Consider the following 144,179-nt stretch of genomic DNA (forward strand, 5'->3'; position numbering starts at 1 on the left):
CAAAAAGAAAAACAGTCCTTTTTGCCCATAGCGACCAATCACAGCGCAGCTTTTATTTTCCAAGAGCGGAATACGAAATTAAATCTGCACTGTGATTGGCTGCTACAGGGACCAAAGTCCTCTGGGGTCATATATTCCACCCCTCATCCCAAAATCGATGTGAAAAGAATGAAAAAACATGAAGAAATTTTTAGACAAGAACATGTATGTACATGATGTGATATTAAAAACGTGAGTCCAGTACATCCAATATGGCCGCTCTCATGCTAAGGCACTTCTTGTGATGTCATCAATAGATGCTTGTCCCCCTGGCCCCCCCTCCTCTGGCATGACCTTTTTACTTGTGATGTCATAATGGGCATGACTCATTTACTTATGACATAATAATCAGGGGGTGTGGTCTAATCCCATAAATTGGGGTCACGCCCTGACAGCAGTGTCAGTATCTCTAGCTGTCACTATGGGGAAGTCCTGGAAGAAGAGGAGGTTGGTGCCAAAGACGATTCCTGTGGTGAATGCTTTAGAGAAAATGGATGTCGGCCCTCGACAGTATCCCGATGATGTTGATATGAAGTCTGATCACGGTGATGATGAGAAAATGGATGTTGGCCCTCGCCAATATCCGGACGATGTGGAGATGGAGGACCTTCCGGGGAACACCATTAACATCAGGGCCTTAAGTACCCGGAAGAGAAAGCGGCCAAGCTGTATCATCTGCCGCCGGCCATAACATCTGCCGATAGGCCCTTACTATACCATCTGCCCCTTGGCCACCATATAACATCTGCTGCTTGGCCCCATTTACCATCTTCCGCCTGGGGCCATTTACCATCTGCGGCTTGGGGCCATTTACCATCTGCGGCTTGGGGCCTTTTACCATCTGCAGCTTGGGGCCCACTTACCAGCTACACCTTGGGGACCACTTACCATCTACCCTTTGGGGCCCACTTACCATCTACCCCTTGGGGCCCACTTACCATCTATAGATGGTTTCTGCCATCCAAACCATCTGAAATTCCAGTGAAGACGAGCAGAGCACCACCAGGTCTAGTAAGTTTGGCCGCTTCCCTCCGTCTTCTCCTTGTGTTTTTGTAAACCGTTTTTTTATTTGGGTATTTTCTCTTCTAGGATCCGACTACAAAATAACATCAGGAACCTCTGGTGACAATATTCTGTCCCTGAAAATCTGCCAGAGGTGCGACCCCCGACCTCCTCTCTACAAGTTAGCGGACCTGAATCCAGCCAATCCTGAAGACGGAGCCAGAGCTGCAAAAGAATCATTTAAAACCTAAAACCTTTTACAAATAAAAATAGTGTTTTTTAAAAGAAAAAATTGTGTTTTATTTCTCTTAATTATCAAATTGCATAAATCGTACTCAGCATCTATTTTCTATGGGTATCCTAAGGGTATATTAAGTAAGCTCAGAGCTGGATCCTGAAGGGGCGCGTTACCAATATTTTAAAGCGTTATATTTAAAGTCACACATTTTTGCACACAATCTGCATGTGCTAAAGTTTGTGACTGTTATTATAGCCGGAAAACTAGTACAAGTCTGAAAATAGCTGATCCCCCAGTTAATACTCCATCCACTAGTTTTATCTCCATTAAGGGTATGTTAATAAAGTGTGAGCCCATTACATTCAAGATGGCCGCTCTGATGCTACGCCATCCTTTGTGATGTCATCATTGGCATGGTTACACTTTTTGTGACGTCACCATTAGAATCCTGGCATGGTTACACTTTTTGTGATGTCACCATTAGAATCTTGGCATGGTTACACTTTTTGTGATGTCACCATTAGAATCCTGGCACGATAACGCTTCTTTTTTTCCTTAGAAACACTATCTGTGATGTCATCGGCTACAGAGTCTGAGTGTCATAATCAGTGGCATGACTGCAGGGCATAGATAGGGGGTCAGCACCCGTCACCTGAGTGGCCCCCAATCCAGATAATGCCGCACCATGACTACTAGTAATACAGCTAAATAGTGACTGAATATTTCCACTGTACTGTTACTAACAGACCACTGTAGTAAGATCAGTATTACCCCCATACATTAATAACATAGTAATATAGTGTGTACAGCTAGGGCTACACTGCAACTTTTTGTAGCGCGACTGATTGATTTTAACTATTGAATGACAGCTGCAGTCCACACGATTGTATTCAACTGAATGCATTCATTTGGATTGCAGCTGTAGTTCAATAGTTAAAATAAATTAGTCGCGCAACAAAAAGTTGCAGTGTAGCCACAGCCTAAGGCCTCATGCACATGGCCGTTCCATGCATTGGGGACCGCAATTTGAGGTCCCCAAGACATGGGCACTGTCCGTGCGACTCCCGAGATGGATTCAGACCCATTCAACTTAATTGGGTCCGTCATCCGTCCACACCACAAAAAATAGAACAAGTTCTATTTTTATGCGGCGCAGAGGCACGGACAGAAAACCCATAATGCTTCCATGGGGTTCCGTGCCTCCGTTCCGCACCACACCTTCCGGATTGCCGACCCATTCAAGTGAATGAGTCTGCATCCGTGGCTGGTGCCCGCATATTGCGGACCTGCTGTTTGTGGACCGCCATAAGGGGTCACGCCTGGCAACGGCCATGTGCTATATACGTCCATCTAGTTCAGCCTGTTATCCTACAAGTTGATCCACAGAAAGACAAAAAAAACTATAAAGTGAAAGACAATTTTCCTTATTTTAGCGGGGAAAATACCTTCCAATCAGGCATCAGAATAACTCCCTGGATCACGGACCCCTCTCTAGTAGCTATATCCTGTAATATTATTACGCTCCAGAAATACATCCAGGCCCCTCTTGAATTCCTTTATTGTACTCACCATCACCACCTCCTCAGGCAGAGAGTTCCATAGTCTCACTGCTCTTACCGTAAAGAATCCTCTTCTATGTTTGTGTACAAACCTTCTTTCCTCCAGACGCAGAGGATGTCCCCTCGTCACAGTCACAGTCCTGGGGATAAATAGATGATGGGATAGATCTCTGTACTGACCCCTGATATACAGGTCCTTCTAAAAAAAAATTGCATATTGTGATAAAGTTCATTATTTTCTGTAATGTACTGATAAACATTAGACTTTCATATATTTTAGATTCATTACACACCAACTGAAGTAGTTCAAGCCTTTTATTGTTTTAATATTGATGATTTTGGCATACAGCTCATGAAAACCCAAATTTCCTATCTCAAAAAATTAGCATATTTCATCCGACCAATAAAAGAAAAGTGTTTTTAATACAAAAAAAGTCAACCTTCAAATAATTATGTTCAGTTATGCACTCAATACTTGGTCGGGAATCCTTTTGCAGAAATGACTGCTTCAATGCGGCGAGGCATGGAGGCAATCAGCCTGTGGCACTGCTGAGGTGTTATGGAGGCCCAGGATGCTTCGAGAGCGGCCTTAAGCTCATCCAGAGTGTTGGGTCTTGCGTTTCTCAACTTTCTCTTCCCAATATCCCACAGATTCTCTATGGGGTTCAGGTCAGGAGAGTTGGCAGGCCAATTGAGCACAGTAATACCATGGTCAGTAAACCATTTACCAGTGGTTTTGGCACTGTGAGCAGGTGCCAGGTCGTGCTGAAAAATGAAATCTTCATCTCCATAAAGCTTTTCAGCAGATGGAAGCATGAAGTGCTCCAAAGTCTCCTGATAGCTAGCTGCATTGACCCTGCCCTTGATAAAACACAGTGGACCAACACCAGCAGCTGACATGGCACCCCAGACCATCACTGACTGTGGGTACTTGACACTGGACTTCAGGCATTTTGGCATTTCCCTCTCCCCAGTCTTCCTCCAGACTCTGGCACCTTGATTTCCGAATGACATGCAAAATTTGCTTTCATCCGAAAAAAGTACTTTGGACCACTGAGCAACAGTCCAGTGCTGCTTCTCTGTAGCCCAGGTCAGGCGCTTCTGCTGCTGTTTCTGGTTCAAAAGTGGCTTGACCTGGGGAATGCGGCACCTGTAGCCCATTTCCTGCACACGCCTGTACATGGTGGCTCTGGATGTTTCTACTCCAGACTCAGTCCACTGCTTCCGCAGGTCCCCCAAGGTCTGGAATCGGTCCTTCTCCACAATCTTCCTCAGGGTCCGGTCACCTCTTCTCGTTGTGCAGCGTTTTCTGCCACACTTTTTCCTTCCCACAGACTTCCCACTGAGGTGCCTTGATGCAGCACTCTGGGAACAGCCTATTCGTTCAGAAATTTCTTTCTGTGTCTTACCCTCTTGCTTGAGGGTGTCAATGATGGCCTTCTGGACAGCAGTCAGGTCGGTAGTCTTACCCATGATTGCGGTTTTGAGTAATGAACCAGGCTGGGAGTTTTTAAAAGCCTCAGGAATCTTTTGCAGGTGTTTAGAGTTAATTAGTTGATTCAGATGATTAGGTGAATAGCTCGTTTAGAGAACCTTTTTAATGATATGCTAATTTTTTGAGATAGGAATTTTGGGTTTTCATGAGCTGTATGCCAAAATCATCAATATTAAAACAATAAAAGGCTTGAACTACTTCAGTTGGTGTGTAATGAATCTAAAATATATGAAAGTCTAATGTTTATCAGTACATTACAGAAAATAATGAACTTTATCACAATATGCAAATTTTTTGAGAAGGACCTGTATTTATACATAGTAATTAGATCTCCCCTCAGTCATCTTTTTTTAAACTAAATAGCGCTACTTTGACATTAGCATTTTTTCGAGATCCGTCGAGGATCTGCAAAAACACTTCCGTTACAGTAATACAACCTCATGCATCCGTCATGAACGGATCCGTTTTATTATGTCTTCTATAGCCATGACTAGGGTTGAGCGAACCCGTGGAAGTTCGCGTTTGCCGGGTATTTAAGTCAATGGGGACCCGAACTTCAATTTATTATTTTCCCATGTTGAGCGCGGTGACATCACCGCAGGTCCTTCTATCTTCATTCAGCAGGACCTGCGCTGACGTCACCTGGTGAGCGCAGTGATGTCACCGCAGGTCCTTTTGCAGGTCCTGAAGAAAAGAAGATACCGGCTGCGTGATCAAGTGGATGAGGTGAGTTTATTTTTATTTTTAACCCCTCAGTAGACATTTTATTTAGCATTCTGTTTTAATAATGCTATTAACACCCGAACACCGAACCCGAACTTCAGTGAAAAAGTCCGGGTTCGGCTCCGGATACCCGAACTCGCAGAGTGCATTGTGTGTCATGATCCATCTCGTTCCACACCACATGGCGGACAGAAAAACACTGCAGGCTGTGTTTTGGTGTCCGCCTCTAAAGTGGAATGGTGACTGAACGGAGGCAAACTGATGCATTCTGAGCGGATCCTTTTCCATGCAAAATGCATTAGGGCAAAACTGATCCGTTTTGGACCGCTTGTAAGAGCCCATGATGGAACTCAGAAACGGAAAGCTGTCCACTAAAATTCCTCGGTCCTTGTCCATGTCAGTGTTACCCAGTGTTTTACCATTTAGTATGTACGGGTGACTTGCATTATTCCTTTCCATGTGCATAATCTTACATTTGTCAGTGTTAAACCTCATCTGCTACTTCTCTGCCCAATAGTCCAAACTATACAGATCCATCTGTAGCAGTATACTGTCCTCTGTAGTATATATACAGTCAGTGGCGTCTCTAGCTTTCAAATTTTGGGGGGCACACTGGGGGCCAGGACAAAAGTAGGGGGGGCAGCTATAACAACGATAAATTTACACAAGTACGCTCAGAAATGCTGCGATACTTTACCCAATACCTAAAACCACAACAGGGAAGAAAAGTCCAGCTGTCTGTGGTTTAAAAAAATCAATAAAAAAAAATCACTCAGATTTCAACATGTCCTAGCTGCCTGTGGATGACACTTTTATAGGGAGGGGGATCTGTGGATGACACTGCTATGGGGGGGGGGATCTGTGAATGACACTGCTATGGGGGGGGGGGGATCTGTGGATGACACATACCGTATATAGCATCTTATGCTATATGTGTCATCCACAGATCCACCCCATGAGAGTGTCATCCCCATTTCCCCCTCTATAACAGTGTCATCCACAGATCCCCCTCTCTATAACAGTGTCATCCACAGATCTCCTTCCCCGCCACTCACAGGAGTGTATATTTGACATTTCTAAACTGTAATCTATATCCTGCAGTAACTAACTTTAAATCTGGATTCAGCGGCCGCTCATCTCTACTAGTACCTTAACCTTACACCACTCGGCTAGCTTCGGTAACAGGGCCAGGCTACAGCCTTCAGGTACTGCCTGTTAGTTGTTACCGTGCGAGTGCTGATTTCTGCAGGTCAGAGGATATGGATTACAGTTTAGAAGAAATGTACACTCCTGTGAGCGGTCCAGTGGTGGATCCAGAGCCTGGTCTCGGGAGCGGCACTTCCAGATTATTTTCTGTCTGCCGCCACAGAACAAGGGTGCTTATAGAACAGACTACACAGTGTAGAGGTATACTGTATATTGTGTGGCAAAGTGTAGCGGTATACTGTACATTGTGGGGCACAGTGTAGGCTATATGTGTATAACAAACATATTTCACATGAAAACTTAGTTACTTGGCTTGGCCCTTGGGGATCTCGGACACCACTTCACCACATTGGCGGAGCTGATGTTCTCTTTCATCCTAATAAGAAAGATTTCATAATAAGGATTTGGAGAAGGGGCAGAGGGATAGCAGAGCAGGGAGAAGCTGGTGCTGCTACTAGGGGGTCATACCATGGGGGAGTAATAAAGCCCACCATAATGCCCCCCCAGTAGAAAAAATTCTCCTTATAATGTGACAGTGCAAAAAATACCCCCTTGTAATGCCCCAAGTTGAGCTAATGTCCCCCATAATGTGCCAGTGTAAAATACCCCTATATAGTGCCCCCAGTAAATGCCCCCATAGTGCTCCTCTCCCCCCTTCCTACTAGTGCCCCCCATAATGTACCAGTATAAAATGCCCCATATATACTGTAGTGCCCCAGTAGATGCCCTCAGTGTCCCCCATAATTTGAAAGTATAAAATACCCCTTCTTAGTGCCCCACGTAGATGATTCCATAGTACTCCTCTCCCCCTTCCCCATAGTACCCACCATAATGTGTCCCAGTATAAAATGCTACTGTACAGAGCCCCCCTTATAAAATACCCCTTCTTTGTGGCCTCAGTAGATGCCCCTATAGTGCCCACCAATAACGTGCCAGTAACAAGTGCCCCTATCACGTGCCAGTAACAAGAGCCCCCCATCACGTGCCAGTAACAAGAGCCCCCAATCACGTGCCAGTAATAAGCCCCTCATCACGTGCCAGTAATAAGCCCATCACGTGCCAATAATAAGCCCCCCATCACGTGCCAGTAATAAGCCCCCCCATCACGTGCCAGTAATAATCCCCCCAATGTGCCAGTAATAAGCTGCCCCCCAATGTGCCAGTAATAAGCTGCCCCCCCAATGTGCCAGTAATAAGCTGCCCCCCAATGTGCCAGTAATAAGCTGCCCCCCAATGTGCCAGTAATAAGCTGCCCCCCCAATGTGCCAGTAATAAGCTGCCCCCCCCAATGTGCCAGTAATAAGCTGCCCCCCCCAATGTGCCAGTAATAAGCTGCCCCCCCCAATGTGCCAGTAACACTGTTGTAAAAAAATAAATAAATCATACTTACCTCCATGTCAGCGATGCGATGCAGGCCTCTTCCGGCCTGTGTCCCGCGCTGTATGGCTCAGGCGGCGCGATGATGTCATCGCGCCACCTGCGCCGGCCTCTGATAGGCTGCCGGCCTAGTGCCTGCAGCCTATCAGAGAAAGGGGAAGGGACACGCCTCTCCCTCCCCTGCACCGCCGCAGCACATAGACCGGCAGATGACTATGGAAATGAGCGCAATGGAAGCGCTCATCTCCCTGGCTGTGCCCGACTGCGGCGGCTCACTTGGGGGGGCACAGCATGATGTAGGGGGGGCCGTGGCCCCCTCTGGCCCCCCCTGGCGACGCCACTGGTCCTACTGAATAGACTGTTAGAATTTGTATTATGGCAAGAAAAAAAACAGCTAAGTAAAGAAAAACGAGTGGCCATCGTTACTTTAAGAAATGAAGGTCAGTCAGTCTGAAAAATTGGGAAAACTTTGAAAGTGTCCCCAAGTGCAGTCACAAAAACCATCAAGCGCTACAAAGAAACTGGCTCACATGCGCCCCAGGAAAGGAAGACCAAGAGTCACCTCTGCTGCGGAGGATAAGTTCATCCGAGTCACCAGCCTCAGAAATCGCAGGTTAGCAGCTCAGATTAGAGACCAGGTCAATGCCACACAGAGTTTTAGCAGAAGACACATCTCTAGAACAACTGTTAAGAGGAGACTGTGTGAATCAGGCCTTCATGGTAGAATATCTGCTAGGAAACCATTGCTAAGGACAGGCAACAAGCAGAAGAGACTTGTTTGGGCTAAAGAACACAAGGAATGGACATTAGACCAGTGGAAATCTGTGCTTTGGTCTGATGAGTCAAAATTTTAGATCTTTGGTTCCAACCACCATGTCTTTGTGCGATGCAGAAAAGGTGAACGGATGGACTCTACATGCCTGGTTCCCACCGTGAAGCATGGAGGAGGAGGTGTGATGGTGTAGGGGTGCTTTGCTGGTGACACTGTTGGGGAGTTATTCAAAATTGAAGGCATACTGAACCAGCATGGCTACCACAGCATCTTGCAGCAGCATGCTATTCCATCCGGTTTGCGTTTAGTTGGACCATCATTTATTTTTCAACAGGACAATGACCCCAAACACACCTCCAGGCTGTGTAAGGGCTATTTGACCATGAAGGAGAGTGATAGGGTGCTGCGCCAGATGACCTGGCCTCCACAGTCACCGGACCTGAACCCAATCGAGATGGTTTGTGGTGAGCTGGACCGCAGAGTGAAGGCAAAAGGGTCAACAAGTGCCAAGCATCTCTGGGAACTCCTTCAAGACTTTTGGAAGACCATTTCAGGTGACTACCTCTTGAAGCTCATCAAGAGAATGCCAAGAGTGTGTAAAGCAGTAATCAAAGCAAAAGGTGGCTACTTTGAAGAACCTAGAATATGACATATTTTCAGTTGTTCCTCATCTTCCAGCTCCTGCTCCTCGACGGCTTGATCAATGACATAACGCAATGCATGCTCCAGAAAGAAGGCGTAAGGTACAATGTCACTGATGGTGATCTCATCAAATGGCCGCAGAAGTCTGCATGCGTCGCGCATGAGCAGCGACTGGGGCTGGCAAAAAAAAAACAAGCTCCCCAGAACCTGCCCTGCTGCAGAGTTCGTACAGGTAGTCGTTAACGGCACGTTGCTGCTGAAGCAGCCTATCAAGCATATACAAGGTGGAGTTCCAGCACGTCGGGCAGTCACAAATCAGACATCTGACGGGCAAGTGGTGTCACCGCTGAACGTCAGCAAGGCGAGCCATGGCCGTGTAAGATCTTCTAAAATGGCTAGAGATTTCCCTGGCCTGCCGCAAGATGTCCTGGACCCGGGTTATTTGGCAACGAATAGCTGCAGGACTAAGTTCAGGACGTGTGCCATGCACGGCACGTGTGTCATTTTGCCCTGTTTCAGCATGCTTAGCAGATTGGCACCGTTGTCGCACACCACTTTACTGTCAAATTGAGCAGGGTTAGCCACTGATTGGCCTGTGACCGCAGAGCTAAAAGCAGTGCAGGACCAGTGTGGCTCTTGGCTTCCAGGCACAACAGCCGCAGCACAACATGGCAACGTCTCACCTGGCACGTCGAATAGGTTCTGGGGAGCTTAGGGGGTGCAGCGGAAGAGGCGGCAGCAGTGGAAAAGGAGGAGTCAGCCGAGGAGGAGACAGAGGATGGAGTAGGAGGAGGAGAAGAGGCTTGCCTCCATGCAATCCGTGGCGGTAACACCAAATCCACCCAGGTGCCACGGGCAACATGCTTCACGGCCGTCAGAAGGTTCACCCAGTGGGCAGTAAAAGTTATGTACCTTGCCTGCCCATGTTTGCTAGACCACGTGTCTGTGATCAGATGTATCTTGGCACAGATACTGTGTGCCAGAGATATATTAACTTCCCCCTGAACGTGGCCATATGGTTCAGGGATGCTCTCTAGGAGAAATATTTCATTTCAGGGACCTTCCATTGCGCTGTGCCAATGGCCACAAATTTTCTAAATGCATCCGAGTCCACCAATTTATATGGCAGTAGTTGGCGGGCTAGCAGTTCTGACAAGCCAGCCGTCAGCCGTTGGGCAAGAGGATTATCCGGCGTCATCATTTTTTTTACGCTCGAACATTTGGGCCACGGAGGCCTGCTTTGTGCCAGATGAACGCGACGACAGCACGTTGGAATGTGGAGTGGAGGACAAATGGGAGGAGAGAAGAGGCAGGACGTGGAGCGCCGGAAGTGTGGCTTTGCGGGTTCTAAAAGCGTTGATCCCACTGGGCTCGGTGATGAGAGGCCAAGTGCATTCTTAAGGCAGTCGTCCCTAGGTGAGTGTTGGGCTTACTGCGACTTATGCGTTGACATCATCATCGTCACCTTCACCACCACTGACATTAGAGCTCTTGGAGTAGAGAGCAACAGCGGGGACCACCCTTCTTGGGCTGATCTGGGTACTGTCGTCAGACCGCTGGGTGGCGGACGTTGCTACCTCCTCTTACTGATCTGATGCCAAGAACGGCTGTTCATCGGTAAGGTCTGGGAATGGATAAGAATTATCTCCTCTGACTTGAGTGGAGGGGCTATGGTGGTGGTGTCTTTGGGGGTGCACACAGCAGAGTGAGGAGGGTGCAGATACAGAGGATGAGGAGGGTGCAGAAGCGGAAGACTGAGTGAGCCACTCAACCAACTCTGGTGCGTTTTGACATAATCGCACGCACCTTCTCCAACTTCCCACTTAGGGTCCAGCCTGGTGCACCTGCCCGACCCTACCACCCCTGCGGAACAGCCTGTCTGCCTGTCATTTTCAAAATGACCCTGTGCAACAAAGTCCCTAGAGAAGAGCAGTATTTGTGGAAGCTGATATATGGCAGGCTTCAATCAGTTGTTAGTTGAAGCTGGTATATCACCCTCAAGCAGTAATTTTGTGGACGCAGGTATATGGAAAACCTCTATCAATATTGTGTGGAAGCTGATACATGGCAGGCCTCAATCAGTTGAAGCAGGTATATCAAACCCTGCAATCTACATTTTGTGGATGCAGGTATATGGAAAACCTCTATCACTATTTTGTGGAAGCTGATATATGGCAGGCCTCAATCAGCTGTTAGTTGAAGCAGGTATATTACCCTCAAGCAGTAATTTTGTGGACGCAGGTATATGGAAAACCTCAATCACTTTTTTGTGGAAGCTGATAGATCGCAGCCCTCAATCAGTATTTTCTGGAAGCATACAAATGCACTATAATATACTTTCTATGTTAGAAAGTATATTATAAGTATATCACACCCATCGATAGCACAACGTTACCAGTCCTTACCGGGTTCTGTTATAGGGTTGAGGGTGTGTCCATGTGCTGAAACGTCTCAAATGGCTGTCCTGTCCCACCTGATGGATGTGTCATGGGTCAAAGTTCAGCGGGATAAGGTGTCGGTTAGATTGATACTATATTGGGGGGCAGACACCTTTCTGATCGTTCTGTGTTGCAACTTTTGTGATGTAATGTGACAAAAATTGCTTTATTTTAGCACTGTTTTTATTTTTATTTTTTACGGTGTTCACCTGAGGGGTTAGCTCATGCGATATTTTTAAAGAGCTGGTTGTTACAGATGCGGCGATTACTTTTTTAAATGTGACATATTAGGTATTTTACTTTAACACAAAAATAGCATACATGAAACAAAAAAAAATTGTTTTAGTGTCTCCATGTTCTAAGAGCTACAGTTTTTTATTTAAGCAATTTTCTTATGTAGGGGCAAATTTTTTGCAGGATAAGGTGACGGTTTTATTGATACTATTGTGTGGGACATACGCCTTTTTGATCGCTTGGTGTTGCACTTTTTGTGATGTAAGGTGACAAAAATGGCTTTTTTTTTTTTTTACAAAGTTTTTATTTTATTTTTTATGGTGTCTATCGGACAGGGTGGATCATGCGATATATTTATAAAGCCGGTCGTTACGGACGCGGTGATACCTAAAATGTGTAGTTAATTTTTAATTTTTTCATTTTTTAATCTCTTATAAACGAGTGGATATGTGAAAAGGCAATTTTTCTTTTTAATTTTTTCTTTTTTTTAACATTTTATATTTTTTAACTTTTTTGTATTTTCACACTTTTTTTTTTTTATTAAGTCCCACTTGGATCTTGAAGATCCAGTGGGGCTGATGGCTGTATTATACTTTGCAATGCTCTTGCATTGCAAAGTATAGTACTATCAGGTTTCCTGGTAGATGGCAACACAGGACGCCTTTGCAAGGTGTCCGGTAGCCATGGAAACCATAGGGCTGCGGCCATTGCAACGCAGTAGCCCCATGGTTGAGAGCGGGAGCCCCCTCCCTCTCTTCTGCGGCCTCTAAGGGGTTATAGCAGAGTGTCAGCATACAGCATTCACGAGGACCGCTACGGGGGGGGGGGCACAGACCGCCGCAGTTAGGGACACAGTTGGAGACGGGAGCTGGCGCGTGCAGAGGCCGGCAACAGTAACTGTACTGCGCACAGGGCACAGATGGTGGAGGCAGGAGATATTAGGGCACATAGATGGGGGCACAGATCAGGGAAGATGACACATCAGGGGGCACAGATCAGCTAATGCCTGATTTCAGGCTCTGATCTGCAGAGTGCAAATCAGAGCTTGAAACCGGCATTTTAACACTGCTGCTCTCCGATTAGTTAGTCTACACAGACTAACCAATCGGAGCCATCGCCGACAAGGGACCACTCTGATTGGTCCCTTGTCGGCATTACTGGACCGTATGCTGTCGGTGACAGCAGCAGTGCAGGGGCAGAAGCTTTAATCCAAGCGTTTTGCAGTGCTTGGATTAAAATGCTGCCATGACGTTTATACATGTGCTAGCTGCAATTATTTATATAACTATGTTCCCAATAGATAGGATGTGACTATGTCTTGACACGACTGCATATAGTGATTTAGAAACTGGACTATTTTATTGAGAACTAATAAAGGTTTTTAATGCAGATGAGCAGAAGGGGGGTCATACAATGCATATGCTGTAATTGGCCAGTAAACCTTACAAATACCACTGTATGGTACCATTGTGATGAGATACCAGTGGCATGAGTAGCATCACAATGTGAGTTATTTCAAGCATATAACCCATCAGATACTTTATGAATACTGTCTCAGATAGAAAATGACCTTGTTAACAACCGGTTTTCTTACAGGAAGCCTAGTATCAGTCACAAAGAATTTGTGCAAGAAAGTGAAAATGAATTTCATAAAAGCACATTAACCCCTTCACCCCATACGGCTATATACGTGCTATCTGCACATACCCCGTGTATAGCCGTATGGGGTGAAGGGGTTAATGTGCTTTTATGAAAATCATTTTCACTTTTTTGCAAAAATTCTTTGTGACTGATACAAGGCTTCCTGTAAGAAAACCGGTTGTTAACAAGGTCATTTTCTATCTGTGACAGTATTCATAAAGTATCTGATGGGGTATATGCTTGAAATAACTCACATTGTGATGCTACTCATGCCACTGATATCTCATCACAATGGTACCATACAGTGGTATTTGTAGGGTTTACTGGCCAATTACAACATATCCATTGTATGACCCCCTTCTGATCATCTGCATTAAAAACCTTTATTAGTTCTCAATAAAATAGTCCCGTTTCTAAATCACTATATGCAGTCGTGCCAAGACACAGTCACATCCTATCTATTGGGAACATAGTTATATAAATAATAAGCCATCAATATAAAAATCCCAGAGAAACACTTTAAAGGCCTCCATACACATTAGATGGTTGACCGGTCCACTGAATTTAGCAGGCTTAGCTAATACACATATAATATCTATGGCTGGCTTAAAAGGCAATGGCCAATTTGTGACAATTATTGCAGATATGTCATGATATGGATGGATAGTTAACGGCGACGTGGGTGAATCATATCAGTGCCCTATGGATGCAGCAGGGGGCAAGTGCTGATGTTTATTCAGCCCACAGATGGGGATCAGAGGGCCTTCATGAAATACAGATGTATGCCATACAAGAAATACATTCTTACAAATTGGCAATCCCTTTTAAGACTCTTTTCAGCTGCCATGTGCCATTAAATGTGTAACTTTACCTACCAAGTTGATTTGAATTTGTCAACTGTCCACATTTCTTTATAGGCTGAATTTTTACAATACAAAAGGAAACGTGCAAATGTGAGCAACTGACCAGGTAGTTTACACTTATTATGGGTAATCTTTAATAACTACAAATGGGTAATATACTCACATAACGGTAAGAAGTTTATTTTAAGGGGTTTCTGGGTTTAATCATTTACAGTGGTCCCTCAAGTTACAATATTAATTGGTTCCTGGACTACCATTGCAAACTTAAACCATTGTAACTTGATTCCCTAACTGTATGGAAAACTAGTACTTTGTTCCCATGATGAGAAAAGTGAAGATTTAAGAAGAATGAGCAGATAACTAAGACAGAGCAAGTCCTCATATATAACAGTCAGGAGTAGATGCTGGAAGCCGTCAATCACTAAGGACAGGAGCTTCTTCGGGGTCCTGTACAGCACACAAGGTACCAGAAAAATAAAATTGAACCGACCGCAGCCGACTTCAAAAGGAACAGCTACAAGACATGTAGTACAGCACTGTACTGTAAAGAGGAGCTACTAGACAACCAAACGCAGGGGTTTTACTAGAGAAATGGCCATGCCGATTGGTTGGATCCGAGTCCGAGGCATTGGATGCAGAGTCTAGTTTCTACTTACAATGGCCTAGATATGACCATTGTAAACTGAAAATATTGTATCCTGAGGCCATTCTATTTTGAAGGATCACTGTTCTTTATTACACCCAGAAACAGGACCATGCTTGTTCATGGACTGTGCCTGGTACTAAATTATATCCAGTGGAGATTTAGTGTGTCCGTTATAAGCCTGTCTTTGAGTGCCTGCCCCACATCTATGAAATGGTGCACCTTAATAATATATTTGGTGTGAGTGCAACGTGGCTTATATATGTAAAAGTAGACCAGGGGGTTGCCTGGCATAGGTTGCAACTTTAGCAAAAGTCACACATAGTAAATGAGCCATAATCCAGGTCTAATCTCACTTTTAGCCCTTAAACATTGACCACTTTGAAAAGTGGCGAGGATCACGAAATTGACCAAATATCGCAGAAAAGTACACAGTTGCCATGGCTTGTGACTTTTTCAAACCACAAATCCTACATCTCATTTGATAAATGTCCCCCTATGTTACTACAGCAAACTTAACACGTCAATATGTCTGGGGTGTTTTCCTGCTGTTCTAATTGTAATATTTCTATGTAAAGTTTGCTTCCATTGTAGCAAAACCTATGCTTGTGTAGAGAAGTGAAAGGCAGGGAATATGTACATAAACCTCCACGGATCAGTCAATACCATCATCAGAGACTTTTAGAAAGAATTTTAATGATAAATATCTTTCATGTAAACCACTGTGCAAATAAAGACACACTTAAAAATGCTTCCAGTCATATCCACAACATTTACACCATGAAATCAGTAATATAAAAAGTATAAAAAATACAGTTTACAGCGCATACAAAACCACCAAAAATCATAAGATCTGCAAAACCCAGGTTTACAACACAGTCATTAAAAAGAACTCATTAAGGATTATATACAACTAGAAGGTGCACTGGCGTGGGGCTTGGATTTTCGGCCCACAGCTGTAAGAAACACAGCAATGTGGCTTATGCTGGATAACAGTGTAACTGCCATAAATTAAATAAGTTAGTTCACATTTTTGCTTAACATGCCCTTGAAGGCATATATTAATCTAATGTGTAGTTAAAGCTCTCTTCAATAGTTCCATATCTTTTCTTTTCTTTGAGAGGACTCTTCGACATTCATAGGCATCATGCTGTAAAGGGAGGTAGCTATCCAGTAGTCCCAAGCCCTGCCCTTCAGGACTCATGAACAGTCTTGTCCAAGGTGGTTTAAACTTTCCATTGTATCCAATGAAGGCAATGCTACCTAAAAAAGCAGATATCATGAAGATTATAAATGGTTCATTTTGAAAAACATGGGAAACATGCTTCAATTGTCATCAAAATTTCCTGGGTATACACTTTTTAACAAAATGGTGTTGTTAAACTTTTGACACACACAAATAATGCCTGAGTTATATTAAAAATGTATACACCGTATTTTCTGAAAGAAAAGACAAGAAAATATCACTAGCATGAGCACCTTCATGCAATTATGCATCAAAGTGTAATATTGCAAAATGCATAAAAATTCAAGTTTGTGAACCCTAGTGCTGATGCCGCAGCCTCGCCACACAAGGCAAACGGCATTCTATATGTCTGTTTGTCTGTCCTGAAATCCAGTTTCCTAGCTCCTGATGAGCCTCCATGGCGAAACGTAGAGCAGAGAATAGGGTGCAGGTTCAACACAAGCCCCTGATGTGGGGATAGGGTAGACAGCCGCTATGTTTTAGCAGCCAGGGAACTTGGTTACTTTACAATAGACGCAGTGAGGGGACTATATAGTATTGGTGGGGAGGCTAGCAATATGTTACCCACTGAATAGAAGTAGATCCCGGCCTCGCATAACTCACTTGTCTGGCGATTATTTACCTCTGAACTAGCAGCGGCTGGTATTATCCGGAGGATATACTGCGTCACAGCAGCCTCATTAGATATACCAGCTTGAACGCACTGCAGAGTGTATAGCTTTACCTAACTGCATACACTCTGGGTTATATCCCTTTATACAGCCAATAATTCCATTTAAGGGGCTACTTGTCCGCCCTTCTTTACAGTTCAGAGGATTGACCATTGTATTGTCGTTTATATGTATGTTTATACACATTGAGGTAGGACCGCACACCCTCCCCCTTCTTTTTAACCTATACCTAATAAAGTTTGAAATTTTATTTCATTTACAACATTTCCACCCACTGTGAATAACAGTCACAAAGTTGGCAAATGGCTTAAAGGGGTATTCCTGTCATTTAAAGTTATCCCCTCTCTGCTGGAAGTAGCAGTGCACTGTACTTGTCCATTTCCGGCAGTCTCATAGAAATGAAAGGAGCAGCAGTGAACATGCTCAACCTGTTCTCTGTTTATTTCAGGGCATCGCGTGGGGTGCACCATTGCCGTTTGGATGACCAGTGGAGAATCCAGAGCCAGGACCCCCCCCCCCCCCCCCTAATCTCATCTAACTTTAAATTACTGGAATATCCCTTTAAATTAGGTACAAGAAAATGGGTGAGTAGAGTATGGGTGTGTAATTACACTGCGCCACCGAGACTTCTAAGGCGACCTGCAATGTAATCTTGAAGAGGAAGTAACGCTTGCATGAGCACTGCCTTCTCTTTAAACAGCTGAACAGCAGGGGTGCCGGGGGTCAGATCCCCACCCATCAGATATTGACGGCCTATCCTCAGAACATAATGTTTTATAAGGCAACAGCCCAGTAAATGATTCTGGTTACTGCCACATACATTTAGCTGCACATGTGAGAAAAAGTGGTTTAGGCCTCTATCACATCTGCATCAGAGGTTCCGCTAGAGGCCTATTTAGTTAAAAAAATATATATAAAAATAGCGCTGCATGCTGCACTGATTTGTGTGGTAAAATGCCTGGCCCTATTACAGTCAATGGGATCCAACTCTAGGTGCCACATCCAGCACTTCTGCTCCTATAACTGAACTCCGCCTTACAGGTGTACATATAAACCCAGTACTTTCATTTACTGCTTACCTTTCTTCTGAAGAAACGCTGGCTTGGCTGTTCCGAGAGAGTACAGCTGATGTGCAATATTCCCATAATCCACAATGTATCCACGCGATGCAATGGCAACTATTGATCTAGTACATAAAATAAACATTCAGACTAAGTATAATAACAACTATAATAACAATCACAGAGAAATAAAAATGCCCTTTAGAAATGCGGCTGCCAAGGAAAATCAGGCTACCTGCACACAGCTTTGGGTTGTCAAACACATTTCCCACATGCTGAGTGTTTCTGTACCAAATCCGCATGTGTTAATTATGGATTTTGATGCAGGTTTCCCCCCCATCTCACCTTTTACATTGAAAAGGGTGAAATCCACATTAACAATCTGCACAAAATATTGTTAGGTCACTTTACGTGTAGAAAAAAAATGTGTAAAGTGTACATGAGATTTGACAGATCTCACTCACTTTGCTGATACTGTATTATGCTGTGGCATTTCCCCCTAAACAAAAATCTGCACACAAAAAACCTGCGTAATCCAAAATGTGTGCAGGAAACCTTAGGGTCCTGCTCCCAGCAAACTTCTGATTTTGCTGGTGAAAGCCGCAGCCAACTAGGCATGTTGTGTGACATGGCAGCCATTCAGATACCTGCAAAACAAGACAGCTCAAGTCTGGCAGATGGAGAAGTGCTGCTACACAGCTTATTGAGGGGGTTCCCAAGCAGGAGACACCCCCATGATGTCAATATGCTCCTTAAGCTGGCCACACATTTGAGATACCGATTGGCCACATTGCGGTCAGTCATCCATGGTATCGGTCATACGAATGATCCCACCAACTAAACTGCCCAACCAGGGAGTCCGTTTCTTTCTAAAAAAACAGACTCCCTGGTGTTTGAGCACAATGGCAAGTGATCGGCTGAATTCAGCTGATCATGCCATCAAGATTCAATTTCGGCCAATGAACAGCCAAAGTTTTCCAGTACGGCGGATGGCATGTTAGGCAGACAAGAGTCTGCTGTCAGCAATCGCGAATGTTTGTTCGCACTAGTTTTTCAAACGACAGTCAGCCGGAATGGTTGAAATCCGCCATTCCACCCAAATTTAATCTTGTGTTTATGGCCACTATAAGTGCTTTAGACAATACTTTTTGGTTAAGCTGAATACAGGGTGACACACTGATGGGACCTCCAGAGAACAGCTGTGACCCTTTGGAGAAATTCAGAAGTAAAATGTTCCTGTTTCTCTGTGTCCTCAGGATGGAAGTCTTGTGATTGTCATACTACTGTCTCAGCCCCATCATCGAGAATCTGGTTACTTGCGAGTTGCGGTAAACTGCTATTTTAAGTGGCTTACCTAGAAATCCCAAGTCTCTGTGAAGCCCTAGCCTAAATGTGGAAGTGTGAACATTTTTCTGCATTTACCACCAATGCAGTGCTCGTTGTTAACTTTCTGAAGACAGAACAAGTTCCCAAGAAAACCGAGAAAGACTAAAAATAAACATATACCTTTGAGGGATTTTATTTTCTAAATATTTTTCCAGTCGCTCGAGATCTTCTTGCGGAAAGAACAAGTCTTCTTTTACTGCTCCAGTGCAAGCGTCAATGACAACCACGAATAAACCAACTTCTTGGAAGGAATACTTGGTGCCATTAACCTGAAGACGGATGAAAGCAACAAAAAGATTGCCAACCATAATAGGAACACAAGCAATTTTCTTTCATAACCTCTCATCCAAACCTATGATGACACTTCTTATAATAAAGATCTTTCTGAAGAGACTGAAAACTCAGAGTTAAATTTCATGTACATTTCCTCACTGCTGCAGGAGCCTAAAATAGAGAAATCCCTGGCCAGAAGGACAGCCAAGAAGTTAAAGTCAATAACTTGTAGGACAGCTAATATTTTATTTTCTATGCTCAAAGGACAATGCTGTTCTCTGTGCAGAACTAAATAGTGACATTTTCACAGTTGTCAGAACGCGAATAATTCTATAGTCTCCATGGTCACAGTAAAAGGTGAAATAACCTTGTAAACCCTTTAAAAGGAACCTGTCATACCGACCATACTGCCTTATCTATAGACAGACGTATTAAACAGGAGGTGCTGAGCAGATGCATGTATAGGGTGACGTGAAAATATTGTGTCATTTGGAATCCTTTGGTGTAAAGCCCTGTTTCAGCGTGTGATTGACAGCAATCTTTGGATCCACAATGACTGTCATTGAGTAACACCACCCACCGGACTCACAAGCCCAAAGTCACCAGTATAAATATCAAGCTGCTCAACTCCTCCTCACAATCTCACTCGTCCACTTGACAGCCCACATGGTATCCTACCGAAATAAAAGACTCGGCAGCCCCTTGTTGGATTTCTTCTTTACTAAGGGATTGAATTTCCACGGGGAGGTAGGTATTATGAGGATCGCTGGTAAAGACAACCTACAATCAGAGCATAAAATATGCAATGTTAATCATACAATTCCCATTTTATTCACTGAAATGCAAATATACAAATTGTGCAAATAAAGATTTTATTTTTACTTTGGTTACAAGCCATTAAATTTAGCTGCATGTTAGACAGTTAGACAATCAGGCTAGACCTCCACCAGATATGGGTACATACAGATAGGCCATTAGACTACTCATATTTGTCAGTCTGGTTGTGCAGTCACCTCTCCAGAGATGCAGATTTTAAGTAAATAAATAATTGAATTCTCCATTAGAAAAAATGTAGGGGCATCATTTCTTAGAACTCAGAGTTATGATGTTCCTGCAAATGTAATGATAAAATTGACAACTTGGTGTTGTCATTTCCATTGTCAGAGGGATATGAGCCTAACAGAATTTATCATATTTCCCCCATCTTGCTCAACCCCCCAACAAACCTATCAATCACAATCAATGGCTGCACACTCTCCCCAGTCCGCTGTCTTGGAACGAACTTGGATTCTGCCCTCTCCTTCAGACCACACATCCAAGCCCTTTCCACCACCTTCTGCCTCCAACTCAAAAATATCTCCTGCATTCACGCTTTCCTCAACCACAAGTCTGCAAAAATGCTTGTACATGATCTCATCTCCCGCCTAGACTACTGTAACATCCTCATCTGTGGCCTTCCATCTAGCAGCCTTGCACACCTCCAATCTAACCTCAACTCTGCTTCCCAACTTATCCACCTCTCCCCCCGTTACTCCTCTGCCTCCCCCTCTGCCAATCCCTTCACTGGCTCCCCATTGTCCAGCAAATTCAGTTCAAAATTCTAACAAATACATATAAGGCCGTCCACAATCTGTCCCCTGCCTACATCTTTAAGCTACTTTCCCGATACATACCCACACGTAATCTCCGATCCTCACAAGACCTCCTTCTCTCCTCTCCTCTTATCACCTCTTCTCACAACAGCCTCCAGGATTTCTCCTGTGCATCCCCCATACTCTGGAACTCTCTACCCAAACACTCTACATCTCAACTACAGTGGAATCCTTCAAAAGAAACCTGAAAACCCACCTCTTCAGGCAAGCCTACAACCAGTGACCCTGCTGCTGCTATACCCCTATGACCAGCTTCACCCTCACCTACTGTGTCCTTCCTCCATACCTTGTAGATTATAAGCCCTCATGGGCAGGACCCTCTCTCCTTCTGTATCAGTCTGTAACTCGTCTTGTTCATGCTTGTTGCAAATGTCTGTATTATGTATGTATACCCCTTATCAAATGTACAGCGCCATTGAATGAATGGCCCTTTAATAATAATAAATAATAATAATAATACAGTATGGCACTGTGAGCAATGATTGAACAGTGAAAGACTATGCAGGGAAACACCTTCAACTATAAACACCCAACGGCAATAGATTCATACATTTCCAGTAGGAAAAGCAGTAGCCAAAAACAGAGTGAAGTGAAATTCAGGGGATATGCTTCATTTGCTCTTTACCAAGGACACCTACAACACTTCAGGAACACAGTTTCCCTCAAACAAAAGACTGAATGTCTTCAGCACGGCCATCCGTGTGCGGCTGAAGTTTAAATTGGTGTTTGGCAGCCCAGCCAAAATGACAAACATCTCAATACAGAGCATGTGTTGAAGGCTAATTACATAACCTGCAACATCACCACTGACCAGCCAATTTAATACACTTGGTACACTGGATGCCACATAAATAGGTATAAAAACTTAACTGTACCTTTCGGTCTCCTAAGGAGTCCAGGAACCACTCAGTACAGGTGATTTTGCTAGATACTTTAGCTCCTGAAAGTTCAACATGTCAAGTTCCTTTTGCACAAGGACAGTTACAACTCCTTCATTTCTCAGCAAACGTCTGGAGGTCAACCTCGCAAATTTGAAGCTCCCAGTAGACAGTTTTTATCGAATTTTAAAGTTAGTTATTGGTCCAGTTTTACTGAGACATTCTGCTCATAAAACGCAAACATGGGGGTGCAGCTATACCACAAGAGCCATCCCTATACTTGTGAACAGCACCTATTCTTCTGTCGCTGAACAGTCAGATTTCTATCCTTGACTGCTGAAGAACTCGTTTGTAATTGTTTCTAACATATTCTCTCTCCTGTGAAGCCAATTTAACCCTTTCCTGTTACATGATCTTTCAGTTCAGCCTCACGCATATGGTCTTGTAGAGAGCCATAATGGAGATAATTATGGATGTGTGTAGGACTCTACTGTCCCTCCATATGCCTCCGATTTCATATGAATAAGTTAGGACTAATAATTCATATATGTTGTGAAAAAATTACTTAGTCTTCTCGTGTTGGGTTTCTGTGCCGTAAAGAGCCGCTATATAACTGGTGCACTTCCTCCAACCTGTTCACATGTGTGTCCATGTTGGTCATCCTGTAATGGGATGTCAGGTTCAGCTGGTCACATATTGGAGATCCAGCTGCAGAATTATTTATGAATAAGTATCTTTAGAAGTACCTGGGATGCTCCACAGTCTGTGCAAGTTGCAGTGGATTTAACTGGCATTGGTTTTGTTGCGGAAGGTGCTTTGGCATATTTAGGGTATGCGTTGGTCATGCAGTTGCCGGTTGCTCTGGATCGAAATGTGGCATTGATCATAACTCTTTCACATCCCTGAGAAGAGCAGTAGCCGTGGCTGTCCCGGCTGTGTTTTGCTTGGAGAAAGAGGAAAAGTAATCTAAAATGGATTGGGAAAAATAAATAAAAAATTCTAGCCATTACATTATTTAAACTGTCCTCTTAATTTAACTGCCAGCACCAATTATCTTGGTAGCTGCACAGTTATGACACCCATTTCACAGTGAATCTTTAAAAGTATGAATAGGCTAATAACTTTAGCTGAATCTCTGGGTAATTTAGTTCATGAAGAGACATGAAGTACAGAGAGGATGGACAGGACAGACTGTGGTAATGGAGACTGTAAACAAGTGCTGCTGCTCATTAGCCACACCTCCCTCCTCTCATGTCTCCTCATCATCTCCAGTCCCCAGAGATTCACCTGTATTCAGGATCATGATTCCTGACAAGCAGAGCAAAGAGTAGGATGAGGCAGCACTATGGCTCATTATGGTGAAGTAACTTGTCCTCCTGGTGTCAGGCAGCAGCTTATTCACCTTCCCCTACTGAGAACACTCGCACCACACCAAACCAAGCATGGTGTATATGGAGGAATACCGTCTGTATGAGAGATTGAGAGGAATACCGTAGCTGTCTGCCTAACAAATTAGATGGCCAACGGCCATCTAAAGTTGTATGGCTAGCTTTAGTGACAGGATCTCAAAGACCTTCTATTGAATGTAAAAACAAAACAAAAACAAAAAAACTCCCCCCAAAAATAAAAAAAATTGCACAATACAAGCAAAAGCAGTCATCTGGCAAACACCTTACCCTGTGCTGTTATCAAAAAAGAATTTCCCCTCTGTCCGTCTCTTCTGCAGTTCTTCTATGGAGGATACTGGCTGATATTCTTCAACAGGAAACGTTTGGGTCTTGACTATTTGTGACGTCACTTGAAAGATTGTGTCCGGAGGATAACACAGACCAACTCTAAGCCAGTCCCCCCTATAAAATAAATAACACATAATTCACTACTATCTATGAGAAGGACATCATAAGGAACCATGATATTCCATAGAAAATCAAGAGCACCAGTCAGTTTCCTCTATGTATTTGCCTACTCAAAACCAAGACTCATCACCTAATAGTGTCTAATCGAACTAATGAATAGAACTAGATCATGTTCTAAAATTTAGTAGAGACCCTCCCTATTTATGAGATTTGAGGCTTATAAACTGCAAAGAAAAGGGCAACATTTTTTTGGGAATAAAATGTTCTACAATCTCCACACTTTTTGGATGCAATGTTCAGGTACTTTTGATTATGCAATGAAGAGGATAAAGCTAAAAGAACTATGCAAAAGGAATTTGCTTACTTGTCAAAGTTAATGAGGTAAAGATGAGTTGTTTGTGGAGACTGTGTGTTCCAGTGAACCGTGTACCCCTTTTCCAACATCACCACTGGCTGATATTGCTGGTAAGGAGCCTTTTGGTTGATTCCCCGAAGAGTCATAGGATTGGAAGAATACTCATCTCTCACAATGGACATGGTGAGATTCTGGGGATTTCGTGCTTGAACATAGATCTTGTGGTGGAAATACATGAATAACGTTATGGACATTTAAAAAACGGTACAGTGGTCTCTCAAGTTACAATGTTAATTGGTTCCTGGACAACTACTGTCTGTTGAACCCATTTTAACTATAGAAAACTAGCAATTGGTTCCAGAGCCTTAAAATGTCATCCCAAGGTTAGGCTACTTTCACACTGGCGTTTTGGTTTCCGTTTGTGAGATCCGTTCAGGGATCTCACAAGAGGTCCAAAACGGATCAGTTTTGCCCTAATGCATTCCGAATGGATAAGGATCCGCTCAGAATGCATCAGTTAGCCACCGTTCTGTCTCCAATCCGCTTTGGTGTCTGTCTGACGAAACTGAGCCAAACTAATCCATCCTGGAAAACAAAGTAGGTCAATGGGCACGGATCAGTTTTCACTGACACAATCTGGCGCAATAGAAAATGGATCCGTTCCCCATTGACTTTCAATGGTGTTCAAGACAGATCCATTTTGGATATGTTACAGATAATACAAACAGATACGTTCTGAACGGATGCAGACGGTTGTATTATCTGAACGAATCCGTCTTGGCTACGTTAAAGATAATACAAACAGATACAACCGCATGCATCCGTTCAGTATCTGTTTGTATTATCTTTAACATAGCCAAGACAGATCGTTTAGATAATACAACCACATGCATCTGCTCAGAACGTATTATCTGAACGGATGCGTTCGTTGAAAGTAGCCTAACAGAAAATAAAAATGTATAAAAAAAATAGGCAGATAACTAAGACAAAAATAATCCTTATGCACAACAGGAATAGATGATGAAAACTGTAAATCACTTTCTATGATGAGGACAGGAGCTCATCCAAAAGGAGGAACTCAACCTGGCACAGATAGAGGGCAGCACATGACATATAGTACTGCACTGTAGTGTAAGAGGAGCTACTAGACAACCAAAACCGGTGTTTACCAGAGAAATCACCATCCCAATTTGTTGGGTCTGAGCCGGAGTATTGTATGGTGAGACTAGTTTCTATTGACAATGGCCCAGAAAAGACCATTGTATGCTGAACATATTGTATATTGAGACCATTGTATCTTGAGGGATCACTAATAACATCACTTTTTAGAAGCCTCAATTTGCTTTACTGCAGATTCTATAAACACAAATGAAACATTTGCAGAAGACACTCTTTATATTAGTATATGGACCCAGCAAACCACAGAAAAGAGCGGGGACCATCTACCAAACGACTATTTATTGGCGGTCTGTATTTTCCTTTGAATATGTTGTAAGTATGTGCACCTACATTCAGTGTGGCAGCTGCATGTCACACTGCTAGAAAGCAGCTTTCTGCCACTGACTGCCCTAGTGGACTGGCATCATTATTTTGCCAGAATAACAAAAGCATTTAAATCAGCATGTAAAATAAGAGAAAACAAAAAAAGGGTCACTCATTTTCAGTAATCTAACCTGTGCATATTTTCCGCTACAGATGACCCCATTCCATTCTGTAATATTGACACACTTGGGATGTCTGACCAAAAAGTTGTCCATTCTTGCCACATAAGTATCATTATAATTTGATACAGATCCATCCACATCATGGAAGATAGAGTTTTTGTCTCCGTCCATATCACCGGTTTCAAACCATGGCCCAGACTGACCAAAGTATGCCCTCAATGAAACCTGTAATGTAATAATGAAAAAAATAAGGAAGACTAAAGGAGGAATAGCACAGAGTTCTAAGAGAAGATGCTATCTATATATATACACATATACACACACACACACACACACACATAAAAACACATATACAGTGTATTTGCCCCCTTACCGATATCTTTAGTTTTTAAATGACGATTTCATTTATAAAGGGAGAATAGCTATCCCAAACAACCTGGCCCTATGTGAGAAAACCAATTGCCCCCTAAACCTAATCACTGGTTGCGCCACCCTTGGCTGCAACAACTGAAATCAAGCGTTTGCAACACTGGACTTAAGTCTGGACTAGAGATGAGCGAAGCAGAGGTACCAGTCGGAACCAAAGCAGAGTTCAGTTTTAAAGTGGTTTTTCACTTTAAAAATCAATTACCGAAGTTACGGGCGACTTTGCGAATAATTAACTTCGGCTCATCGAGCCCATACAGTCTAATACTGTACGAAGATGGATCTCCATACAGCATTAATCCGAAGTTATGAACGAAGCAACTTCGGATGTAACTGGACTTTGACTAGGCCACTCCAAAAACGTAATTTTTTTTTTTTTTTAGCCAGAGGTGGACATGATGGTGTGCTTCGGATCATTGAGCTTAAAGGGGTTGTTTCACTTCAGCTAATAGCATTTATTATGTAGAGAAAGTTAATACGACCCACTTACTAATGGATTGTGATTGTCCATATTGCCTCCTTTGCTGGCTGGATTCATTTTTCCATCACATTATACACTGCTCGTATCCATGGTTACGACCACCTGCAATCCAGCAGCAGTAGTCGTGCTTGCACACAATAGGAAAAAGCACTAGCCTAGTTTCCCTCCCATGGTCCCAGCCACCAGAGAGGCCAGTGCTTTTTCCTATAATGTACAAGCTCGACCACCACTGATGGATTGCAGGGTGGTCATAACCATGGAAACAAGCAGTGTATAATCTGATGGAAAAATGAATCCAGTCAGCAACGGAAGCAATATGGATAATAACAATACATGAATAAGTGCCCTGTATTAACTTTCTCTACATGATAAGTGCCCTTTAACCACCTCCCGACCGCCTAACGCACCGATGCGTCCGGGAGGTGGTTGATTTACTCCTCCTGGACGCATCGGCGCGTCATCTCGCGATACCCGAGATTTCCTGTGAACGCGCGCACGCTGGCGCGCACGCTCACAGGAACGGAAGGTAAGCGAGTGGATCTCCAGCCTGCCAGCGGCGATCGCTCGCTGGCAGGCTGGAGATGTGATTTTTTTTTAACCCCTAACAGGTATATTAGACGCTGTTTTGATAACAGTGTCTAATATACCTGCTACCTGGCCCTCTGGTGGTCCCTTTTGTTTGGATCGAACACCAGAGGACACAGGTAGCTCAGTAAAGTCGCACCAAACACCACACTACACTACACCCCCCCCCCCGTCACTTATTAACCCCTTATGAACCCCTGATCACCCCATATAAACTCCCTGATCACCCCCTGTCAGGCTCCGTATGATTTTTACGGATCCACGGATACATGGATCGGATCCGCAAAACACATACGGACGTCTGAATGGAGCCTTACAGGGGGGTGATCAATGACAGGCGGGTGATCACCCATATAGATTCCCTGATCACCCCCTGTCATTGATCACCCCCCTGTCATTGATCACCCCCCTGTCATTGATCACCCCCCTGTAAGGCTCCATTCAGACGTCCGTATGATTTTTACGGATCCATGGATACATGGATCGGATCCGCAAAACACATGCGGACGTCTGAATGGAGCCTTACAGGGGGGTGATCAATGACAGGGGCGTGATCACCAATATACACTCCCTATTCACCCCCTGTCATTGATCACCCCCCTGTAAGGCTCCATTCAGACGTCCGTATGATTTTTACGGATCCATGGATACATGGATCGGATCCGCAAAACACATGCGGACGTCTGAATGGAGCCTTACAGGGGGGTGATCAATGACAGGCGGGTGATCACCCATATACACTCCCTGATCACCCCCTGTAATTGATCACCCCCCTGTAAGGCTCCATTCCGACGTCCGCATGTGTTTTGCGGATCCGATCCATGTATCCATGGATCCGTAAAAATCATACGGACGTCTGAATGGAGCCTTACCAGGGGGGTGATCAATGACAGGGGGGTGATCAGGGAGTCTATATGGGTGATCACCCCCCTGTCATTGATCACCCCCCGTCATTGATCACCCCCCCTGTCATTGATCACCCCCCCTGTCAATGATCACCCCCCCTGTCATTGATCCCCCCCCTGTAAGGCTCCATTCAGACATTTTTTTGGCCCAAGTTAGCGGAAATATATATATTTTTTGTTTGTTTTTTCTTACTAAGTCTCATATTCCACTAACTTGTGTCAAAAAATAAAATATCTTGGTCAAATGCCAACTTTGTATAAAAAAATGGGAAAAGTTGTCTTTTGCCAAGATATTTCTCTCACCCAGCATGGGTATATGTAAAATGACACCCCAAAACACATTCCCCAACTTCTCCTGAGTACGGCGATACCAGATGTGTGACACTTTTTTGCAGCCAAGGTGGGCAAAGGGGCACACATTCCAAAGTGCACCTTTCGGATTTCGCAGGCCATTTTTTACACATTTTGATTGCAAAGTACTTCTCACACATTTGGGCCCCTAAATTGCCAGGGCAGTATAACTACCCCACAAGTGACCCCATTTTGGAAAGAAGACACCCCAAGGTATTCCATGAGGGGCTTGGCGAGTTCCTAGAATTTTTTATTTTTTGTCGCAAGTTAGTGGAATATGAGACTTTGTAAGAAAAAAAAAAATTAAAATAAAAATCATTTTCCGCTAACTTGTGACAAAAAATAAAAAGTTCTATGAACTCACTATGCCCATCAGCGAATACCTTAGGGTGTCTACTTTCCGAAATGGGGTCATTTGTGGGGGTTTTCTACTGTCTGGGCATTGTAGAACCTCAGGAAACATGACAGGTGCTCAGAAAGTCAGAGCTGCTTCAAAAAGCAGAAATTCACATTTTTGTACCATAGTTTGTAAACGCTATAACTTTTACTCAAACATTTTTTTTTTATCAAAGACATGTAGGACAATAAATTTAGCGAAAAATTTATATATGGATGTCGTTTTTTTGCAAAATTTTACAGCTGAAAGTGAAAAATGTCATTTTTTTGCAAAAAAATCGTTAAATTTCGATTAATAACAAAAAAAGTAAAAATGTCAGCAGCAATGAAATACCACCAAATGAAAGCTCTATCAGTGAGAAGAAAAGGAGGTAAAATTAATCTGGGTGGTTAGTTGCATGACCAAGCGATAAACGGTGAAAGTAGTGTAGTGCAGAAGTGTAAAAAGTGGCCTGGTCATGAAGGGGGTTTTAGCTAGCGGGGTTGAAGTGATTAAGGTCACAAACTGATGGCCGGACAATCTCTTTCAGGAATTTCTGGAAGGGAGCCGAATTCATGGTTTCATCAATTACAGCAAGTTGTCCAGTAAAGCAGCCCCAGGCCATCACACTACCACCCTCATGTTTGACTGTCGGGGTGATGTTCTTTTTCTGAAATTCTGTGTTAGTTTTACACCAGTTGTAACAGGACACACAACTTCCAAAAAGTTCCACTTTTGTCTTGTCAGTCCACAGAATATTTTCAGAAAAGGCTTGGGGATTATCAAGATATTTTTTTGCAAATGTGAAACTGGCCTTTGTGTTCTTTTTGGTCAGCAGTGGTTTTTGTCTTGGAACTCTCCCATGGATACTACTTTTGCCTGATCTCTTTGTTGTTGTTCAATCATGTGAACAGTGACTGAGGCAAGTGGGGCCTGCAGCGCTTTAGATGTTATTCTGGGTTCTTTGGTGACCTCCTGTATTCTGGTAGGCCGGCCACTCCTAGGAAGGTTCACCACTCTTCCATGTTTTTTTCGTTTGTGTATAATAGCTCTTAATGTGGTTCGCTAGAGTCCCAAAGCCTTAAAAATGTATTTGTAACCCATTCCAGTCTGATAGATGTCAATCTTTCTCATCTGTTCTTGAATGTCTTCAGATCGGGGCATGATGTGTTGCTTTTTTAGATCTTATGGCCTACTTCATGTTGTCAGACAGGTTCTGTTTAAGTGATTTCTTGATTCTACAGGTATGGCAGTAATCAGGCTTGGGGGGGCAGGGAGGATTATTTTTTTCACATAGGGCCAGGCTGTTTTGGGATAGCTTTTTTCCCTTAATAAACAAAATCATCATTTAAAAGGGAACCGGTCATCAACTTTATGCTGACCATACTGAGGGCAGTATAAAGTAGTGACAGAAATGCTGATGTCAGCGGTGTGTCACACATCAGCTAAAAGTAAGTGGTCGCCAAGAACCAGCATCATAATCATTGCAGCCCAGGCCTGGAAAAGAGCCAAATCTACCTGAGAAGAGTCATGGTTAGGGCTAATGCACACGCCCTCCGAGACATACGGTCCGTGAGTGGGCCATATGTCCCGAAGCGGCATACACTGTAATATATGATGCTGTGCACGTCAGGCATCCTCGCGGGACTGTTGTCCCGCACTCATAACATCTTATGAGTGCGGGACAATAGCCCCGCGGGCGGCCCGACGTGCACAGCATCATTGTAATCTATGATGCTGTGCGCTCCCGTGCGCACGATCAATGCCACTCCGGGACATATGGCCCGCTCACGGACCGTATGTCTCGGAGGGCATACGGTCCTGTGCATGAGCCCTTAGTCATAAATTCCTGCTCTCCTGCCCACCTGCTGATGATTGACAGTCTTCTACCTAGTTTTCTCCCTTTCTCTCTAGGAGAGAACTGCCAACCATCATCAGGGAGGGGATGAGAGCAGGAGATTATGAGTAACCAGGACTCTTCTCAGGTAGATTTGACTCTTCTCAAGGCCTGTACTGCAATGATTATGATGCTGGTTCTCGGCAGCCACTTACTTTTAGCTGATATGTGACTCACCGCAGAAATCAGCATTTCTGTCACTACTTTATACTGCCCTCAGTGAGCTCAGCAAAAAGTTGATGACAGGTTCCCTTTAAAAACTGATTTTTGTAATTACTCAAGTTATCTTTGTCTGATATTTAAATTTGTTAGATAATCTGAAACATTTTAGTGTGACAAATGTGCAAAAATGAAAGAAATCTGTAAGGGGGCAAATACTTGGACATGTCAAGAGAGCTGAAAGGTTTTCTTTAAAGGGCTTGTCCGAATTATTTTAAAAGACTCAGTCATTAAGACAGCATTTTCAATAAATTAATTAAAAAACATATACCCTCCTTTATTGCTAAAGCCATGATGTCCCTGTCTTGGCTGCAGCAGTGATGTACCCACATACCCAAGGCACTGCTGTAGCCAATCACTGGCCTCAGCAATGTAAAGCAGCTGTCACGTGGACACAAGGACATAGTGTAACTATTAGCATAAGGGAATAAACATAAAAAACAGCAGGTCCTCATGATCAGCCTTAAGAAATACATGTTGTTTTTTAAAGAGATCAATTCTACTAATTCAAAACAGAAGATCTTACATTACTACAATATGTTCTTCAGCTTAAGCAAAGACATGTGTTATTAACCTACATAGTGTAATATAGGAAATCTGGTCTAAAGGCATAGTAAAATATACAAAGGAAACATTGCTATAATCAAGAGAAGCTGTCTGCTCCATGCCAGATTTCCACATAGAGTCCAAAGAGTGAAGAAACAATCCTTTTCTTGGTGGTCAATAATTAAGCAACGCAGAAGAACGTATGCAATGTCACATGTTATATGGCGAAATGGTGCCAAATATTGTATGTTTATTATGTATGGAGAAAATTCACAATGTACTAAATTATACCGTACATCCCAAATACTGCAACTGCCTGTATATTCACAGACTGCCATGACGCATATGTAGTGGTTAAAAGGGGTTGTCCCATAAATAATATTATGCATTTTTCAAACCAGCGCCTGGATCTGAAGACTTTTGTAATTGCGTGTAATTAAAAATTTGGTATGGTCACTGAGCTCCTCAATAAAATGTATCTGTATGGCGCCGCCTGTTTGTTCTTCTCCTTATTTCTTGTCCACCTCAGGAATGTGGTCGCACATGCTCAGTTTAAATCTGCAACTGTCACCAGCTACAGCTTCTGTTAGAAGCTGTGATGACAGTTACAATGAAGGATTACATCAGAAAGGACACACTCCCTGATCTGTGATAGAGGAAGAGAGCTGAAGCAGACAGAACACGCTCCCTGAAAAAGGACACACCCCTGAGCTGTGATAGGAAGAGAGCTGAAGCAGACAGAACATGCTCCCTGAGAAAGGACACACCCCTGAGCTACCAGCCTGAAATAAGTCTATTTGGAGAAATGAAAAAGGAGATCTCTCCATGTGAGGTACAGGGCTGGGTCTAATTTTGACATCAATCACAGCATAACCCATAGGGGTAAATTTAGGCTTCTCACTACTGCTAAATGGAATTCACTCACTTACATACTGTTCTATCCAGACCACTATATTTTGTTTGATATCATCCTTGATGAATAACTGTCCTTCGTAACAAAATATATCTGTTTCCCACAGACATTAGACTGTCCTGCAAAGTCACCCATATGGTCACCAAGACATGTGCATGCATCAGTAAGTGTATGTATGTACATACATATAGGTTGTGTGTTGGGGAAAGGGCTATAGGGATTTTCCTATACTGGACATTCATCACCTTTCCACAGTATAGGTGATAAATGTCTGATCCCTGGAGGCCCCGCCATGATCACTAGAAAGGGGATCCCGAGACTCTGTTCCTCTTCAGTGAACAACCACATTGAGGAGTCGTTTGAAAGGAGTGGCAGCCGAGCATGCGCGACACCGCTCCATTAAAATTATATAGGATTGCTGGAGACAGCAAAGTACAGCATTAACATGAAAAAAGCACATTATAACCTACCTTTTGGATAGTTTCAGCCCTGTAACACAACTGTCGATTGGGGGACAACCCCTAGACGTACTGTATTCTGCAAGCATACTATTCTGCTTACTTTTTGGCCATTTGGCAGTTTACTGCACCAGGCAGATATTACATCATAGTGAATAACAATTTTGAAATGAAAAATAACCCCTTGGTTTTTGGAGTTTCTTCCAAATTATAAATGAATGTAAAAGAAATGTTAATAAATGTGCCACAAAATCGGTGCAAAAAGCAAGGCCTAAAGCTGAAAAGTCAATGCATGGAGAGGTCTTGAAGGGGTTAAGAGAACTGTACATTCATAAAGCATCCTGTTGGTGGTAATGACATCATCGGCTACACACAGCGCTGGGAAAGAGTTCACATCTGCAGAATCAGGCAGTGGAAGAAGAGCTGCCGTTCTGCTGAATACCTCTATATGCACAGGGACCACTGCCATGTCCTCTCACATGGAGAAAACATTTCACCGCTACGAGCGACCTAGAGAAACTGAAAAATATCCAAACTTCTAAATAAACAGCAAACTCCACTGCTGTTAAGCAGTGTAAAGTATCTGGTAACCCCTCAGACAGACATTAAATAGTCCGGCTAGAAGAGAATCCTATCCCCATCCGGGATTGGAACAACATTTGCAGCTTCAGCGTTTGCACTTCTGGAAAGAATTACCATCCTGAAAACTGTGCCTATGACTGGAGCTGGCTGGATCTGAAAGCGTCCTTTATGCCGTCGATCCACCACCTCCTGGATTCCCCAGCTGCTATTAATATAGATAGATAAGGCGATGCTCTACCCCAAAGGATTCAGGGACACGTTCCCCTACGTAGTCTGCCACATTTGACAAGCAGATGGCAATAACTCAAATAATGAACAATAACACATTTTTCATAATGTCAAGTCCTCTACTGGCTCTCCCTCAAGCTGTAAAGGAGGAGAGCATATTTAAAAGAAGAAAAACTACCACAAGAGGACACAGTTTTAAATTAGAGGGGCAAAGGTTTAAAAGTAATATAAGGAAGTATTACTTTACTGAGAGAGTAGTGGATGCATGGAATAGCCTTCCTGCAGAAGTGGTAGCTGCAAATACAGTGAAGGAGTTTAAGCATGCATGGGATAGGCATAAGGCCATCCTTCATATAAGATAGGGCCGGGGCTATTCATAGGATTCAGATATATTGGGCAGACTAGATGGGCCAAATGGTTCTTATCTGCCGACACATTCTATGTTTCTATGTTTCTATGAGCCCTCAAGGAAAACTACATCTCCCATAGGTCAACCTGAAGAGATGGAGGCCAGAAGAAATATCTAGCAAACCTTTTAAATGGGTTGTCTCAAGAAGGGAGTTTCTATCAATGTATCCCACTATGGCACACAGATGTCATAGAGCGGGTCCAACCCCTCTTCTATTAGCCTGAACGGAGAGCCGCTTTGTTCTGGAGGACTTAAGCTGTCCATGTATGACAATGAACAGTATTGATGTAATACGGTGTTTCACCTCTCACAGCTTTCCCCAGCAAAATTAGCCGTTTGCTAGGGGTCCTGGGAGTGGGAGAAGTCACTTGGTCAGTCCAGGGGCCAATTTTGAAAGGGATTGTCTTGCAAGACAACCACTTTAATGCATGTACATTGTATATTCTCTGATCATGGCTATCCTTCCATCTAGATTTGACCCATTCATATTCAGACTACAACTTATTACAACAAACACTAGCATATACTGTATGAAGGAACAGCCATAATGGGCAGGCTCACACCTGCTATACTGTAGAGTCAGTACAAAGTGGTGGGAATGTAGAGGAACACCAACAAATTGGAAGTCTTGCAAGAAGGTAAAGTAAGAGATTAGATACTTACATTTGCTCCAAATTTAAGGAATGAAACATTGTTCCTAGGAGTGAGTTGCCATTGATTTTTCATTAGGAAGCCAATAGCGCTTGTATAGCGGTCAGACGTCGGCACAAAGTTTTTAAAAGTACTCTTCGTAAGACGAATCGGCCCATCATAAATCTGGAAGCCTCTGATGGGGAAAGTTCTGGAAGGCAATCACAGATTAGACTGTTAGGGTGCTAAAGATGTGGAAGCAAAAGATGGTTCAATACGTGCCATGATTTGTGTACAGCGTGTGCGCCCCCATCTGTAGTAGAGGCTCCTCACCACGATAATCACTGCAATAGTTATGAATTAAAGGGTTTGTCTGACCTGGCTTCACTTTCAAAAGGTGTTCTGTGTCAATCTTCCCCCAACATCCAGACAGCAGCTCTTTGTGCCCCCCATTCAATATACTCATATGGCCGATCATATAATACATGGTAGGAACTCCTCTATAATGTCTATCTGTCATTATAATGCAGAAAAATAATGCCCAAAAAAGTCCAGAAATCCCTTAGAATGTTTGGCGGCAGCAGCAGCTAAATTAGAAATGGTTGAAGGACCCAAACATGTCACCGTGGATTAACAAGTGTGACCACAGACATCAGCTCAGTGGGGTCTAGACTTCCAGACAAGATTTTTTAAATCATTCTCTGAATCTTTTGGTGAAAGACATTTTCCTCTACTTGGCTTACTGGATTTACCTGTTACTCTCAAAAAACTGATTTTGAAAATAAAATAAAATAAAATAAAAGCCCAGGGTCAAATTATAAAAAAATAAATAAAAAAGTGTGAAAATGCATTAAACCAATAAACCATACTTCAGTAGAACATTTGAATGGTAATGTGTCACCTATGTGCTTTTTACCAATTAAAACCTAATTCTGACGCACGTTTACTAATCAGCTTTGATTTCCTGATTGCAGATTTTTTTTAAATGTTATTTTGCATGAGGGCAGCCACCTAGCATGAGCGGCTAAAGTGATCTAGAGACAGCAGTCACATGGACCATAGACAGAAGACTTCTATGGGAGAGTGTTCTAGTCTTGTGCAAAGGTCACTGTAGTAGATAAGCTGTGTCATCACCCATTATGGTGTGATCCTTTGTTAGCTATATATAGGCAGTATCTGTCATTGGGCTTATGATGAGATGACTGCTCAAAAGTGATCTATACAGAACAGGAAGTGTCAGCCTTGGTGGCCAATGCAGAAAGTGCAGGATTTTATGCTAGATAAAAACTAAAAAGAAAAAAAAAAAATCTCCCTAAAAAGATCATCAAAAATTCTAAAATGTTTAACATAAAGGGGTTGTCTCACTTCAGTAAGTGGCAGTTATCACGTAGATAAAGTTAATACACTGTACTTACTAATGTATTGTGATTCTCCATATTGCTTCCTTTGCTGGCTGGATTCATTTTTCCATCACATTATACATGCTCGTTTCCATGGTTACAGACCACCCTGCAATCCATTAGTGGTGGTCGTGCTTGCACACTGTAGGAAAAAGCATCAGCCTCTCTGGTGGCCGGGACTGTAGGAGTGCTCATAGGCTGGTGCTTCTCCCTGTAGTGTGCAAGCACGACCACCACTGAGATTGCAGGGTGGTCTGTAACCATGGAAACGAGCAGTGTATGCGATAGAAAAATGAATCCAGCCAGCAAAGAAAGCAATATGGATAATCACAATACATTACTAAGTGCCTTGTATAAACTTTCTGTACATGATAAAAGCCACTTACTTGAAGTGAGAGAAACCCTTTAAGTTAAAGACCTGTCAAAATGAAAATGCAGTGTAATCTGCAGGCAGCATGACACTGAGCAGGAGCAAATATATACACACACATATATACTGTCTATGCTTGTAAGATTTGCTCGAGATGACTTTTGTCTTTTCTCTCATACAGATCTTTCATGTGTCTCCAGCTAGAGAGCTCATTCTGGCTGCTTCACACCCATCTTTAAGGCATTGCATACCTGGCTGGGGGGGTCTTGGCCATAGGCCCTACAGAGAATTTTCCAAGTTGGCCAAAGCTCAGGGGGCCGCCCAGGCCCTCCTCACTGCTGCTGACCAGGTACAAAATGATCTGATGCTCTCAATGGTAATTAACACTGGGAGCATCAGTTACTTCTGTACTGCTGGGGGCCACAAGTGCCCTCCTGAATTCAATTGTATCTCTATCCTTGTGTGATACAGTTGAATACTGCAATGGGGCATGGAAGTCCATGGCCTGGTACACAAGTATGCCCTGTTCCTCACCGTCATAGGCCACTATATGCGGAAGTGTACAAATTAGGCAGAGACACCGGAGGCTGCATTAGAGGCAGCTACTTGAAGACATGACTTGGGTATTTGATTGTTTTCTTATTTTCTTGTTACTTAGGAAGCATACTACTGGTGGCACTATAGGGTCGACATTTGGGGAAGACCAGGCAGCATGCTGAAGTTAGGGCTAATTTGGTGCTGTGGCCAACATCTACCTTCCTAAGGAGGACAGAACATGGCACTGGTGCTGGCCACCACAGAGGGACAGCTTCTAGGTAGGTATTTTGTGCTGCGCTGTGTTATTTGGTTCCGCTGAGAAAGTACTTTGTGCTGCACTATGGTATTATTGACCCAGGCTACTCGAGTTGGCTCCATCTACCTATGTTGCCCCGCCTCTGTCACTCTGGACCCATCTACAACATGGGGGCCACTTATTTTTTTTTGTCCAGGGCCTCTCAAAGTTCAAAGTCCCTGGCGCTTGCTTACACCCACCTAATGGCGAAAGACCTGGCTGTACTGGTAGACTGGTGCTCCCACACTTCTCTCTCTATTTCTGCTACCAGAAATTATATATATATCTATATCTATATAACCATGGGAAATGATTCAGTATGAATTGTAGTTTATTGAATTAAATCTCTGCTCTTTCTGAGCACGGTGGGTGGTCCCATCAGTGATTGACAGCTATCTATGTATACACACTTATACAGGGAAGGCTGTCAGTCACCTAAACTACTGTCTACATGGCTACTGAGCTCAGGGAGAACAAAATACAAGTATGGCTGAATCTTCTCCCACACAACTATGTCTATTTGCTCAGCCCCTTCCTTTTGTGGGGACAGGTTACCTTTAAACAGTAGGTCATTTTCTGATGGCATGTTCCCTTTAATTCAGCATAAGTAACACAATCTCTGAGGCATGATTACTGAACTATGAAAGATACAATCATATGAAGAATGATGGTCCACAACACTCACGTAAAGTACAATTTGGAAGAAAGCTTTCCAAGAAGCAGTCATTAGAAAGCATTCCATTAATTCACTACAGAACAAATACACAGAGACCATTCCAGCCATAAGGTCTGTTTCAACTATTTTCTTCACATTCATTTTTAATACTGCGCTGATTTTAAGTACACGACCCAAACATATCTAAAATGAACAATGGGAAAGCTATTTCAATGATTTCCACACTGAGAAATGTGTATCTAATTTCTCTATAGTATTTCTATACAAAGCACTCTATGGGCCCTGTTAATTAAAACCACCCAGGGGGGATTTATCATAAGGGGAAAATGTTAAGTCAGCTTTGCTCGAGTCTACGTTGGAGGACTTTATGCCACATTTATCAAATGCCTCATGTTACCTGATAAGTTTGTCTTATCCTTAGTCCCAACACTTCTGTCTAGAGAAGCTCCTCCAGTTTTCCTGCTCCACCTCCTCCTGGAGTAAGATTTCAACTTTATTTTATTTTTTTAAAGTCTCAATAATAAATCTGGAGTGAAACTCATTAAGGGTACTTTCACACTAGCGTTATTGTTTTCCGGCATAGAGTTCCGTCACAGGAGCTCAATACTGGCAAAAAAAACGTATCAGTTTTATCCTAATGCATTCTGAATGGAGAGCAATCCGTTCAGGATCCATCAGTTCAGTCCCTTTTACGTTTTTTGGATGGAGAAAAAAACCGCAGCATGCTGCAGTTTTATCTCCGGCCAAAAATCCTGATCACTTGCCGGAATGCCGGAGCTGGCATTCATTCTAGCTTCTAGAAATGCCCCGTTCTTCTTCCTGTCGGCGGCCAGAAAACTCGCCCAGTACCGCCTGCGGCCTGCGCGATCATCAACCTCCTCAGGGCAACAGCGCTCAGGTTACATCACTGGGCTCAGCGCATGCCCAGTGAGACTTTTGAGGCTGTTGCCCTCAGGAGCTTGATCATCACGCAGGCCGCAGGCGGTACTGCGCCTGCGAGAGTTTTCTGGCCGCCGACAGGAAGGAGGACGGGGCATTTCTAGAAGGTAGACTATGACGTGGGGAGCGGGCGGAACCGTTTGCCGGGGCTGTGGGAGGTTATTTGAGGATCAGGAGGCGTTCTTGGGCACTGCAGGGGGGCGTCACTGGGCACCGGAGAAGGAAAAAAAAACGCCCCTCTGGGCACCTTGGAGCCTCATTAGCATATCGTAAAAAGTGCTTTTATATCAAAAGGACAAAACGAAATAAAGTAAAAAGACTGCTGGAAATAAGGTACTTTAGTGAACATGGCGATGGTGCCAGCTTAAAATGGTAAAAGCAGGTGACAGATTCCCTTTAAAGATGCTCTTCATTTTGTAGTCCTATCATTTTCTGCTATATTGGCAGCAATACTGTTTATTACTCAGATTTGTATTGCAGAATTTGTGGAAAATACGAGGGGATGTTTTACTGCATAAATGATCAGATTTCATATTTAGGAGTCTCTGGAAAAGAAAAGCAACCATATTGGTTCTCACCCAGCTTCACTGCTAAATGAAATCACCTAAATAATCAACTATAAGTACAGACTAGGAATTTAGTTAGAGAAATACGGCAGCCATTTTTTTTTCTATATTACTGCCATATTTAGGTGGAGAACCTCCTTATACTATCTCAGGCCTATTAGTAATGCTCCATTCTAGGCAGCTATATCCTGTGTGTCTTGGTATGGAAAAATGGCTACCTATCTCATTTAGGCAGCTGGATATTGAGCCATCTGTGGCGTCCCACGTGGCCGTACTTACAACATCCAGAGCTGCCGTTACCTGTCCTGGAGTCTTCACGGCCTGTAGCCGCTCGTGCAGGTCCGGCTCCCCTTCTGGGGTCTCGCGATAGGTTGGACACGGATGTCGTCCTTTAGCACCAGGAGGACGACATCCGCATCCCATATGTGACAAACAGTGAACATCTCTTTTTTTTCGGGAAGTGCTTCCACCCACAGCATTGTACCTCATCGGCAGATCGGCCGAACAAGACCGGCATAACACACGTAAGATGCCGAAGGACTGGCATCACGGCCACGTGTCCAACCTATCGCGAGACCCCAGAAGGGGAGCCGGGCCTGCACGAGCGGCTACAGGCCGTGAAGACTCCAGGACAGGTAACGGCAGCTCTGGATGTTGTAAGTACGGCCACGTGGGACGCCACAGATGGCTCAATATCCAGCTGCCTAAATGAGATACAATTTTAAAATCGCTGTGGGAGTTCATTATCAAGTCACATTGCCATAAATGAACTGGCACATTACTGGAGCTTTGCTACTAGGGCTGAAACGATTATTCGAATAACTCGATTAAATCGAGTCAAAAAATTCATCTATGCAGTTTCCCTGCATCGAGGAATCGTTCAGATCACATGATCACGGAGCGGGAGTGAAATTAAGCGTCTCACTCACCGCTTCCGTGTCCTCCGGAGGCCAGAGAGGCAGGACTGAGCCGGCCGGCACAGCTGAGGGAGGAGGAGGGAGTCTCTCCCTCCCCACTGTGCGCGGCTGCCGCTGAAGACCAAGTAGGAGGAGGAGGGGAGGGACTGAGTAGGAGGAGGAGGGGAGGGACTGTGGCCACTGCGCCACCAATGAATGTGCCGGCCATATCCCACAGGGTCCCCCTCCCCCCCCCCCCCATCATTGGTGGCAGTGTCAGTTCCGATCGGAGCCCCAGCAGTGTAATGCTGGGGCTCCGATCGGTTACCATCGGAGCCCCAGCATTACACTGCTGGGGCTCCGATCGGAACTGACACTGCCACCAATGATGGGGGGGAGGAGGGGGACCCTGTGGCCACTGCCACCAATGATTAATACTGGGGAGGGAGGGAGGCAGGGGGGGGTTGCGTTACCAGAGGGGGCATATCAGCGGCTGGGGGAGGCAGATCAGAGGCTGGGGGGAGGGAGATCAGAGGCTGGGGGGAGGGGGGAGGCAGATCAGAGGCTGGGGGGGAGGCAGATCAGAGGCTGGGGGGAGGGGGGAGGCAGATCAGAGGCTGGGGGGGAGGCAGATCAGAGGCTGGGGGGGGGGGAGGCAGATCAGAGGCTGGGGGGGAGGCAGATCAGAGGCTGGGGGGGGGGAGGCAGATCAGAGGCTGGGGGGGGAGGCAGATCAGAGGCTGGGGGGGGGGGCAGATCAGAGGCTGGGGGGGGGGGAGGCAGATCAGAGGCTGGGGGGGAGGCAGATCAGAGGCTGGGGGGGGAGGCAGATCAGAGGCTGGGGGGGGAGGCAGATCAGAGGCTGGGGGGGGAGGCAGATCAGAGGCTGGGGGGGGAGGCAGATCAGAGGCTGGGGGGGAGGCAGATCAGAGGCTGGGGGGGAGGCAGATCAGAGGCTGGGGGGGGGAGGCAGATCAGAGGCTGGGGGGGGGGAGGCAGATCAGAGGCTGGGGGGGAAGGCAGATCAGAGGCTGGGGGGGAGGCAGATCAGAGGCTGGGGGGGGGAGGCAGATCAGAGGCTGGGGGGGGAGCCAGATCAGAGGCGGGGGCAAGCAGATCAGAGGCTGGGGGCAAGCAGATCAGAAGCTGGGGGCAAGCAGATCAGAAGCTGGGGGCAAGCAGATCAGAGGGCGGGGGCAAGCAGATCAGAGGCTGGGGGGAGGCAGATGGAGAGAGTGTGGTTAATGGAGGCTGCAAGCACCACCTTGGCATGTATAAAGTTATTGGTTTAGAGAGGGGTTAATGAAGGCACCTCCAAGGTGCTTTCATTAACCTCTTCAGACCAATAACTTTATACATGCCTAATGCCAAGGTGCTTCCATTAACCCCTCCAAACCCAATGGGCATGTATAAAGTTATTGGTTTGGAGGGGTTAATGGAAGCACCTTGGCATTAGGCATGTATAAAGTTATTAACCCCTTCAAACCAATAACTTTATACATACCTAATTACGTACGTTACTTTAAGTAGCTTTTTCTTATTAGATTACTCGATGAATCGAGAAATATAATCGATAGAATACTCGATTACAAAAATATTTGTTTACTGCAGCCCTATTTGCTACACTTTAATTACCTCTATAAATCACTGGGAATAATGGTAGCATCATTCTGTATATAGAAAGAGCCCAGTGACATAATGCTGGCAGCATAAATAGTATATTGACAATTAGAAAAGGACACAATACTTTTTTCATGCCAATTAACGGAAAAATGGCCGCAGAAATAGGATAGGAGGACGCTTTATGTCCACAAAAAAAGCCTGTTCATAAAAACAGACCATTTTGCACTTCTTTGCTGAACTGGGGGGGGGGGGGGGGGGGGGGGGACGTCACTACTAACTGGACATTTATAAGAATTTTCCTACCTTGTGCATCCATTTTTGTACAAACACGCTATTTATATGTACAGTACAGACCAAAAGTTTGGACACACCTTCTCATTCAAAGAGTTTTCTTTATTTTCATGACTATGCCAAGAGTGTGCAAAGCAGTAATCAAAGCAAAAGGTGGCTACTTTGAAGAACCTAGAATATGACATATTTTCTGTTTCACACTTTTTTGTTATGTCTATAATTCCACATGTGTTAATTCACAGTTTTGATGCCTTCAGTGTGAATCTACAATTTTCATAGTCATGAAAATAAAGAAAACTCTTTGAATGTGAAGGTGTGTCCAAACTTTTGGTCTGTACTATACATTTTTTATATTTTTAATATAGATAGTTTTTTCCTAATTGTTTTTTATGCATTTTAGTAATAAATAATTTTTCTGCGCACAACCAGATGAGGAGTACCTGTCTCTATAGATGATATATCACAATGATGGTGAACCTTTTAGAGACCGAGTGCCCAAACTTCAACCCAAAGCCCACTTATTTATCGCAAAGTGCCAACACGGTAATTTAACCTGAATTCTACAGTCAAACATAGTATATCTTCCATGTACTCTATCATTTAGCTATAATAGCCTGCTACACTCAGTGCGCTGCCTGTGCTGTTTATAGCGAGCCCTGCGCTGATGAAGGGCAGGAAAAATCGAAGTCATATTAGTACACCATAGACTTTTTCCAGGGTGCGGGTGCCCACAGAGAGGGCTCCGAGTGCCGCCTCTGGCACCCGTGCCATAGGTTCGACAACACTGATATATCACATTTAAACCTTACTGATTGGGTTAATCCGATAGACATTGAGCACCCAATACGTGGTAACAATCAGGTGAGCCACCATAACAAGTTTATGTTACGGTTTTCCCCCCGATCTAACCCTTTACAATGCACAAGCTATCAGCAGCATGGCAGGTCAAATTCTGCAAGGAAATATACGCAAAGTGTACGTGTACAAGAGATTTGTCAAATCTCATTCGCTATGTTGGTACTGTATTACGCTGCACAAAAATCCATGCAAACCGCAACATGTGCAGATACCCGAAGGCCTTATGAACACAACCGCATTTTGTATCGGAGCTTGCTCTGCATTTTTTGCAGATTGCTCACAGTCCACATAAATTGTACCATATCAACACATGGTGAAACTAGATTTTTTTTTCCTATTCTGTAAACCTGTATCAAACTGTTCAGTTGTACCTGTTTCGAGGAAGTGTGCGATTCCTATAATACACTCCCCCAGTCCCCCAGTATTTGTTTTGGCCTCCTTGAGATCCATAATTTCTACTTTCGCCAATAAACAGCGATTGGGAAACTTCCTGGCTGGAGCCTTCATCTTTTGGAAAACTTCCATCACTGCGGAAAATAGAGAAAAAAGAAAAACCATCACACATACTGTATCTATATGTACATATATATTTATGGAAGAGGGTAAATACTCTCTCAGCATTGTAGCTATAAATGTGATGTAAGAACTGCTGGAGTCCTATCAACCTCAAAACTGGAGGAATGGGGCAACAGCCAAGCAATAATGGGTCTTGCGTTATCCATATAGAAGTGCTACATTTCATTGTAATCCTGCCTGTGATGATAATAAGATGACTGCTGAAAACTGACTGCTACAGTCCATGAGTCTGCATGATTTTGGCTACTTTCACACTCGCGTCTGGTGTGGATCGGTCATGGATCTGCACAGACGGATCCGTTCAGATAATACAACAGTCTGCTTCCGTTCAGAACGGATCAGTTTGTATTATCTTTAACATAGCCGAGCTGGATCCGTCATGAACACCATTGAAAGTCAATGGAGGACGGATCAGTTTTCTATTGTGCCAGATTGTGTCATTGAACACGGATCCGCCCCCATTGCCTTACATTGCGTGTCAGAACGGATCCGTTTGGCTCAGTTTCATCAGATGGACACCAAAACGCTGCAAGCAGGTGTCGGCCTTCAGAGCGGAATGGTGACTGAACGGAGGCAAACTGATGCATTCTGAGCGGATCCTTTTCCATTCAGAATGCATTAGGACAAAATTGATCCGTTTTGGACCGTTGTGAGAGCCCTGAACGGATCTCACAAACGGAAAGCCAAAACGCCAGTGTGAAAGTAGCCTTATGTGTGGATTTTGTTACGAATTTGCTGTGTATTCCAAAGGGTGAAACCAACATTGAAAATTTGCGGCGCAGGTAAATTATTATTAGTTTTTTTTACATACCGTGTAGATGAGATTTGGGCCTCATGCACACGAACGTATGTATTTTGTGGTCTGCAAAAAATACGGATGACGTACGTGTGCATTCCGTATTTTACGGAACAGAACAGCTGGCCCTTCATAGAACAGTCCTATCCTTGTCCGTAATGTGGACAATAATAGGACATGTTTTATTTTTTTGTGGAACGGAAATACAGACATACGGAAACGGAATGCACATGGAGTAACTTCCATTTTTTTGGGCGGACCCATTGAAATGAATGATTCCGTATACTGTCCGCAAAAAAAAAACAAAAAAACGAAACGGACACACAAAGAAAATACGTTCATGAGGCCTTGGTAAAATGTTATACACTTGGCTGGTACTGTAATACGCTGCAGATTTTCCACCCGCCAATCAGTTGTGCAAAATCAGCAACGTATCTGTTCCATGTAGACAAGGTGCCAGCCTATACGTGGGTAGGTGGCCAGAGTGAAAGCTTTCAGGATTTTTTTTTCAACCAAGGATTTTTTTTTCAACCAAGAATTTTTTTAAAAAAAATTAAAAACAATATGTTGAACATAAAATCTTTATTTAAAAAGGTAATCCTCTGACGATACATTCCCATGAAGCCTAAGGGCTGTTTCACACGAGCGGATGCCGTGCGTGGCATCCGCTCCGTGAAAGAGTGCTAAGACCCGCTGCAGACTGCAGAGGCACGGAGCAGTAACATGACTGATAATGCTCCGTGCCTCTCTGTGACCTCTTTACTACGAAATCGCAGTGAGATAAAGTTGTCATTGTGATTTCGTAGTAAAGAGGTCACAGAGAGGCACGGAGCATTATCAGTCATGTTACTGCTCCGTGTCTCTGCAGTCTGCATCGGGTCTTGGCACTCTTTCACGGAGCGGATGCCACGCACGGCATCCGCTCGTGTGAAACAGCCCTAAGTGTATCATTAAGATATTGTCTCCCCCCTCCATGTAGATGGGACGCTACTATGTAAAGGCTTTGCTGCTGGGATAAAGTGTAAATAGTCCCTTTATATGGGCTTCTTGATGATACAGGCCTGGAAACCATTTAGACATATTCCGCCTGGCAACCTTCCCAGACTACTACTAAACCAACCAAGCAGCATAACTTCCTAGAGCACGCGTGACTCACACCCGGGTCACTGTAAAAAGCAGAGAATTCTAAATGGGGGGATTCCAAGCACTGACACAATCATTTCATATCATATCATATATTACATAATTGAAAGCAGTTGTCTAGTATTAGTTGTCCCAGGAAAAGTGCCACTTGCATCTACAGGCATTGCAGACGTTATTAAAGGGAATGAACCACATTGAACATGCATTCTGATCTGCAGGCAGCATGTTATAGAGCAGGATGAGCGGAGCAGATTGATATGTAGTCTTATGGGAAGTGTCTCAGTATAACTTGTACTCTATAGGTCTGCTCTTTCTACGCAGCGAAGGACAGCCTTCCCTGCACAAGTCGGCATACAGAGATAGCTGTCCATCTGGACTAAGCACAGAAAGGGCAGAGATTTCAGTGAATGAAACTATAGCAATGTGCTCAGCTCGTTCTGCACTGCATTTCATGGTGACAGCTTCTCTTAAAATGATAACTAGTGAGAGAAGAGTCTGCACAACATCAGATGAACTGATAGCCATTTCATCAATTTCACTGATGAGCATTTATATAGTAAAATCCATTATGACCTGCAGACAAGAGCAACTGAAGCCATCACCAATTAAGACAATGCCAATACAAAAAAAATACAGATAGACAGCAGGGGTGCACAAAGTTTTTAGTCTGGGAGCCTTAAAGGGGCTGTGCAGTGCTACAATTTTTATGACCCAACATCAGTCCCTGAACCCCGCTAATCAGCTGTTTAAAGGGGGGGGGGGGGGGGGGGTCGAAGTGCTGTCCTCTTCACAGTTTAACTACACACCATCTAGCTTGAGCTGAGAAGCAGGGGTCCCAGGAGTCGGGGGCTCGTTGTTCACACTGCGCAATCCTCTTCATGTCATTCATTCTATAAGTACCCATGCCAAAGAGCACCAGGAGTGCCAGAAACAGTATCTTCTCCCTCCTACACTGAGGTGCAGAAGATGCAAGCCAACAGCCAGGTGGCATTTATATGTATATATAATATGTATATACTGTATGTCTTCAGTTAGGTTATAAGCATGGCTTCTTACCTAGCGAATGTGAGGCCAATTCCGTTGTCAGAAAATCTGGAAAAAACAAACACAAAAGAAAAAGATGGACCCACCATAATAAAAAGAAACAAGCACAGCCAGCAATGTTAATATATATATTTTACTAGCATCTTCGGTTCTTATTATAAGAGGCTTTAGGTGGGGCACTATAATCGCCTACGTAGACACGCCTATTAAATGGGGGTAGTACAGAAATGGGTAGGTGTCAGGGTTATTTTTTGCCTCTTGATACCATTCTTATCTTTACAATGCTCCCCCATAAAAGTCATCAAAGCAGTGACTATGTGTAATGACTACAGGTATATTGTGATTCAATCACCAAATCAGGGGTTTTCACCCAAGGGTGCAGGGGCAGACCCTAACCACCAATATCAGGCAGAACTTTCTGTACTCACTTTAGCACACGGTATAGGCCTCTATCAGTACAGTCATACGTACCCTGAGTTACTGATTATAATGTCCCCTCCTCTCACCCAAGCACCGTGGTCATTATTTTTAAAAGAAACAAGACTGTCAATTAGTGCAGCAACTCTTGGTTTTTGAGGATCGGCATCAACATGGGGTCGAAATCTGTATAAGGGACAGAAACACAAGATTAGCGTGCATTGCATCCAGGACGACAATACTTTTCTTTAGGATGCTGTAGCTCTGTTTCATCCAGTAAACAACTGATAGAAAATTATTTAAAGAGGACCTGTCACCCAGAAATGTAGTGGAATCTGCACGACGCATGCTCAGAAGAAGCTGAGCAGATCGATATATAGTTTTGAGGGAAAAGATTCAGTAAAACGTTTAATTTATACATTTAAACCTCTTTCTATACTTATGACCTTCCCTGTGTACAACTAACAGTGACTGACAACCAACTATCTATGTATACACACTTACACAGAGGATGCTATCCATCACTTATAACCCCTCCCTGTGTACAACTATCAGTGACTGACAGCTATCCATGTATACACACTTACACAGAGAATGCTATTAATCACTGATAACACCTCCTCCATGTACAACTATCAGTGACTGACAGCTATCTATGTATACACACTTATAGAGAGAATGCTATCAGTCACTGATAACACCTCCCCTGTGTACAGCTATCAGTGACTGACAGCTATCTATGTATACACACTTGCACAGAGAATGCTATCAATCACTGATAACACCTCCATGTGTACAACTATCAGTGACTGACAGCTATCCATGTATACACACTTACACAGAGAATGCTATCAATCACTGATAACACCTCCTCCATGTACAACTATCAGTGACTGACAGCTATCTATGTATACACACTTATAGAGAGAATGCTATCAGTCACTGATAACACCTCCCCTGTGTACAACTATCAGTGACTGACAGCTATCTATGTATACACACTTACACGGAGAATGCTATCAATCACTGATAACACCTCCTCCATGTACAACTATCAGTGACTGACAGCTATCTATGTATACACACTTACACAGAGAATGCTATCAGTCACTGATAACACCTCCATGTGTACAACTATTAGTGACTGACAGCTATCTATGTATACACACTTACACAGAGAATGCTATCAATCACTGATAACACCTCGCTGTGTACAACTATCAGTGACTGACAGCTATCCATGTATACACACTTACACAGAGAATGCTATCAATCACTGATAACACCTCCTCCATGTACAACTATCAGTGACTGACAGCTATCTATGTATACACACTTACACGGAGAATGCTATCAATCACTGATAATACCTCCCCATGTACAACTATCAGTGACTGACAGCTATCTATGTATACACACTTACACAGAGAATGCTATCAATCACTGATAATACCTCCCCATGTACAACTATCAGTGACTGACAGATATCTATGTATACACACTTACACAGATAATGCTATCAATCACTAATAACACTTCCCCTGTGTACAACTATCAGTGACTGACAGCTATCTATATATACACACTTACACGGAGAATGCTATCAATCACTGATAACACCTCCTCCATGTACAACTATCAGTGACTGACTGCTATCTATGTATACACACTTACACAGAGAATGCTATCAATCACTGATATCACCTTCCTGTGTACTACTAACAGTGACTGACATTTACTATACTGAATTATTTTCCCACAAAAATATAATTAATTAGTCTGCTCAGCTTCTCCGGGTTAAAGGGGCGTTCTCAGAATTGGCATTTATCACCTATCCACATAATATGTAATAAGTATCTGGCCCAACCGATCACAGGGATCCCGTATCCCCATTCCTCCACATCACACAACTGTTGATTTAAATGAAACCGTTGTTTGAGCATGTGTGCTGACACTCCATTCAAAGTCTATGTGGTGGGGACAGGCCCCCGGCTAGACATTTATGACCTATCCCGTGGACGGTGATAGATGTCGATTATGCTGCGGAAAGATTCTTGTTCACTTCCAGTGGCTTTGAACTATAAGTATCCGATACTGTCAGCTGAGAGTTTAGGCAATCCTCTGTGAGATTATTATTATATACACTGTCACACTGTAACAAACCCCAAGACAAAAAAGATTTGGGCTGCGGAAATAGGCTTCCTTAAGACAGAGGGGCTCACACTACTTGATTATAATGTATGCTAAAATTTCTAAGAATATTAATACAATATAAAATGATAGAAATATTATGTTTGTATATATCTTGCCCTCACTGCTGCATCTTTGACATCACAGTCGCCTGCGCATTTCGTTATTTCACTAGCCTGACTACTGACTACTTTTGCTATCGTGTTGGACTGGATTGCTTGATTGCCTACATTGCAGCAACCAGCAGCTCAAGTTTTCAGCCACTTCTTGTCATTTTCTTTCACCGACAGCAGGAAGACAATGAAAACAGTAAAGAAAGCCGCAGAACTTTTCATTCTGCCTCATTTGAAACGTCTTGGCGTTTCTTCCTTGAATTTACTGGAAAAACTAGATGGTGTGAGAAGAATCGCACGTGTTTAAGTCAAACACAGCTGTCAATTAGGAAAATAAACCCAGAAATTCATCAACCTTCAGGATGGGAGTACACGATGAAGAAACAGAGCTGATGACTACGTTGTCAGCATGTACACAGGGTGGAAAGATCAGGAAGCAGAACTTTGCCAAAGACTACTGAGTGCTAGGAATAGGCTCCCAAAAGAAAAGAAAAATGCTCTTGATAAACATGCCACCACCCCGAGGATGGAGAGATGGAAAGTCTTTGAAGTAGAAAGAATAAAATGAGAGTAAAATATATTTCCATGCTGGAATGTAAAATTCACGAGTCTGTAAATGGGGGCTTTATCTTCCCATTGATATATGCAGTTTAGCAGATGAGAGACCTTCACCCCCAGCACAATATATACACGTTCAGAAACAATGTTCTACACATTGACATAAGACTGGACGTTCTCATTTGTGCACCAAGCTTTTATTTCCAGACAGAACAGGAATGTTAAATATTCAAAAAATCTGTTTAATCTTTGTGCTTTGGAATTCTAGCTCCGTCGACTGAATGCCATTTTATTCCACTGTTTCAGTCCTTCCCTAGACTGGTGCCACCATTACCACGATGAACAATGGTGGAGCATGCAAAGGATATCAACTAGGATTAGAAATGTAAAAAACCACATGCTTCCATAGGGATTCTGACAACATGTCTTGTATTTTCGTCACCCTGGGTAGTTGCAGAGACCATGTGTGGATCCCAAATACATGGCCTTCACATTTTGACACTTGCAAATGTCAGTATTTTAGATTTATGATTTGCAACAGAGTTTATAAGTCATAACCAGAAGAGGAACCGAAACATAGAAGAAATACATTTCCTAGGAAGGTTCCTCTTCTAGTTTTGGCTTACAAATACTAATGAAATAAACTGACCAGAATATGTCCATGTCAGTGGTGACTTTGCAGTGTACACAAGAAAACTATAGGTGCACATGCTGAACGTACCCAGAGGACTCCATTTTCCCGATGTAAGCTAAAGGGTCCTTTTTGACATATCTTGGGGAAGGTGTGCATTGATATACTTTTTTTTAGCATCTCCCACTACAGAAGATATTAAAATGATTCTGATATTAAAAAAGGGAATGCCTGATGAAGACAATCCCTTATGCCACTTTAAGATTGGCTCCCGATATGGAGGACTTGAGTAGTCCTTGCATTAAAGGGGTTATGCAACCCCTATATTGCTCCCCAAAATGCCTGGGCGCCTCATACAAGTTATACTTACCCCGCTCCCTGGCACCCGCATTGCTGCATCTCCCCATCGCGCGGCAGCTAGTAGTAAGCGACGAAGAGTGGGGTAACTATAACCTGTATGAGGTGCCCAGGCATTTTGGAGGGCATAAATGGCAGTCATGGAAATGGCTGCCAAGAGATGGCATACACCTATGTAAGGGCAGCCAAACGGCCCAAACAATATTCGGGATGTTTTATTATGACCCCCATTATGCTGGAAACTGGTATTAAAAAAAGTTGCACGGCCCCTAAATTTAGGCGCACATGATGTTTTTACTCTGTTTTTACCACTGGGAAGGAGTGGGGAGGCATCAGACTCAGGAAATTCACTAACATGTAGAGTTGTTGCGATACCAAATTAATGGTAAGTGCTGGGACATCGCTGGGCACCGCTCTGTGAAGGAAAAGTCGCATCATTGGTGGCGCAGTGCGCCCGCCCCTTCCTCCATCCATTGGTGGCAGCGGCAGCAGCATCACAGGGGGGAGGGAGAGACTGCTTTCTTCTCCCCTGTGCTGCTGAGAGAACATGACAGCAGCGCGCTCATGTTCAGAGATACTAGACTGCGCAGCCCAGTATTAAAAAAAAAAATGGAAAACCCGGTATCGTATCGATACCGGGACAAAAGTATCGATTGCGTATCAAAATTTCAATACCCGCAACAACCCTACTAACATGTCAGACTAAATGACAGTTGAAATCTACTCCCCTATGGCAGGGATCAGCAACCTTTGGCACTTCAGCTGCTGTCAAACTACAACTCCCAGCATGCAAACACGATTGGCTGTTCATCTATAGAACTGAATGAACCATTCTTGGAGTTGCAGTTTCTGAACAGTTAAAGTGCCGGAGGTTGCTGATCCCTGCCCTAGGGGCTGCACTAGATTCCAATCTAGGGGCACGGGTTGCCACAGGATGCACCCAATTCATGACAAGGCCCGCACCTTATCATAAATTAAGCGCATCCTCTGCCAGTTCTGGGGATATCAAAGACCAGCCTAAAATGGCAATCTTTGATAAATTACCCCCATTGTGCCATCTGACTGACAGAGGTGAATGAAGAATGCACTGGACACAGTTTATGAGTCTTGTGGATTCAGAAGCAGATCACTCCCACCCCCACTATCTGCAGGGATTGACAGCTAGCTGCTGTGGATCTACATACACAGAGACCAGCCAAACACTGAAGGGGGCTCTGCTCCTAAATACACTGGGTACAAACCATGTATATCTGGAGTATTCCAGTCTGCATACGGCGCTCTAGCTTTGTGATGTTGGGGAGCAAGGAGTAGGTTCGGAGGATGCAGGGCAGTGCTGGGCTCCTTCACGCTGGACTCATCTCAGGGACAGGACTCATCTCAGGTTAATTTGCATATCTATCAAATTGTTTAGTTTTTTTACACAATAAAAGCACACAGAGCTATGGGGACTGGGTATTGCGGATGTGCTAGCGGCCATCTAGCAGCCCATGTCCTCAGCTCTATTCCCAAAATCCAGGTGACAGGTTCCCTTCAAAAGATGTATAAGTGATATTATTGAGTATTAGCATGAAAGTTTACCTGGCATTATTATCCAAACACAGATATTCCCTCGGGTCTTCGACACTTGCATTTGTGGTTTTCACACCTTTATCAATGAACAAGCCTGCCTAAAATAAAATAAAAAAAGGGAATAAGATCTTTGTGCAAAAAGGCAAGGCCCATTCTCTTTACTATATAGGGATAAACTAGTTGTATTGGAAGTGATCTACTCTTTAAATGAATACAGAATGCACAACCCAAATTCAAGGGAAGTGTCTTTTCACAAGCATATGAAGGTCCCTTCACAGATACTTGGGGCAAACTACAAGGATCAAAGCAAATAATGGCCGGATGGATATAGTAAAGGGTCACAACCAATAGCAGCCATCCATATAGCCAGCCGGCTGTGTGGAGCCAATGAGACAAAGCTGGACAGCATTCTCCTAATGCTGCTGCCTCTTTAATACAGTGATCGGAAGGGGACACAACAGTCCATTGGACATTGGTGGTATATCCCAGCAATATGCCATCATTGTCTATGGTGAGACAACTCCAGTGAATCTTATTTTCTTGGGATCATGTTTCGTTAGCCAGGTACAGCATGAAACCCGTGTTACCTTGAAGTTAGAATGGACTCTGTTATTGTAAAATATACCAAGAGGTGTGAGCTCCGATCTGGTATCTGGATAGAGCCCGTGGGATTCTCCAGTTGAAGACTTGTGGAACACATACCAGATCCCCGCATCCTTTAAATAAAGAAAGGTAGTATTAGCCATAGCTCCAAAATCACCAAACATGATAGTGCCCACTGCTAAGAAATCAATTTAACAACCCTTCATTGTATGCAAAACCCTATGTCCAGAATAAACTGGTCCAGCAGCAGATTTCATAGTGAGGTGATGGCACTGGGGCTTGTTTGTTCAGATGCAGGACCTCCACCATCAAAGTATGGTACTTCACAGTAACACAAAGCTCTGCCACGCTGTTTCCATAGCTCCCATCCACTTCACTGGGAGTTAGAGAAATAGCGTAGCTCAGTGAGCGTGGTGGTTTCCGTAATCCCTGGCATCTGTGGCTGCTGCATAAGATGGACATTCTGATCCCAGACATGAGAATATCACTATAATTGTATTACTTTGGCTCAATGTGGGATGTTATAGAGCAGGAGGAGCTGAGCAGATCGCTCTAACGTTTTGTGAGAAAAGACTCAGTATAACTTGTAATTTATTCATTTAAATTCCTGCTCATTCTGGACTTTGAAGTCAAGGAGGAGGTCCTATCAGTGATTGACAGCTCTCTCTGTATGTCTTTTCTAGTATATAGAGAAATGATATGCTCTATAATTGTTTGCCTATATGACTGGAAGTACACTTTAACCACAAAAATTTAAAAATGTAATAGTTACTGCTGATATAATGTAATAATACACCAACATCAGATCCTTCCTTTGATATGTTAACATGTACTGTAGATACCTTCCCCTGCTGATCTTACAGAACTACTAAAAGTCTACCTATCCTCAGGACAGGTCATCAATATCAGATCAGTACGGGTCCGATAGCCAGCACCCCACAGACCAGCTGTTTCCTGCATTCCCCAGAACTCCCACTTTGAGTACAGCTGGGCTTCCAGCTCTGTTCAACGTGTGGTGACCATGTCAGGTCACTGCGGCTCAGCTCACATGAATGCCGGACGCCGCCACTACACTTAATGGAACGGTGCTTCTAGTAGTAGTTCTGGAGGCGGCAGGGAGCAGATGATCAGTGGGGTGCTAAGTGTTGGACCCTCATTGATCTGATATTGATGAACTACTCTCAGGATATGTCCTCAATATCTTGCCACCAGAAACCTTAACACATGAAACAATTGTATACATAACGCCATGCCCCCTTTGTTCTGACATGGTCTCGTTTGAAAGACTCTTGCTGATCACACACTGATGGCATTTGCTAGGTATATATTAATGCATAGATCTCCTCAAAAGTAGAAGACCTACTACAGAAAGATTTTCTGCAGTCTTAAAGACTTCCAGAATGCTGTGCTCCAACAGGTCAATTTGTATCCCAAAACACAAGAGAAATGGATATCGGAAGAATTCACATTGTAAACCAGACCGAGATTTTTGAAGTTTGTTTTAAATAATATAAAAAATGTTACATTTATTGCAGATAATTTATCAAAACTTGCCTGAGAACCAGCCGCTGCATTACTTATCAGGTGATTGTTAGGATTTGCAATCCAAAATGTTGATACCGCCCTGAAAAGATGTTACAGTATATCAAATAATCTACGCTACAGTTACACAAGATAAACATTATAGTCTTATACTTTTGTAAGGCTACTTTCACTGTCATGGACAGATCCGTTCAGATAATACGACCGTCTGCATCCGTTCAGAACGGATCCGTTTGTATTATCTGTAACATAGCCGACGGATCCATCTTGAACACCATTAAAAGTCAATGGAGGACTTTTCCATCTTGAATCCTTCTCCATTCAGAATGCATTAGGGCAAAACTGATCCATTTTGTACCGCTTGTGAGAGCCCTGAACGGATCTCACAAACGGAAAGCCAAAACGCGAAAGTAGACTAATTTGAAAGCAAATCAAACACAAGTTCATTACCTTATCCCCTTTCTGCCACCAATAATAAGAGAAAAGCTATACAATTCTAAAGGTCATTTTACTTAAGCCCCAAACTAATAAATCAAACAGAACAATAGGAAAACTGACAAGTATACACATTCAAAATGAAGAAAAAAAATGAAAGCAAGGGCTAAAAGGTCAACACGCCTGCTAGAGGCAATGGAATTAAAGAAAATGCAGGGGGCAGAGGCGGTGCAGATGTAAGCGTCAGGATCGCCCACTCATCATCCAACCACCAAAGGATTCAGAAGTATGTGAAGGTCTACTATGTAAATCTCAAAGAGTTTCCAATAAGAGGCACGCATATGTATAGGGGGTCTCAGGATAGAGATAAGCAGTACTTCTCGTCAGACAGAAGTGCTATTCAGTAGGATTACTATCTCCAGCCTGAAATGGCCGAAAAGATTACCCGATGCCCTACCAGTGTTGCCAACAAACTTTTAAGAGAGTTTTCTGGGAGTAAAATACTGATCACCTAACCTCGGGACAGGTCATCAATATCAGATCAGCGGTGGTCTGACCACCACAGATGAGCTGTTAGGAGAGGTCTCGGCGCTCTGCTGGGCAGCGCAGCCTCCTCACAGGTTAACAAGCACAACTTGATATTGCAGCCTAGGCCCTTTCACTTGAACTGGACTGACCTGCAGATACGTGATGTCAATGGCCTAGGAAGAGGCTGTAGCACTCAGAGAGCTGCTGCCTCCTCCAACAGCTAATCAGAGGGGGTGTCCGATATCAGAACCCCCACCGATTAGATATTGATGACCTATTCTGGGGATAGGAGTAAGGGTCCTCTGACACAGGCACGACAATATAGCAAGTTGGTTGACGCTTCATTAAAGACATGAAGGATGAGATTATAAGCATCCATACCAATTAATGAAGACGGGAGGGGGTGAAGGAGTGACTTTCAGTGAGAGAGAAGCAGAGAAACACAGACAGACACTGCTGTAGCCATATCTCACCCCAAGTGCTTAGTCATATAACTGCTCAGAACATCTCCAACATCCTATATGGTATAAGGGGATTCTGAGCGGGTGAGTTAGGGAGCAGAATTACCGTCTCCATGTGTACTCTATGGGCAGGCACTAGCTCTGGGGGAGCGGAGAATTACAGGCTGCAGAGAGGAAAACTGCTAAAAAATAGCAGACACAAGAAATAGAATGGTCATATATAGTTCCCAACAATCTGCCCATCTAAATGTGCCGCCGATCACCAGATGAACGAGCAAAATGCTCATTCATTGGGTGAACCTGTTGCTTGTGCAGGCACTCCATTAATCATTCCTGGGCAGCGGGTTAGGGATCTGCTGCCCAGAAACAATGATTATGTATGAGGATGATCGCAGGGGGTCTCTGCATGTGAATGCAGCTGTCTCCTTTACTGAACGAGCATCCGACTGTCCAGGAGGAATGCTTCCTTCCCGACAACGGCTGTACATCAGAGTGCCTAAACCCGCCTTTACTCAGGCATATTGAAATCCAACCCGTTCCCTTGTTGATCAAATGGCCTTATACACATTCAGCTGTCAGGGAGTGACTGACTTTTGTATACAGCCAGCAAAAGGGAGCTCGCACATGTACATGGACGGCAATGTTACTGCACCATGGATTCCATCAAACATTTCCTTACATTCTAGTGTCACAAGCCGACATGAAAATAGGGGGTCACACTGCCAAATACTTACATGCAGTCAGTGGCTGGATTAGGAACGTAGTTTCCATACACTTTTTCCCTCATGGCTGGGCACACGGTAATATTTCGGTCTGTAGGTAATAAAGTGCCTGGCTTGGTAACGAGTCCAAGGTTGTGAAACAAAATATTCCGTTGTTCTATGCCATCTTCCAGAAAGAAACAATGCCCCAGCGTGTCATAGCCAATTGTGTTCTTTATCTGGACAAAATCAGAAAATGTGCGTTTACGTCTATATAGCTAGATTAATGTCAAACAATATACTGACACAGAATACATAAATTATATAGGGTGAGGTACATTTCATGTGACTGTATTCTGCTGTGGCCCTGCACTAGGTGGATCCCTTTTCCTGGAGTGTTCCTCAGCATATTTTGGGCTTTAAAGGGATTGTCTGACTTGAGCAAATGGCATTTATCATGTAGAGAAAGTTAATAAAAGGCCCTTATTAATGTATTGTAATTGTCCATATTGCCTCTTTTGCTGGCTTGATTCATTTTTCCATCACATTATACACTGCTCGTTTCCAGGGGTTAAGACCACCTTGCAATCCAGCAGTGGTGGCCATGCTCTCTCACTATAAGGGTCCATTCACACGTCCGTGTGTGTTTTGTAGATCCGCAAAACACGGACATCGGCGATGTGCATTCCGCATTTTGCGGACCGCACATCGCCGGAACTTGATAGAAAATGCCTATTCCTGTCCGCGATTGCACACACAAATTTGTATGGCCTCTCCACCAGAATTTAACTCCTCTGAGGCCAGTGCCATACAGTCATGTCAGTTTTTCCATTACCGATATACAGTGAGAAACAGAAGTAGTTGAACAACCTGCGATTTCGCAAGTTCTCCCACTTAGAAATTATGGAGGGGTCTGAAAATCACATGGTAGGTGCATTCCCACTCTGAGAGACAGAATAAAAAATAAAATAAAATAAGGAAATCACATTGTATGATTTTTAAAAGAATTGGCTAATCATCTGCAGAGGGATGTCTAGAAGGGTAGTCTTTACAGTAACCACATGCTCCACTGCATTGTCCCCCCAAAATGTCCTAAACATACAGCCCCAATACTGAAACTGGGTAGACTGGAAACAGTTTGACTTCAAGGTCTGATTATGTTCCAAGAAATTACCGGAAAGCTTTGCATGGCAATCAAATAAGTCTGATGGTTCTCTTAGTAAGGATTTTGCAACAGTTTTTAAATTTGGCAAGTCTTAGTTATGAAAAGTAACTTTAGTAAATCATTCACAGTGTTTACTGAAGAATTCAGCAAGGTCTTGGTTCTGTTTGGAGAAAAGCGTTGTTATTTTTTAGTTCAGTCCATTTTGGGGAAAGCTGGAGACGTTTTAAAAGGTAGTCAACTATTTTGGACGGCAAATCCACCAAATTAAAGGACATTGCCACAAAAGACATTTATAAACCATCCAAAGGACTGCTGATCAACGTCTGATCACAGAGACACCACTGATCACTAGAAGGGGGGTCCAGAGGACCCCATTACTCCACACAGAATGACCTATCCACAGGATAGGTGATAAATGTCTCATCACTGGGGGCCCCACTGCTGTATCCCCCACTAATACCTAGAATGGAGGTCTCATGTTTGAATGGACTACTGGTTGAGCATGGATAGTGCTGCGTCATTCAAAATGTATGGGACCGACGGAGACAGTACAGTGCTCTGCCGTTTTCATCATACCCATTGGCACTGTACAGAGAGGCAGGGTCCATGCCTGTATGCCAGTCCATTCAAACGCCTCCTCACTGTGATCTCGCAAGGAGCTAGATGGGAGCTAGGGACCCCCTTCTAGTGATCAGTGTGAGGCACAGTGATTAGACATTTATTATCTTTCCTGTGGGGCCATTAACACGGTCAAACAGAATTTGGCATGGATTCTGTACCAAAAAATAAATAAAAATTGCTGGCCAGCCGCGCAGTATCTGCCTCCTATTGTTTTCAATGAGAGGCAGCACTGCCATTCATGCATGTGCAGTTTATGGCTGCAACGGTTTCAAGAAAGGACATGTCCTTAATTGGGCCAGTTGCGGCCATACACCATGTCCTCTCATGGAAAACAATGGGCTTATGTTTCCGAGCTGCCTCTGCGCGGTTTCTGGCACAGAGTCAGCACCAAATTATGCAGCATTAGGCTACATTCACACGTCGGTATTTTTCTATATCCCGAATTTCGGTCAGTTTTTTGCAGATCCGTTGTTCCTGAAAATGTTTCCATATGTCATCCGTTTTTTGCGGATCCGCAAAAAACGGAAACATGTATAAATTTCAATAAGCAAATAAAGTTGTTTGGATTTCTTTGAAAAAAAATTGAAAAAAAAAAAAAAGTTTCTGTTTGCAGGATTTTATTTCCAGGAATGGAATCCGCATAAAACGGATGACATACGTAACGACATACAAATGTCTTCCGTTTTTTGCGGATCCATTGACTTTGTATTGTACCAGGATCCGATTTTTGCGGAAAAGAATAGGACATGTTTTATATTTTTTCGGACATGCGGAACGGAACAACGGAAACGGAGAGCACACATTGTGCTGTCTGATTTTTTTCAGGGCCCATTGAAAATGAATGGGTCCAGATCTGGTCCAGATCTGTTCCGCAAAAAACGGAACAGATCAGGAAAGAAAAAACGGACGTGTGAATGGACCCTTACAGGAAGAGGGGATGTCTGGTATCTTGTCTGAATCAATATGAATGTCAGATGTGAGAGTAATTCAAACTGTACATACCAACAAGCCATTGGTCGCATGGACGGTCACACATCTGGAAAAGCTATGATGAATCGACAGGCCGTCCACATAGGTGCCAGGGTTGTAGCCTCCCATTTCATCAACATCCCCACACACGTGAAAGTGCACAGGGTAGCTGCCCATTACTTGCTGACCCATGTGTTTCAGCTCAACATTGGAGAAATGAACAGAGGTGAAGTTCTGTAATATCTACAAAAGAAAATGCATATTATTACATAAGGCGTCGGTACGAATGCACATGAAAGAGAAGCTTCAGCAGCTAATAATTAGAAGGCGTACTGCTATTTATGGAGGATTCCATTAGGAGTGCCTAGTCCCAAACTATAGTCACAAGTAGGTGTTTATAGCCACATGTGCCCAATCTAATAAAACACAGCACTGAGGCCAGGAGTGAGGAGCTAGAGTTACAACGTCAAGGCAAACTGACTAATACGTAGTTATTTTCTGTTAAGTGGAGCAATCTACTACACTATGGGGGTCATTTATTAAGCCCTTGAGTTATGTAGAGGCACCAGCCTCTATATAAATTTGGCAAGTCTATATCTGCCAGCCACATCTCGTGTTTTCCGCCACTGCCCTCATCCCCTGATGATGTGGGATCGAAAAGTACAGGGTCTCAACGTCAATTGACCCCAGCAGTGCTTCCTCCTCAAGAAAGACTCTCTCTAAGGGACCCAGCAGGTCCCCTGTGTCCCAAACATAGGAGGGCAGGGTCTTCACAAAGGGGGGCCAAAATTGAGTCAATGTAAATTCCAGCATTTTGGCTCATGCTATTAATGTCTGACACAATTGGACGCCACTTTAACGGGGTAGTCCCTTTGTGGACCTTTGGTAAACTGTAAAAGGTCGCCACTGTAGGATGTTTACATTGGATAAAAATTAAACTCATGGTCTGAAATTAAACCATCACTTTTGGCTGCCCGCAAGATAGTCATCAATTTCTTTTGATATACTGTAAAAGCGTCAAAACACATTCCCTTATATTGCGCCGAGTCCATGGGGACAATGTTACCTCCCTTATCTGAGGGTTTGATAACTAGCTCTTTATTTCTTTCGAAAGAAGACAGGGCCTTAAACTCAGCCTTTGTACAATTAAATTTACATTTATTGAGTGTCAGGTTTTCTAACTCACAGGAAACCTGCTTCACAAAGACGTCTATGCAAGAGGGGTCTCCCATTGGTGGCATGCGACAACTTTGGTTTTTTGGTGCCGTAAGCGGGCCTTTTCCTTCTTGAGGGACACTTTACCCTAGAGTAGACTATATAGGAGACGCCCATCCTGCAAAACGTCTACTGGGATACCCAGTTCCTTACTTTTTCTTTTATTCAAGAGCCGAAAGCGTTTCCGCCATCTCAGCTTCCTTGCAAATAAATTAAGATCTTTCACCCAATTAAACAAATTAAATGATGGCGCTGGTACAAAGGAGAGGCTCCTACCAAGCAGCTTCATTTCTTCTGCCTGTAAGGGTTTAGTTGATAAATTTAATATCTGACTGGATTGACGGAGATAGGGGTGGTCCCAGAGGTGGGACTAGCGATATGCCTTCAATGTCCCAGATGGCAATACTCCTTTAAACTGCTAGACAGGCAGTTTTATAAATGCACAAGAATTATCATGCAATCTGAGCCACTGTGATCCTGTAATTCTGATGTATTTAAACACTCTTTCTAAAGGATACTTTTACTATGATTTAGACAGGATAAACCTCTCATTAAAAGCAATCTGTGACCAGAAAATTAATTGCTGAAGCAGCCACAAGCCCTTGTAGAGCTAGTTTAGCTGTATAAAATGATACATTTCACTTAGTGATCAGTTCCTTCTTTACATAATCCATATGTAAATTAGCAATTAAGTGCACTAAGGGGGGGGCCCAAACAACTCTGTGCACCCCCACTCCTCCTGATTCCTCTGCCAGCATCTCCCGATCCTTTTTGGACTGGCAGTGCCAGGTGACATGGTAAAGCAGAAACATGTCTCTGTTAATCAAGGAGGAGAGGGAAAGGTTGGCAGAAAAAGCAGAAGGAACAAATGGGCACACAGTGACTTGGGGCCACCCTCAGTGCACTTCTGCACCCAGAAAGAAGCAACGGATAACTAAGTGTAAGGTGTCATTAAATTGCTTGGTTGGGTTGATCATAATGACTAAAATGGGCCATTTCTTTTTAAAATCAATATTACCAATGCAGTGAAATTCTTTCATTTTAGTTATATGTTATTGGGGCTTTCAGAGCACCAAGGGCCTGGCCTAGAGCCTGGGTGCACTGCTTCCCTTCCGCCTCTCCCCCTCCCAGTAAGATTGACAGGGTCAGGCATCCTCACGTCTCCGATGCCTGGCCCTGAAATATTTCACTGATGCAGTGAAGATCTCTTGCAGTTGTCCCTGCTCTGAGATCTTCCCTGCACATGCACTCATGGTACTGCCACCGGCACCTGCACGAGATTTTAGAGACAGGTATTGAAGAAGTGAGGATGCTTGACCCTGTCAATCTCACTGGGAGGGGGAGTAGCAGCGGAAAGTGGTGGAGGTGAAGTGGTGATCCAAGGGGCTAGGGCAACCCGTCGGTGCTCCGAGCTTTGCATATAACTAAAAGAATTTCTCTGCAACTGCATAGTCACCATAGTCTGTTTTAGTCACCATGATCAAGCTTACAAGGCAGTATGCCAGGTTTAATAGCGTTGACCTTGGTGACACAGGCTTTTTAACCAATTCAAGACAAGGCCAAGAGTGCTAGTTGACATGTGGATTATGCCGGGGGTACTGCACTGCTCTTACCACCGATTACTGGGCTGCACCCTGGATATCGCCTTTGCTTGAAGTGGCACTTCCTGGTACAGCCCGGCAAACAGCAGTAACCACTACTCAAACTGCACGTGTAAAAGCGTCCTAAATCAAGCAGATGGCATTCTAATCAATCCTGCATGGTTGTATTCCATGAAAGTTCTTTGGATACTTTTTCAATATTCACTTTAAAATTTAGACGCACTGTATTACTGTTCCCCAAAAAGTAAAAACATAATAGTACTGCCATACCTTAATATGCCCTCCAAAGGTATCAAAATTGAAGAACTGGCATTGATTATTCCCATAACAAGTCTTCTCCATTTCTCCTTGGATGACAATGTTCCTTGTAAGGACTCCCACTTCAGCCCTCATGTCCAAACCTTCTGTGATTTCTCCCATATGGAAATACATGGGTGTTTCTAAATCCAAGAAGTACAAATCCTTATATCTACAACATTTCTTCGTGGGAAATTACTCCAATATGCAAAGAAAACTACACATGGCAATAGATAACACTGTATTTTCCAGGAACACAAATGGTCATCAGTGAAACAAAGATACATACTAAACTACGGCTCCTCTTTGTAGCCCAAAAACAAGATTTTTGTATAACTTACCAGTAAAATCTCTTTCTCGCTCTTTCCTTGGGGGACACAGAAGACCTTGGGTATAGCTCATCTCCATAGGAGGCGTGACACTAAGTAAGAACTGTTAAGCCCCTCCTCCACAGCTATACCCTCAGCCTGGAGAGAGAGACTGCCAGTTGCGTGTCCAAGTAGTGAAAAAAGGCAAAGTCCAAAAGTGGAACCAACAAGCCAACTACCCAACGGGTAACACAAACTCGGAAACCGTGTAGAGAAAAACAAATGAATGGGTGGGTGCTGTGTCCCCCAAGGAAAGAGCGAGAAAGAGATTTTACTGGTAAGTTATACAAAAATCTCGTTTTCTCGCCCAGTTTCCTTGGGGGACACAGAAGACCTTGGGACGTTCAAAAGCAGTCCAAAAGGGGAGGGACCACAGCACCAAGGCGAAGCACCCGAAGGCATCCAGGAACCGCCGCCCGCACACCCAGGCGGGCCAAGGCAGCATCCGCAGAAGCCAGAGTAAGCCCCCTGCAGAACTCGGTAAGGCGTGCAAGGAAGACCAGTGGCCGCCTTGCCCAAATGCATGGCCGAAGCCCAATGCCTCCGGCCCAGGAGGCACCGACCGCTCTGGTGAAATGAATGGTGACATCAAAAGGCAGACCCCTGCCCCTGGTGCGGCAACCTCAGCAATAGCCAAACTGATAAAGCTGAGAAAAGCCATCCCGGAGGCAGTCAACCCTAAGCACGGACCGCCTGGAAACACAAGAGACCGAACGTCGACAAGAGTCGGAGATCTCCAACCAAAACTGCAAAGCCCAAACAACATATAGGCAAACACCACCTTCAGAAGGAAGGAAGACATGGGATGTAGAACAGCCCTGACCTGGGGAAAGACAGAAGGCTCGGAACAAGAAGGGCCGCCATTCAGGCACCCGTCCGAGACACGACGGCTACGGAAACAACCGTACAGGACAGAAGAGGTAGAGAGAACTTCTGTAACGGCTCCAAGGGAAGGATCGGAGCGCCGAGAACTCAGCATGCAGCTCCCAGGGCGGTACCGGAGGACAGTACAGAGGAACCAAAGAGCCACTCCGAGGAAGAAGGTCTGGACAGGCCCCGAGGGCCGGGGAACGCTGGAAGAGGAAGGACAGCGCCGACACTTGACACTTCAAGCAAAAGAGTCCCAGTCCCAGGTCCAGGCCGGACTGGAGAAAGACAGAACCATGGGGGGGGGGGGGGGGGGGGAGAAGGGCAGAGTGGGGAATGCCCAGCTACCCACAGACACCCAGACAAAAAAACCCTAAGTCCAACGACAGATCCTGGACGAAACACAGCCAGGAGCGAACAGTAGCGAGCCCGCTGGAGTCACCTGGGCAAGCTGGTAAAAACCCAATGTGACCAGGCGCAGACCAGTAACACGGGCAGAAGGGTCGGCAAAACTGGTCCCGTCGGCCTCCGAGCAACGTTGTCCCGTATCCACCCGGAGTGGGGGAGCAGAAGGACAGACGGAAGGGAACCGAAGGGTCCGCCCAGCAGCCGCCAGATGCCAGGACAAGACAGGCTAAAGTCCATGCTGATGTAGCCATCACAGGAAGACTATCTACAGTCCTGGTGTGGGAGATCTAAGGACGATCTGGACCGAAGGGCAGTCCCCCCAAGTTACCAGAAGGTAAGTCTACAACAGGACCATAGCCTAGAATGGAAAGCGCAATCTGCACCCAGCGGGAGGACAGAACGCGGTAGACCCAGCAAGAGGCACACAGCTAATACAGCCAGTGTGAACAAGGGAGACAGTACGAGACCAAAGGAACACCGGAACCATCCACATGAACAACCATGCTCCCCCCAGAGGGGAGGACAGTGAAGGAACAGCCTCTGAAGCCTGGCCGGGGCAGAAGCCACATCGGAGTGATCTGTACCGAACGGGGAGCCAAACAGAGCCGGCGAGACAAGGTAGTCGAGACAGAGGCCGGCATCACACCCTCCAACCGAAAGGAGGAGTGGGCAGCAGGGAAGCCATAGGACAGCCCAAAAGCAGAACCCTGCTACACTGTGAGACGCCCGGTTCATCGCCTCGCAGAAGGCAAATACCCTGAAGAACCCAAGGTGGAGGTCCTCCGGACCTGGGTAATCGAGCATCCAAGAGAAGTTGGGTGATCTTCCCGAGAAGAGTGGCCCGAACCTGGTAGCAGATCAGACCGAAGCGTAGAGGGCGCCAAGAGGAAGGACTCATACCACACTGCATCCGAAGAGGAGGAAATGGTAGTAGGCGAAGGAACCATAGTCCCGACAGAGCCAACGAAGAATCCGAGGGGCGCTGCAGACAACAGCACGCATCTAGGAACCACGAACACTTCCCGGGGGGAAGGGCCAACGAAATGAATGAGTACCACCCAGCTCGGTGCAGTAGAGAGCATAGAGCCCTCCAGGTCAGGTGGACAGAACGATCTCTGTAGAGACGAGTGCAAGGCTTGCGGCAAGTAACCCAAGAGAACAAAGGGATGTCGCAGGAAGGAGGGGAGGCATACGTACGAGCAGCCCCGTAAGCAGTGAGAAGGCCAACCCACCTACGGGAGGAGAAGGCATAAACGGCCCAAACAACGCACAAGAACGGCCGCTCCCTGCAAAAAAGCCACTCAGAGAAGAGGGCCAGCCACAGAGTGCCCCAGCATCTATGGAAGTGCAAAGTGCAACCTGAAAGGGAGTTATGCACAAGCCTAGCATGGCACGCGATGGAACGTAAGCAGTCCGCCCCGAAAGGGGGGAATGTACCTGGCAAACTGCAGTCGGCAAGAGTGCAAAGGCCCACCCCAAAAAGGGGATGACGCCTAAGGCCGTACCTACTCCAGAGACATAGGACATACCATATAATCCAGCAGGAGGTCCACCTAGTGAAAGGGGGACATGCACAGGGTGATCCTAGCATTAAGAGAGCGTGCAATAATTCCCCCAACACCGAACTTTGTGAGAGTGCAACCACTCCGCCAACGAAGGGGACATGTACAAGTCCAGCACAGCACGTACAAGGACAGCCGTGAATCTCATGAGCGTGCAAAAGTCCGCCCATGGAATGGGGTGGTCACGCACAAGGCCAGCACCGAATCCAATGGGAGTGCAAGCGTTCCACCCATGTTAGAGGCCATGCTCATGGCCAGCAACGTATCCGGCTAGAGTGCAGTATGCCGCCCGGAAAAAAAGGGGGGGGGGGGGCAGCATCTCATCCAGGGAGAGTGAGAGCACCCTGCCATGTACGGGAATCATGCACATAGCCAGCAACGTACTGGCGAGAGACAAACACAGTCAGTGAGAAAGTGTGTATGTCGCCTGAGGAAGGGAGGCATGCCCATGGCCGGCAGCGAATCCAGTGAGAGTGCGTACACCGCCCACGGAAGAGGGGCCATGCATATGGCCGACAGCGGATCCAGCGAGAGTGCAAGCACCCCGCCATGGAAGGGGTTCATGCACATGGCCAGCAACGCACCGGCGAGAGAACAACCACAGACAGAGGGAGTGTATGTATGCCGCCTGAGGGAAGGAGGCGTGCCCAAGGCCGGCAGCGAATCCAATGAGAGTGCAGCATACCACCTATGGAAGGGGGTCATGCCCATGGCCAGCCGCGAATCCAGTGAAAGTGCAGCGTTCCGCCTATGGAAGCGTGTCGTGCACCTGGCCAGTACCGCATCCGGTGAGAGTGCAGATTTCCGCCTAAGAAAAAGGGGGGACATGCACATGATCGGCAACAAAACCAGTGAGAGTATAGCGTTCCGCCAATGGAAGGGGGTCACGCAAATGGTCGACCGCGAATCCAGCGAGAGTGCTGCGTTCCGCCAATGGAAGGGGGACGTGCACATGGCCAGTACCGTATCCGGTGAGGGTGCAGTATTCCGCCTATGGAAGGGGGTCACGCACACGGCCGGCAGCGAATCCAGTGAGAATGCAGCGTTCCGCCTATGGAAGGGGGACGTGCACATGGCCAGCACCGTATCCGGTGAGAGTGCAGTATTCCGCCTATGGAAGGGGGTCACGCACACGGCTGGCAGCGAATCCAGTGAGAGTGCAGCGTTCCGCCTATGGAAGGGGGTCGCGCACATGGCCAGCACCGTATCCGGTGAAACTGCAGCAATCCGCCTAAGAAGGTGGGTCATACACAGGGCCAGCCCGCAGCCAGGGAGAGTGCAGTATCCCGCCTAGGAGGGGGGGGGTCATACCCATGGCAGGCACCATACCTGGAGAGGGTGACGAATGCTGCCTACAGAACTGACCGCATGCACTTGGCCCGCGCTGCATCCCGGGAGAGGGCAAGAAACCGCCTAAAAGGGGAAATGCACCTGGCAGCGACGCAGGCTGGGAGCGCGAAACCATGCCGCCTATGGAAGGGGGGCATGCAGACAGGCAGCACTACTGCGATGAGGCTGCAGCGTCCTGCGCAGCCCACAAGAATCTGTTAGACATCTGTTTATTCATTATTATTTCATATTTTATCTATTTCTTTATTTTATTTATTTATTTATTTTTTATTTTTAAAACAGCCTCTCTGAGGCTAAAGGGGAACCACCAAATAGGGGCACAGATTCTCTTGAGGCAAGAAAAAAAGGGGTGGCCAATCATACAGGCCCATTGGGAGCCGGCCTGCACCCAAAGTGTTAACAGGGAGCCGGCCTGGGGGCCGGCGCTGTGATCCACTGGGGCGGAGGAAGCCCCAGGCGGGAAGAATTCGCGCCGGGAGAAGTACCCGCCCCCTCCAACAAAGGCCAGAATTTCGCGGCCTAGTAGGCCGTAAAGCCGGGGGCCTAAATTTGTGCGGCGCCCGGCCGACCGGGGCCGCATAGTATTATATACCGCCGGGACTGAGGCGGAGCGGCGCATTAAACCGGCCGCGGGAGGCCACCCCGCAGGCCAGAAGAGTCAGGGGCCCAAATGGAGTGCCGGAATTGCGGCCCCGCAGGTCATTGCGGCGCCCGGCCGCACCGGACTGTCCATGCCGGCCGGAGGCGAGGTCTGTCAGGAGCGGGCCCCCAGGCCCTGAGCAACGCTCCGGTAAGGAGATGGGGGGACCCTGAGATCGGGTGCCCGCGCAGTATTATATACCGGCGGGACATCAAAAGATAAAGGGGGACAGCAGCTGCCTGTCCTATGGGGGCCAGGGGGGGGGGGGGGGGGGAGCAGGGAGCAGATTGCCGCCCTGCGACACCCCAGGGGCCAGCCTAGATCCAGCAGTGGAAGGGTTAAGGTTTGTCCAGGGATTCGAACTCATGACCTCTGCCATCAGAGGCAAGGCATTCACCCTCACAGCTGTGAAAGCTGTTCAGAGAGGCACAGTATGGGGGTCAGGCCCGCAGGAGACCGGGGGGTGGTGGTGGTGGAAAGGGGGGGGGGGGGGGGGGGACGTAGGGCTGGAGAAGCCAATCTCTCACCATAGCCGTCTTCACCCTCGGTCCATTCCAGCAGGGTCGCCCCTTCAGCTACTGGCACCGTAGTGGCAGGACGCTGGAAGAGGGGCTTGGCGTGCGGGCGACCCTTGCGCTGGCGGGATACAGGGGAGCTGGGCTGCCCTGGTCCTCCTTGCCTTCTGTGGGGGAGGCAGCAGTGCGGGTGACCGGCACTGGCGCAGCTCGACCCCGGGAGAAACAGAGAGGTCTAGTGCGTCTCTGTTGTCCCTGATGATCTGGAACAAAAAGAAAAGAAAAAGTAAAAATCAAAAATTAAACAAGGAGAAAAGAGCCCTGCAGAGCAGGGAGTGTCTTGCCTCCTTGGACACTAAGCAAAAACTGGCAGTCTCTCTCTCCAGGCTGAGGGTATAGCTGTGGAGGAGGGGCTTAACAGTTCTTACTTAGTGTCACGCCTCCTATGGAGATGAGCTATACCCAAGGTCTTCTGTGTCCCCCAAGGAAACTGGGAAAGAAACTACATTTATGGTAACTGGTCACATCATATGGCTGTCACATGGCAAATACTGTTTTTTACTTTGGAGAAATCAGAAGGGTGGCTATTCAGGGCAGTATGAGACATGGCAGTTTGATGAATAATGGCCATCCTGTGGTCAAACCTTACATCTTGTGTTCCAGATGTGTCAAGTGTTAAAATAAGGGGAAATCGAGAGCACTGTCAAAACAGCACTTAGCAAGTACAAAAACAGAGAGAAAGGGCTTCAACCTCAGCATAAATACGTCTTTCCTGATATTTTCTTATAGTCACATGACAGGAAACATTATACAGATAACCTTTACCCATACAAAGTGACCGTTATCTTTTATTAACTTCACAAAACCCTGCTAAACAGATGTACAGCATTAAAGGGCTTCTGTCACCAGAATTAACCCTATTAAGCTAGCTGTCATTAGCGATGTGCTAATGTCAGCTCAACCTAACTAGTCTATTCCTACTTGTATTTATGCCCCCTTTACGCCAGAAATCTGACTTTTATAATATGCTAGATAGCCTCTAGGAGGGGGGGGGGGGGGGGGGGCTCCGTTCTCCCACCTTTGTCGTCTCCCTCCGAGTCCTGATTGACAGGGCCAGGCAGCGCTCACATCTGTCTGCTAGCCCTGTGCTCTGGTGAAATCTCACCCCGTTCGGCGCAGGCGCGGTAAGGAAGCTGGCAACCTGCGAGCGTCTTTCCCTCACCGCGCCTGCAGCATGTCACAGTAAAGCATAGTCATCTGTAACCATGGTGGATCAGAGCGGCAGCGGGTGATCTTAGACAATACATGTTCTTGTATTATTTTATGACCACTTCTGCCTGGCAAGGACATTTCTTTTAGCTCTAACAACCCCTTTAACTATATATTGGTATGCAGCCTGATGTATGTAAAATAATGGTCCTCATACTCAATTATGTCAAGTATGTTTCTTCAAAATAGTGAGGAACTGGAAGGTAAAATATATTAGAAAGTTACAGATCTATTCATACAGTGACTAGCCCCCCTCTAAATTCTTTCCTCACAAAGCCCCAATTAAATAAAGTTATCTGCTTCAGTAACCCCATTGCTGCATGTCCTATTAGGAAATATTTATCCAGCAGTGGGTGTCCAAATAGAGCCACAGTTTTCTTTACAGGTATTTGGGCTTATAGATGACGGGACCAATTCGGGTGACTAAACACAAGTTTAATTTTACCTTTCATTTTAACTTGAAATTGATTACACTCTGGACAGGGAAGGAGGGTAAATTCTTCAGCTTGGTGCATAGAGTAGTCGGTGCTTGCAACAACTATTTGATCCCCTGGCTGCCAACTGCGCACATCATCCATGAGGTTGAGCACCACACCATCAACAGCGTCAATGGTGAATCCAGAAAAGGCTTTACCTGGAGGAGATACAACATGGAAATAGATCTTAAAGAGGTCTGAAAACTCATGGAGGAGAGATCTCACACATTATACTAAAATAAATAAATCTGTGTAACAGGAGAAGCGAGTGCATACCCCAGAAACGTATACAAGTGGTACGTCTACACTGAGTAGCACTCACAGCTTGACGAGTACAGCTAAACAAGCTATTGGCAATGAGCCATAGAGGTGTATACTGTTTTGGAGCTTGACCACATAGTAATCGGGGGAAGACAGAAGAGTGAGGATACACACACTAGCACAGAACACTAAGGGGGTCATTTATTAAACTGGTGTAAAGTAGAACTGGCTTAGTTGCCCATAGCAACCAAGCCAGCTCTACTTTACACCAGTTTGATAAATGAGCCCATACAAGTCTATTTGTGGACCCCCAACCACACAGAGTAAAGAGTTTAGCACTGCATCCCCTCGTAAGTTCTCTGTGCACAGCGGGGCTCCCGGCCGACGGACTGCGCAGGGGACTGTAGGACAAATCCATTTACTGGCTCTGTAGTCGGTCAGGGCCCCACTGTGCAGGAGAAAAGAAAAACATTAAAGAGTAAGTGAACTGTTCTAAATAGCCCCAAAATCATATTTGTAATATACTTTATTAACTATGATGTTCTCCATCTTAAAAAAGACCCCAAACTCCTGGATTTTACCACATCTTAAAACCATCATTCTGGTACAGCGCTGGCTTGTCAGCACTGTACTGGTGTATGGATTTCTGGCTGCCGTGGAGAGAGCCGCTTCTGCCTGTGCTCCCCTCAAGCCTGGCTCAATTCTGGCCCAGCACATTGGCACACTGTACCCTGTACCAATATGCTCTGCCACGATTTAGCTGGGCCAGCACCTCTCCTGTCAAGGCTCTTTATAGCACATCGGTAGAGGAACCTTGAGCTGAGAGAAGCGGGCACAGGCAGGAGCCGGCTCTGCTTAGCCAAATCCTGGCAGAACACATTGGTACATGGTACGGATGTGCTGTGCCAGAATTCGCTTGAGGGGAGTACAGGTAGGAGCAACGACCTGTCCTCCGTCCTGTGCAACGTTCTCCACGGCAGCCAGCGCTGTACCAGAATGATGATTTTAAGATGTGGTAAAATCCAGGACTTTGGGTCCTTTTTTTAAGATGAAAAACCGCATTGTTAATTAATAAAAGTATATTACAAAAATGATTTGGGGGCTATTTAGAAAAGTTTAAAAGAAAAATGTAAAAAACTGTAGTTACTCTTTAAGGAGATGCAGTGCTACAACAGCACTGCGGTTTCCTCCTCTTCAGGACTGGTGGGGGTTCCAGAGGATGAACCCCTCTCAATGATCAGAAAGTGACAGCATATCCTAACAGCATGCCATCACATTAGAATGTGGGGAAAACGCTTGACTAAAATGTCATTTTGGTTTCAGTTATTTTTAATCCACCTGAACAAGTCATTTTTGAAGCCTGGAGGCCAGCCAAAAAAGTTACACCGACAAGATTTACCTAGATCCCATTCACTGTATGCCTTCACAGAAAATTTCTGCCCATCCAAAGTCGTAAAAACTTTCATGGCTTCTGCTTTTCCTTGCGTGCTATGATTTTCGTAGTCTCTGGCACTTTCACTACACGAGGTGTTGCTACCACCGATGACGCTGACGAGAGCCCAAGCTTGTCTGTAGAAAGAGGAGCCAGTGATGTGCATAAAAGCATATTATAAGGAAATGTGAAGAAACAGAAACAATACGGATGTCACACCCCTGCAATACACAGAACTACATCCCATCTGAACAAGACCAACGTGGGCAAGCAGATTATACAAGCAGCTATTAATGAAGGAGGAGAGGTCATCTACACTTAAGTTAACATTTTGGTGTGTTGCTAATAATTGCTGGAATGACTAGTTTTGGATTATTTTTAATCATATTATTGTAATTAATAATAGGATGCAGGCATGATAATGAAAAGCAGAGAGAACACCCAATGTTATTCCCTGTGCCTTTGGGCACTCTAGGCTATATGGCCCAAATTCTAGGTAGTCATACATGGGAGATCTGCAGAAGTGGAGGAATAATCCTACTATGGATGTCGCTGTATATATGCTACAGATTCACCATACATATCACCTTACGAAGAGCAAATGGCGAGATCCGCTACAGGCTTTCATATCACTATGTGTGTATGTGGATACAGAAACTTGTATTGCAAACTGCTGTGGGTTCGCAATGCCGAACCAGTACTACAAATACACTCCATCTGAATATGGCTTTAGGTATGTAGTGGCCGAGTATTATAAGGTGTACTAAGGGGGTTATCCTACAAAGCATTTATCACCTATGCACAGGACAGATGATAATTATGGCATTGCGGGGGAAGGAAGGGGTGGACCCCAGAAATCTTGAGAACAATGGGTCCCCAAGTCCCTTCTGAGTGGAACAGTATTGCTGATGTAGGCAGCACTCCGTCAGTATTATAGAGGTTAAGGCCTCTTTCACACTTGCGTTCTTTTCTTCCGGCATAGAGTTCCGTCGTCGGGGCTCTATGCCGGAAGAATCCTGATCAGGATTATCCTAATGCATTCTGAATGGAGTGAAATCCGTTCAGGATGCATCAGGATGTCTTCAGTTCCGGAACGGAACGTTTTTTGGCCGGAGAAAATACCGCAGCATGCTGCGCTTTTTGCTCCGGCCAAAAATCCTGAACACTTGCCGCAAGGCCGGATCCGGAATTAATGCCCATTGAAAGGCATTAATCCGGATCCAGCCTCAAGCTAAACGTTGTTTCGGCGCATTGCCGGATCCGACGTTTAGTTTTTTCTGAATGGTTACCATGGCTGCCAGGACGCTAAAGTCCTGGCAGCCCTGGTAAAGTTTAGTGGGGAGCGGGGGAGCAGCATACTTACTTACGGACTTACAGTCCGTGCAGCTCCCGGGGCGCTCCAGAGTGACGTCAGGGCGCCCCACGCACATGGATGACGTGATCACATGGCACGTCATCCATGCGCGTGGGGCGCTCTGACGTCATTCTGGAGCGCCCCGGGAGCCGCACGGACTGTAAGTATACTGCTCCCCCGCTCCCCACTACTACTATGGCAACCAGGACTTTAATAGCGTCCTGGCTGCCATAGTAACACTGAACGGATCAGTCTTCAAATGCTTTCAGTTCACTGACGTTTTTCCGGATCTGGCGTGTAATTTCGGCAAATGGAGTACACAACGGATCCGGACAACGCAAGTGTGAAAGAGGCCTAAGGCATCTTTTACACCAATGATATGGACTGTGTCTAGATCTGCTCAGAAAAAAATGGTTGGTTTTGCACGCAAGTTTAGTCAGTTTTGTCTGTGTTTGCATTCAGTTTTCATGCTTTATGTTACGCGTGTGGTAAAAAAAAAAAAAAAAAAAAAAAAAAAAAATTAAGAATTCCAAACTACATTTCTTTGCATCTGAATGCCTTCCGTTTTTCACGCAAGCATCGTTCACTTCTATGAAGCCAGGGCTGTGTCAAAAAAGCAGAACATAGAACATGCTACAAATTGATAGCAGAAATGATGCGTGAAAAATGACTCATACATACAGACCCATTGAAACGAATGGGTCAGTCCGGATGCTATGCATTTGCTTCACGCATCGCACATACTCGTAACACTCACTCGTGTGAAAGAGGCGCAATAGGGTGGCTGACCAACATGCCAAGTAATGCTCCATTCATAAGAAGGATTCTGGGTCCAGTTGTTCTCAGGATATATGGGGGTCCGAATGGCCAGACCGCCTACAATTACCTATCCTGTGGACAGAAGAAATAAACTTGCGGCACTCACCAGATTCCTTTGCAGCTTGTTTATCAAGTTTAAAATATGGTCGCTGGTGCGGGCACTCGCTAAGCTACAGGCGACGGCCATTTTGTGCTATCCGCGCTTCGTATGGCCTCCCACGTGATGACGTCAGCACGCGCATCTCTTTATGCTACGTCTGACGTCTTTACTATGACAACGATACACAAACATATATTTAAAAACAAAGCACCGTTACACACATTGTTAAATGAATACTGCTAAATCATTCTTGTCATTAAAGCCTAGAGGCCCCATTGCATTCGTCTTAATTATCCAAGAGGCTTCTTTTTTAAGTAATGCACGATGTCCATCTCCTCCATTTATTAGTGCTCCCACCATTTCTATTACTGCACATGTGAGGACGTCACCATCCCCTCTATGTGCCTCTCATTTAATTCCTGTGTCAATTGATTTTTGTATGTTCTCTTAATCATATATAACATCTTATGGTTTTACCTATATAAAATCTCCCACATGGGCAGAATATAACGTAAACCAAAAACTGTGTTTTACATGAGAAACTGTCTCACTATATGTTTTACTCCTCCTATGTTTAAATATCTAGATTTAATCATAAATCTGCCTCTAGGCAGAATGATTTAGCAGTCTTCATTTAACAATTTGTGTAACGGTGCTGACACCATCACGTGGGAGGCCAGACGAAACGCAGATCGCGCAAAATGGCCATCGCCTGTAGCTGAGTGAGTGCCTGCACCAGCAACTAGGTTTTAAACTTGAATAAACAAGCAGAAAAGGTATTTCTTCTATACATCACACATGAACTTGGTCTATTTTGCTGAGCACCACCTATGGATCGCACGAGAAGCGCATGAACTCCAATTCTAAGTACACCCCAAAAAGAGGCAGCAGTGCCGACGCCAAAATTACCCTTAATATACTATAATTATCCTGTGGATAGGTGATAAATAGGTTTCGTGGGATAACCTCATTTTACGACAGACCCTAAACAAAGGCTAGAAGATCTAAATAAGTTTGTCACCAAGCAATGAATAAAAAACACAATATTCCACATGCACTTGACTACATGATATAAAGCTAAATTTGACAGCATAGACAGTAAAGTCCAAATACCTATATGACAAGCCTTTTACAAGATTACTACCAAGAAGACGCTGAATAGTTAAGCGAGTTTCCTGAAGCAACTTTTTTTCCGCAGAGTCACCTACTGCTATGGCAATAATACGCCCCGGTGGTTGAGAATTGAGGAAATCCTGCAGCTTCTTGCTGTCAACTTCAGAAATGAAGGTGTCATATTTTTCAGACGCCAATACTTGAGCAGTTTCTGGGTCTACAACTCTCACGTTCAGACCTCTAGAGTAAAGACGTTCAAAGCTGTATGCTCCTGCTGGAAGTCCAGATGACGCAAGAGATTTTGTTAGTAAGGTCCAAGACAGCTTTTCAGATCCGTGTAATTCCAGTGTTCCACCAGGTGACACACCAATGAACTTCTTCCCAAATATTGACACACTGCCTTCTTCATCTGATCTACCATATAGGATAATATTGGCTTTGGATTTGTAGCTGCATTTCTCTGCTCCAATATGAAGCGCTCCACCATCCTTTATTAGGATAAAACGAGTCCTAAGAGTTATATTTTTTGAACCGCTTGCATCGTCACCAAAGACTAGTTTACCTGAAAAACAACGAACATTTGAAATATCTGCATAATATTGAGAATAGATTGTCCAATAAGGAGGAACGAGGGTCTTGGGAATCCCAATTCTAGTAGATCGATAACAACTGTCCACTGTTGGACAACCTCTTTAAATCAGAAATTATCTCATAACGTCTGGCTGTATAAGGCCATACACATGAGAACGGTTTGGGCAACACAATCCTTCCCGATTCTCCCTTACATATGCATGCTTGGCTCAGGCTGGCAAGACATGCTATGAATGTGGAGAGGGGAAAAAGCGTCTGCCAGACACCTCTAACTGCTCCTTATCTGTCCAAGAACAAAGGGATCACATGTATAAAATCCAACATGACCAATGCTCATCTCTCCCGACATTGGCCGAAGAGGAAAGAGGCAGAAGGCTGCCATACACATTAGTCAGCCGATCCCACCAAACTTGGTAGGTTTAGCCAATACACATCTAATATTAAGCCTCATTCACTCATAAGTGTTTTGGTCAACGATTTCCATCATTGATTGTGAGCCAAAACCAGGATTGAAGCCTCCACAGGCATAAGGTATCAGGGAAAGATCTGCACCTGTTCTGTGTATATAGCCGCAACTGGTTTTAGCTCCAAATCACTGACCAAAACACTGGCATGTGAATGAGGCTTAAAGCTGACGACTCCAAACACGTATAGTAATACTGTACACACCTCCATCCTCTATGGTTATAGAGTGCACTGTGGCATCAGACTGCAAACGCAAAAGGTCCCCTTTCCTGATGACAACTCTCCTATTTGGGTCATGGCCAGGATTCCAGTTACTGAGAAAGTAGTTCTGATCTGGACAATTTTCTGGTCAATCAGAAAGTAAAAAAAAAAAAAGAGAAAAGGGGTGAATAAAAATGAGAATAAACTTACAAACTGTACCAGTTACTAAAGCTGTTAAAACAAAAGATTTCCCTTTGCCTAAGTGCAAGCTAAGGCTTCTTTCACACTCGCGTTAGGCTTGTCCGGCAGGAGAACAGCCTATCGGATCCGTAATAACGTTTGCACATATGTGCTGCCGGAAGTCTGCCCCGGCCCCATTCACTATAATGGGGGCGGGCTGGAGATGCGGCCACGCAAAAACCGCAGCGTGCTGCATTTTCTGTCCGGCCGCCTCTGGCATATTTGCCTTGCTGCAGCCGCATCTCCAGCCCGTCCCCATTATAGTGAATGGAGCCGGGGCTGCTGTTTCCTGCCGGACAAACCTAACGCCAGTGTGAAAGAAGCCTAAACAACTTCTATTCTTTTATGTAGTGGTGGCCCATTCTCAGAAGTAACCGTCAAACATTAGAGGCGAGGCTGATGCACTTCACACCATTCTGGGCCAGAAAGGGTGGATTTGCACACACAGAAGCCCAATATGGAAATCATTAGTAGTCAGCTTACCCTTCTGCAAACTGATATCCTTCTAAATTGTAAAGCATGAGGTTTGCAAAAAAATGAACTGTGTATTGCAACCATCTGGATGATCTAATGAAACATGAGCGAGTGTGGGAGCATGAATCATAGAGAGCACACCTCTGGCGTGGCTTTAATTATATAGAGGTTCCCAGTCTCATATGAAATATCCTGCTGACAATCCTTTTATATGATTGGACCAATCTAAGTGCTACACACAGAAACTTCACTGCACTGTTCCAACACCCATGTGGACATCAGCTGGCCAAGTGACAGGCTCTGATCATATTGGGCTTGCTCCTGGGAGGTCTGACTCCAGTTATGCCTTGGAATTTGTAAAGCTGGTGAAGCCAGCTGACTATCATATACTGGCTCCAATACAGAGTGACAGTATACCAAGGAAGGCCAGCACAAATGATTGTTCTCCCCAAGCAATGTGTGCATCACTAATGTATAAAGTGCTCTTATAAAACTCAAATACATTGGCTATTAGTGCTATTGCATTTGTTATAACATTTGATTATAGGGGTATTCTAGTTATCCCCTACCTAGTAAAATCAGTGAAGGTCCTACTACTTGGACCCCACTACAGGGTCCCCTAAAAATAAATTTGCATTCGCACTGTTACTCTATGCATCTCTATGGGACTGCTGGGGACAGCAAAGTACAGCGCTCAACTACTGCATTTCTGACAGGTCCCATACAGATGAATGGAGTTGCAATGCACATGCCCAATCTGTTGCCTTGTTCACTTTGGATACCCCTCATTTTTATAATCAGTGGGACCTCTGCCGATCTAACAGTCGAAAATTAGCAAGTATGTGTGAAGTGAAAAGAAAGGAATGCATGGTTTTCACAATTTTTAATACACAAAAATCTGAAAAGTGTGGCGTACATTTGTATTCAGCCCCTCTGAGTCAATAATTTGTAGGACCAATTTTTCGCTGCAAGTCTTTTGGGGTATGTCTCTACCAGCTCTACTACATCTAAAGGCTGAAATGTTTTTACATTCTTTGCAAAATAGCTCAAACTCAGGCAGATTGCTGGAAGGTGAACCCAGTCTTTTCCAGCCTCTACCAGGTTTTTCTCCAGGGTTGTCCTGTATATAGCTCTCTCCATCTTCCCATCAACTCTGACCAGCTTCCTTGTCCCTGATGAAGAAAAGCATCCTGCCGCCGCCGCCACCACCACGTTTCACGGTGGGGATGGTGTGTTCAGGGTGATGTGCAGTATTAAATTTCCACCACACATAGCATTTTGCATTTAGGCCAAAAAGTTCAACTTTGGTCTCATCTGACCAGAGCACCTTCTTACACATGTTTGCCGTGTACCCTACATGGCTTGTGTCAAACTGGACTTCATATGGCTTACTTTCAAAAATGGCTTTCTTGCCACTTCCATAAAGGCCAGCTCTGTGGAGTACACAACTAATAGTTGTCCTGTGGACAGATTCTCCCATCTGAGCTTTGGATCTCTGCTGCTCCTCCAGAGTGACCATAGGCCTCCTGGCTGCTTCTCGAATTAGTGCTCTCCTTGTCTGGGCTGTCAGTTTAAGTGGCTGACCATGTGTTGGTAGGTTTAAAGTGGAGTCATACTTCTTCCATTTTCAGATCATGGATAGAACAGTGCTCCATGAGATGTTTAGAGCTTGGGCTATATATATTTTATAATCTAACCCTGCCTACACTTCTCCAGAATTTTATCCCTGACCTGTCTGGTGTGTTCCTTGGTTTTCATGATGCTTTTTGATCACAAATGTTCACCAACAAACCTGTGAGAACTTCATAGAACAGCTGTAGTTATACTGAGAATAAAAATTACACACAGGTGGTCTTTATTAATTAGGTGACTGCTAAAGGCAGATGGTGACACTGGATTTCATTTAGCGGTATCAGAGTACAGGGGCTTCAATACAAATGCACGCCACACTTTTCTGATTTTTATTTATTAAAAAATTTGAAAACCATTTATCATTTTCTTCACACAACTTGCTACTTTGGGTTGGTCTATCACATAAAATCCCAATAAAATACATTAAAGCTTGTGGGTATAATGTGAAGGAAACGTTCAAGAGTTACAAATACTTCAAGGCACTGTACATGTGACTTTTATGAGATTATTGTGAATCTGTTGTATGACATAGGAAAAGTTGCCAAAAAGGCATTAGTATTCTTGTTAGACTACATAATAGGCAATATCCTGTAGTGGAAAATGACTGTAAAAAGATCCTGTAAAAATATCGACAGTGAAAAAAAACCCAGCATGTGTGAACAAGTTTTTTCAAATGACTAAATATGTTGAATAGGGGTTCCAGTACATACAGATGTAGCAATCTTAAACTTGACACAACGTGTTAAAAGGGAAACAGTCCCATCTTTTATGTGTCTTTACTAAAAAAAAAAAAAGCAGCATAACAGTGACACAGACTTACCGAGAATTTACTATATAAATATCTTCCTACAAGTATGCGAAACACAGTTCTTAATGTTGCTTCATCCCTACAAGTCTAATTTCTGCTTTTCATGTGCTGGTCTATCTTTATCTTCCTTTTCTCTACTATATTCATTAAAAATGGCTGCTGCTGTGTTAAAATTCCTTTCCATGGTGCTCCAGTCTAGCCTACAAGCCCCAGAATATTGCTGTCCTAAGGGGGAGAGTGTAAAGGAGAGTGAGCATTTCCTCTATAATGTTTTTTCCACCCCTCCTGACAGTCTGTATTCTAATCGTCCTGACAGGACCTTATTCTGTCACTTGGTCATGTGACCTCAGTTCTCATACTTCACCACAGTTGTTTTAAATTATTACCTTTAATTTCCTAATATTAAAAAGGACAGCTACCAGATCCATGCATTTGCTTGTTGTTTCATTTTTCTGAAAAGCATAACCCCATGTGACTTGATCTGGTCACTTGTCAAAAGGTCCTTTCAGATAAGTGATTCTAAGCACTCTATGCTGGTGTTTGTCTGTATACCTTTATAATACAGATTTCGCTTGGACATTTACAGAACAGCAATTTTTTTTCTATCAGTATAATATTGTGTTGTGCAAGGCTACTGTACAGTGTGGGGAAACCAATGAGGAGGTGGGGGTCCATAGTGGGAAGACTGAAGACCTGCTGAGGGGCGGAGACATAGCAAATGACGATCTTCCTCTAGGCTCTGCTTGTAGTTTCCATCTCCACAGGAAGGAGAGAAACTGACTTCCAGGGGAACACACAAGTAGAAGGACAGACTGGTTAGTCCTCTCTAAGTCACATGATGCAGAAACTGAACATGCCAATTTCTGTATAAACTACACATCTAAAAATGTTACTTTATTAGTAAAAAAGAGGTTTAAAAAGGCAATGGCACCAGTTTTCTGCTGCCCTTACTTTTAAATCCTAACCACTTCTCCAGCGAATGCCAATGAGTCCTCATATTCATGAGCTTAAGGCTCTCCACGTCGACCTGCCTCTGACTTACATATGGGGAAAAAAAAAATATCAAAAGTATCAGCAGCAGGTGGGCAGGGAATGCCAGGAGCTTATCAATATGGGGACTCATTGGCATGGGCTGGAGCTGTTCAATACAAGATTTTAGAAAAAGGTCTAGATCCATGAAAGTGATCCAGCATTTTGCTAGAGAGACCTATAAAACTGGTGAAAGATTCCCTCAAATATCTATTTGAAAGACAAGTCAGGGGGAATGGCAGTGGTTCTTTAATGCCAGTAGCATGTACCCGAGGGGAATATAGTCCGCCTGTCAATGACTGACAGGTTACATCTGCAGGAAAAATTTGTTGCAAATGTCAGTGTAGAACCTCTGTGGATTTACCACAGATTTCACTTTTTGAACTGCAAACTACGGATCACTGAACAAATGAGTAGGTTGCTTATTAAACAGGTGATCAGCAGCATATTTTGTATGGGAAAATTATCGGGGACAAGAGTTGTATGGTTATTGGCATTGACAAATGAAAGGGGTAGTGCACATATAGGAGAACCCTTTGCTGGCCCAGCAGAAGGGGCAGGAAGACAACTTACCAGCACCGGGAACAGGTAAGTCATCTTTCCCTTGCAGGTCTGGCAGAATGCTATGGTCTGTCAGTACCCCTGCCCCCATTCTTGCACAACCACTTTAAGTGCCCAGTTAAAATGTGACACATCCTTGGTTATCTCCAAAAAACTGGCGTAAAGAAAAACTGGCGTAGTTGCCCATAGCAACCTATAAGATTCCGCCTTTCATTTTACAAAGGAGGTCTTAAAAATGAAAGGTGGAAGCTGATTAGTTGCTATGGGCAATACATCAGTTTTGATAAATCTCCCTTTTGGATCCTAGTTTTCCCCATTGGGTCTATCAGGCAGGCTCTGAATTCAAGTTGTTAACCCATGACTTGATTTTAACCCATCCAATCCTATTGTCGTCTTCAAGTCAAGGTAAGCAGAGCTGACTCTTTCCTTGTTGCAATGCAGGACACAACAAAAGTATACTGAGGCAAGTATTGCTAGTAGTTCTTTTCAAAGATTCCCTGTACCTTTGCAAAAAAAATAAAAAAAATTAAAAAGAATTGTGCACAAGAGTACAATCAGTCAGGGATATAAATCAAGATTTGTAAAGTAGGGTTGGGACAAGAGAAGAGCAGTCGGTTTATGTTCTCCTCCCCATTGTTATCCTAAACCATAATAAGTGGTAGAACCAGGACATGCAAAAAAAAGTTACACCTGGTGTCCGGGTTTAGTGTTAAAAATTAAAGGGGTTTTCCAGGTTTAGGATATGCACTGCCTTTCCTCAAGACAAGCCTTCAATACCAGATCGGTGGTGGGCTGATAGATAAAACCAGATTGTGGCACCCTGATCAGCTGCTTGAAGATGGCACTGTTGACATGGCCTGCGTGCCATCTACTTAAGTGGTGTAGGATATTGGAGCTTTGTCAAAGCTGAAATACCCTGCACTGCTGCAGACAGAACAAGGTAAACAAAGACAGTGGCGCTGCCATGGTACACTTTCGAGTGGCTGATAAGCGGGGCTGCCCAAGGTTGGACCCTCACTGATCTGATATTGGTGGTCTGTCCTTTTGATAGGCCATAAATATCCTTAACCACTTTAATCAAACACACATATATTTATAATGAAACAAGTCAGGACCTTCAAGTCTAATCACAGAACTTCAAACCAACTACTGATTGACCATAAAAAGTCATTGTGGTTTCTGATGCGAGACATAATACACAGTAGAGTAGTTATCAAACAACTAATACAGATACCAAAAATTCTGTAGCTCTTAAAAGGGAATCTGTCACTACAAATAGTGACAAGCATGCGATTGTAGCGTCTCCGTTATATGTGCCTATAATGTTCATTCTGAGAAATTAACTTTATTAGCGGCAAAGCTGGTATTGCATTGTAGGGAAGAGTCCTCCCAGTGATGAGCTGTTATCCTACTCTGCCCACCCACCGATGACTGATGGCCTTCTCCATGGGCACAGTAATGGGAAGATCAGCAGCAGCTCAAGAATAGTAGAACTTCCTCACACCACTACATTATAGGCACATAACAGATCGGCACTCTGAATATACACTTTATAAATAAAAACTTCCCCTTTATGTGCAATAAAAATAGTGAAATAATTCTGTAAATAAAATGGTCAAAAGTCTCTCCTAGCAGTGAAAAATCGCCGCCATGGAAAAGTTCACAGATGTGGAGTGAATGCGTCACACTCCACATAAATCAATTGTGACAAGACCCGTCGGCGGTATACCACTGCTGAGTGAGCGCCATCAATCAACGGTGTATTATACAATATACAGAATAAGCACCTGATACAATATCCTAAAGAGACCAACAAAATAAGAATGTGAAGTGCTTCAGCAGCACAATTGGATACCGTGATGTATCCAGGTTTATCCCGGGATAGTGAGCTTTAAATGTGCTCCTTCAGTGAAGGCTGAAGAAGCACTCCAGGATCCTTATGTTACTATTTGAATAACAGAAGGAAAGAATACAACCCTACCAAACCATCCGAGACGTGGGACGCCGACCAGACCTTCTGTTGGACTCCAATCCACTGAACACGTGGGACGCCAACCAGATTCTCTGCACCACCCGAAAGCACAAGGGCATGACACTCACTACTTAGGAGACATGGAGGTAAGACATACAGGTGCCTTGTAACAGGTGGAACGCCACAACAAACACTCGGCCCAGCTTCCTAACAGTGCTCCGCAACATGTGGGACATTACAACCGATACCCAGGTCCGCTCCTCAACAGTGAGTAATAAACCAACATATCGTGCAACTGTGTGGTACACTAACTGGTTCACTAACCAATATTGGGCTATAGAAAAAAATAAAAATAAAAAAAATAGAGATCCGGCTATTAGAGACATACAAATTTGGATGAATAACAAGAGACTTTTACAAATGTGCACATGAAGCATGCAAATCAAAATGAATCAATTTCGTCCATAGACTCACTATCCCGGGATAAACCTGGATACATCACGCTATCCAATTGTGCTGCTGAAGCACTCCACATTCTTATTTTATTGGTCTCTTTAGGATATTGTATCGGGTGCTTATTCTGTATATTGTATAATACACCCTTGATTGATGGCGCTCACTCAGCAGTGGTATACCGCCGACAGGTCTTGTCCCAATTGATTTCTGTGGGGCGTGACACATTCACTCCACATCTGAACTTTCCCATGGTGGCGATTTTTCACTGGCAAGAGAGACTTTTGACCATTTTATTTACAGTATTGTTTCACCATTTTTATTGCACATAAAAGGGAAGTTTTTATATATAAATAAAGTGTATATCCAGAGTGATCCCAGATGCAGAGTGCCGATCATTCGAAGTAGATACGTTTTAACGGTTGATGATTGGGCGAGTCATAACGATCAGTGCACCATTTCCACATCAGAACAGGAGCGCCACCTTGACCCATACAAGCATTCAAACATAACAGATCAAACTGGAATCAGTGAGGTCCCCTCCTGTCCATTGTGTCTATGGTCCATTTTAGGCCTAGTGACAAGCTTGCAAAAAATTGCAGGATTTTAGAAATGTTTGTTATAAATATAGCTAGGGGTATGAAAATTCTAACAAAACCCACCAAATTTTTTTTATAAAAACCATGACGTTATTTCCAGATGTCACATCCCCATTTTTATTGTGCAAACACGGTCAGCTTTCTTTTGTAAATCTGAACTGCTTTCTTGATATGCGGAGGATGTGAATGAGTTATCACACTTACCATCAGGGGCATATTTAGAAGATATTCCTAAAACAATGGCAAGCGTGATGAAAAGAGTCAGACTGGAAATTGCAAAGCATATTAGTGTGTTTTTGTGTCTTCTCTTGCGACTAACTTGTGCGTGATTGCTTTGTCCATCTCCTGAAAACCCAAATGTTGTATGCGCTTCCTGCCCAGAGGAATTAAATTTGGCTGTTGCTTGACTCTTTGGAGGAGGTGGAGGACGTAATGGGACAATTCTGCCAGGTACGTAGCCTGGTGATCGCATATTGCTGACATTCTGTGGCTGAGGCTGGAGGAAGAGACGTGATCCTCCCCTGTAGTCAGGCGACTGCATGATTGGGATGTGAAGCTTTCCTGAAATAAAAAGAAGAGACTGATCAACACAGGATCATGCATACTCCGTAGATCCCACCAACATCAGGACAAATCTACAGAACACTGAAAATGCATACAAAAACATTGTGGTTTGTACTATTTTTTAATTACGGTTTTCTACCTAAGCATAGGAGCTTCCAGAACTCTGCCGCGTGGCCTTGAAAACGGACAGCAGTTATATGTTTCTACAGGTGCTGTAGATTTGTTTGACCAGGCTGAAAAATGACAGGCCCATCAAGTCCAACCAATAATTCTACCAAGTAGTTTATGAGGAAGGTGGTCGCCAATTACCCCATATTAGGGCATTTAGGGCCTTCTTGAACTTGAAAGTTCCATAGTCTCAATGCCTTTATGATAAAAAAAAAAAATCCCTGTCTATGTTGAAGTTGAAACCTTCTCTAGACATAAAACATGCCATCTTGTCAGGTCAAGAGAAAAAAATAATAATTATAATTATTTATATATTATATTATATATATATATATATATATATATATATATATATATATATATATATATATATATATATATATTAGTGCAAGTCCCCCTCTTCTCCAGCACAGACCATACATGGCTGAGATAACATTCCTCCATTCTACAAGGCCCGTTTATTGAGATTTGGCCAAGCACCGTTTCAGACCTCTGCTCAACCATTTACAACGAGGTTGGCTCTGCTACCACAGGAGTACACCCAATGGCCTTGGTGGCAAGTGCACTCACTAATATACCCTGATGTACAGATTCCCTGAGAAAATGCTGGGTCACTTTCAGCTATTTTGCTTATGGTGGACACATCATCTCCCATGAATTGCCATACACAATGCACACTTGGATTGGCATAATGTGCAGCATGTCTACTGGAGGAATATGCACAGTTCTGGGTCTTCTCAGAAAGATCCCCCTAGGGCTGGATAGTCAGATTGCTGTGTGATCTGCCAATATGGAGGATGATCAGCCAATTTAGATGTGCTGAAATGCACTTCTCACTGGTAATAGGGAAGCACAAGAATTTTGTATTTAGCTTTTCAAAGTAAAATAAATGTCATATAATCAGAATTATTTAAAAAAGATTTGTCACCCAAAAAATAGTACACACTGCAGGTGTACGCACAGCAGGAGGAGCTGAGCAGATTAATATATATAACGATAATTCAGGGCAGCACTCCAAGTAGAAAAAATATTTTGAACCAATGGTGATCTGTGGATGATGCACAGTCATGGGGGAGGGGGTGGGGGATGATACACATATAGCATCTTATGTAATAGGGGTCACAAGTCACACAGGGACAATATATTTTGACACATGATACTGTGACAAACCGCCATTATCCATCATTCATTGCTATATGCACTGTTTTCCCATATTCATGCTACCAAAAGTGGTCATGATGGTGTGTGAACCAGCCTAAGTTTTGTTATGGGGCCCACAGGTCCTTGTTAAACCCTGCAATGTACTCTGACGTAGGCAACGGTTTTCACTATTTTTTTTATGTAGATGTGAAGACTGTTTTAAAGCATTCCATATTGCAAAAGGGCGTTCATTTTTCTATGCCTTGCGAATACTCTGAAGCAATCTTCAAGAAACAAGTCAGCAGATATAGCTGCTTTACATGGCGTTTTTGACATAACACAGCCATGTTACCAATACAACGAGGGATGATTACAGGGCTAGGACAGGCATGCAGTAAACCAAATGGTACAACATGTACAGGCAGACCTATGCCAACATTATGTGTAGAGCAAATTCCTTTCAGCACCGACATGTATGTATTCATCAAATCTCTCTGCTTGGTGTAAACTTAGGCTGTATGGACCTGCATGGACCTCCGGCTGGAGGATGAATCTGACAAGAGAAGCAGGACTGGTATCCACATGGGGAGACACTGGTTAATCATTTACACATGAAATGTACTTCTCATCCTAACAATAAAAAAGGTGTTTCAGATTTCCATACAAGCAAACCATGTCCAACCCTCCACCAACCTGGGGAAGTTATTCCTGCCCTCGATTCCTATTTACCGATGAAGAGGAAACACGGCCGGTAAGGGTTCTATCCACATTTCCTGCTGAAACTTCATAGAGGAAGATAGATTACTACATGAAGGATTGCACAAACATCTCTACAGAGGAATAGAAGAAATCTGCGTCCCACTGGAAGCCCGTTTCTTCTCTTGGTGTTCAGCAGTTCTCTCTGTACAGCGGTCAGCTTCTGTCTTTTTGCACTATTGCCTTCTGTTGACACTAAGGCTAAATGCACACGATCAGAATTGCGTGCGGATTATCTGCATGGATTTAAGTGCGGAAGACCCGCACCGTAGGTCTTGTATTCTATTAGAATTTGAAATTCTCAATGTACACGATGCAGATATTTTTTTTCCCCCACACGGATTTTAAAATCCACAGCATGTCAATTTTAATTTTATTTTTCCTCACCGGATTTTCTTCATTCACTTTGTAAATTCCACACCAATTGATGTGGATTGACCGCGCGGATTTGCCTGCAAACACCTGCGGATTTCAGTACGGCTTCTCCGCCCATGAATCCTGAACATGTGCATGTACTCTTAGTCTGGGTTCAGACCTGAGCGTTCTGAAACAAGCGCTCTGTATGCGCGATTGTACGGGCGTTTACAATCGCGCATACAGAGACTGGCGTTCACACATTGTCGCGTGTTCCCGAATTTCTATGTGCGGGAACGCGCGACAAAACGCCCAAAAAAAAGCTCAAGCACTTGTTTGAGCGTCGGGCGTTTTACAGCGCGATCGTACGTGCTGTAAAACGCCCAGGTGAGAACCATTCCCATAGGGAATCATTGGTTCTTGCCTGTTGTGCGTTTTACAGCGCATAGGAACGCGCTGTAAAACGCTCAGGTGTGAACCTAGCCTAACCCTAAGTTCACACTTGCGCGTTTTACAGCGCGTTCGAACGCGCTGCAAAACGCATAACCGATGCAAACCAATGCTTCCCTATGGGACTGGTTCACATTTTCGCGTTTTACATCGCGTTCGAACGCGCTGAAAAACGCCCGACGCAAAAACAAGTTCTTGAGCTTTTTTTTGGCAGTTTGTCGCGCGTTTTGGCCCATAGACTTCAACGGGAACGCTTGTATTTTGCACGTTTCTGACACTGAAAACGTGCGTTCGAACGTGCGTTTTGGATTTAGCAACATGCTGGAAAAGGCCTAAATGCTGGAATTTCACACCTACAATGCCCTATGATTGGCCAAACTTCATATAGACAGGGATATTTGCTCATTGGACAACACTGCAGTCAATCACACAAACGCGCGTTTACTATTGCAAAAAACACGCATAAAAACGCGCAACAAATACGCACGTACAACACGCGTCTCAGAAACGCTCAGGTGTGAACCCAGGGTAAAGGTTCATTCACACGTTCGTGGAATGGGTCCGCATCCGTTCTGCAATATCCGGTACGAGATGTGATACTAGCCTAAATCAACAGCAGCTCTGACTACTCAGTCTGTAGCCCCCATCTCTGAGCTCCTGACAGCTCATAAACACTTATCAGAGCTCAATTCTTACCTTATTCTATTGTGTAGGCCGGTCTTCTCACACTTGTGCCTTTGAATCAGTGCCGCTTGGGAAGCATGAGCAGATCCACTGCACGAGCCCCAATACACTGAGTCATTGTGCAGGCACGAGAAGATAGTGCTAGACATCTCACCTAGCCCTGTCTATCCAGTGGAGGGGGAGTGACATTAACAGAAGGGTCTGGAGATCTGAGAGCTCAGGCCAGATATAGTCGTGTGAATCACTGTGGTCCTTTCTTGTAATTCTAGCTTGCCGAGGTAGAAAACAAGCTGCAACATGTCACAACCAACACAGTGTGAAGAAACCTCATGTCCTAAACACCGCTTACAAAATGACTAACACTACGCACTTTCAGATTGAGCTTTGTACGATTTGGAGGGAAGCTCAACACCATTTATTGGCAAAACACATTACTTAAACCTCTATCCAACATGTAAGCTAGAAAGAACGCCAGAGAAGAAATCTTACTCTGGATGGCGATTCTCAAACACTAGTTTTATTAACCACACTGTTCAACCAAGCTGATCTAGTTACAGGTCATCTTCAATGAAGAACCTGAAGGAAACGTACCATTCATGGACAGATTCTGAACATATGAAGGCTGCTGCTAAATAACCTCCGAAACATCCATCCTCTGTATTATGCTCCTCTTGCTACACCATGGCACCATGCCCAGGAGGGCACAGATAACTTGAAGTTAATTCAATAAGAAGCAAAACATTTTCTTCCAAAGGGCCAAATACCAATACAAGATCCATCGATGGCTTCACTTATTTACTCTACATTAGTCATTAAAGAAGCGTACATCAGTCTCTGCAAGTATTAAATTTTTTTTAAAGGGAATGGGTCATCATAAAATTGCCTACTGTTTAAAGGGGTTCTGCAGTTTTTTTTAAACTGATGATCTATCCTCTGGATAGATCAGCATCTGATCGGTGGGGGTCAGACACCTGGGACCCCTGCCGATCAGCTGTTTGAGAAGGCAGTGGTGCTGGCAGTAGTGCCGCGGCCTTCTCGCTCTTTACCGCAGGCAGAGTGACGTCACGACTAGCATCACTGGCCTGTGCGGGGCCAAGCTCCATTCAAGTGAACAGAGCTTAGCCCCGCCCAGGCCATTGATACTAGTTGTGACGTCACTAGGCCTGTGGTAAACGGTGAGAAGGCCAAGGCACTACTGCCAGCACCGCTGCCTTCTCAAACAGCTGATCGGCAGGGGTCCCAAGTGTCTGACCCCCACCGATCAGATGCTGATCTATCCAGAGGATAGATTGTTTAAACAAAGTGCAGAACCCCAATAAAGAATTTTTGTTGATGTTTTTTTTAAATTTCCATGTCTGTCGATACAAAAAATATAGGGGGAGATTTATCAAACTGGTGTAAAGTAGAACTGGCTTAGTTGTCCATAGCCACCAATCAGATTCCACCTTGGCAGGGGCAACTTGTGTTTTTAGAACAGTGTGAGCACAGAATTACTAAATATATAAAGGAGATACCAAACAAGGTGGAGTGAGAGCGGCCTGGCCCACAGTGGCTGCTATAAAGCAGCTCTCTAAATGCTGTTAAGAACAGATCAGGCAAGATGGCCGCCCCCAAAACCCATGTTCAGAAAAAAGAATTAATAAAATACAACCAGTAACTAAAACAGATGAAGGGAAGAGGGAATCCGCAAGGTTTGGTACGCCAGCTGTGGTGAAACTACAACCCCCAGCATGCACATCTGCGAATGGAGCATGCTGAGAGTTGTGGTTTCACAACAACTGGAGTGCTGGACGTTGCTGACCCTTGCCCTAGAATTTACTACAAATTCTAAAGCATCCAGCGAGTTGTAATGCCAAGCTAGGATTGGCAACGATAAACCATGACAGAATAATTGGGCGATGGAGACCATCCAGGATTAGCACTTCCCTCCCATTGTAGAAATCTACCAAGCCCACTCCCAGATTAGCCATAATATGCAATATACAGCGTCACAAAGGGCAACACCATTGTGCCAAGAGCGGAGTCATCGACACATTACGAATATGACTGCCATGCTTTTACAGATGTCGAGTATGTCACAGAGCAAACCATTTTGGTGCCAAGTGTTATCGCTATAAAACTTATGTTTGAGCTCATATTGTTTTTTCATAAATACTCCCTTTAGTACGTGCCACTGCAAATCAACATCAACTCTACTGCTGGATTGGTCAGTAGTGTGGATATATTTTTTTTATTTTAGCTCCTTTCATTATTACAAAGAGTTAATGCAAGTTCGTGCCCCTTTCTGATCAAAGCCAGGTATTGTCATAGAGCAGGTTTCACATAATAGACCAATAAATCGGGAATGAATGATCACTGGCCCATCTACAAAACGAGCAACCGCTGAGCTATTGGCAAATCAGAAATTTTACATGCATAAGAATGGTCACTGGTCAACATCACATCCCCCGGAGATGTACCGTAAAGGGAAATCGGGGACAAACAATCACAGTAATCATCATTCATCCCTCTCTAAACCAGTGCCAATTAAAATGTATTGATCGGTGCTAGTCATAGCCCTGCATCAGCCTATGTAAAAGTATCATTTAAAGGCATGCTCACCACTATTTGGATATAGGGAGAGGGCGGTCATTCAAACCGAGCAAGAAGTCAGAGGGAAGCCATCCAGCAGACACTTCCCATGCTCTTTATAGTGACAGGTTTTCACTCGCCTTACAGAATTTCAGAGTAATACATTTTTTGTAATGTGGGAGGCCTGTGGGAATTTCACACCACCTGTGATTTGGGCAGCATGAAACATGACAGGTTCCCTTTAAAATGAAATGGAGCTCAGGAGGTGTGTCTTTACTGCTGGAGCTCTCTCCCTATAACAGCTCAGGAGGTGTGTCTTTACTGCTGGAGCTCAGGAGGTGTGTCTTTACTGCTGGAGCTCAGGAGGTGTGTCTTTACTGCTGGAGCTCTCTCCCTATAACAGCTCAGGAGGTGTGTCTTTACTGCTGGAGCTCAGGAGGTGTGTCTTTACTGCTGGAGCTCTCTCCCTATCACAGCTCAGGAGGTATGTCTTTACTGCTGGAGCTCTCTCCATCACAGCTCAGGAGGTGTGTCTTTACTGCTGGAGCTCAGGAGGTGTGTCTTTACTGCTGGAGCTCAGGAGGTGTGTCTTTACTGCTGGAGCTCAGGAGGTGTGTCTTTACTGCTGGAGCTCTCTCCCTATAACAGCTCAGGAGGTGTGTCTTTACTGCTGGAGCTCAGGAGGTGTGTCTTTACTGCTGGAGCTCAGGAGGTGTGTCTTTACTGCTGGAGCTCAGGAGGTGTGTCTTTACTGCTGGAGCTCAGGAGGTGTATCTCTCCCCATCACAGCACAGGAGGCAGTTGAACGATGAAACTGAGCATGTGCGGCCTTGTCAGTGAGCCAGACAAAGAAATAAGAAAAAGCACAAACAGCAGGTGGCGCTATACATTGAATAACTTACTGGCTATGCTAAATTTTCAGATACAGGTGCTGGTTTGAAAACTAGATTTTTTCCATGGGACAACCCCTTTAAGGGCGAATCTATGCCTTCACCATTGCAATGATGTGTACTCATTAGAAACTACTGTGCAATTACCAGCTAAACTAGTTCTGCAATGTGAACTTGAGGTTTCAAGCATACGTGTGCTTTTCTGTGAATATATTTGGAACGTGCATGACACATCATCTTCTTAATATGGAGTAAATTGTCTCCTGATGGGGAAATAAGGAGGGAGATTTCAGCATGCAGAGCCTTCTGGTGGGTTAACACGGCTCGATTGTCGGGCAGATTATCGGGGACGAATGTTCCTGCGAAAGTTCGTTGCCAACAATCTGCCCATCTAAAAAAGGTGCAGCAGATCACCTGATGAACGAGCAAAACTCTAGTTCGAGTTAGGCCTCAGGCACACGACCGTTGTGGGCATCCGTGGCCGCTGTGCTGTTTTCCGTATTTTTTTCGCGGACCCTTTGACCCTTTGCAGCCGCAACCGTGATCAGTGTTTCCGGTCCGTTCAAAAAAATAGGACCTGTCCTATTTTTTTTGACAGAGAACGGTTCACGGACCCATTTAAGTCAATGGGTCCGTCAAAAAACACGGATGCACACAAGATTGGCATCCGCGTCCGTGATCGTAGGCTACTTTCACACAGACGGATCCGCAGATCCGATTGCATAAAAGCTCTGTCAGAGCTGAGTTTTCACTTCGTGCGACATAACTTCAAATAGTGACTAGTATAATAGTATATAGATCGACCTGCTCACCGAGTGAGTGAGAGCCTAAATGGTCTCAACTGTTTGGCGTTAGATAACACCAGTAGACAACGAGTTTATGATTTAATGCCAGATGGCAAGTTTTATGGATCAGTCAGTGACCATTTAGGATTACTATACACCACTCATAGAAGGATACCATTATATCCCCCACTCTGATAGGAGTATGTGACACTCTGTCCCCATACACCATCACCTGTCAATTATCCCTCCATATGTATTTTTAAAGAAACAGAGTCTTTTTGTTTTGTCTTTTGTGTACGTTGATACGAAATAAAAGTTATGTTTTAATATAGACCTTAAACAGGAATTATTAGTCTTAGGACTATATCTTTTGACCTCCTGGGTCCAGTGGGTCATTCTGAAATAATTATGGTTACTGCAGTGATGCTCCCAGGAGTTAGACCCCTGTCAATATGATAATTAAGGCTACTTTCACACTTGCGTTCGGAGTGGATCCGTCTGGAATCTGCACAGACGGATCCGCTCCTATAATGCAAACTATGGTATCCGTTCAGAACGGATCAGTCTGCATTATATTTCAGAAAAAAGTCTAAGTCCAATTTGTAGTTAGACGGATCCGTCCTGATTTTACATTGAAAGTCAAGGGGGGACGGAGCCATTTGAAATTGCACCATATTGTTACATTGTAAGTCTGGGCGGATCAGTTTGGCTCCGCACGGCCAGGTGGACACCCGAACGCTGCAAGCTGCATTCGGGTGTCCACCTGCTGAGCGTAACGGAGGCCAAACGGTGCCAGACTGATGCATTCTGAGCAGATCCGCATCCACTCAGAATGCATTAGGGCTGGACGGATCCGTTCGGGCTGCTTGTGAGAGCCTTCAAACGGAACTCACAAGCGGAACCCCGAACGCAAGTGTGAAAGTAGCCTAAGGAAACCAGTCATCAACCTCAAGCCCTGTCAAGTCGCGACACCGATTTCAGCCATCATTCATCAGCCAATATTAAATGGTTGCCGAGACCTTGTTGAATAATCACAACCTGTGATGGGGGAAGAGTCACAGCTTCATGAGAAGAGTCATGGTTATTCATAAGCTGTCCCTATGCCAGTTCACCTGACTGGCAGGGTTTGCGTTAATTTTCTCCTTATGAAAAAGCCGCCAATCAGCGGGTGGGCAGAGAAAGCAGGAGTTTGAGTAGCAGAATCTTCAAGTGCGTGACTCTCAGGCCCAGGAGAGGATTCATGTACCGCTAATGTCACAATGCGTCAGTAACTCAGCTCTTGGCATGATGAGAGATTCCCTTTAATGACCTACCCTGAGTATAGTTCATCTATAGGTAAGTCATAGAGAACCTTTTAAAAGGTACATAAACATTCAGATATGCATCAGCTATATCCAAGAATAGGAAGCTTTAGTAAAGGGAGCGAGAAGATGTTGCATACACATAGCCAGTGTCCTTATTTTATGGATCTGAGGTGTGTGAAGTACAAAACATATGTTATGTGCACGAGGCCTCAAGAAAATGCTGCTACATGCCCTCATCTCCCGCCTGCACTACTGCAACATTTAGCCATCTTGTTTACAAAAAAAAAAAAAAAAAAAAAAAAAAAAAAAAAAAAAAAACCACACACACACAGACGTGTCAGTAGAGGCCACAGGTTCTCTTTAAAGATAGATGACCTATTACTATGGCCGAGTAGACTCCACGGGAGACTTGTTCTAACAATCACCGTGAGTTAAGGTCCCTTTACACTGGCCAATTTAGCAGGTTCTTGTCAGGAAAGAACAGCTGCGTACTTGTCAGTGGAGCAGACCGCTGCATTTACATTCAGCGATCTCCTCCACTGTATGGGAAGGAGCAACTGCTAATGCCCTCACTTGTCCCCAGGCAGCATAGCATTTTTTTAGATGGCACAATCTGCAGCCAGCAAATGATGATTGAGGCGCCTGCACAAACAAACTAGCATTTCCCTTCTTCATCAGGTAATCAGTGGCATATTTACACCGCCAGATAATCACTAACGAGTGTTCCCATGAACACTTCTCAGCAATTATCTGGCAGATTGTCGGCCTCTCTATGGGGCTCTTTAGTGTTCGGACGTTGATGACATCTCAATATTTGTGTGGAGACCTGTGCATTTGCCTTGCCTGACTTCAGTTAAGTTTCGAATAACTAGCGATTGTTTTGCTGTCACAATACAGGCTCAGCTGGAGTCTACATCCCACCATTAGTAATGCTTTTTCCCCAAGGGTTTCGGGGAGCCCATTTGATTCTCTGTTCTCCAGTGCGGCCCTGCTGAAGATACATATGCACTCAATACTTGGTCGGGAATCCTTTTGCAGAAATGACGGCTTCAATGCGGCGTGGCATGGAGGCAATCAGCCTGTGGCACTGCTGAGGTGTTATGGAGGCCCAGGATGCTTCCATAGCGGCCTTAAGCTCATCCAGAGTGTTGGGTCTTGCGTCTCTCAACTTTCTCTTCCCAATATCCCACAGATTCTCTATGGGGTTCAGGTCAGGAGAGTTGGCAGGCCAATTGAGCACAGTAATACCATGGTCAGTAAACCATTTACCAGTGGTTTTGGCACTGTGAGCAGGTGCCAGGTCGTGCTGAAAAATGAAATCTTCATCTCCATAAAGCTTTTCAGCAGATGGAAGCATGAAGTGCTCCAAAATCTCCTGATAGCTAGCTGCATTGGCCCTGCCCTTAATAAAACACAGTGGACCAACACCAGCAGCTGACATGGCACCCCAGACCATCACTGACTGTGGGTACTTGACACTGGACTTCAGGCATTTTGGCATTTCCCTCTCCCCAGTCTTCCTCCAGACTCTGGCACCTTGATTTCCGAATGACATGCAACAGTCCAGTGCTGCTTCTCTGTAGCCTAGGTCAGGCGCTTCTGCCGCTGTTTCTGGTTCAAAAGTGGCTTGACCTGGGGAATGCGGCACCTGTAGCCCATTTCCTGCACACGCCTGTACACGGTGGCTCTGGATGTTTCTACTCCAGACTCAGTCCACTGCTTCCGCAGGTCCCCCAAGGTCTGGAATCGGTCCTTCTCCACAATCTTCCTCAGGGTCCGGTCACCTCTTCTCGTTGTGCAGCGTTTTCTGCCACACTTTTTCCTTCCCACAGACTTCCCACTGAGGTGCCTTGATACAGCACTCTGGGAACAGCCTATTCGTTCAGAAATTTCTTTCTGTGTCTTACCCTCTTGCTTGAGGGTGTCAATGATGGCCTTCTGGACAGCAGTCAGGTCGGCAGTCTTACCCATGATTGCGGTTTTGAGTAATGAACCAGGCTGGGAGTTTTTAAAAGCCTCAGGAATCTTTTGCAGATGTTTAGAGTTGATTCAGATGATTAGGTTAATAGCTAGTTTACCCTGGGTTCAGACTTGAGCGTTCCGAAAGGAGCGCTCTGTATGCGCGATTGTACCAGCGTTTACAATCACACATACAGAGACAGGCGAACACACATTGTCGCGCGTTCCCGAATATCTATGTATGGGAACGCGCGACAAAACGCCCCAAAAAAGCTCAAGAACTTGTTTGAGCGTCGGGCGTTTTACAGCACGATCGTACGCGCTGTAAAACGCCCAGATGAGAACCATTTCCATAGGGAAGCATTGGTTTCTCCTTGTTGAGCGTTTTACAGCGTGTAGGAACGCGCTGTAAAACGCTCAGGTGTGAACTTAGGGTTAGAGAACCTTTTCATGATATGCTAATTTTTTTTAGATAGGAATTTGGGGTTTTCATGAGCTGTATGCCAAAATCATCAATATTAAAACAATAAAAGGCTTGAACTACTTCAGTTGTGTGTAATGAATCTAAAATATATGAAAGTCTAATGTGTATCAGTACATTACAGAAAATAAGTAACTTCATCACAATATGCTAAAAAATTTTTTTAGAAGGACCTGTATTTGTAGGCTGTATTCACATGGTTTTGTGTAGTATACTACATAGTTTTCCATCCTTCAAAGCCCAGCAAATAAAAAAAAAAAAAAAAAGAGGGGGAGGGAGTCTAAGAGATGTATCATTAAGGGTCAATTCACACGTCCGTAGCGCGTATTGCGGATCTGCAATACACCCGGCCGGAACCCCCCATAGAACTGCCCATGCTTGTCCCCAATTGCGGACAAGAATAGAACGTGTTCTATTTTTTTTTTGGGGAGCCACAGACTGAAAAAGATCAGGCCGCGCTCTGGAAATGCGGATAGCACACTGTGCTGTCCGCATCTCTTCCGGCCCTATAGAGAATGAATGGGTCCGGATTCATTCCGCAATTATTTTTTTTAACACAATAGAACCCTATGGTGAAGGATAACACTGTATGGCATCCATCTGAGGCATCCGTTTTAAGTATGTCATGGGTGTACAGTAAACATTAGAATTTTTTTTATTTGATGTTAAACGCAGCCTCACGGTTAGAAGTGTCAGTATACTGTTCTGCCATGGGAACACTGTGCTGGAATTGGATGGTATTTCAGGAAAAAAGCTGCTGTGTATATTAGCGGGCTCCCTACAACCACACATTATTGGGAAGATCAGGCTGATGACGTGTGGCACAGATAGCCGTTAATGTATCCTTCCTCAGGATTTTAGCAGACCTTATCACAGGAAGTAACTTGTTCACCTTTCAGCATCAGTGCTCATATTTCTCTTTAGCGATCAGATGTCACCCATTGTTTTATTCTGCCAACAGCTGATAAATGTGGGGTGAGGGGTCTCGCGATTGTGGGGGAACTGCACTCCTCATACTTTTACACATGCACTAAGAGGACATATAGTATATGAGAAGACAATGGGGGAGATTTATCAAACTAGTGTAAAGTAGAAGTGGCTTAGTTGCCTATAGCAACCAATCAGATTCCCATATTACTGGATGTTTTAATCCACGCAATGGGGAGATGCAGCAGCGGCTGTGCAGGCATCAGGAGCGACGTGGGTCCCGGGGAGCAGGGAAAGTATAACTTGCATGAGGTGCACAGGCATTTAAGAAAGCTATAGACATTCAAAAGTTGTCAAAGATTTGTTCAGCCAACATTGCCCTTGACCTCCTTTAGGTTCCTATTGGCAGAGTGTGCAATGTGTTCTACATGGGGAAGGGGCAATTCAACATGCACTACACCCCTGCTCCCCGACATGAAATACATGGTCAGCTGGTTCCACTGAAATTGGTCAGGGCAACCCTACTCCAACGTATGTGGCCACCTATAAAACACCTGTAACCTGGTCCAGAGTCCAGTAAACCCACCGAGTGAAGAATCAGTTAGGAGTGTCATTACACAATACTAAACTACTATTGGAGTGCTCTTTAGAACTGACTGAGCCAGATTTCCCTGGTCTACACATTCACATTCTTTCCAACGGTGCCGTTATGGATGGATGGCTTTGTGTGTTTGATGGGTGCATTTTTATTACATCTGTATTGTTTTTACCCTCTTGAACTGAAGCTATAATTGCTTGCATTCATGAGGAGGGGGGACGGCCATTCTGCTTTTAAGAGATCAATCCCGTGGCTCAGCTGGAGTCTACATCCCACCATTAGTAATGCTTTTTCCCCAAGGGTTTCGGGGAGCCCATTTGATTCTCTGTTCTCCAGTGCGGCCCTGCTGAAGATACAGAGTGACTCATTACTTGGGGTCGGCAGTCCTAGGATCAATGTAAAAAGGATTTGTCAGCAGTTATTTCCCAGAACTTAGCTGAAGCTATGGTTTTCGCTCTTCCTTTAGATTTTCCATGAAAATATCAGCTGCAAGGCAGGAAAAGTGTAATGCCCCACAAAAGGGGTCATCCGGATCCCAGGATCTTTTCTGCATGTTAGAAAGCCTGACATAGGGGTGGCTATTTAGGGACAGGATATAGACGGCGCACCTCTGCTCATTCCAGACACACCTAGGTTAAAAGTCAATGGGTGAAGCTTGTTTGTGTTGCTCTGTGTAGTCTGTTTTTAGGTTTTTGTATTCACACATCATTATATATCAGACCCCCCCCCCCGCCCCCACTCCACTCTCCGCAAAAACGATAGGTGCTCTTGTGAACTGCTTTACACGGTACATACCTCCCCTCCTGCCTATAACGGCCCTTCAACTCTCTGGTCCCAGATTGACCATCCATCTTAAACTTTACCATTATGCAGAGGGATAGTTCTACATTTACCTTCACTCTGGAAACTTGCAGTTTTTGGGGGGGGGGGGGGGGGATAAAAAGTATAAAGGAAAGCTTGCTACTTGTCCTGTCTTTTGTATCCACTCGTGTTTAAAGGGGTTAGCCGAGCATTTAATACTGATGACCTAAAAACTGATCACTGTATATACTGTCATAATGCCACAGACTAAAGTTATGGGAGGAGGGCATTATTATTGATGCATCTTTACACCTAATACTTTCTTAAAAAGTAATAGTGATAAATCTGGAGTGAAATTAATTTACATATCTAAGGCCTCTTTCACACTTGCATTGTCCGGATCCGGCGTGTACTCCACTTGCCGGAATTACACGCCGGATCCGGAAAAATGCAAGTGTACTGAAAGCATTTGAAGACGGATCCGTCTTCAAAATGCTTTCAGTGTTACTATGGCACCCAGGACGCTATTAAAGTCCTGGTTGCCATAGTAGTAGTGGGGAGCGGGGGAGCGGCATACTTACAGTCCGCGCGGCTCCCGGGGCGCTCCAGAATGACGTCAGAGCGCCCCATGCGCATGGATCATGTAATCCATGCGATCACGTCATCCATGCGCTTGGGGCGCCCTGACGTCACTCTGGAGCGCCCCGGGAGCCGCACGGATGGTAAGTATGCTGCTCCCCGCTCCCCACTACACTTTACCATGGCTGCCAGGACTTTAGCGTCCCGGCAGCCATTGAGAAAAAGCTAAACGTCGCATCCGGCAATGCGCCGAAACAACGTTTAGCTTAAGGCCGGATCCGGATCAATGCCTTTCAATGGGCATTCATTCCGGATCCGGCCTTGCGGCAAGTGTTCCGGATTTTTGGCCGGAGCAAAAAGCGCAGCATGCTGCGCTATTTGCTGCGGCCAAAAAACGTTCCGTTCCGGAACTGAAGACATCCTGATGCATCCTGAAGGACGGACTGTCCATTCAGAATGCATTAGGATAATCCTGATCAGTATTCTTCCGGCATAGAGCCCCGACGACGGAACTCTATGCCGGAAGAAAAGAACGCAGGTGTGAAAGAGCCCTAAGGGTACTTTCACACTTGCGTTTTTCTTTTCTGGCAGAGTTCCGTCCTAAGGGCTCTATACCGGAAAGAACTGATCAATTTTATCCCCATGCATTCTGAATGGAGAGCAATCCGTTCAGGATGCATCAGGTCTTCAGTTCAGTCATTTTGACTGATCAGGACAGAGATGATACTGTAGCACGCCAAAAAAACTGAACACTTGCCATAGGAATGTATTAGTGCCAGATCCAGCATTCAAAATACCAGATCCATCCTGATTTGCGCATGTGCAGACTGAAAAAAAAAAGGGAAAAATAAATGCCAGATCCTTTTTTTTCCCGGATGACACGGGAAAGAGGGATCCGCCATTTCAATGCATTTGTAAGGGCTCTTTCACACCTGCGATCTTTTCTTCTGGCATAGAGTTCCGTCGTCGGGGCTCTATGCCGGAAGAATCCTGATCAGTTTTATCCTAATGCATTCTGAATGGAGAGAAATCCGTTCAGGATGCATCAGGATGTCTTCTGTTCCGGAGCGGAACGTTTTTTGGCCGGAGAAAATACCGCAGCATGCTGTGCTTTTTGCTCCGGCCAAAAATCCTGAACACTTGCCGCAAGGCCGGATCCGGAATTAATGCCCATTGAAAGGCATTGATCCGGATCCGGCCTTAAGCTAAAAGTCGTTTCGGCGCATTGCCGGATCCGAAGTTTAGCTTTTTCTGAATGGTTACCATGGCTGCCGGGACGCTAAAGTCCTGGCAGCCATGGTAAAGTGTAGTGGGGGAGCGGTATACTTACCGTCCGTGCCGCTCCAGAGTGACATCAGGGCGCCCCACGCGCATGGATGACATGATCGCATGGCACATCATCCATGCACATGGGGCGCTCTGACGTCATTCTGGAGCCCCCCGGGAGCCGCATGGACGGTAAGTATACCACTCCCCACTACTACTATGGCAACCAGGACTTGTTACTATGGCAGCCTGGACGCTATTAAAGTCCTGGTTGCCATAGTAGTAGTGGGGAGCGGTATACTTACCGTCTGTGCGGTTCCCGGGGTGCTCCAGAATGACGTCAGAGCGCCCCATTCGCATGGATGACGTGCCATGCAATCACATCATCCATGCGCGTGGTGTTGTGGGGCGCCCTGACGTCACTCTGGAGCGCCCCGGGAGCCGCACAGACGGTAAGTATACTGCTCCCCCGCTCCCCACTACACTTTACCATGGCTGCCAGGACTTTAGCGTCCCGGCAGCCATGGTAACCATTCAGAAAAAGCTAAACATCAGATGCGGCAATGCGCCGAAACGACGTTTAGCTTAAGGCCGGATCCGGATTAATGCCTTTCAATGGGCATTAATTCCGGATCCGGCCTTGTGGCAAGTGTTGAGGATTTTTGGCCGGAGTATTTTCTCTGGCCAAAAAACGTTCCGGTCCTGAACTGAAGAAATCCTGATGCATCCTGAACGGATTTCTTTCCATTCAGAATGCATGGGGATAATCCTGATCAGGATTCTTCCGGCATAGAGCCCCGACGACGGAACTCTATGCCGGAAGAAAAGAACGCAAGTGTGAGAGCCCTTAGACTGATCAGGATCCTGATCAGTCTTACAAATGCCATCAGTTGGCATACGTTTTGCAGGATCCGGCAGGCAGTTCGGGCGAGGGAACTGTCTGCCGGATTCCTCTGCCGCAAGTGTGAAAGTACCCTAACCACACTCACTTTCCAAACCTGGGCTGATAAAAAAAATGCTAGCTAAAATAAAGTTGCAAATTTTGTGTAGTTTGTGTCTGGGTCTCTGCTGGAATAGTCTTACACAGTGGTAGAGTATATCCACATGTAGCAGATGTGCAAACTTCTGCAACTGAAAAATCTTTTTCCTAAATGCGATTAAAATTAAAAATAAATCCTTTGATCCTGAAGAGGTTAAAACCCTTCTTTTTTTTCCCCAATTGACCCTATTAATGTACATTACAGGAATTGGGTTTTAGAGCAGACTTGTGGGAAGAGTTAGCATGAGGATAAGGGGAGCCACGGGACGGGAATGTGCACTGTGGTTGTAATGGACACCCGCACAGGCCTTCCAAGCTGTAACTACTATTTCATCATTTTCCATTTGCTTGTATTTCCACACAGGTTTCACTATTGGCTCCGGCCAGGGGAGCAGGAGCAGCTTTCATTTCTAACTTGTCAATATAATAACCTTATGAGGGACATCAAAGCTTAACAGGAACGTCATGGCTTCCTCTGTAAAGCAGGTTTCCTGATCGGATTGCCACCAGAAGTAATGGCTTCAACACTTCTCAGGAGCTGGACATTAGGAGCCACCATATTTACATGGTGACCAGAGAACATGTGCTTGACCGGGTGTACAACCAGCTGTTTGTTTACATGCAGCATTTTCCTTACTTCTCAGCAGTCTACTAGGTGCCCAATCTCTCATATTTCTGGAAAACAGCCAGGGCTCATGTCAGATCTCAAGAGACAAATAGGCCCAAATGTACTAAATCCTATAGAGGAAGGAAAACTACACGAAAGAGAGGGGAGTCTCAAAAAGTAATAAGCTTCTTGATTGAATACATATACACACACACACACGATACAAAGAGATGAAATACATAAAAGTAGAAGTGCAGTATACACCTGAGGAACAGTGTAATAATGCTCTCGATACACAGGGGAGTACAGCAACTATATACCACTTAAAGGAAACCTGTCACCTCTACTATGCTACCCTCACTGAGCATTTCTAAATGTTCATTGCGTTACCCTAAACATATAAATTACACTTTTAATTTCATTTTGCAGACGAATTCAATAAGTATTATGCATTTTTGTACTTCCCGCCTTTTATGCAAATTAACATAAAAAGAGTCATCTTACTTGTGTGACCAGAGAAGAGTCATATCTTAGGCTACTTTCACACTAGCGTTCGGTGCGGATCCTATAATACAAACGATGGTATCCGTTCAGAACGGATCCGTCTGCATAACAGCTTTTTAAGATCTGAGTTTTCAAGATCGTAAAAACTCAGATCCAACAGTATATTCTAACACAGAGGCGTTCCCATTGTGATGGGGACGCTTCAAGTTAGAATATACTAAGAACTGTGTACATAACTGCCCCCTGCTGCCTGGCACCACCGATCTCTTACAGGGGGCTGTGATCCACACAATTAACCCCTCAGGTGCCGCACCTGAGGAGTTAATTGTGCGGATCTCAGCCCCCTGATCGGAGGCTGCCAGGCAGCAGGAGCCAGACCCCCCCCCCCCCCTCCCCAGTATTAAAAGCATTGGTGGCAGTGGCCACAGGCTAACAACCCCCCCCCCAGGTCTGCGCCGCACAGAACTGTCACTTACCAGTAGGAGGAGCGTTGGCCGCCCACAGACAGCGCAGGTAAGTATAAGCTAAGTAACCATGGCAGCCAGGACTGCAGTAGCGTCCTGGCTGCCATGGTAACCGATCGGAGCCCCAGCAATAACTGGGACTCCGATCAGAAATGCCACCAATGATGGGAGGGGGGGGGGGGGTTTGTTAGCCTGTGGCCATTGCCACCAATGCTTTTAATACTGGGGAGGGAGGGGGGGAGGGGCCGCACTGGCCACAAATGCTAATACTGGGGAGGGCTGCACTGGCCACCAATGCTTTTAATACTGGTGCGGCACCTGAGGGGTTAATTGTGTGGATCACAGCCCCCTGTAAGAGAGAGATCGGTGGTGCCAGGCAGCAGGGGGCAGTTATGTACACAGTTCTTAGTATATTCTAACTTGAAGCTTCAAACGGATCCGTCCCCATTGACTTACATTGTAAGTCAGGACGGATCCGTTTGGCTCCGCACGGCCAGGCGGACACCAAAACACTGCAAGCAGCGTTTGGGTGTCAGTCTCCTGAGCGGAATGGAGGCGGAACAGAGCCAAACTGATGCATTCTGAATGGATACGCATCCATTCAGAATGCATTGGGGATGTACGGATCCGTTCGGGGCCGCTTGTGAGACTTTAAACGGATCTCACAAGCGGAACCCCAAACGCAAGTGTGAAAGTAGCCTTACTTGTGTGACCAGAGAAGTCATATTTTCAAGCTCTGACTCAACTCAGGTTAATTTGCATATGTATCATAGTTTTGTTTTTTTTTACACAATAAAGGCACACAGAGCTATGGGGACTGGGTATTACGGATGTGCTAGCGGCCATCTAGCAACCCATGTCCTCAGCTCTATACCCAAATTCCCTTTAACTATAAAAAGATAATAAGCAATATGGAATCAGGTTTAAAGGGGTTGTCTGAGATCAAAAAAAAAATTTAAAATAAGTTTACTCACTTCTAATAGCCGATTCAAGGTCCCCACATATGTTTTTTGTATTTTCTCCTCTTCTACAGGGCTACGACAGTCCCCCACTCATTGTTGACATTTATGTTTAGGTTAGCGCTAACTTCCTGCCGCACATACGCCCCCCTGAATCATTCTTTCTCTAGCCTGCTGCAGCATTTGCCTGTATTTTACATAGGTGGCATTTACTATGCAAAGTAGCATAGTGCTCTGCCTCCTTCATTCAGAAGAAAGTGCACTGCCCGGTGACGTCACCGGACCAGAGGGGCGGGGTTTAGCATCATGTGTTGCCACCTACTTTCCGCCCCTCAGTGCGCTCTGCATAATCACTGGGCGCACCGAGGCTGACGGTGACGTCACCGGGCTCCCTGCGAAGCGGAAGCAGAGGCTTCGCTCTGCAGTAAGGGACCCGGTAGGCACTTCCGGCAGAGGATTTATGACATGAAAACGGGGCTTTAGAAAAGTCTGGCAAAGGTAGGACAGGAATGTATGTAATATTTATGTGCTTGGTGTTTACTTGTAGCAATGTCCCCAATCCCGGACAACCCCTTTAAAGGGAACCTGTCACCAGGATTTTGTGTATAGAGCTGAGGACATGGGTTGCTAAATGGCCGCTAGCACATCCGCAATATCTAGTCCCCATAGCTCTGTGTGCTTTTATTGTGTAAAAAAAAGGATTTGATAGATATGCAAATTAACCTGAGATGAGTCCTGTATGTGAGATGAGTCAGGGACAGGACTCATCTCAGGTTAATTTGCATATGTATCAAATCGGTTTTTTTACACAATAAAATCACAGAGCTATGGGGACTGGGTATTGCGGATGTGCTAGCGGCCATCTACAACCTATGTCCTCAGCTCTATACACAAAATCCTGGTGACAGGTTCCCTTTAATATAAAACAGCGTCAAGACCTGTGTCTGTATAAATGAATATGTTTAACCCCTCAAAGAGGCAACAAATGTAAAGTAGGACAAATCCTTACATACCCATAATTAGAACAATCACCTCCAGAGAACTGCACACCCCGACGCGCGTTTTGGTAACCTTCATCTGGGGGCGATCTGTATGGAGAGCATTTTTACACTGTTCCTCAGGTGTATATTGCACTTCTACTTTTATGCATTTCATCTCTATTTGTATCAGGTTGTATATATGTATGCAATAAAGAATATTATTACTTTTTGAGCCATTTGAGATGTCTTTTTCGTGTAGGTTTGCTTGGTCTATGTTGAGTTGGCTTCTTTGAGGGGAGTAGATGTTGCCCACCACATTGTTTGGGTTACCATTTGTTTTTGTGCTATGTAACCTGTATGCACTAATCATAATCCTAAAGATGGTGCAGGCTTGGACAGGCTGGCTGGACCTGCACCAGACTCCTCACAGGCTGGATGATAGCAGCACAAAGATTGCCACAATAAGAACGCTGATGCTGGAAAATGCTCAGAACACTTTAATGCTGCTCATTCATCACTGGAAAACACAACCTTCTAACAAAAGATGAGCAAATTGATTCATACAAATCAAATTGCTTCAAGAATCAGCTTTTTAAGCAGTGATGGATGGCGGTGCTCCCTCCCAGGTACACCTGCAAGTGCAGCAGCACCAGATCCCCTGCCAGTCAGTAGTAGCATTTTTTGTGCACTTCCCCCACGTATCTAATAGGAGACCTTTATTAGGTGGTTAGGTACATATAGCTGTGCGTGCTCCTCCTCCCATCGGTTGCTGGATGCACACAGAGGAGCAGCACACTATATGTGCAGGGTCTACTCTGTAGATGCCCAATGGCATAGGTTGATTTAGAGTAGGACCTGCATGACAGAGACCACCTTGGAACGAGTAGGTGGGCACACGTGTTTTGATCAGAATATATTGGCCGAGTGTCTCAGATTTTATCATATCAGAATGAGGGCTTAGTCCATAGGTTATGTTTGCAGCTATTGTGTTAATGCATTATTTTCCAGGATTTTTCCCTTTATAAACATAGCCATGGACATCTGCATATTTAGTTGTCATATTTGCTTTTCATCTTTTTTCAATGATTGTTGTTTACTCTTTCAGAGTACTGTAAGGTGGCCATACATCTTCAATAGCTGTCAGACTAACCTAAACCCCGGCCATATGCACAGAAGTTTGGTTTGGCCAAGCCCGCACGTGCGCTCAATCGGGAAGGGCAGAATGCCACTGCCAGACACCTCTCAAAAGGATCAGGCATGTTGAAATTCAAACTGAAATTCTTTGTACACAACATCAGCCAAACACAGTATGGGCTTAGCCGTTGCATCTGATATTAACGCGACACTAGTCTAATTATGGTCACAAACCTTATCAGCATAATCTTCCCTTATGTGATCTAGAGGTTCATCTCGGCAGGGGTTTCCCTTTAAACAGATATGTCTATTGGGTTGGTCTTTTGAACAAAATCACCTATAAAAGTAACCCAGGTCCACTAACTGGACACAAATCTTAAATCCATCCTTACCAGTGCGTACTCTCCAGTGGAACGCCATGCCAATACATCTTATGATGCACGATTCTGGTTGTAAGCTGGTCTTCTAGCCAAATATGAAATGAGACTTATGTCTCACTTCTCTGTCAAAACACACTAGCTACTAAAAAGTAGAATTTGCAGCTATCACTTCATACTGCACTTCTCATTTCAACAGGAAATTGCTCACAGCAGTTCTGCAGCCTGAACTACAAATGCAATAAACCAGCAGAAAGGCCATTTCTAAAGAACAATGCCGGCACCAGAAGCACTCAGAGTTACTGCCAAGCCATTGTCAGAAATGCTAGATAAGCATGGAAGGGGTCTCCTGACAACAACCCCTATCAACAAGGTATAAGGACATCAAGGAGGGTGGTCCAGCCCGCTGACAACCAGCTCAGTACAAGCGCCCACATTTCTGACAGACTCCAGAATTCTGCAGGGGGGAAGCAAGCTTGGAGCAGGACCCGGGGTGATCTCCTCAGGAGAAGCGGTCGTCTCTGATAACCAGAATAGTAATACGATTAATGTGAATAGAAGATCTGGACTATAGTATGAGCAAATAGAAGTCCATTCACATAAAACTTTGAATACTGTATGGAGCGCTCGCTCCGTACAGTACTAGAATGTATTGGCTCAGATGAGACTTTGGATAATAACTTAAAAAATTAATTTCTACTGTTAAAAACCTTTTCCTGAACTCAGGTTCGATTCCAAGTGGTTCATCTGAGCCAATACATTCTAATAATGTACGGAGCACTCGGAGCGAAGTTCTATGCGAATAGACTTCGGATGTTTCATCTGCAGTCGATTCGCTCATCCCTAGACTATACAACAGGCTGAACTGTGGATAAGTACAAGATAAGTAACACAATGTATTTGGTATTAGAGTGGCTCACCAGAAAGCACGCCACCGCTCAGGGCTCTGCTCATCATGTAGCCTAGGCTAATCCCAACCAGCAAATCTAAGGCAAATCCCACATATATTTACAAGACGACCCGAGCACAAATTGGAGGCTGAGGTTCCATGCAGACTGCCGTTGTGCGGCCATTCCATGCATTGGAGACCGCAATTTACAGTCCCCAATGCACGGTCAACTTGAATGGGTCTGTGATCCATCTGCACCATAAAAATAAAAACGAAGAACATGTTCTATTTTCGGTGGCATGGAGAGAAACACCACGGAAGCCCTAGCGTAGTGCTTTCGTAGGGTTCCGTGCCTCCGTTCCACTGACCCATTTAAGTAAATGGGTCAGCATCCGTGATGTGGGGAGCACGGCCGGTGCCCGCATACTGTGGACCCGCAGTACGGCCACGTGCATGAGGCCTGACACCGATTTCTGCTGAAGACTGGGTCAGACACTGACTTCAAGGGTAGCCATCAACAGGTGGCACTAGAGGAGCAATTTTTTTTTTTCCCCATGGAGGGCTACCCTAAAGAGTCCCTACTCGCTGGATCTCTGTCTGAAGAAACAACTAACCGGCCAACAGCTATTGAATGTTTATGGTAACCTTTAGTTTTGCTCATCATTAAGTTGGTTATCTGGTAATATAGAATGACCTAATCCTCAGAATAGGTCATCAATATCAGATCAGCAGGGGTCCAACTCAGAAGACCCTGCCAATTAGCTGTTTAAAGAGGCCACAGCACTCAGAACTTAGGCAAGTAATGTCACCATACATCAGTCATGTGGCCTATGTGCAGCTCATTCTCATTCAAGTGAATGGGGCTGAGCTGCAATGTTAGGCAGAGCTGTTATACCACATACGCTTTAATGATAAGCAAAATTAAAGGTTACCACAGACATTCAATAGCCGTTGGCCAAACGGTTGTGCAGCAGCTTCTTTTCAAGCCTGATGCACACAACCATAGTTTTGGTCTGCGTCCAATCTGCACAACCAATAGTGGACGCCACTAGCCCATCATATCTACGGCAAGCATCATTTTTAAAGACCAGACTTCAGTCATACCCCAAAGGGGTTAAAGGGACCATGCAAAACTGCTAACAGCACTAGCTAGGTGCTGCGGAGAGCAAGACAAATATGAGAAGTGTGAACATGAAGTTTTTCTTCAGCCAGATTCTGCTCCCGCAAGGGTCATGGAGGTAAAGCATCTGTGTCACAGTGCTCCGAGTGACAGCTGTAGTGGTCTCCTAGTTGGATGCTACAGCTGTAACTCAAAGCAGAGGGGCCGGGCAATGCCAAGAGCGCTTCATGCTGAAGCGCCACCTTCATGGCACTTGCAGAAGCAAAACAAAAAAAGTTTATATTCACACTACTCCTGATAAAAGCTCCACAGAAAGCATGCTTCTACTGCTCTCCCCAGGTACTAGCTAGTGCTGTCCACAGTTTGGCCTGGTTAAGGCCTCGTGCACACAAACGTACTTTCTTTCTGTGTCAGTTCCGTTTGATTTCAATGGGTCCGGAAAAAAAAAAAAAAAAAAAAAAAAAAAATATAATAATAATAATAATAATAATAATAATAATAATAATAATAATAATAATAATAATAATAATAATATGGAAGGTACTCCGTGTGCATTCCATATGTCCGTTTCGCCAAAAAATAGAACATGTCCTATTATTGTCTGTATTACGGACAAGAATAGGACTGTTCTATTAGGGGACAGCTGTTCCGTTCCGCAAAATGTGGAATGCACACGGACGTCCTCTGTATTTTTTGCGGACAACAAAATACATACGGTCGTGTGCATGAGGCCTATAACTGCTGACAGACTCCCTTTAAAACCATCTTTAAGCATGTCAGGATAGTAATGGATGTTCTGATGCACAATCCTTTGTACAGAAAGTGCCCAATAACTCATTTCCTGAAGTTAAACACTGAATTATGAAGGGAAACGGCAATGATTTCCTTTTCGGAGATAATGCTATGTTGTTAAGTACAAAATCATTTGACATTACTTTTAACAGTGTTACATAAGTAAGGCTTCATCTTCTTGTCCCTAGCGGTCAGAAACAAGCACATGACCAATCAGCAGACCTGTATCAGACATGGAAGTTTGTATATGGAAGGCATAGATTTATAAACGGCCTTTATGCCCATAGCAACCACAACGCAGCTTTCACTGTTCAAGAGCAGAGTATGAAATACAGTAAAGCTGGAGAGGGAGCACAGTTTCTTCCATAAATGTCCCCCACAGCTCTAAAAGGGGTTCTCTAATAAAGCATTGTAAAATAGAAAATAAGCTTACTCGCCTTTACAATGGCCACTGCTCTAGTCCCTGCTGCTCCGATCCTCACTGGATCTGTAGTGATGACATCACGTTACTAGTTCACATGACCACCACAGCCAATCACTGGCCATGTGTACATGATTGGCAAATGCTGAGGCCCGTGATTGGCTGCAGCATCAGATGAACAATGAATGGCATGCGACTGCTGCAGATCAATCAGGAATCGGCTGCATGGGAACAGTGAAGACTTTTAATGGAAGTTAAGGTATTTTTATTACATTTTACACTGCTCCCTTCTCCCTGCCCAATTATAAAAAATTAAAGGGAACCTGTCACCGGGATTTTGTGTATAGAGATGAGGACATGGGTTGCTAGATGGCCGCCCTGACTCATCTCACATACAGGACTCATCTCAGGTTAATTTACATATCTATAAAATCGGAATGAGCTGCACCTAGGCCAGGTGACCAATAAAACAGGACATTACATGGCTTAGGAAGAGGCCTATGTAGTCACAGAGCAGGATGACCTCTTCATACAGCTGATCAGCAGGGAGCCACACCCCCACCAATCAGATACTGATGACCTCTCTAGGCCTCTTTCACACTTGCGTTGTCCGGATCCGGCGTGTACTCCACTTGCCGGAATTACACGCCGCATCCGGAAAAACGCAAGTGTACTGAAAGCATTTGAAGACAGATCCGTGTTACTATGGCACCCAGGACGCTATTAAAGGGATTCTGTCACCTCCCCTAAGGCAAAAAACGATTTAAAAGCAGCCATGCAGCACAGCTTACCTGGATTAGGCTGTGCTGTTCTATCTTGAAATCCGTCCAGCAGTTACTTCAAAAAACGAGTTTGATCAATAAGGAAATGCGTCCTGAAGGTGCCCAGAGGGGCGTTTTTTTCTTCTGAGAGAGCCCAGTACCGCCCCTCTTTCAGTGCCCAGCCCGCCTTCCTAGTACTTTCTAACCGCCGCCCCCAGCCTCCCCTCCCTCTCCTCCCCCTCCCTCACGCCGAACGAAGTCTCGCACAGGCGCAGTAACCACTGAGGGCTGCGCCTGTGCGATCATCAGGAGACTGAGGGCGGCAGCTTCATCTTCGTCACTGGGCATGCGCCGAGCCCAGTGACGTCCGATATTAGCTCTTTCCCTCAGTCAGCCTGGTAGGAAGCGCAGAGGATTGCCGATCGGCTGCTGCACCCTGCGCTTTCTCCAGTCTGCCTGCCTTTACTTAATATAATAAGACCTAATTCGCCCCAACAAATACTTATTTCTTTCCTGAAGGGAGGGTGGGGAAAGAAATCGCTGGCCGTCTTCACTGTGGCAGGCAGACTGGAGAAAGCGCAGGGTGCAGCAGCCGATCGGCAATCCTCTGCGCTTCCTACCAGGCTGACTGAGGGAAAGAGCTAATATCGGACGTCACTGGGCTCGGCGCATGCCCAGTGACGAAGATGAAGCTGCCGCCCTCAGTCTCCTGATGATCGCACAGGCGCAGCCCTCAGTGGTTACTGCGCCTGTGCGAGACTTCGTTCGGCGTGAGGGAGGGGGAGGAGAGGGAGGGGAGGCTGTGGCAGGCTGGGGGCGGCAGTTAGAAAGTACTAGGAAGGCGGGCTGGGCACTGAAAGAGGGGCGGTACTGGGCTCTCTCAGAAGAAAAAAACGCCCCTCTGGGCACCTTCAGGACGCATTTCCTTATTGATCAAACTCGTTTTTTGAAGTAACTGCTGGACGGATTTCAAGATAGAACAGCACAGCCTAATCCAGGTAAGCTGTGCTGCATGGCTGCTTTTAAATCGTTTTTTGCCTTAGGGGAGGTGACAGAATCCCTTTAAAGTCCTGGTTGCTATAGTAGGAGCGGGGAGCGGTATACTTACAGTCAGCGCGGCTCCCAGGGCGCTCCGGAGTGACGTCAGAGCGCCCCATGCGCATGGATGACGTGGCATGCGATCACGTGATTCATGCGCTTGGGGCGCCCTGACGTCACTCTGGAGCGCCCCGGGAGCCGCACGGATGGTAAGTATACTGCTCCCCCGCTCCCCGCTACACTTTACCATGGCTGCCAGGACTTTAGCGTCCCGGCAGCCATGGTAACCACTCTAAAAAAAGCTAAACGTCGGATCCGGTAATGCGCCGAAACGACGTTTAGCTTAAGGCCAGATCCGGATCAATGCCTTTCAATGGGCATTCATTCCGGATCCGGCCTTGCGGCAAGTCTTCAGGATTTTTGGCCGGAGCAAAAAGCGCAGCATGCTGCGGTATGTTCTCCGGCCAAAAAAATGTTCAGTTCCGGAACTGAAGACATCCTGAACGGTTTTCACTCCATTCAGAATGCATGGGGATAATCCTGATCGGGGCTCTATGCCGGAAGACAAGAACGCAGGTGTGAAAGAGCCCTTAGGACCGACCATCAATATCAGAATCCCAGAGAACCCCTTTAAGAGATACCAATCTACTAGACAATGCCGTGTTTGGGGCCAGATTAGAGATAGCAGTCCACATACAGCTATGTCTAATTATGTGAATGACTAGGCCAGGAGTCATGAGATGAATTGTAATGGCTTCCTTGAGGTCTGGCTGAGAGCCAGAGAGTTTCTCAAACAATTGTGTGGTTTATATCCTTGTCCAAGTACTGCTGGGGCACTACGGAAATGCCCACTTAAATTCAGTGAAATATAATTGTGAAATAATGGAATAACTAGGTGTCATGGTATATAGCAATACAGAAATCTCCAGAAGGACAGAGACCTGCATATTTATCCAGGCAAATCCCAGACGGACTTCTTTTATCGGGGTACCTGCACACCGTGTCAAAGCAGAAATTCCACATCGATTTCTCAGCATTTATTACTTGGAGAATTTGACGTGTTTTGCCCCAATTCTCACCCTCTCCATTGCAAAGGGGGAAATCTGCACAAACAGTGGAGATGCTGCAGATTTAAAAATCCACAAAAAAAAAAAACAAAAAAAAAACACACACACACAACACACACTACACACACCACACTAAGTGAACATGAGATGTGTATTCTCGTAGACTCTGCTAGTACTGTATTACGCCGAGGTAATTCTGCACGAAAATAATTAAAAAAAATGCAAAATGGACATCTGTCTTTTTTTGCGGATCAGTGTTTTGTGGACCGCAAAATACATACAGTCAGGTGAATGAATGCACCCTTAGGCTACTTTCCCACTTGCAGCAGAGTGATCCGGCAAGCAGTTCCATCGCCGGAACTGCCTGCCGGATACAGCAAAACGTATGCCAACTGATGCTGATTTGTAACGCTACTTTCACACTTGCGGCAGTGTGATCCGACAACGGAACTGCCGATTTGGAGGTGACTGAAAGAATTTGAGAGACGGATCCTCATGCGGATCAGTCTCACAAAATGCATTGCAAGAACGGATCCGTCTCTCCGCTTGTCATGAGGACAGACAGATCTTTCTTGTATATTTTTTTCCGCATTTTTACTGGTCTGCACATAAGCAGGCCGGGAGGACGGATCCGGCATTTTGAATGCTGGATCCGGCACTAATACATTCCTATGGGGGAAAAAAAAAAAAAGGCAAGTCTTAAGTTTTTTTCGCCGGAGATAAAACCGTAGCATGCTGCAGTTTTATTTTTTGCCTGATCCGTCAAAATGACTGAACTGAAGACATCCTGAACGGATTACTCTCCATTCAGAATGCATGAGGGTATACCTGATCAGTTCTTTTCCGGTATAGAGCCCCTGTGATGGAACTCTATGCCGGAAAAGGGAGAAAAAACAAACAAACACGCTAGTGTGAATGTACCCAAAGACTGATCAGGATCCTGATCAGTCTTAAAAATGCATTGAAATGCCGGATCCGTCTTTCTGGTGTCATCCGGTATTTATTTTTTTCGGTCTGCACATGCTGCGGTTTTCTCTTTTGCCTGATCAGTCAACATGACTGAACTGAAGACATCCTGATGCTTCCTGAACGGATTGCTCTCCATTCAGAATGCATGGGGATATAACGGATCAGTTCTTTTCCGGCATTGAACCCTTTTGACGGAACTCAGTGCAGGAAAAGAATAACACTAGTGTGAAAGTACCCCAAGAAGTACAGAAAGTTACAGTAGGTCTTATGTTACAGCAACCGTGACGGTCAATTTAGGTTTGTCCAACATGTTATTAACAGCAGTGAACGCACATCGGCAAATCGTTTCGGGTAATGCATTGTGCGGAGTGCCATCAGTCATACCTGTGGTGAGGAGCAAGATGGGGGCTGCCAGGAACAAGCACCAGCAGATACATCCCAATGGGAGTCAATGGGCACATGAGATAGAAAGGGAAGAGGGTGTACTCACATGGAGCAGATCTGCTGCAGAAACCTTAGCGACAAATCTATTCTATATATGTATATGTGAATGGAAGTGTTTCGACAAGTGCCATTCAGATGAAAGGGACAGTCACATACAGGAAATGTCTGCATCAAGTCTTAAGGGGTTGTCCAGGTTCGGATCTGAACCCAGACATACCCATAGTTTCACCCCGGCTAACCCCTGATGTTAGTATCAGAGCATGTCACGCTCCGATGCTCGCCTTTGCCCTGCGCTGGGTCGCGCAGGGCAAGGGCTCTTATTTACAATAACACACTGCCGGGCGCAGGCTTCCCTCCAGCAGTTGTTCGGTGACGTCACCGGCTTTAGCGCTGCCCTAGCTGTTTTACAGGCTAGGGCAGCGCTAAAGCCCACCCATCAGTGCCGGTTATGGCACCGAAAATGCTGCTGAATGGAAGCCTCCACCTGGCAGCCCTAAGGAGAGCCCGGTACGTCATTGGATCTCCTGAAAATGCCTTTGCCCTGAGCGATTCAGCACAGGGCAAAGGAGAGCATTGGAGCATTAAATGCTCCGATGCTCTTGTCAGGGGGCTGCCTGGGTGAAGTTATGGGTATGTCCGGGTTCAGCTCTGAAACCCCTTTATACATACCCTGTGCATCTGGTTTTCAGCACGGGCATCGATGCCACAGGCAGTGACTCCATTCAGTAAGCAGAGATGCCCGCACTACGCAGACTGTGGAAGTTTACACTCCGGAGGCTGACATGTCCCTGAAAGGATCGGCTGCTGCATGAACTGAAGAGAATCCAGAAATCCAGTAACTTTATGGATTACCAGCACGTTCTGCATTAGGGCTCATGCACATAAACTTAATTTTTCTTCCGTTTCCGTTCTTTTTTTACATTTTTTGTGGGCCACAAAATACATGAGGTCGTGTGCATGAGCATTTAGGCTAAGTCCATGCACGGTGAATCTCGTATCAACCCCGCAGTGAACTAACAGCAAAACCCACATGTGTTATACGCAGATTTTTATGCGATTGCCATGGATTTCACACCCCGCTGCATTGAACCTGCTGAAATGTGCACTGAAAATCGAAGACTGAATGTTGAGAATTTGAAAATCCATCACCTGCATTTTTTTCCACGCAGAAAATGTCCACAGCACGTGGACGAGATTTGTTAGATTGTACTGCACCGTGGATTTTTACTGTCACGTGTGAATTCACCCTTAGGCCACCTGCAGAAAACGTATGTTTTTTTTACGTGGATTCCTGCGCAGAAAAACCACAGAGTAGTATAGTCCCAGCAAAGTGTATGAGAACAAATCTTGCGTACACATTGCAGATTGTTCCGTGCAGAGATTGACCTGCTTTGCGGATTTCCAAATCTGCGCACGTCATGTTTGCAGTTTTAGCTGAGGATGTCATCCTTTTCAATGGAAGGGCGAGATGTGCACCAAAACTGGTGTAAATGAAGAGAAATTTGTCAGGGCAGCTGGACACACGCCCTCCCTGCCATGCCCCTTTCAAGGAAAGTGGCGAGGGTGGCATAAATTTAAGAGATGCAACAATTTTCTAAAAGTCAAACACATAGTTTGTGTCTTTTGAAGGCCACTTTTCAGGCGTAAGGGAGATGATAATTCTCCCCTTTGTGTACCTGTTGTGCGGATTTTACAATCTACAGCCAGTAGCCTGTGCGACGCCTCACCTTCTACATAGTGGTTCTCTCCACAGACTTCAATGGGGTTAATAAAACTGAAAATCTGCACCCAAAAAAAATAATTCAATAAATAGTGCAGATTTATGTGCGGATGTGGATTTTCTACATAAAAATCTCCAACGTGTTCAGGTAGCCTTAGGGCTCATGCACGCAACCGTTTGATTACCCCCAGCAATCATAGGACCACCGAGACATATCTGGGCAGATTGCAGAAGATGATGTTGGTAGCTCATGAGCGGGGTCCCCAGGAGATCCTAGTATGATGGGGGCCTGTGGTTGCCACCGATCACTAAGAAAGGGCATCACCGGGTCAGAAAGGGTCATGGTCACTTTGTCGTGCAGGATGCAGACCCCACATGACGACTTCTTCTGACATGGTGTCTTTTGGAATTGGGGGGAGGGGTGCAAACTGTAAAAACCATTGTGTCCACTATTATAGCTCCACAATGAAGACTGAAGGTTCTCCCAGCTTTCCAAGACTCCTGAACAGCATAACTACCTAACTACGCATTTGTGGTGCTGCCATACCCGCATTGCGGACCACAAAAAACGCAAAACACAGGTATCGGCCGGGTGAACTGAGCATCTCACGTGATTGCGTGTCCGTGTCGCAAAAGATAGAATAGTCTATAGCCCTAGGAAAGCTTGGTGACAACGTTCTGCTGCAGATGACAGCTCGTGACAGGGGGCATGACAGGCTGTAATGACTACCTGGAGGAACGTCACATGAGATCACTTATGCAGGTAATGAAGGGGTGCCAGCAGACCAGGGCAGCGGGTGCTCGGGCTAATATACCCAGTGAACCCATAAACTATTGTTATCTGTCATTTCCTCGCATCCAACAAAAATGACTATTTTTGTCCCCAACGTGGAGCATTTGGAACAGAGAAACGTATCCGCAACAACCACTGATGTCGCAGATAAAAGACACTGGTGTGAACAAAGCCAAAAGGACACACTAGAAGCCCCCTCAGAAAACCTACAATAAAGGGGCCTCTCCTATTAAAGGCACAATGCAAAGAACCTATTGTTCTCTTCTATCAGCTGGGCTGGTTTTACGGCTCCTTTCAATGGGACCACTGCCATAAAGTCAGGAAACTCCCGACCCCCATAGTCACTGGCTTATCTCCAGCTCCGAGCACCTCCACGAAGCTTTCCATATATGCCATACAAGCAGCTAGAGCACAAAGAGGACTGGCAGCTGCCGAGACAACCGGTCACACAGTCAGTGTGAGGAAGAGCCATGGCCAATCAGATCGCGGCTTCTAACATCAAACCTTCACGAAAGCAACACAAGCTGAAACCTGATTGGCCACCGGGTCTTCCACGTAAGGTCCACATAGGAGAAGTGAGACTTGACAGAAGTCACTGGAGGGGACACTTACCGGAGCCAGGTGGTGTCTCACACGTGCACAGCGCCGGGCACTGCCCTCCTGCCCATGGCACAAGGCACCGGTTGCTGGAGCTGTAAGAAGTTTTCCTCCCAGAAATGACGTCTCCACACAACTCTGCCGCTCGTCCCCGCACAACAAAGGGGCTGCTGCCTGCGCCTAGTCCTCTTTGTGGCGTCTGCCTGGGACTGCCATCCACCCCCCGCGATCACCGGTACTGGGAGGACGACAATGGCGGGAGGGCTGCGGGCAATCAGAACCTCCGCTCTGCTGAGAGTTAAGACTTCCCGGTCCCGGGGACCATATATATGTGTCTGCGGGAGGACAGAGGGCGGAGCCTGCGCTCACCCTGCTGGCGCTGCGCCCCCTGCCGGCATCTGGAGGGTGACTGCATATGATGCAGCTTTTAACCCGCCAACATACTCCACAGCGCTGACCGTACCAGCTTTACCCTTCTTCTCTCCACTGTGCAGATAATACCCCTGGTAGCAGCAGTAGGGTCACCTTCATGGTGCCAGCATGGACCCTTCTCACATGTGGTACCAGCTTTACCCAACTTCTCTCCACTGTGCAGATAATACCCCTGGTAGCAGCAGTAGGGTCACCTTCATGGTGCCAGAATGGACCCGTCTCACATGTGGTACCAACATGTGGTACCAGCTTTACCCTACTTCTCTCCACTGTGCAGATAATACCCCTGGTAGCAGCAGTAGGGTCACCTTCATGGTGCCAGAATGGACCCGTCTCACATGTGGTACCAGCTTTACCCTACTTCTCTCCACTGTGCAGATAATACCCCTGGTAGCAGCAGTAGGGTCACCTTCATGGTGCCAGAATGGACCCGTCTCACATGTGGTACCAACATGTGGTACCAGCTTTACCCTACTTCTCTCCACTGTGCAGATAATACCCCTGGTAGCAGCAGTAGGGTCACCTTCATGGTGCCAGAATGGACCCTTCTCACATGTGGTACCAGCTTTACCCTACTTCTCTCCACTGTGCAGATAATACCCCTGGTAGCAGCAGTAGGGTCACCTTCATGGTGCCAGAATGGACCCTTCTCACATGTGGTACCAGCTTTACCCTACTTCTCTCCACTGTGCAGATAATACCCCTGGTAGCAGCAGTAGGGTCACCTTCATGGTGCCAGAATGGACCCTTCTCACATGTGGTACCAGCTTTACCCTACTTCTCTCCACTGTGCAGATAATACCCCTGGTAGCAGCAGTAGGGTCACAGGACCTTCATGGTGCCAGCATGGACCCTTCTCACATGTGGTACCAGCTTTACCCAACTTCTCTCCACTGTGCAGATAATACCCCTGGTAGCAGCAGTAGGGTCACCTTCATGGTGCCAGAATGGACCCTTCTCACATGTGGTACCAGCTTTACCCTACTTCTCTCCACTGTGCAGATAATACCCCTGGTAGCAGCAGTAGGGTCACAGGACCTTCATGGTGCCAGCATGGACCCTTCTCACATGTGGTACCAGCTGCAGGTTTGGTCTACTGGAAAAAAGTAGAGCCATCAGTGGCATAGGGGTTGTGCCAAGTTTAGAAGTTACCCCCTATCTATATGACAGGGGATAGCTGATCACAGGGGGTCCTACTGCTGGGACCTCCACCAATCCTGAGACCAGGGCCCATTCCTCTGTTCTGATGGAGCAGCAATGGACAACTATCTCCAGCAGTCCCAGAGAATGAATGGAGCAGCAGGTCACATGCTCAACCTGTCACTTCTGGCGTTTTTTTGGGTCCGCTTGTGAGACCCGTTTCAGGGCTCTCACAAGCGGCCCAAAACGGATCCGTTCAGAATGCATCAGTTTGGCTGCGTTTGGTCTCCATTGTGCTTTTGAGGCGGACCATAAAACGCAGATTGCAGCTTTTTGGTGTCCGCCTGACGATGCGGAGCCAAACGGATCCGTCCTGACTTACAATGTAAGTCAATGGGAACGGATCAGTTTTCACTGACACAATATGGTGCAATTGAAAACGGATCCGTCCCCCATTGACTTTCAGTACAAGTCAGGACGGATCAGTTTTGACTTACTTTTTTTTAATGAATAATGCAAACGGATACAAGCGTTTGCATTATCGGTGCGGATCCGTCTGTGCAGATACAAGAGCAGTGTCAAAGTAGCCTCACTGATAATAAGTGTTTATGATCTCTCAGTAGTTTAGAGATAAGGTTTATGAAGTGAAAGTGTCAGTCACACAGTTAGAAAAACTGTTAACCCTTTGTGACAGAATGGCCTAATATTTTTTAATAAAGGCCAATTGAAAATATGATTTTTAGCCAAAAATGAGTAAAATGCAATCATAAACAAAAATTGCCTCCGAAGGTGTCCATAGCCTTTAAGTGTCTTCTCAGCATGTAACAAAATCAGAGCGCCCAGAAGGAAACATGAGAACATACAAGCTTCATGAAGATGGTGCATTCAAACCCAGGCCTGCGAGGTAGCATTGCTAACCACTGAGCCACCATGCTGCCCCCTCTGTAGGATGCCATGCTGTATCTATGTGATTACATATGGAAGATAGCCAACCGTTCTGCCATGTCCCATAGGGTGCTGTACTACTCCTACCCCTTCCCCTGGCTGTAGTAATGAACTAGAAGGAGAGGCTTAATACAATAGCCAAGCCTGCCCTCTTCTCTAGCTTAGCTATCAGAGCCATTCACATACATCGGGGACTCCCTTTCCGTGTCAGAACCCCGCCAGACATGTAGTAGGCCTGGTGCTTGTGGTGGGAAATTTCAGCAGCTATGGTACACGATGTACATTAATAAGTGCATTCAGCTTCCATTTCAAGTGCATTAAAACCACTTTTTGTTTAGCTGGACAAGCCCTTTAAGCATAACCACTTTAATGTACTGTAATGTCCTCGTAGACTGATGGGGCAAATGTATACCAGAAGACGGTAAGGAATAGTTATCAAATGGTTTACATGTAAAAAAGTAAAAAAAATTATATAATAAAGCATAAAGCCATCTGTGCCTGCGATGTGTCCATGCGTGTGCCAAAGTTAAATGCGCGATGCTTCGAGTTAAATGCGCATGTGTGATCCGTCGAGCTAAATGCGCATGCGTGGAAAGCCAGCCAATAGAATCGTAGCGCACCACTCAGCCGCCCGGACCTCCAACAAGCGCCTCCATTACAGTCCTGTCAGACACAGCTGCTGCCAGCAGTATTAGCCACCAGTTGCTGACAGTGGTCTCAGCACCACCAGTCAGTGCCAGCCATCTCAGCCATCAGTGATTGCCACCAGTCACAGTGCCAGTAGTCTCAGCACCACCAGTCAGTGCCAGCCGTCTCAGGCACCAGTCGCAGTGTCAGCCGTCTCAGCCACCAGTCAGTGTCAGCCACCAGTCACAGTGCCCGCAGTCTCAGCACCACCATTCAGTGCCAGTCGTCTCAGCCACCAGTCACAATGCCCGCAGTCTCAGCCACCAGTCAGTGCCAGCTGTCTCTGCCACCATTCACAGTGCCGGTTGTCTCAGCCACCAGTCAGTGTCAGCAGTCTCAGCCACCAGTTGCTGCCAGAAGTCTCAGCATGATCAGTCAGTGCCACCAGTCACAGTGCCTGCAGTCTCAGCCACCAGTCAGTGCCAGCCGTCTCAGCCACCAGTCAGTGCCAGCAGTCTCAGCCACCAGAAGTCTAAGCACCATCAGTCAGTGCCACCAGTCACAGTGCCAGCAGTCTCAGCCACCAGTCAGTGCCAGTGCCATTTAATATAGACTGTTACTACTAATGTTTATGCACTACTGTTCTAGCGCCCGTTATTGTAACGGGCTTAATGTCTAGTAAATAATGGCGCACAGCATGTTTGCGGACTTATTTGCAACGTTTCACTTCCCCCGACACTTTTCAAAAGGTGAGAGAAAAGTGATTGGGGTGTAGCAGGAGAGGGCAACTGCCATAAATGATAGTTAAATCTACAGAAGCTAGCACAGATTTGTATTTCTCGTACATAAACTGCCAGGAAATGTACCAAATCTATTAAGAGGCCTGCGCCTCACAGGTTGTAACAGTAGATATGGCTTGTGGCAGTTGGAGGATGGAACTGAGCATGTGCGACCACCACAGTAGGCGGACAAGCACATTACTGTACATATTAAACATCAGGATCAGAATTTTTGTAACAGAAAGTAAATCACAAAAGTAACTTGTTTTTCATGCTTTATTAAATAAAAATAACGTTTAAGGGTCCATTCACACGTCCGTTGTTTCTTTCCTGATCTGTTCCGTTTTTTGCGGAACAGATCTGGACCAGTTCTGTACCCATTCATTTTTAATGGGTCCTGAAAAAAAAAATCCCATTGAAAATGAATGGGTACAGAACTGGTCCAGATCTGTTCCGCAAAAAACGGAACAGATCAGGAAAGAAACAACGGACGTGTGAATGGACCCTTATGGTGTTTGGTCTTCAGTGTTGTGCCACCATTAAATGTTTGGTGCATTTTGCACTACTCTTCCTAGCAATATGCCATCAGTGTCCCAGATGGGAATACTCCTTTTAGGTATGAGGGTGTTTTGCAATAGAAATCAATGGCAGGCATATATGACTGTATAGTATATATCTGCAGTATACATGGTATACCGTATACGTGATCTACAAAGATGCCTGGTAATTCTGATGCTGTAAGCTAATTATGGATGCGGATATCATATGGAGTTCATCAATCATCGCTGTAAATGACTGCACAAGGCAAGTAACTAATCAATACATTGATTTATGCTATGATTTTACCCATATTGCAGTATGTTCCCACAAGTACTATTAGGAAAAGTGCCTGTGTGTATCTATATGTCTCCATACATCCCAGCCCAGGTCACAGAGCACGGTCCAGATTGATCTGCCCATTATTGGTGTGTTTCTTTTTAACTTATGTCCTTGACGCTGGGTTCACACCTAAGCGTTTTACAGCGCGTTCCTACGCGCTGTAAAACGCACAACAGGCAAGAACCAATGATTCCCTAGGGGAATGGTTCTCACCTGGGCGTTTTACAGCGCGTACGATTGCGCTGTAAAACGCCCGACGCTCAAACAAGTGCTTGAGCTTTTTTTTGGGCGTTTGTCGCGCGTTCCCGCACATAGAAATTCGGGAACGCGCGACAATGTGTGAACGCCAGTCTCTGTATGCGCGATTGTAAACGCCCGTACAATCGCGCATACAGAGCGCTCGTTTCAGAACGCTCAGGTCTGAACCCAGCGTTATAGACCATCTGGGAATGACAGAAAATGGCTGAGACAGTGTATGGTTAGCTTTTAAAAAAAACTCACATCCCTCGTTCTTGACCTTGGACTGGGCTTTGGATTCTTTGATTCCTGCTGACGGCCAATAATATCCCCCCCCCCCAAACTCACAATGACTGTAAGCTGGCCATAGACATTAGATACATCTCTCCTAACCTGGCAACCTTGTGACGTACATGGGGGACCTTCTGACTCTCCCCTGACAGCTGAGGTTGGGGGAGTTAAGGATCAAGCAGTTGAAAATCAATCCTTTTTGGAAATAAGCTACTACCAGAGGTGTTTACTTTGGGGCTTTTATGTCGTATGTCGTCCCCATACAGATTCATTGTTTCTGGCCAGCTGCTCGCCATTTACACAGGATGATCTTCTGCCCAGCTGATTTTGGTGTCAGTAACAACAATGCTTTCACACAATGAATGAGCGTTTGCTAGGTCATCTGGGGATCAGTGGCGCCGCTCCCCGTCATTGTATTACTCAGATGCCACGTTCATAAATGATGGTGGCATCTTAGATAAATAAGAGAGTGTAAAAAAAAATTAAAAAAAAAAAAATAATACCTGATCCATTTGCTTGTGCCGGGCCAGCCGCCACCATCTTGCTTGAAGGTCTGGCTCGAAATCTCGCCGTCATCACGCCAGCCCGTGTGGTGATGTCATAGGTGACTACGCACGGGATTTCGGCCAAGATCTTTAAGCAAGATGGCGGCGACTGGCCCAGCACAAGCAAATGTATTAGGCAAGTATTTCTTTTTTTTGTACGCTATTTCAGTTTAAATCGAAGCTCGAGGAGATTCGGCGTTGCAGCGAATCAAATTTATCCTGACTTTGATTCACTCATCACTAGACATAAATAATACCCATCACTTCACCACCTCAAGGAGAGAAGGCAAAAAAGGAGGAACAAAGGGGGAAAAAAACAACCCTTTGCATATTCTTAACACCATCTTCTACACTTTACCCATGGTCTCCAAATCCTGTCAAAATGTTTAATCTGACCCTTATTCTCATACACCACCGTTTAATTTTTCATATTTGGTTCGACATCTTTTTCCCATTCAACCACTTTTGGTTTTACTGAATAATTAATCCTACTAAAACTTAACTTTTATATCGATATATTTTAAAATAAGTCCCACAATGAGAATTAGATAACTATAAACGATAGGTTTGTGTATTATAAGCAGACCTGGAGTATGTATATTTTCAATTACTCTTTTGGACTATATAGTCACCTACTCACGGTTTGATGAGGATAAGAAGATGTATCCAACCAAAAGAGACAAACAAATTTTCGTAGGAGGGTCCAACAGGGTTCCAGAAGGAGCTCTTCACGACAGATATACTGAAGGAAAATTACATGAAAAATCACTAGCTCCTCCTTGGTAAAAAGGCATGGATTCTGGGAGATATATATCCCTAGGCAGCTATTTATAATCCTGCCTAAAGGCGGAGAGGTCTCCCGCCTAAATGCGGGAGAATCACCCCCTAAAGGAGCGACCCCACTTATCGGTGGCTGACCCTGTTGTTCTGTCCCTATAGAAAAGAACTCCCAAAAATCTGCTAATTACACAAAAAATTAGATGTTAATTTCAAAAATAGATGTCAATCCCGACGCGTTTCCTCCGGTAAGGTAATCACAAACCGTGAGTAGGTGACTATATAGTCCAAAAGAGTAATTGAAAATATACATACTCCAGGTCTGCTTATAATACACAAACCTATCGTTTATAGTTATCTAATTCTCATTGTGGGACTTATTTTAAAATATATCGATATAAAAGTTAAGTTTTAGTAGGATTAATTATTCAGTGATATACAGGTATATTTCCTACAAATTATACATTTTCATGCTGTGAATAAACACTTTTGGTTTTACCTCAATTTTCCATTTCTTTTCTATCACCAATCTGGCTTGAAACATTATACGAGTCAACAGCAACCTTTGGCTGCTCTTTAACCCCAGCTTTACAAGCACAGTGCCTGGTTTTTCCTCATATACAATTCCATACATTTTATTAACACATTTTATTATTCCTGACCCATATCAAAACTATTTTGGACAGCGATTGTGTGTTTCACATAGTCTGACGTCCCCAGAAAAGGAAGAAGTTGCTAGAAAATAGAGTAGCAGCGGTGTAGGGACAGCATGAGGTTCTACTGTAGTAGATGTCAGCCGTCTGAATCACTCTACTTGGTTGTGTCTACTGTGCATGTTGTCAGTCAGAGTCAGGTGTACTTAGCGTGCGGTCCCCTCCAGCAGAGTACCACATCATTTTAATATAGAGGGTGATATTGATACTGCAGTCACCTCTATCACAAGCCCTTGACTTTTTTCGTATTGTGTTACATTACAGCCTTAAAGGGGTTATCCCACTTTGCGTTTTACCTGCTGCCACCGCGCGTTCACTTCCTGGATTCTGGCTGGGGGCGGGCTTCATCTTGATTGAAGTCTTCTCCCGGCCGTGCCGCGCGCTGGACTGAACGCGCACGCCGCCGCGCATGCGCAATGGTGACTTGTACGCAGCTCTGTACTATTCTGGCCGGGAAGAAGTCACCGTCGCGCATGCACGGCAGCGTGCGCGTTAAGGACAGCGAGCGGACCGGCCGGGAGAAAAGAAGGAGTCTTCTGGGCAAGCGCGACCATCAGGATTTTGGAGAAGAGCGGTGGTCGTAACCAGGGGAGACCGAGTCACAACAATAAGGTAAGTGGGGGTGAATTTTATCCTAATCGGTGGGAATTTGTTAATAAAGTATATTTACAAAAATGATCACTGTCAAATCATTAACAGATTTAACAGTGATCATTATGATGGGATAACCCCTTTAAGTTCAATGTTTTGTTAATATGAATTTTATTGATGGATCAGAACACAATAGTCTAAGTTGGTGAAATAAAATGAGAAAAATATATAAATAAAACTATTGTTTAGAAATAGAAAACAGAAAATTGGCATGTGCGTATGTATTCACCCCCTTTGTTAGGAAGCCCATAAAAATCTCTGGTGCAACCAATTACCTTCAGAAGTCACATCATTAGTGAAATGATGTCCACCTGTGTGCAATCTAAGTGTCACATGATCTGTCATTACATATACACAACTTTTTTGAAAGGCCCCAGAGGCTGCAAGACCTAAGCAAGAGGCATCACTAGCCAAACACTGCCATGAAGACCAAGGAACTCTCCAAACAAGTAAGGGACAGTGTTGTTGAGAAGTACAAGTCAGGGTTAGGTTATAAAAAAATATCCAAACCTGCCAAGAGACAGCCACCCACCAAACCCACGGAGCGGGAAAGGAGGGCATTAATCCGAGAGGCAGCACAGAGACCTAAGGTAACCCTGGAGGAGCTGCAGAGTTCCACAGCAGAGACTGGAGTATCTGTACATAGGTGTCACGGCGGACGTACACTTAGTATCAAAGACAACACACCAACCAGGCTCTGGACCTGAGACAGGGGAAGGGTCACCTCCTAGCTTATCCCTGACCTCTTTCCGTGCACTGCTCAGCCCACAGTAGACCTTGAAGGTAGGTGTACTAGTGTCCTCCAGCCTGGGCTAACAAAAACCCTGAACTCCCTAAGATTGTGAAGTGGGAAGATAGGAGCAGTCTGCTCGCACAGAACCTGGATGGACAAGAAGACACAAACAACCGAACAAGCAATGACACTTATCTCTGAGCAATGACACTTATCTCTGAGAGCAGGAACAGACAGCCAACCTTCTCTCCAAACTTCCCAGACAGAATGAACAGTATAATCCGCTCAGGGCACTGGGCAGTGTGCTATTTAACCTAAAGACCCCACCCAGTGCACCTGAGAGAGGCGGATCCAGCACGGCTCCAAAGCAATCACTAAACTCGTGCTGCTATCCTGGCTGACCTCCGCACATGGTCAGAGTGGGGCATGACAATAGGACGACAATAAGCCATACGCTCCGTAGAGTTGGGCTTTATGGCAGAGTAGCCAGAAGCAAGCTATTACTTTGAGCTAAAAACAATAAGGCATGTTGTGAGTTTGCGAAAAGGTATGTGGGAGACGCCCAAAATGTATGGAGGAAGGTGCTCTGGTCTGATGAGACTAAAATTGAACTTTTTGGCTATCAAAGAAAACGCTATGTCTGGCGCAAACCCAACACATCACATCACCCAAAGAACACCATCCCCACAGTGAAACATGGTGGTGGCAGCATCATGCTGGGGGATGTTTTTCAGCAGCCGGGACTGGGAAACTGGTCAGAGTTGAGGGAAAGATGGATGGTGCTAAATACAGGGATATTCTTGAGCAAAACCTGTACCACTCTGTGTGTGATTTGAGGCTAGGACGGAGGTTCACCATCCAGCAGGACAATGACCCCAAACACACTGCTAAAGCAACACTTGAGTGGTTTAAGGGGAAACATGTAAATGTGTTGGAATGGCCTAGTCAAAGCCCAGATCTCAATCCAATAGAAAATCTGTGGTCACACTTAAAGGGATTCTGTCACCTGCTTTTAGCATTTTAAGCTGGCACCATCGCTATGTTGAATAAAGTACCTTATTTCCAGCAGTCTTCTTTTTACTTATTTTCGTTTGGTAGTTTTGATTTAAAAGCGATTTTTGGGGAGGGGGCGGAACCGTTTGCCGGGCTGTGGGAGGTGTTTTGATTATCAGGAGGCGTTCTTGGGCACTGCAGGGGGGCGTCACTGGGCACCGGAGAGTAAAAAAAACCGCCCCTCTGGGAACCTTGGACCCTAATTAGCATAACATAAAGATCGCTTTTAAATCAAAACTACCAAACGAAAATAAGTAAAAAGAAGACTGCTGGAAATAAGGTACTTTAGTCAACATAGCGATGGTGCCAGCTTAAAATGCTAAAAGCAGGTGACAGAATCCCTTTAAGATTGCTTTTCACAAGCACAAACCACCCAACTTGAAGGAGCTGGAGCAGTTTTGCAAGGAGGAATGAGCAAAAATCCTAGTGGTAAGATGTGGCAAGCTCAGAGACTGATCCAAAGCGACTTGGAGCTGTGATTGCCGCAAAAGGTGGCTCTACAAAGTATTGACTTTAGGGGGGTGAATAGTTATGCACATTGACTTTTTCTGTTATTTTGTCCTATTTGTTGCTTGCTTCACAATCAAAATTAAAACATCTTCAAAGTTGTGGGCATGTTCTGTAAATTACATGATGCAAATCCTCAAACAATCCATGTTATATCCAGGTTGTGAGGCAACAAAACACGAAAAAAGTCAAGGGGGGTAAATACTTTTGCAAGGCACTGTTAGTATGCTTTTGATGGACATTTTGTTTCATATTTTGGGTAGATTACATACAAAACAAGTTTCATGGCACTCTGTGTAAAGCCTCATTCACATGTCCGTGTCTGTGCTCAAATCCGTGAGAAGGTAGTCAGTGATGCATCCGTGAAGGATCCGTGTGATTTTGATACTCTACAGAGGAACCCATAGAGGTCCGGTTTAAGACCAATGTTGGGAGTATTGATGTCCGGTGTCTGACAAGGTGGGTGATTGCACCAAAGTATAAAGTATCTGTGTGTGAATATACCCACTTCACTTCTGGGACCTGCAGCGCAAATATTTAAGCTACGTGATAGGAAGAATTTTATTGTGACTTTCGTGAAGGATCCGTGTTGGGTCCATGTGTCCGTGTGTCATCCGTGTTTCATTGACCCTGCACAGCTGAAAAATTATTTTCAAAGCATCTCTTCCTAATGATCCGTGAAACACGGATGAAACAAGGATAGCATCTGTGCTGCATCCATGGTTTTCACTGACCCATAGACTATAATGGGTGTGATGAATCCGTGAACACGGACAAAATAGAGCATGTATGCGTGCTAAAAACACTGACCCAAAGACCGTGCGAAAACACTGATGTCTGAATACACACATTAAAGTAAATGGGGACCTGTGCGGTCTGTGGATAACATGTACAGCACACGTCCGTGGAACACTGACTTGTGAATGAGGCTTTAGGGTGGGTGCTTTCAGTAGGGTTGTCAAAAGAGCAAAATGTAGGACACCAATGGAACTTACGATTCTTGATATATTTTATTGAGCAATATTTAAGCCCAAAAATATATCAAAGAACCTTTTTCAAACACTACAAAGTAACAAAAACTTAGAAGATTCCAACTGGAAGTGTAAGTATCTCTTAACATATGCATACAATGGCAGCAATATGTCAGCACATCGCCAGTTACCAAATATATTATCAATGGTGTTGGGCGCAAATATTCGAATAGCGAATTCTAAACGCGATTATCGCCACTTTGAGAATTCGCAAATATTTAGAATATAGTGCTATGTTCGTATTCGTGAATAGTGTTGATTGCGAATATTCTAATCGCAAATTTTTATCACCAATATATTACATTGCCGATTTTCGCAATCAAGTAAGTAATGACTGGAGATCACGAATTCTCGAATATGCGAATTTATGGCAAATATTCAGCCAAAAATTCGTAAAATATAGCAAATTTGAATATTGCCTATGCCGCTCACCACTAATTATTAATAAAGATCTAAAGTGGTCAAATAAACTGCGGGATAAGATATATATATATATATATCAGAAGTTCTGGAATCTGATTGGTTGCTATGGGCAACAAAGCCAGTTTTCCTTTGCATCAGTTTAGATAAATTTCACCCAATATGTAAATTTGCAGACACATGTGTGATATACACTCACCTAAAGAATTATTAGGAACACCATACTAATACGGTGTTGGACCCCCTTTTGCCTTCAGAACTGCCTTAATTCTACGTGGCATCGATTCAACAAGGTGCTGATAGCATTCTTCAGAAATGTTGGCCCATATTGATAGGATAGCATCTTGCAGTTGATGGAGATTTGAGGGATGCCCATCCAGGGCACGAAGCTCCCGTTCCACCACATCCCAAAGATGCTCTATTGGGTTGAGATCTGGTGACTGTGGGGGCCATTTTAGTACAGTGAACTCATTGTCATGTTCAAGAAACCAATTTGAAATGATTGGAGCTTTGTGACATGGTGCATTATCCTGCTGGAAGTAGCCATCATAGGATGGGTACATGGTGGTCATGAAGGGATGGACATGGTCAGAAACAATGCTCAGGTAGCCTGTGGCATTTAAACGATGGCCAATTGGCACTAAGGGGCCTAAAGTGTGCCCAGAAAACATCCTCCACACCATTACACCACCACCACCAGCCTGCACAGTGGTAACAAGGCATCATGAATACATGTTCTCATTCTGTTTACGCCAAATTCGGACTCTACCATTTGAATGTCTCAACAGAAATCGTGACTCATCAGACCAGGCAACATTTTTCCAGTCTTCAACAGTCCAATTTTGGTGAGCTTGTGCAAATTGTAGCCACTTTTTCCTATTTGTAGTGGAGATGAGTGGTACCCGGTGGGGTCTTCTGCTGTTGTAGCCCATCCGCCTCAAGGTTGTGCGTGTTGTGGCTTCACAAATGCTTTGCTGCATACCTCGGTTGTAACGAGTGGTTATTTCAGTCAACGTTGCTCTTCTATCAGCTTGAATCAGTCGGACCATTCTCCTCTGACCTCTAGCATCAACAAGGCATTTTTGCCCACAGGACTGCCGCATACTGGATGTTTTTCCCTTTTCACACCATTCTTTGTAAACCCTAGAAATGGTTGTGCGTGAAAATCCCTGTAACTGAGCAGATTGTGGAATACTCAGACCGGCCTGTGCTGGCACCAACAACCATGCAACGCTCAAAATTGCTTAAATCACCTTTCTCTCCCATTCTGACCTTCAGTTTGGAGTTCAGGAGATTGCCTTGACCAGGACCACAACCCTACATGCATTGAAGCAACTGCCATGTGATTGGTTGATTAGATAATCGCATTAGAGAAATAGCTAAAGCAACACTTGATGTATGGAGGGTGTTCCTAATAATTCTTTAGGTGAGTGTATAGAGATGAGCGAATTTCCGGTTATGAAATTCGTTCATGCTTCGTTTACTGGTAAAAGGTGAATTGCGTTCTGGATTCCGTTACCACAGACCATAACGCAACTCTATGACGGAATGTCTTTAGAGGCATTCCGTTATTCATTCTGTCATAATAGAAGTCTATGGCCCGCATAACGGATCCGTTCCGTTATGCAGAAGAGAACTCCCCTGCATAACGGAAATGGATCCGTTTTGCAGCCCATAGACTTCTATTATGACAAAATAAATAAGGGAATGCCTCTAAAGGCATTCCGTCATAGAATTGCGTTATGGTCTGTGGTAACGGAATCCAGAACGCAATTCACCTTTTACCAGTAAACGAAGCATGAACGAATTTCAAAATATGAATTTCGCTCATCTCTAGTGGTATACATTCATGCATTTACATGGTGAGGAACGCTATGCACTGTATTTGGCACGCAGGTATTTTGTGCTCCACTGAGGTATAAATTCAGCTCTAGAAATTCCAAAAACCTCCACTAGATGGTGATGTAATACAAATATCTTGCTAATATTCTAGCTTAGATGTAATTACTACTTTTCTTTATACAGTATGTGAATATTCAGAATGTTAACCCCTTCCCCTTGTATGCATTTCGGGCTTTTTCATCACCGCATTCCAAGATTTATAATTTTTTTTATTTTTCTGTCAATTTAGCCGTATGAGGGCATGATTTTGGTGGGACAAGTTGTAGTTTTTAATGGCATTGTTTTGAGGTACACTTTTATTACATTTTGTGGGGGGATGGGGAAAAAACAGCAATGCTGCCACTGAGTTTTTACATTGTAAATTCTGTGGGACATTCACTTTGTGGCATAAATAACATAATAGCTTTATGCACAATACTATAAAAACCTAAATGCAGCAATTCTGCAATTTTTTATGGCATTTACCATGCTGGATAAATTGTGGTTGAGATTTTATTTTTGCAATTTCTCTGTAGAAAAAGTGTATTTTTTAACTGAGATTTTTAAAAATAAAACTTTATTTAATTCTTTAATTTACACAAGTCCCACAAGAAGACTTTGACAGACGATCTTCTGATGGTTTCTATAATGCACTGTACGGCTTATGCAGTACAGTGTATTATACTGTAAGTGTTATACTAACAGGCACTATCATGCCGGCCCGAGAGGCACTGCCTGATAGTGCAGGTCCCGGGGGCCTTTATTAGACCCAGGCTGCTATGGTAAGTCAGGGGCACCTGCTATCTTATTTGCAGTGTGCAGATGCCTGACAGATGGAGCTCCCTCCTTCTAAACCACTTAGATGCTGTGGTTGCTATTAGCCGTGGCATCTAATGGATTAAACCACTTGGGTCGGTCCTTCTGCAGGCATGTCATGACACAGCCGGGCTCCCCCTCTCTTCTACATGAGAGACTTGTGCAGCCCTTATTCTAGGCTACCATAGAAACACAGCACTCTAGAATAAAGCTCAGTAAGGACTGCTGTAGGAACCCATACTGGTAGTCATTAAGAGGTTAAAGAATTTATTCCCAGTCTGTATATATACTACAGAGGACAGTATACTGTATATATACTACAGAGGACAGTATACTGCTACAGATGGATCTGGATAGTTTGGACTATTGGGCAGAGAAGTGGCAGACGAGGTTTAACACTGACAAATGTAAGATTATGCACATGGAAAGGAATAATGCAAGTCACCCGTACATACTAAATGGTAAAACACTCAGTAACACTGACATGGAAAAGGACTGAGGAATTTTAGTGGACAGTTTTCCGTTTCTGAGTTCCATCATGGGCTCTCACAAGCGGTCCAAAACGGATCAGTTTTGCCCTAATGCATTCTGAATGGAAAAGGATCCGCTCAGAATGCATCAGTTTGCCTCCGTTCAGTCACCATTCCACTCTAGAGGCGGACACCAAAACACAGCCTGCAGCGTTTTTCTGTCCGCCATGTGGTGTGGAACGAGATGGATCATGACACACAATGCAAGTCAATGGGGACGGATCCGCTTTCTCTGACACAATAGAAAACAGATCCATCCCCCATTGACATTCAATGGTGTTCAAGACGGAGCCCTCATGGCTAGAGTTGAGCGAACCCAAACTGCAAAGTTCGGGTTCGGGTATCCGGAGCCGAACCCGGACTTTTTCACTGATGTTCGGTGTTCGGGCGTTAATAGCATTATTAAAACAGAATGCTAAATAAAATGTCTACTGAGGGGTTAAAATTAAAAAAAAAACTCACCTCATCCACTTGATCACGCAGCCGATATCTTCTTTTCTTCAGGACCTGCAAAAGGACCTGCGGTGACATCACCGCGCTCACCAGGTGACGTCACCGCAGGTCCTGCTGAATGAAGATAGAAGGACCTGCGGTGATGTCACCGCGCTCAACATGGGAAAATAATAAATTTAAGTTCGGGTCCCCATTGACTTAAATACCCGGCAAACGCGAACTTCCACAGGTTCGCTCAACCCTAGTCATGGCTATAGAAGACATAATAAACCGGATCCGTTCATGACGGATGCATGAGGTTGTATTACTGTAACGGAAGTGTTTTTGCAGATCCATGACGGATCTCGAAAAAAATGCTAATGTAAAAGTAGCGCTATTCAGTTTAAAAAAAGATGACTGAGGGGAAATCTAATTACTATGTATAAGTATATCAGGGGTCAGTACAGAGATCTATCCCATCATCTATTTATCCCCAGGACTGTGACTGTGATGAGGGGACATCCTCTGCGTCTGGAGGATTCTTTACGGTAAGAGCAGTGAGACTATAGAACTCTCTGCCTGAGGAGGTGGTGATGGGGAGTTCACTAAAAGAGTTCAAGAGGGGCCTGGATGTATTTCTGGAGCGTAATAATATTACAGGATATAGCTACTAGAGAGGGGTCCGTGATCCAGGGAGTTATTCTGCTGCCTGATTGGAAGGACTTTTCCCCGCTAAAATAAGGAAAATTGTCTTTCAGCCTTATAGTTTTTTTTTTGTCTTTCTGTGGATCAACTTGCAGGATAACAGGCTGAACTAGATGGACGTATGTAGCACATGGCCGTTGCCAGGCGTGAACCCTTATGGAGGTCCACAAACAGCAGGTCCGCAATATGCGGGCACCAGCCACGGATGCAGACTCATTCACTTGAATGGGTCGGCAATCCGGAAGGTGTGGTGCGGAACGGAGGCACGGAACCCCATGGAAGCATTATGGGTTTTCTGTCCGTGCCTCTGCACCGCATAAAAATAGAACTTGTTCTATTTTTTGTGGTGTGGATGGATCACGGACCCAATTAATTTGAATGGGTCTGAATCCATCTCGGGAGTCGCACGGATAGTGCCCATGTCTTGGGGACCTCAAATTGCGATCCCCAATGCATGGAACGGCCGTGTGCATCAGGCCTTAGGCTGTGGCTACACTGCAACTTTTTGTTGCGCGACTAATTTATTTTAACTATTGAACTACAGCTGCAATCCAAATGAATGCATTCAGTTGAATACAATCTTGTGGACTGCAGCTGTCATTCAATAGTTAAAATCAATCAGTCGCGCTACAAAAAGTCGCAGTGTAGCCCTAGCCGTACACACTATATTACTATGTTATGGGGGTAATACTGATCTTCCTACAGTGGTCTGTTAGTAACAGTACGGTGGAAATATTCAGTCACTATTTAGCTGTATTACTAGTAGTCATGGTGCGGCATTATCTGGATTGGGGGCCACTCAGGTGACGGGTGCTGACCCCCTATCTATGCCCTGCAGTCATGCCACTGATTATGACACTCAGACTCTGTAGCCGATGACATCACAGATAGTGTTTCTAAGGGAAAAAAAAAAGAAGCGTTATCGTGCCAGGATTCTAATGGTGACATCACAAAAAGTGTAACCATGCCAATGATGACATCACAAAGGATGGCGTAGCATCAGAGCGGCCATCTTGAATGTAATGGGCTCACACTTTATTAACATACCCTTAATGGAGATAAAACTAGTGGATGGAGTATTAACTGGGGGATCAGCTATTTTGAAACTTGTACTAGTTTTCTGGCTATAATAACAGTCACAAACTTTAGCACATGCAGATTGTGTGCAGAAATGTGTGACTTTAAATATAACGCTTTTAAATATTGGTAACGCGCCCCTTCAGGATCCAGCTCTGAGCTTACTTAATATACCCTTAGGATACCCATAGAAAATAGATGCTGAGTACGATTTATGCAATATGATAATTAAGAGAAATAAAACACAATGTTTTCTTTTAAAAAACACTATTTTTATTTGTAAAAGGTTTTAGGTTTTAAACTATTCTTTTGCAGCTCTGGCTCCGTCTTCAGGATTGGCTGGATTCAGGTCCGCTAACTTGTAGAGAGGAGGTCGGGGGTCGCACCTCTGGCAGATTTTCAGGGACAGAATATTGTCACCAGAGGTTCCTGATGTTATTTTGTAGTCGGATCCTAGAAGAGAAAATACCCAAATAAAAAAAACGGTTTACAAAAACACAAGGAGAAGACGGAGGGAAGCAGCCAAACTTACTGGATCTGGTGGTGCTCTGCTCGTCTTCACTGGAATTTCAGATGGTTTGGATGGCAGAAACCATCTATAGATGGTAAGTGGGCCCCAAGAGGTAGATGGTAAGTGGGCCCCAAGGGGTAGATGGTAAGTGGGCCCCAAGGGGTAGATGGTAAGTGGGCCCCAAGGGGTAGATGGTAAGTGGGCCCCAAGGGGTAGATGGTAAGTGGGCCCCAAGGGGTAGATGGTAAGTGGGCCCCAAGGGGTAGATGGTAAGTGGGCCCCAAGGGGTAGATGGTAAGTGGGCCCCAAGGGGTAGATGGTAAGTGGGCCCAAAGGTGTAGATGGTAAGTGGGCCCCAAGCTGCAGATGGTAAATGGCCCCAAGCCGCAGATGGTAAATGGCCCCAGGCGGCAGATGGTAAATGGGGCCAAGCAGCAGATGTTATATGGTGGCCAAGGGGCAGATGGTATAGTAAGGGCCTATTGGCAGATGTTATAGCCGGCGGCAGATGATACAGCTTGGCCGCTTTCTCTTCCGGGTACTTAAGGCCCTGATGTTAGTGGTGTTCCCCGGAAGGTCCTCAAGGGCCTATTGGCAGATGTTATAGCCGGCGGCAGATGATACAGCTTGGCCGCTTTCTCTTCCGGGTACTTAAGGCCCTGATGTTAGTGGTGTTCCCCGGAAGGTCCTCCATCTCCACATCGTCCGGATATTGGCGAGGGCCAACATCCATTTTCCCATCATCACCGTTATCAGACTTCATATCAACATCATCGGGATACTGTCGAGGGCCGACATCCATTTTCTCTAATGCATTCACCACAGGAATCGTCTTTGGCACCAACCTCCTCTTCTTCCAGGACTTCCCCATAGTGACAGCTAGAGATACTGACACTGCTGTCAGGGCGTGACCCCAATTTATGGGATTAGACCACACCCCCTGATTATTATGTCATAAGTAAATGAGTCATGCCACATTATGACATCACAAGTAAAAAGGTCATGCCAGAGGAGGGGGGGCCAGGGGGACAAGCATCTATTGATGACATCACAAGAAGTGCCTTAGCATGAGAGCGGCCATATTGGATGTACTGAACTCACGTTTTTAATATCACATCATGTACATACATGTTCTTGTCTAAAATTTTCATCGTGTTTTTTCATTCTTTTCACATCGATTTTGGGATGAGGGGTGGGATATATGACCCCAGAGGACTTTGGTCCCTGTAGCAGCCAATCACAGTGCAGATTTAATTTCGTATTCCGCTCTTGGAAAATAAAAGCTGCGCTGTGATTGGTCGCTATGGGCAACAAGGACTGATTTTCTTTTTAACCATTTCACCACATTTGTCCCATCTCCATCTAAATCTCTCAACCTCTCAGTTTTCACGAGTAAAATCATTTAGACAAATGAAAGCAGCGCTGTGATTGGTTGCTAGGGACTGTTTTACTGTTAATCTGACCCGATTTGTGAGATGATGGGAGTGATAGATTGTGTATGAGAAATAGATGACGGGAGTGATACACTGTGAGATGGTGGGAGTGATAAATTACATACAAGATGATGGGTGTGACATACATTGTGTGTGAGATGATTACAGATATTTAACTATAATGTAAAATTTTTATAATAAAACATTTTAAATATATTTCTCATACAGTGGATTAATATACAGGACTATACATGGGATGCAGTATAATATACAGGACTATACATGGGATGCAGTGTAATATACAGGACTATACATGGGGTGCAGTGTAATATACAGGACTATACATGGGGTGCAGTGTAATATACAGAACTATACATGGGGTGCAGTGTAATATACAGGACTATACATGGTGTGCAGTATAATATACAGGACTATACATGGGGTGCAGTATAATATACAGGACTATACATGGGGTGCAGTGTAATATACAGGACTATACATGGGGCGCAGTGTAATATACAGGACTATACATGAGGCGCAGTGTAATATACAGGACTATACATGGGGTGCAGTGTAATATACAGGACTATACATGGGGTGCAGTATAATATACAGGACTATACATGGGGTGCAGTATAATATACAGGACTATACATGAGGTGCAGTGTAATATACAGGACTATACATGGGGTGCAGTGTAATATACAGGACTATACATGGGGTGCAGTGTAATATACAGGACTATACATGGGGTGCAGTGTAATATACAGGACTATACATGAGGTGCAGTGTAATATACAGGACTATACATGGGGTGCAGTGTAATATACAGGACTATATATGGGGTGCAGTATAATATACCGGACTATACATGGGGTGCAGTATAATATACAGGACTATACATGGGGTGCAGTGTAATATACAGGACTATACATGATGTGCAGTGTAATATACAGGACTATACATGATGTGCAGTGTAATATACAGGACTATACATGGGGTGCAGTGTAATATACAGGACTATACATGGGGTGCAGTGTAATATACAGGGCTATACATGGGATGCAGTATAATATACAGGACTATACATGGGGTGCAGTATAATATACAGGACTGTACATGGGGGGACAAGATGGCACCGCCGCCGCACAATAAAAAGCCGCAGAACGCAGGTCTAAATTGCCCTGCGGTTTGCGGCGATCGCCGACACGGGGGGTTACAGGCCCCCCCCCCCCCCCCCGGGCATTTAGCCGAGGTGCCTGCTCAATGATTTGAGCAGGCACCTTGTTCCGATCACCGCCCACCGGGCAGCGGTGATCGGAACAACCCATGACGTACCGGTATGTGGTACCGGTCATGGGTCCTTAAGGACTCGGAATCCATGCCGTACTGGTACGTCATGGGTCCCTAAGGGGTTAAGGCAATGCAAGCCCAGGAGGGGACAAGCAACCAAAATGCACTTTAGAGGCAGGGCCTCTGGGCCTAGCAGAGCAGGCAGCGCTCTGCTAGCCAACATAGAACCTTTCCCCAGGAGGGGGTAGGCTAGACTGACTCACCAACACTAAACTCCCCCTCTCTCTCAGAGAGGGTTAGAGACTGGAAGGAAAAGTTCCAGACTCTGCTAAGGCTCTGCGAAGTGTTTGCTTCCACCTGCTGGCGGAACAGGCACATTACATAAACTATAACAGTTACATGGAAAAAATATGCACATTATTCTGAGATGATATAAGGAGGATTGGGAGTGCTGGACAAGGAACAGCTGAGAGAAGGAGCTACGGATCCCTGAGTGAGCCAAAAGGGTTTGTAAAGCAAACCCAGAAAGCTACAATAAGGAAACTTCCCTATCTGACATAGAGCGTGCAGCCAACCGCTGCGACCTCCTGACCCCGGGTACAACGGAGTCAGGCGTGGCTCTTGACACCCTCGTGACAGTACCCCCCTCTCTACGAGGGGCCTCCGGACACTCAGGACCAGGTCTCTCAGGATGAGAGGCATGAAAAATCCGGACTAGCCTGTCGGCGTTTACCTCAGACGCAGGAACCCACATTCTTTCCTCGGGACCGTAACCTCTCCAGTGCACCAGATATTGGAGAGAGCGGCGGACCCGACGAGAATTAACAATTTTGGATATCTGAAATTCCAAACTACCATCCACGACAACAGGAGGGGGTGGCAGCGGTGACGGTTCTAGAGGTGGAACATATTTTTTGAGTAACGACTTATGAAAGACATTATGGATTTTAAAAGTCTGAGGTAACTCCAGGCGAAAAGCCACGGGGTTGATGATGGCTACAATCTTGTAAGGACCAATAAACCTAGGAACCTTCAACTTGATATTCCTAGTAGACAACCACACAGTCATTCACTCCTAGGTCCGGACCTGGCGACCGTCTCTTATCAGCCATGCATTTGTATTTACCGCCCATATTTTTCAAGTTAGCTTGCACCTTCTGCCATACTGATGAAAGAGATGACGAAAACCGTTCCTCTTCGGGAACCCCAGAAGACCCCCCCTCTTTGAAAGTACAGAATTGGGGATGAAAACCATATGCACCAAGAAAAGGTGACTTGCCAGTGGATTCCTGACGGCGATTATTTATGGCAAACTCAGCTAACGGTAAATATGACGACCACAACTCTTGGTTTTCAGACACAAAACATCTTAGATATGTCTCCAGGTTTTGGTTGGTACGCTCAGTCTGTCCATTCGACTGAGGATGGAAAGCTGAGGAAAAGGACAAGTGAGCCCCAAAAAGGAACAAAAAGCTTTCCAAAATTTAGAAATAAACTGGGTTCCCCGATCCGAAACAACATCGGAGGGGACCCCGTGAAGCTTCACGATCTCACTGACGAATACCTGAGCAAGAGTTTTAGCATTAGGTAGTGCGGGTAACGCAATAAAGTGTGCCATTTTGCTAAACCTGTCCACTACTACCAAAATCACTGTTTTACCCGCAGACAAAGGTAAGTCAGTGATAAAATCCATAGACAGATGTGTCCATGGTCTATTGGGAATGACGAGTGGTAATAGAGACCCTGCAGGACGTGTATGTGAAACTTTTGCGCGCGCACAGGTAGAACAAGAAGACACAAAATCCAATACATCCTGACGCAACCTTGGCAACCAAAAACAACGAGACAATAGCTCTAAGGTTGCTTTACTACCCGGGTGCCCAGCAAGTGCCGAATTATGATGTTCCTTATTGCCAATATCGTAGTTCTGTTCTGCTGCAGATAGTTTTTTAGAAAAGAAAGCACAAGGACGCCATTTGCCTGGAGACGGACCCTGAGACAGCACAGCCCCCACTCCCACCTCTGATGCATCGACTTCAACAATAAAAGGCTGAGAGACATCAGGTTGGACTAGTACAGGTGCTGAGGTAAACCTCTCTTTTAGAGAGGAAAAAGCAACTTTAGCGGCGTCAGACCATTTAGAAAAATCAGTCCCCTTCCTAGTCATGTCAGTAAGGGGTTTTACGATCACCGAATAATTTTTAATGAATTTCCTATAGAAATTCGCGAAGCCCAAGAACCGTTGTAGTGCTTTGAGGTTCTCAGGAAGATCCCAATCCAAAATTGCCTGGACCTTCCTAGGATCCATACGGAAACCTGACGCAGATAAATAATAACCTAGGAATTGTATCTCCTGAACGGCAAAAACACATTTTTCAATTTTAGCATATAATTCATTCGTCCGTAGGACCTGTAGTACTTGTCTGACATGCTCCTCATGTGTTTTCAGATCAGACGAATAAATTAAGATATCATCTAGGTATATTACCACAAACCTGCCGATTAGATGACTAAAAATGTCATTAACGAAATGTTGAAAGACGGCAGGAGCATTGGTCAGGCCGAAAGGCATAACTAGATTTTCATAATGCCCCTCAGGGGTGTTAAAAGCTGTTTTCCACTCATCCCCCTCTTTAAAACGAATCAGATTGTAGGCCCCCCTAAGATCGAGTTTGGAGAACCACCTAGCACCCGCAATCTGGTTAAAGAGGTCAGGAATGAGAGGAAGAGGGTATGGGTCTCGGATGGTTATCCGATTTAATTCACGAAAATCTAGGCAAGGACGCAGGCCCCCATCTTTCTTTTTAACAAAGAAAAACCCTGCAGCCACGGGTGAAGAAGAGGGTCTGATGTGTCCCTTAGCCAAACTCTCGGAGATATAATCCTTCATGGCTTGTCTCTCTGGACCTGAAAGATTATATAACCTGGTCTTGGGTAATTTTGCGCCGGGAATAAGGTTAACCGGGCAATCATAAGGACGATGAGGTGGTAACTTCTGACAACCCTTTTCAGAAAAAACGTCCTCAAAGTCCGAAACAAATGTAGGTAGGGTAGTTATGGAGGCGACTAAGCAATTGCTATTTAAGCAATTTTCTCTGCACGGCTCACTCCACTCCAATATCTCCCTGGCCTGCCAATCCACCACTGGATTGTGCGCTACCAACCAGGGAAGGCCCAGCACCACCGGAGTGGGAAGCCCCTCCAGAACATAACATGAGAGCATCTCGTTATGGTGGTCCCCTACCCGAAGGTGTAAATTATGAACGATGTGGGTGAGGTTTCTCTGAGACAGAGGAGCAGAATCTATAGCAAATATGGGAATAGGTCTCTGTAACGTACAGAGAGACAAACCCATAGTGCGGGCAAAATGGGCATCTATCAAATTTACCCCTGCTCCACTGTCTAGAAAGAAAGAAACAGTCTCTGTCTTATCACCAAAAACAATAACCGCTGGCAACACAAATTGCGATGTACGTATGGAGGAAACGTATACCCCCCGGCTGACATCCTCCACACAGCCTGGGGTTAGTAGTTTTCCGACGGTTTTTTTGTTTCTGAGGAAAGAAGGACAGACGTTAATGAAATGACCCCTCTCCCCACAAAAAAAACAACCCCCACGCCTACGGCGAACCTCAGGAGGACGGACCTGACGAGTAGTTCCTCCTAGCTGCATAGGCTCGTCTAAGTCCGTACGGACTAACTGCTGCTTGGGAGGGGTTACCAATGGCTCCGGTTTTTTCAACCTGTCCCTAAGGTGTCTATCTATACGGATAGAAAGGGACATAACTGCATCAAGGGAAAAGGGGGTCTCATACAATGCAAGCGCATCCTTAACCCTTTCGGATAACCCAGAGCAGAACTGACTCCTGAGAGCCGGGTCGTTCCATTGGGTATCCGTAGCCCACCTACGGAAGTCAGAGCAATACTCCTCTACCGGCCGCTCTCCTTGTAGGAGTCTCCTCAATTTTGATTCAGCCAGTGCGACTCGGTCAGGGTCGTCATATATGAGACCCAAGGCCCCGAAAAACTCATCCACTGACCGAAGAGCCTGGGAATCAGTAGGTAAAGAGAACGCCCAGGACTGCGGGTCCCCCTGCAGCAGGGAAATAACAACACCCACCCGCTGTTCTTCATTACCAGAGGAGTAAGGACGCAGTTTAAAGTATAGTTTACAGGCCTCACGGAACGTCAAAAACTTGTCCCTTCCCCCAGAAAATCTGTCAGGGAGAGGGACCTTGGGTTCCGCAACAACCTGGTTACCAGTAGCAACCGCTGGGCTTGCGGTCTGTTGTAATTGCTGCTGTTGCTGGAGGACCGACGCCTTCAATCCTGCCACCTCCAAAGACAGGCCATGAAATTGTTCGGACAGAGCAGCAATTGGATCCATACTGGATTCTAAGTAGGTAAAAATTTTTTTTTTTTTTTTTTTACCTACACAAAAATAAGGGCCAGATATAATGTAATGACCGGCAACACGCACAGGGAGGAAAACAGGGAAAGCCCTGCCCAAGGGAGAGGGAAAGGTGGTGACCCCTAGCTCACCTTGCAGCTGGCACCTGCCTGCCCTGACGTCCCTAGACGGGTTCCTCACCCGTGCGGCGATCACGTGCCTAAACCCTGGCTTTCCCTGAAATGAGCCCTAGATAATGAACGGGCCGGTGGGATCGCTAGTCCTCACCACTGCACTAAGAGGGAAACACCAGGGAGAGGACAGACAAACACAGACAAACACAAACACCCAGGTGGACGGCAACAATTGTCCACAAAGGTCCAACAGGGATCCGGAGGGTAGCGTTCTAAGGCAACACTCAGAGAACGCAGCAACACAGCTCCAGTGGGTCAGAATAGATGTCCAGGCAGGAAGCTCTATATCTGGCAACCAGAGAAGTGTGAGAGGGGAATATAAGGAGGATTGGGAGTGCTGGACAAGGAACAGCTGAGAGAAGGAGCTACGGATCCCTGAGTGAGCCAAAAGGGTTTGTAAATCAAACCCAGAAAGCTACAATAAGGAAACTTCCCTATCTGACATAGAGCGTGCAGCCAACCGCTGCGACCTCCTGACCCCGGGTACAACGGAGTCAGGCGTGGCTCTTGACACCCTCGTGACAGTGGGGGTCTGACTCTTGGCACCCATGTTGATCAGCTGTTTAAAAAAAACACGTCATTCCATGAGCAACGCGGGCTCTTCCTAAGCCTGTGACGTCATGTGATATCTCACTATTCTAAGCGCCATCATCACACTTTTGCCATGAATCATAATAAATCTCCTGAACTTTACATCAGCTTCGGAGTGCTACGGTCTTCTTACTTGCCTGTAATGTCATGTTCATCATCACATGGCCTAGGCGCAGTAAGGTCCCATTTAAGTGAATGGGGCTGAGCTGCAATATCAAGCACAGTCACTATCCAATTGACAGCGCTTGATAAGCCGCTAGAAGGGCATAGCAGCACAGCAGCCTCCTCAAACAGCTGATTGGAGTGGGTATCGGGAGTTGGCTCCCCACTGATTTGATACTGATGGCCTCTCCTGAGGAGAGGTCATCAGTATTAAACACCCAGACAACATCTTTAAACTCTCTCTGTGATCTGCATGGAGGTACAGAATGGAAATTGTAATCTCCAGTTACAGGGTAAAAGAAGAACCAATGCAAGTGTTCCTACATGATTAATATAACAATATATCATATATATATATACAGTGGAGGAAATAATTATTTGACCCCTCACTGATTTTGTAAGTTTGTCCAATGACAAAGAAATGAAAAGTCTCAGAACAGTATCATTTCAATGGTAGGTTTATTGTAACAGTGGCAGATAGCACATCAAAAGGAAAATCGAAAAAATAACTTTAAATAAAAGATAGCAACTGATTTGCATTTCATTGAGTGAAATAAGTATTTGAACCCTCTAACAAAAAAAGACTTAAAGGGGTTGTCCCACTTTGCTGTTTCAATCTTACCAGCAGTAAATGTCCTGATAACTTCCTGCTTCTCAGGCAGTTGAGTGAAGGCCACGCCCCCTCATGACTCACCCTCAGAGCTCAGTCCGTGCTCGTTCATGTGGATGAGTCATCCACATGGAGCCTGCAGAGTATGTAAAGCCCCTCCCCCTGCTGGGGAATCACTCAGTGACCACTGACCAATGCTAGTGAACTAATGGAGTAACTTGTGGCTGTCCTGCATTCTAATGCACTTTTACACATAAAACCTGTGTTACAAACCCATTCTGTGCAGCAAAAACAATAAATCACTACAGCCCAAATGCATGTTAGCTAGTAGCCATATGATCTGTGCTAGATATAGATAGATATATTCACTGACTTATTAC

The 144,179-nt window shown here is 44.9% G+C and overlaps 1 protein-coding gene across 4 annotated transcripts; it reads right to left on the minus strand.

Annotated features, from left to right (window-relative positions):
• Nucleotides 1–15,548: 15,548 nt before the first annotated feature.
• Nucleotides 15,549–117,749, minus strand: CEMIP2 (cell migration inducing hyaluronidase 2). Of its 4 annotated transcripts, XM_044272912.1 has the most exons (25): nt 88,591–88,758; nt 87,028–87,116; nt 84,667–85,023; nt 76,698–76,838; nt 75,438–75,999; nt 72,019–72,188; nt 70,328–70,516; nt 62,877–63,046; nt 59,824–60,033; nt 57,069–57,274; nt 54,923–54,992; nt 53,353–53,481; nt 52,775–52,863; nt 47,402–47,533; nt 46,943–46,978; nt 43,743–43,898; nt 34,954–35,131; nt 25,924–26,139; nt 24,260–24,468; nt 23,716–23,889; nt 22,786–23,005; nt 20,188–20,289; nt 19,357–19,505; nt 17,869–17,975; nt 15,549–16,135 (listed from the first exon to the last, which is right to left on the minus strand). In XM_044272912.1, the coding sequence occupies exons 3-25, from the start codon at nt 85,001–85,003 to the stop codon at nt 15,939–15,941; spliced, it is 4,149 nt and encodes a 1,382-aa protein (XP_044128847.1). In that variant the 5' UTR covers nt 85,004–85,023; nt 87,028–87,116; nt 88,591–88,758; the 3' UTR covers nt 15,549–15,938. The 4 variants fall into 4 exon arrangements, with proteins under 4 accessions (XP_044128847.1, XP_044128840.1, XP_044128854.1 ...); XM_044272905.1 differs by lacking the exons at nt 87,028–87,116; nt 88,591–88,758 and adding an exon at nt 117,430–117,748; XM_044272919.1 differs by lacking the exon at nt 87,028–87,116.
• Nucleotides 117,750–144,179: the final 26,430 nt, after the last annotated feature.

This window comes from Bufo gargarizans, chromosome 1 (genome assembly GCF_014858855.1).
Source record: "Bufo gargarizans isolate SCDJY-AF-19 chromosome 1, ASM1485885v1, whole genome shotgun sequence".
Taxonomy (NCBI): Eukaryota; Metazoa; Chordata; class Amphibia; order Anura; family Bufonidae; genus Bufo; species Bufo gargarizans.

Bases quoted from the DNA above. Each gene is read 5' to 3' on its own strand.
- CEMIP2 (XM_044272905.1), bottom strand. From the start codon at position 85,003: ATGCAGTCGCCTGACTACAGGGGAGGATCACGTCTCTTCCTCCAGCCT. The intron at 76,000-76,697 runs GTGTGTACAGTA...GTTGTTTTTCAG, and splicing joins TATAACCATAGAGGATGGAG to GTAAACTAGTCTTTGGTGAC. The intron at 16,136-17,868 runs GTAAGCAGTAAA...CTGCTTTTTTAG, and splicing joins AGCGTTTCTTCAGAAGAAAG to GTAGCATTGCCTTCATTGGA.